Source organism: Pseudoliparis swirei, chromosome 16 (assembly GCF_029220125.1).
Source record: "Pseudoliparis swirei isolate HS2019 ecotype Mariana Trench chromosome 16, NWPU_hadal_v1, whole genome shotgun sequence".
Taxonomy (NCBI): domain Eukaryota; kingdom Metazoa; phylum Chordata; class Actinopteri; order Perciformes; family Liparidae; genus Pseudoliparis; species Pseudoliparis swirei.
The window spans coordinates 7,662,339-7,800,780 of NC_079403.1; the positions used below are offsets into that span (position 1 = coordinate 7,662,339).

General features: G+C 42.8%; 8 protein-coding genes across 19 annotated transcripts; 4 read left to right on the forward strand and 4 right to left on the reverse strand.

Moving 5' to 3' along the window:
* Positions 1-1,809: 1,809 nt before the first annotated feature.
* On the forward strand, positions 1,810-6,679 carry chmp5b (charged multivesicular body protein 5b). Its single transcript, XM_056433952.1, has 8 exons — positions 1,810-1,966; positions 2,575-2,679; positions 4,874-4,920; positions 5,052-5,145; positions 5,248-5,319; positions 5,913-6,021; positions 6,132-6,247; positions 6,339-6,679. The coding sequence occupies exons 1-8, from the start codon at positions 1,898-1,900 to the stop codon at positions 6,387-6,389; spliced, it is 663 nt and encodes a 220-aa protein (XP_056289927.1). The 5' UTR covers positions 1,810-1,897; the 3' UTR covers positions 6,390-6,679.
* A 19-nt stretch (positions 6,680-6,698) lies between these two features.
* fastkd3 (FAST kinase domains 3) lies at positions 6,699-10,074 on the reverse strand. Its single transcript, XM_056433944.1, has 7 exons — positions 9,983-10,074; positions 8,243-9,702; positions 7,974-8,059; positions 7,449-7,623; positions 7,297-7,366; positions 7,079-7,193; positions 6,699-6,967 (listed from the first exon to the last, which is right to left on the reverse strand). The coding sequence occupies exons 2-7, from the start codon at positions 9,684-9,686 to the stop codon at positions 6,869-6,871; spliced, it is 1,989 nt and encodes a 662-aa protein (XP_056289919.1). The 5' UTR covers positions 9,687-9,702; positions 9,983-10,074; the 3' UTR covers positions 6,699-6,868.
* A 1,170-nt stretch (positions 10,075-11,244) lies between these two features.
* Positions 11,245-13,946, reverse strand: myl12.1 (myosin, light chain 12, genome duplicate 1). Its single transcript, XM_056433489.1, has 4 exons — positions 13,841-13,946; positions 12,328-12,530; positions 12,051-12,212; positions 11,245-11,780 (listed from the first exon to the last, which is right to left on the reverse strand). The coding sequence occupies exons 2-4, from the start codon at positions 12,509-12,511 to the stop codon at positions 11,608-11,610; spliced, it is 519 nt and encodes a 172-aa protein (XP_056289464.1). The 5' UTR covers positions 12,512-12,530; positions 13,841-13,946; the 3' UTR covers positions 11,245-11,607.
* Positions 13,947-17,365: 3,419 nt separating this feature from the next.
* myom1b (myomesin 1b) lies at positions 17,366-49,086 on the forward strand. 11 transcript variants are annotated; one of them, XM_056433481.1, is made up of 41 exons: positions 17,366-18,160; positions 20,411-20,545; positions 20,687-20,849; positions 22,149-22,306; positions 22,512-22,604; positions 23,922-24,010; positions 24,353-24,394; positions 25,360-25,380; positions 26,030-26,191; positions 27,540-27,701; positions 29,863-30,004; positions 30,397-30,596; positions 31,074-31,127; positions 31,259-31,383; positions 31,462-31,645; positions 32,169-32,343; positions 32,425-32,546; positions 35,023-35,040; positions 37,132-37,328; positions 37,411-37,537; positions 38,322-38,506; positions 38,930-39,044; positions 39,119-39,275; positions 39,359-39,465; positions 39,571-39,615; positions 39,701-39,837; positions 40,141-40,285; positions 40,981-41,040; positions 41,310-41,377; positions 41,472-41,585; positions 42,394-42,481; positions 42,564-42,602; positions 42,695-42,800; positions 43,341-43,504; positions 43,649-43,685; positions 43,846-43,868; positions 44,147-44,202; positions 44,687-44,902; positions 47,290-47,431; positions 47,513-47,714; positions 48,889-49,086. In XM_056433481.1, exons 1-40 carry the CDS (start codon positions 18,006-18,008, stop codon positions 47,674-47,676), a joined length of 4,692 nt encoding a protein of 1,563 aa, XP_056289456.1. In that variant the 5' UTR covers positions 17,366-18,005; the 3' UTR covers positions 47,677-47,714; positions 48,889-49,086. The 11 variants fall into 11 exon arrangements, with proteins under 11 accessions (XP_056289456.1, XP_056289457.1, XP_056289458.1 ...); XM_056433482.1 differs by having other exon boundaries at positions 47,513-47,704; XM_056433483.1 differs by having other exon boundaries at positions 47,513-47,697.
* Positions 49,087-49,785: 699 nt separating this feature from the next.
* LOC130206182 (phosphatidate phosphatase LPIN2-like) lies at positions 49,786-62,902 on the forward strand. 2 transcript variants are annotated; one of them, XM_056434018.1, is made up of 20 exons: positions 49,786-49,893; positions 53,669-53,865; positions 54,756-54,851; positions 54,943-55,223; positions 55,310-55,426; positions 55,574-55,700; positions 56,026-56,437; positions 57,304-57,409; positions 57,614-57,801; positions 58,207-58,300; positions 58,377-58,446; positions 58,523-58,606; positions 58,886-58,944; positions 59,407-59,581; positions 60,057-60,205; positions 60,373-60,459; positions 61,021-61,173; positions 61,374-61,488; positions 61,579-61,682; positions 61,765-62,902. In XM_056434018.1, exons 2-20 carry the CDS (start codon positions 53,674-53,676, stop codon positions 61,907-61,909), a joined length of 2,754 nt encoding a protein of 917 aa, XP_056289993.1. In that variant the 5' UTR covers positions 49,786-49,893; positions 53,669-53,673; the 3' UTR covers positions 61,910-62,902. The 2 variants fall into 2 exon arrangements, with proteins under 2 accessions (XP_056289993.1, XP_056289994.1); XM_056434019.1 differs by having other exon boundaries at positions 55,577-55,700.
* Positions 62,903-63,003: 101 nt separating this feature from the next.
* On the reverse strand, positions 63,004-72,553 carry emilin2b (elastin microfibril interfacer 2b). The gene is given in 10 exon segments (XM_056434016.1): positions 63,004-63,614; positions 64,193-64,309; positions 64,394-64,435; positions 64,519-64,572; positions 64,682-64,891; positions 69,094-69,143; positions 69,145-70,717; positions 70,837-71,012; positions 72,070-72,195; positions 72,314-72,553. Coding segments are annotated over 10 exon segments (2,778 nt in total). The 5' UTR covers positions 72,433-72,553; the 3' UTR covers positions 63,004-63,303.
* A 309-nt stretch (positions 72,554-72,862) lies between these two features.
* On the reverse strand, positions 72,863-99,844 carry smchd1 (structural maintenance of chromosomes flexible hinge domain containing 1). Its single transcript, XM_056433830.1, has 47 exons — positions 99,602-99,844; positions 98,308-98,383; positions 97,706-97,864; positions 97,524-97,606; positions 97,278-97,411; positions 97,024-97,138; positions 96,010-96,129; positions 94,898-95,061; positions 94,697-94,790; positions 94,388-94,601; positions 94,162-94,279; positions 93,269-93,449; positions 92,323-92,520; positions 92,118-92,231; positions 91,679-91,785; positions 91,257-91,339; positions 91,035-91,148; positions 89,107-89,184; positions 86,865-86,984; positions 85,078-85,222; positions 84,708-84,810; positions 84,343-84,415; positions 83,381-83,520; positions 83,099-83,227; positions 82,783-83,001; positions 82,428-82,573; positions 82,006-82,091; positions 81,806-81,924; positions 79,781-79,942; positions 79,530-79,658; positions 79,337-79,416; positions 79,009-79,166; positions 78,768-78,883; positions 78,625-78,686; positions 78,114-78,201; positions 77,849-77,980; positions 77,585-77,740; positions 77,380-77,506; positions 76,927-77,046; positions 76,537-76,622; positions 76,335-76,457; positions 75,582-75,763; positions 74,231-74,340; positions 73,720-73,790; positions 73,466-73,634; positions 73,221-73,379; positions 72,863-73,134 (listed from the first exon to the last, which is right to left on the reverse strand). Exons 1-47 carry the CDS (start codon positions 99,731-99,733, stop codon positions 73,052-73,054), a joined length of 5,877 nt encoding a protein of 1,958 aa, XP_056289805.1. The 5' UTR covers positions 99,734-99,844; the 3' UTR covers positions 72,863-73,051.
* Positions 99,845-100,004: 160 nt separating this feature from the next.
* Positions 100,005-108,420, forward strand: mettl4 (methyltransferase 4, N6-adenosine). The gene is made up of 8 exons (XM_056433831.1): positions 100,005-100,419; positions 100,792-100,857; positions 101,531-101,891; positions 102,133-102,202; positions 102,586-102,760; positions 102,853-102,959; positions 103,563-103,654; positions 107,745-108,420. Exons 1-8 carry the CDS (start codon positions 100,186-100,188, stop codon positions 107,963-107,965), a joined length of 1,326 nt encoding a protein of 441 aa, XP_056289806.1. The 5' UTR covers positions 100,005-100,185; the 3' UTR covers positions 107,966-108,420.
* Positions 108,421-138,442: the final 30,022 nt, after the last annotated feature.

The following is a 138,442-nucleotide window of genomic DNA, read 5'->3' on the forward strand; positions in this document are numbered from 1 at the left end:
TCTATCGCCAAACGTGCCTTTACCAGTCCAGGATGACGGATGCTTGTAGCAGCGGGAAATGGTTTGAGTTCCGACGAGTGCGTGGGGTCGAACGGGTTTTGTTCCTTTTGATATTGATGTTAGTGGTATGGCTGCATGAGCCACTGACATCACATATTTTAATATTTTTCATTTCTGTTTGAAGGTGAGCGTCTAAATTGTGCTGATTGACTACAGTGAGAGAGAACTGACTCATGGTCGACTTTGAAGTCCCTGGGAGGTAAACAACAACAAATAAAACTCAATCGCTGCATCAAAGCTGAAAGTGTATCGATGCTAAAAGTTTTTTTAAATCCTGGACTTGAATGTGCTTTTAAAATACGACAGAGGGCTCTCGAACAGCTTTGACTCTGGAGTTGTGTCCAGACGGATAAGTTGTTCAATTTATGGGATATAAATCAATCACATGTGCTTTGTGTGGCTTTTTACTACCATATACAGTACATCGTTATATTGAAACACTCTGTTATTGTAGGGAAATGTTCTCATCAGTGCAATCTGAAAACACGAATAGCTGTTTAAACAAATGGGTTGAATACCGTTTCTTCAACTGTACAATATGATAGTATGTAAGTTATTTTGTATAGATAACGAAAAAAAACGTTGCATCATTGAAATACACTGTATTAGTAGCTTGTCTATGATCATTGCTCTGGCAGTTTAAAGCAACATCGGCAACCAGTGCTTGATGGGCTGTGCTGTTATTTTGAATGTACTGCAAATAGACTGAATTTCACAAATAGATGATCACTCATGGTATAGGAACATATATCACATTAAAGGTCAGCGTTGGAATTCAGAAATAAAATCCATTTTCAGAGACATTCTGTTTCTCTCTCATGTCCCTAAACCGGAGCTTTGTGGGTTTCGGGAAACTTGTTTTTTTTATTGTTAACAAATCTCTATAAACTGACATACAAATAGATAAATGTGCAGAAGTTCTGTTACTTGACAGCAAAATAAGAGACAATATTCGATGAACCTTCACTGTGACAGACATCGTTGTTTTGTTTTTCTGTGCTTAAAGCTGCTGCTGCTGCTGTATATTGGCTGTGCTGTCAACTGAACTGACGTGTTCCTCAAAATATACGCTGTGCTTGAAGCGATAAATATTAAAGCAAGTTTAACAAACAATTATTATATTCTCTTGCAATGACAACTCATCTTGTTGTCAGTTTTGATTTGTAAATTATCTGTAATATTTGACTGTGATGTCTTGCTATGTTTGCACTGCGTCATTACTTTGAATATTTTGTTTTAAAATAAAACGCTGATAGATGAGGAACAGTTTTAGTTCTTACAGATGAGCGTTAGGGAGGTCGGGAGTCTTCTACAGGTGAAGATGTTTTACTCACAGATTGTTACTGTGGGCCAGCAGCTCCCTCCAGAGGACAGCACATGTAATTACACATGAATATGAATCGAACATATGAATTGATTTAGGGCAAATAATACGGACATTGAACTCCCACTGTTGTTAATGTGATACTGAATCAAGTAAAACAATGTCGAATGCTTAGATGTGTTTAAATGTTATGTGGGCTCTAGATATCATGTGTTGTCTCTTACTGTTTTCCAGAAAAAAATATCAATCACAATAAACCAATATGTTGATTATTTTTATTCAAATATAAAATGGTAATAGATATTCACGAATACCAACACAACGAATACACAAAGGAAATGAACACGAGCAGAGCTGTTTGGAGGGCGCGGCCGAGTGACCAATTATCACGTGACTCCTCTGACGTCACGCCGCGGCCTCTTCCGGGTGTTTTTGCTTCAGCTGGTCGGTGGAGACGGTGTCAGTGAGCGTAGCTTCCTTTAAGAGTAAAACAGACGAAATCTTTCAGCCGAAATGAACAGATTATTTGGCCGAGGAGGTCCCAAGGCTCCCCCGCCGAACCTCACAGACTGCATAGGAAAAGTAAGTCCAATCCCGTTTTAACTTTTTGGACGCCGTCTCGAACAAAGTAAACAAAGATGGATCCCTTCTCGGCTCGTTTAGCTAGCTCACTTTTGTTGAACAGGAACGAATATTAAGTTGCTATGCCGTCATATTCAACCAGCCTAATACTTATTAGCTACTGCATTATTGATGCCAGACAGGGTTGTCACATCGGGCGTGTTTACCTGTAATAGCTAATGCTTTGATAGCATCGACAAACAAAGGTATTCCAACAACACAATGTGTTTACCTGCCCACGCTATGAATCAGCATTATTTAACGTTCGATGTGAGCAGGTGTTTGAGTCTTTCCACTGGTATCCAACAGGAACCGTATCGCTCTCTCGGTGAAATGGCTGACAGCGACCAGTTATACAGGTTATTTGTCAGGGAACAGCTATAATTAGACTCACTGGGGTGGAGGAAGAACCGGATGATGTGTTCATGTTCCTCGTTAGGCCTAAATCTGTGTGGATGCCTTTCCATGCAATCCTTTTTTAGAATTGGCTTTATTTGATCTGAAGAGTCCTTTTTAAGAGGAATCTACTGATAGTGATCAAAAGCATTTTGTCTGTGTTTTACTTGAAGGTTGATTCCCGCACGGAGTCCGTCGACAAGAAGGTTGCCAGACTCGATGTTGAACTTGTGAAATATAAAGACCAGATGAAGAAGATGAGAGATGGGCCCTCAAAGGTGAGATGTCCAAGAAAGTAAAGAACCCAAAAACCACACTTGAGTAAAAGTAAAGATTCCTGACTGGACTATGACTCCGGTAGAAGTCGCCTATGAGAATACTACTGGAGTAAAAGTCTTAAAGTATCAAATAATTACTGTACTTAAGTATCACAAGTAATTTTCCGATATTAAATGTACTTAAGTCTTGAAAGTAAAAGTAAATGCTGTTAATAAAAAAAGCAAAGAGTCAGAATTTTGAGTGATAAAGTTTATTCGTTTAAGTGCTGTGGCCATCCATCCAGGAGCAACAAGGTTCAACATAACATATTGTACATCAGTATACTTTTGCATCTACTATGGACTTATCATCATACTTCTCAGAAAAACAATATAATATGAAGGAGTTGTAACAGTGCGTTTATAACTATGCTCATTCTGACTAGAGGATGTAGAGGAAAAATGAATAATATCGTGTTCAACAAAAAATATCAACTTGATGCATCAGGTTCGTGTCTTGGGAAAGGACACCTGCATGGTAAACTCCTCTGGGCCTGATTTGAACACTAGACACAGGTTTTGCTCAAGCTGAATCTGCAATTGGTCGACTGCTGCCGTCATTACTCGATCTGATCATCCACAAAATAACTAAAGTATCAAAACATGATCAATACTCCAGCAGCGCCGAAAGTAACAACCCAGTCATCACTTGACACTGTTCATCTTCACAAGATGTTGGTTTTCAAAATTGCAAGAATTCAGTCTATTCCAACACTGACATAATAAGGACATCTTATTGATACAATTCAACTTATTAATATATATATTAGGGCTGGGCAACGATTAAATTTTTTCATCGCGATTAATCGCATGATTTCCCTGATTAATCACAATTAATCGCATTTGTATACGCAAAATCCAATAATTAATTCAAAAGTAGTGTATAGCGCACTTCTATTTTAAATGTTCTGCCATGAACTAAAGTGCCATCAAATCTGTCAGGACATTGGCCAACGCAATGCAATTAAACATCTCTCTTGTTCTGCCTGTTTTGTGATATGCATGCCTAAAAGGTGCCTAATATTTCTAGACTGAAATAATATCGGCATTATAATTATTATAACTGAGGATTTTTTAGTTGCCTATTTTGTGGAGCCCCCTCAGGACTTGGTGCCCTACGCACGCGTAGCAGAGTGCGCTATGGCGGGCGGCGTGGCTGGTAGGCAAAACAGCAAAACACACATGACGGCGAGGGAGGCGTGTTTGCTGTTGCCAGGTGGTTGAGTTGGAGATAAAGGCAAAGGCAAAATGTATTTGGAGAGGATTTATATTGTGTATCTGGCAACCCCTGAATGATCGATAATGACTGTTCTCTATTCTGTCAGCTCCTCACAGAAAGGAAGGTGGGGAGGAGATACCATTTTCCACAACTTGTAATGGTAAATACTAGTTTAGAAAAAAACCCAAACACAAATATCCGGCAAAAGAAAATCCCGGACTTTTTTTTTCTCAAAGCAAAGCAGGACGGGAAAACCAACCCCGGGTCACCCGATCCCGAGTCCTGAGAGCAATAGACACACAAGGGTGCGTCGCTTTGCAGTCCTCTCCTTTTCATACAACTGGTGTATTCTCCGTGTGATGTGTGTCTTGAGGGCGTCTCATACCTGCCGTCATTTGTTGAGATTCTCCATGTTTGTTAAACCGCGAATGACTTTATTTTCCGGTTCCGCAGCAAGCAGTCGCAGACTTTTACAAAATAAAAGCCTGTGAGCAACACACTTTTACAATAATAAAATAAATAATAAAACCTGCGTTAACGCGCGATAAAATAATTGTCGGCGTTAATTAATTGATGCGTTAGCGCAAGATTAACGCGTTAACGTGCACAGCCCTAATATATATATAAAAGAGAAAAAACGTAAGAAACAAATGAATGAGTTCTCTTCCTATACTTCTTTGATGTAAACTACTGTAGTGTTGCACAAGATCACTGAATGCAGACCATCATAATATAGGACACCTTCGATGTCTTGAGATGTTACACTGTTTCCAATACATTACTGCATAACTTTGCCTCAACAAAATAATTTAGAAACTATCCGGTCAAATATTAATAAGTACGTATCTACTTTAGTCCCATTCATGTCTCATGTTGATCATCAGTTAGTATCATTTGTTAAATATTCTTTTCCTAATTATTGTTTTCCTCCACCAGAACATGGTCAAGCAGAAAGCTATGAGAGTCCTGAAGCAGAAGCGAATGTAAGTACTCTTATTTATCAAAGTCAGTGTTTATAATATTAAACATAAAATATAAGCGTTGAATGTTTATTTATTCGACTTCAGTTATTACACATGTCGGTCTCACTTCATGTCATCATGTTATCTTCCAGGTATGAGAGCCAGAGAGATAACCTCATGCAGCAGTCGTTCAACATGGAGCAAACCAACTACACCATCCAGAGCCTGAAAGACACTAAAACCACAGTAAGACTGCACACCATCCACCGGATGACATCATCTCCCAGCTGGAAAGATAATAACTTCAGAAAATGAGTCTTACTGCTCACATTTGCTTTTTCCTTTTAGGTTGATGCCATGAAAATCGGCGCCAAAGAGATGAAGAAAGCGTACAAGCATGTGAAAATTGATCAGATTGAGGTATTTGTTTTGTGAATATAGATTTACCAACCGGGGAAATCGATCCCAGACGAGAGGGTGTCGCAAAATAAATAATTGTGTGTATATTCAGAGAGGACACGCCCCTATTCCCCTCCTGATGAGGCATTTACACTTTAAATATATTCCAGTGGACTAGAAGTAAAGAGTAGCACACATCATTCACAGCTCACAACCAGAACGTTAAAGTTTCTGTCGTCGATGTTATCTTGGGGCATTAGAGGAACCGTTTGGATGTGTTGAAGTGGGGTGCTATGAAGTATCCTCCACAGTGAATCACGACGAACAGGAGAGGGAAGTCCAACTGTGGACGGGGCTACATCTTATCTGTTTACGTGTACGCTACATTTAAAACTGGATATATTTTGTATCCACCAGACTCCAGATAAAGTAATATTATTTAGACTTTGCATAACTCTACGATACATTTTACTGCCCCGTCCACTGGTGCTTCACACGGGCCGAATAAAGGCCGTTAACCCCGCGTGGGGCATTCGGCCCAGTAGAAGTCTTTGTTACAGAGCCGGCGGATTAAGTGCAAACTCTGAACTGGTTTCCTTTCTTTTGACATTCAGGATCTTCAAGATGAGCTCGGGGACATGATGGAGGACGCCAACGACATCCAGGAGGCGCTGGGCAGAAGCTATGGCACACCTGAACTTGATGACGACGACTTGGAGGCCGGTCAGTAAAATACTTTACGGATGGGAATTTTACCGTGACCGGTTATTGCGACTTAACTTTGTGTCGTCATCGAGACCCTCGTTTCACCTTAACGGTTTCTGCGTCCACAGAGCTGGATGCTCTGGGCGACGAGCTCCTCATGGATGACGACAGCTCCTACCTGGACGATGCTGCAACGGCTCCTTCCATCCCAGAGGGCATCCCCGGCGACAAGTCGGTCAACAGGGTACCGAACCGTTCTAAGATTTTCACAAGCGTTCTTGCTGGATTACACTTTTTTTTTTCATGGTGGATCATTCTTGTTTTTTGTGTTTCAGGATGGTGTCCTGGTGGACGAGTTTGGCCTTCCTCAAATTCCTGCTACATAAGTACAATCAAAACAATGCTAGTTTTACATGTATCATAGGCTTTTTGTATTTATCCAACTGACACTCCCAGCCTTCGAGTGCAGCGTTAAAAACCAAAGCATCTTCTATCCAAGGAATGATGAACTGCATCTTAATCAGCTATCTTTAATTAAAAGTTGATTTCTACTCTTATTAGTGAGCTCATATCTTATGCATGTGGTGATCGTCTGAATTGGGATTCTCTTAACTTTGTACAGTTTCTGCGGCATTTCTTTGCCAAGAACAAAATAAATTATATTTTTCAAACAATACATTGAAGTCATGTAAAAGTAATTTTTGCAAAATTTACTTTATTGCCAAAATAAATAGGAATGCCTAATAAATCACTTTAAAATGCATCATTTATTATTTACATTTCCGTGAAGAAAAAAAAAAATACAAATTTCTTGAAGCAAGTCGGAGCTCAGCGAAAGTCATTCCCAGCGTTGTCCTTTGCGTCGTCACCAGCTCAGCCTGTACGTGTGAGGGAAGATTCTTTGGTGCAGATATTCCACCACTTTGGTCTTGCTTTTCAGGTTTTCAAATTCATGGTACGGAATCTAGAAAAAAATAACATACTTTTTCAGTAATTTTATTAAAAGTTAAGAACTAAATGGGTAAAACAGACGATGGCAGATGGAAATGCACAAAGGTGAAGATGAGGGTCTAACCTGAATAACTTCATATCCCAGAAGCCTCAGGTGTCGCTGCTTGATGGCCTCTTTTCCAAGTAGCTGCCTCGTGCTGGTAGTGAACCTCTTCTGTCCGTCAATACAAAGCGCGATCCTGCAGCACACGAACCCCCCGGAGCAATGTGGTCAACCCGCTTTTTAACATCACTCCAGCTTCGACAGAAGAACTTCAGAAGAGTTTTTACAAAAAACTTTACCTTTTGTATACGTCATCGATTTGACTGGCAGGCAGCACATATCCTTCTTCATCAAGTTTTATCTCCACGTCTACAGGAACAAAATTGTTGACGTTAAACCCCTTTGGGTCGAATACAGGAAACATTTAGGAGATAAACAGCCGTCGCGTTACCGAGTGTGTAGCAGTACGGCGTCAGAACTTTGGATCCAAAGTATGAACGGGCCCCGAGCAAATCCACCAGTCCATTTTTAACAGAGTTGTACAGATGTGCGTCTATGGGCGTCTCGAGAGAGCGTCCAGACATGAGGAAGGACTTGACGCGGTACTTGGGAAGGAGCCTGGAACCCTGAGGAGACGACGGAAGATGTGAAGGAACACGAATACGTTCACACTGTTGCTCAAATTAATTTTTTTTTAAAAACTTAAAAACACACCGTATGTCACTTTTTGTTTCAAGTAACATGTTCTGATTTCTCTCGATCAACTAAAACACATTTCCTTGAAAGCTGCAGTGATCGGTTTTAGTTTCGGCCTTCAGAATAAAAGCACACGGGCATCCACACCAAACACGCTTCAACTGTTCAGGTTTCATCACATCAACTGGAAATGCACTGAACCTCACAATGATGTAAGAGGATGTGTATTCAGGTTTGAGGCTCTAACATATTCAACTGTTGACAGTTTTACATATTTTACCTCATAAAAAGGACACTCCAACTTCAAAGTCATGTAGAGCTGGGTCAGCTGCGCCAGGATGAGCCGGTCCATTCCGGTGCCCTCCTCTGGAAGACAGGAAACATTAGTCTACAGTATCTTTATAGCCTAATATCACAAATGCGCCTCGAGAGGAAATAACTCCCGCCATGCAATAGACGCGCGTGTATATTATAAACCAACAAATTCAAATTCCAGTCTAAACAATCCGGATGACCAGCACAGTGCAGGTGTCTGACGGGAAGTCTCACCTTCCAGTTGCTGTAAGAAGTACCGGCTGAACACTCTGGAGACAAAGTTAACGGGGAACCGCTCCACCAGGGTGCAGGAGTGCAGGAGGTTGAGCAGCGTCCGGGGCTGGAAGTGGGAGAAGCGAGCGCGCAGGACGGTTTCCACTTTCCCGAACATCTCGGCGGCGTTGGGAGGGAGGTAGCCGAGCTTTCCGAAAGCCGCCACCTGCCTGGCCACCTGGCCGGTGCTGTAGTCGTCTGCTCGGTACACAAAGCTCTCGGCGACGGCGTCGAACACGGGCGGGGACAGGATGCTCCTCCGGCCGAAGAACTGAATCACCGTGGTCACCGTCTCCGGGTGGGCGGTGAAGGTCATCGTGGGCACGTGCCTCTCCATGGCCTCCACAAAGTACTGGTCGCTGTGACCGAAGTGCATCAAGGCCCCGAGCACGACGTTGAGCTCCTCGTCCGTGAAGCGAGGCACGTGCCGCACGGCCCGCTTACACAGACTGATCACGAGAGGCATGGCCTGCACCTGGTTCAGGGCCACGAGGGCGCCGAGCAGCCCGCTGACCGCGGGGGGGTCCAGGCGGGAGGCCACCGTCACGGCGTGGGAGTGCATGGCGTTCAGCAGGTCCCGGTGTTTTCCGTCCCGACCCGCGGCACCTTGCAGAAACCGATAGGCGGCAGTGAGATCCTCGAGGCTCCACCGGGCCGGCTCCTGCGTCTTGATTTGCGCCATCGCCTGCTCCAGCATCACGCAGTCGGGCCCGCCCACAGCCAGCATCGCCCGGCCCAGAGTGCAGAGCTGGCCGACACTCATCTGCCCTCTGTCCAGCCTCTCCTGGCTCTCGGACACCAGGCGCACCATCAGCGTGCTCCAGGGGTCCAAGAGGAGGCGGGTGCACGCCAGGAGAGCCGATACCAATCCGGCATCCGTCAGCCGCGCCGAGTCCCGCTCCAGCTGGAAGCACAGAGCTCTGACGGCGTCGTCCTCCAGCACCGCGGGGTCCTTCAGGGAGCCGCCCTCGTGCTCCAGGTCGGCGACGCGGTGGAGTGCCGCTGCAGCCATGGTGTCGGGCAAGGTCTCCAGCGTGTGCAGCAGCGCGAAGACCCGCCTGGACGAGGAGCAGCCCTCCAGACGCTGCCGGAAAGCCTGCTCCTCTGCGGCGGTGGGCGGGTGCAGCTGGGTCAGACGGAACCGAGGTCCTGAATACCTGTGGAGTCCAACAGAGCTGCTCGCGACAAAAGAGGGCTCCTGGACAAGGGTGGTCAGAGTTCTCCTCCCGCAGTCCAAGTGGAGCTTCTTGCAGCAGCGACTCGGGATGCATCCGCCAGCTGAGGTGGACAGGCAGCCCCCGCTGGCCCGCAGGAGCCTGGCGGCGCGGACGGGTCCGCCAGGAGGGAAGCGCTGGACCCCACACTGCCGGAACAGCTGACATCTCTGGATCAGATTCAGAGCCATGCCTCTTCAGACCCAGCTGGAATAATGAAAAACACATACTTTAAAACCAAGAACACCGCACGTGTGTCCACAATGCTAACGGACTAAATGTGAGATCATTATCAGCGTTACAAGCAATGAGAGGAACTCCCTCGTGACTCTACAGTTAACTCTCCAACCTTGAGACTGCTGCGAGCTAACGAGAGCTACCCAGCCTCGAGCTTCCTGGCTCAGATTAGCGTGTTTAAAGGCTGACAGCTGGAACCGGAATAACGAATAAACAACAATAGACGAGAAGAAAGCGGTAAAATGCACACCTTGACATTGTCGACGGCAGCACGGAGACACAAGAACCGGGGATAGCGAAGACCTTTCCCCTCATGCGGTTCCGTAAGGATTCTGAGGCGTTCAGGGCGCCTCGTTATGCTGTGTTTCGGAAGTACGTCATTGGATTATAAATATTAGTATTTCATAACTTTTAGTCTATAAACTTGACTATAACATAATATAAAGATAAATGACAACTTTCAGAAGACTTGTGTGGGAGATTCTTGATTCTTAATAACTTTTAATGTAAAATACATCCCATTGTTTTAGCCCGATTCAAAACTTTACCGACAGCATTAGAAGGCAGCACCATTCAGCGTGAGTGACAATATACTTTTATGATATACTCTACTCTACACAATAGTTATAGAATATTGTACAATTCATTTTTACACTATACTATGATTTCTAAGAAATGTTAACTCACTAAAGTTGTACTTTTATATAATTATTTAATTTTGAATTGCACTGTATTACTAATTTTGTATTTGTTTAACACATTTTACGACGGCTTCTTTAAGTATTTTATTTTCCAAAATCTAGTTTGAAATAATGATAGTAAGTCAAAAAGGTGACATGAAATTAGTTAGACATATGCTTTATTTTTTTATGTCGCAAAAAGTCTGGGTAAAATATCACTGTATCGTTGGTTAAAAAAAGAATATTTGATCCAGAGCCGAACCTCCCAAAACAAAGTTGTATTGTGTAAATTCTCTACTCGGCTACGGTGTCAAACGGCGGCTTTTTTAAAAATCAGTAATCGAATTGGAAAGATAGAAACTGAAATCAAAATGTATCACAGCATTAGTCTTTGAGTTTAAGTTGGCATGTGCGGGGGACAATTCATCAGTTCAATGATGAAGTGAGATGGAAAGATTCTTAGTTTTAAGTGTGCGGCCCTCGATCATATGCCTGCTCACTAAAATAGAAATCAGAACTTTAGATATCCCTGGCCGAGTGGATTTCTTTACATTTTTATCTGGAGATTTAATGAGAGAAACACTCACAATTATATGCAGGTGTTCATGTTATTTGACCAATGTTTCTTGGGCCACAAAAATGCATCACAAGTCTGTAAGCTTGTGTTTTTGCCCCCACAGAAAGAGTTCAGCCAGCGCTAGTCGGCACACGTTGAATCTATTCCGCAAGGGAGGGTCGACTGATCCAAGTCTCAACAAGCACCGGAGGGAGGAAACATGTGCAGAAGCACCTTCTTTACAACAGGAACAATAAAGACAGAATGATGCACCACTTATTTCAGTTTTCATTTATGGAAGAGATAAAGTCAGCAAAATACAACTTGATAGATGGCTTTATTTAAAAAGTTTAGATTATAAAATGTAGAAATTCTGCTAAACCTGATCACATGAACTGCAAAGCCTTATTTATCCCTTAGAGCTTCCAAGCTGCTGCCACTTCACATGACAGGAAAAACATTTTTAATCTTTTTGTGTTCCTCTCATTAGAGATGCGTGTACTTTTGGCAATACTGGAAGTTCACAGCACACAAGAGTGGATATTTAGAGTGGGTAGTTATTGCTTTGGTTGTTTAAAATGGGGTGCGTATTGGAACGCACGAGGAGTAGAGTAGAAAGAATGATGCTGGTGTGGCTCTTTAATCGTCCTTATCCTTGGCACCGTGCTTCAGGATGCGTGTGAACTCCACGTAGTTGAAGTTGCTTTTCTTGTCGATGGGGGCCTCCCTGAAGAGCTCGTCCACCTCCTCATCTGTAAACCGGTCACCCATTGTCGTGAGCAGCTCTCTGAGATATTCCTCCGGGATAGAACCTGAGTGGAACAAACATCAAATCAGATAAGACACACTGAAAATCAAACATAATCAGAAGCATCTCAAATAATTTGCGTTTCATTTCTCCAAAGTTATATTGTTTGAGGCAAGGAAACTTCATTTGTAAAGGAAAAGAGAAAAAAAAAAATCTTAATTGATGGATTTTGTTCTCCTTAAAATCGATGTTATGAAAATTGCCAGGCATTTCACTCTGGCAAAGTAGGATTTTTTTGGACAAAGGAAAAGACAGTACAACCGTCTGAACTTACCTGCTCCCTCCTCATCGAAGCAAGCAAATGCATTTCTGATGACATCCTCGGGGTCTGTGCCATTGAGCTTCTCCCCAAACATGGTGAGGAACATGGTGAAGTTAATGGGTCCAGGAGCTTCCATCATCATAGCCTCCAGGTAGTCTTCAGTTGGATTTTTCCCTATGAAAAAAAACGTTTGCTCGTATAACTAGATTTAAAACAGCGTAGGTGCACACCCGCATGTTGGTTGAGCTAACCCTGAAGTAAAAACTGACTCGGAGGCTCTCCTACTCACCAAGTGAGGCCAGCATGTCGTGAAGGTCCTCTTTGTCCACGAACCCATCGCGGTTCTGGTCAATCATGTTGAAGGCCTCCTTGAACTCCTGAATCTGAGACTGGTCAAACATGGCGAAGACATTGGAAGTTGCGCGCTGAGGGCGCTTCTTCGTGGTCTTTCCCTTTGTTCTTTTGCTGGACATTTTGACCCGTTTGTTTTACCTGCGGAAATAAATATATGCGTCAGTATACATGTTAGATTAGAACATCCAGGTGCTTCCTCCTTAAGGACTACAGTCATCAAATAACAAAAGGGAGAGACAAAAGACAATACTACCACTAAGAAAGCAAAAGGATGACACGCAGGGAGACAATCTCATCAGAAGGTTATGTGGATCATGTCGTTGCTTGAAATAAGATCTCATCATTCATGCCCACAACTCGGTGGAAGGGTATGTTAATTCTCTGGCGTGGTGTCCGTCACTGAACTATAAATGGAAATGTTCCCTGGCATTCTAGGTTGATCAGCTCGCTGGCTCCACTGACGGCTGGAGAATTAGCAATGTGAGGACAGATGCCCTTAACAGGCTCCCCTAGCCTCTCATTTTCTATGACAGATGCAAATATTGTTGCCACTGGATGATGGAAAACAGTCTCAGCCACCTTGGAGAGCAAGTCCTGTGTAGCTTTGTATTCAGATACCCCTAATATGGTGGTGGCATTGCCAGATAGCATCTATGAGATGAACGTTTTATTGTTCAGAGTTAGGGCTGGACTTAATCTTCCAGTGTATGAACTGCCATATGTTCCCAATGAGTCACTCAAATAGCTTCCTTGGGGGTTAAAAAAAAACTATGCTGTTTATCAGGAAATTTTAAAAAAATAAAAAAATCGGAGAAGCAAACTACAGCAAATAATTGTACTTATTGCAATACTGTAATTTTAGTTATGTCTTTACAATTACAAAGCACTCATTATAAAAGTGTAAAACTCCCGTCAAAACATTCACGGAAATATAAAAAGTGACTTATACCAGGGTGACTTTTACGTTGTTAGTAATGCGCACTTTCCAAAAGGTATAATGCAAACTAATAGTTCAAACAAAACACAAACTTATCCTCGTTATTTTGCTTTATGAACGGATATACAGCGATGACAACTCACAGCTATTTCTCAAGTATCGTACGCAGACAGCTGCGGCCTAGCTTGAGCCATGATCACTGATGTGAACGATAGCTCACTACAAACACCACGTTCACGAGGAGAGGCTTCATTGTATTATTATAATATAATTTACAAGTCCCGACTTGTTTTATTAGCAACTGATTTGTTGTTTTTGCCATCGAGAAACAAGTTGCGAAGCTAAAGAGCTAGTCGGGTTTTCACTGCATTCAATCGTCTCAAAACCAAATCCAGATGTACGTCAATATTTTAAAATTACCACAGACTTGTTGATATACTGAAAGAAAAAATATGCATAGTGTAGCTAAGGTTAGTATGTAGAGAAATAAAGTCAAAACAGACAGTCTTACCTGACAAATACAAAACACAGTTAGCCCGAAGCTGCTCTTTTCTCAACCACCGCCCTTCACTTCCTGATAAACATGTTGGGTTCCGTACGGGACATTCAGAACAAACCAACTGAGGAAAATGGGGGAGACCATTAAGCGCAAACATATTATTACTTTCTTGAAACCCAACTAATACGTTCTTTTGATCTGTATACTACAATTACAAATATATGTTTACTGGAATTGATTCTAAAACATATTTAAATACTTCATTATTAAGGATATTACAAAATCCTATGCACTTTCGCACCCCCAAGGGAGTAAGTGTAACTTCCACAAATACTGCCTGGCCTGCGTTGGACATTCCTGCATATGCCCTTTTAAGGGAAGAAAGTCACATCGTCTTTTGTGCAATTAAGGCAAGGGAAAACTAAAATGATCCCCGTGGGAAAAAATGGGCGTTACTATACATAAGGGAAACCTATTCTTTATGTTATGTTATTTGGTCATTCGTGCCAGCCAAATACAAAAAGTAGTTTTATATGTTGCCCATTGAGTTGATTCCATTAATCGGATTCTAATTATATCATAATTATATGTATCTGTAATTATTATGGTATTTTGTATCATGTGGCAGTTGTCAGTTTGTTTATTTTGTTTGCATTATATTTACTATATAATTATATATATATGTTTCTATTATATTATATTTACATTATATTTACACTATGTTTACAATATATTTAGTATATTTTATTATATTTATTAAAGTATGTTATATTCAGGATATTATATATATATATATATATATATATATATATCTTTTTATATTTATGTACAAATATGTATATGCTGCTTTCTCGGACAGGTTTCTCATGATCATTTAATTTTGATGGGACCTAATCTGATTGAGTTAAATTAAAGAAAAGAAAATCAAAAGGAAATCCCCACACTTAAACCCATAATGCGGGAAACAATGTTCAAAGAATGGATAATAATAGATACTGACAGCCCAAACAACAGTTGGTCATTTGTGTAAAGGGAGGCTTAGTGCTGCAGAGCTTCAAAAGCAATATATTAAACTGTTGAGTGACAGTTTAAAACTAGCCACTGTCTTTTTGGTCCAGTTGTCACATCACTTCAAAGTTGATAACAAAATAACTAGTCACGACTCGAGTCACTCATATTTATGCTATATGTGAAAACCCAACATGTCTCCAGTCTAGAGCTACTGCTATGTAGTCCTAAACTAGATTAAACTAAAACTAGTGTTAATGATGCTTAGAAGGGGAGTTAAATGATTTAAAAAGAAAAGTAATGCTATTTTAAATGATCAGGCACAAACAAGCAGAGTTTATTATTATGTTGTTTCCTATTACAGGACAAATGCAGATGTTGACTTAGATAGTGCCCCAGACAGCTAAGTAAAAAGACAATTTTATAACTGCGATTTTAGTGGAGTGAACAGCTTGCATATATCTAGACATTAAACATTGAAACTTTCAAGGGGAGCCAAACACATGTTTTATCTGCTAATCTAAACGTTTCCAGTTGATCTCTTTGTATTTGTGAATGGTGGGGCCCACCGAGGCAAATTTATATTAAATAACTAAATTGTAATATGTAGTGTTGCCTTAGACCACTGGAGTGTGCTAGTCCCAAATAAAAGCTGACCCTTTCTCAGTGATAGTATACAGTTTCTTGAGGCAGTTGAAAGTTTGTCTCAGCATGTTACCCAATCCTGGGTGAGAGCTCAATTCATTTGTTCATGTCTAGAACTGTTATCATTAAGCAGAGCATAAAAATACACCAAACAGATCCCGAGAGACATCCATAGAGTTAGAATTTCCTGGACAGCTGAACCCAATGACGGGGTGCTAACATGAACGTGATTAATTAAAACCGTATTCACGTGAACAATCACACAAGTGAAACTGGATAGTGGACATTTCTATAGGAGCTGTGAGTTACAGTTGTGTGGTATTTGAGGTTTATAGTCAGATTAGAGTTAAGCCCAGGAATTTGTGATCAAATCTACACGGAGAGAGGCTATTTTTTAACATTCAGTCATGTTCACTAATCCTGGAGGTTACTGTACCTTTAAGGATATGACAAGGTACTAATACACAGACTTTATGATATAAATATATTTGATTAATTGTCATGGGGATATTATTGTTACACACTGTCACCCTTGGGTATGGTTACACAGGCTAACTTCTCAGGAACATAAACACGAATAAATGTATAACATGTATTTACAGTAATGTATGCATTTTAATAATGAATTATGCAAAAAGTATTTCATCTTAGTTAATCAGAGTGGTTCAAAGCAGTCATGTTGGCTGATGATTTAGTGGCTTGTGACATATTTTGGTACACGTGTAGAATATATCCCATATTCACGAGAAAGCATTTAGTCGTATAACCCTGCTTAAAGCATTGTATTGTTCTCCTTAATGTTGATCTCTCATAATGTGTTTACGCTTCAGATAGCTGCCATAACATTTTAACATGTTGTAAATTGCTGTGTCATGTGGAAGAGTCGCGTGTGAGGGGCATAAAGGACGAGAGTTCAACACAAAGACCTCAGAGGGGATCACTGGCATATGTTTGCCAGGTGTTTATGTTGCAGTCAGTCAGCCCCAAAACATGTCCAAATATTCGTGGCAGCCAAATAAAATCTGCCTGCCAAATGGCCTCTCACACACTTGATTTGATAACATTTGTACGTTCACGTTTATGAGTCTCACTGGCACCAGGAGCCTCTGAGTCTTTGATTTACTTCACCTTTTTCCTTTAGTAGCTGCAGAGCTGAGGAGACATTTGCGTACTTCCACAAATAGGGGTGAGGCGAAAAGCGAGAGTAACAAAGATACAGTAACTGTCATTTCTTACATGTGAGAAAAGTAACAATTGATTAGTTAAAGTTAGCACTCACAGCTGAAAGTGCTTCGGTAAATATTCCAGACAAAAGCCGCTGGAAGGATTAACCAACGCTGACTTACTTTAGGCTAAAAGCCAGCAACGTTGTCATGTTTGTGTTATGGAAGAGACATTCAATTGAAAATACAAGCCACTTGGACATCTGGGGATCATTGAGAAGAAAATGTTGGATTCTGAGATGCATCTGACATTTATTTGATGAGTATAATCATGATTGATAACTCGTTCACTCTTTGATTTATTAATCCCTTAAAATGACAAACAAACTAAGAGAAGAAAAGTTCTAAACCGAAAGACATACATTTACATTCACTCATTAATACAGTGCATCCAAGTTTATATTATTACATTTAATGGATTTTATGTATAAATTGGATAAAGGACACAGACATTTATAAAAAAGAAATGAAAGAATATGGACAACAACTACAAAAGTAGCCTTTCTGTATTCGGCTGTCATTTGCAGAAACCTGCACCCTTGAGTGTGTTGCCCTACGGGAGTCGACTTGCCCCCCCCACATTCTGCTCTTAGCTATATTTATCCCCACCGTCACCATAAAAGGCTGCGACTGCTGCCTGGACACTCTGGCAAGGGCCGACATTATTTTGGTTGTGTGGAAAACGCAGCCCTGTACGCACCTCTACCGAAGGCCTGCTGGGATATTGACTTTTAAGTGTGGAATTGGGCCATCTTTCATTGAAAGCTTGGAGTTTGAGGCTTTTTGTCGAGGGTAAGTAGCAACAGTTGTGCAGGGATGTGATACGCAGGCGGTCGTTGTTGCACTATGTCTGTCTGAGCATGAGGAGAAAGTGCCTGAGTCTTATAGGCTACCACGTCTTGCTAGTGGATTTTGCAAGTTTGAATCTGCAATTTGTATTATGGTAAAAAGTATTTACCTTGTTCTTCTCTTTGCTTGATCAGGTTTCTTTCAGATTTTGATTAAAATATTAAAATATACTTATATCGGCATAATGGGGATTCCCTAACTTCTCCATAAAATGATTCAGTTTTAGTAAAGTTGATTTTTTTTCTTCCCATCTTGAGAGCTAGATTAACCATGATCGACTACAAACACCATGTTGAAATAAATCAAAGCACAGCCAGCTTGTGAAGCCATCCACTGAGTGATATACGATAACGGTCGACCTGCTCTTGAACACTAACCAGTCACGCGGACAACAGACAGGCAGCAAGAAAAGCGGACCACTCAGGGCTCGTACAGCAGCAGCGGCCTGCAACATGGCGGGATCTATACCGTTCTATCAGAAGAACCATCGCCACTATGACCGCAGCTACCGTAGCAAGGAGACGGAGTCTAAACTGAGCCGGTACCAGACCAGCAGCAGACACACTGCTGGCAGCCACACCTCCAGCACCACCAGCAGGAGCGGGGGGTAAGGAGGAGCAAGAGTATCATACCTTCAACACTCTTTGTCACCAGGAAGCTCCCCTTAACACCACCACCCAACCCGACCAAGTTCACCCCCAACAACCTCGTTGCATCACTTCTTCATTGGGATCATCTTTCCTGCGTCGCTGCCATATTGACACCAACGTAACCATCCTTCGTCCTCTCCTTCTCTTTGATCAACCCTCACACACACACTCTCTCTTGAGGATCTTTGCTCGTTTTACACAGCTTTAAATCCTGCATGAAGCTCTTTGCACGTAGAATGAGATGCCATGTTTGCTTTTCTGCATGCTGACAAACCCTTTCCTGTAACACAGGTTCCTAGATATCTAAAATAGCTTTTTGAAATAGGTTATTTTTGTCTAGTTTTAAACCCTTTGTTCTATCAGCTGTGAGGAAATGCATTGTTATGTAATGGCTGAGTTATGGTATATATGGCGTAGACTGAAATAGACTCGTGACCTGTGCATTCCATGTTGGAGGGAAAGTAACAAGTCACAGTGTGTCAATCTTTTAAACCCGGTCGCATTTACATGTATTAATACGTTTTGGAAACGTCTTTGCTTCCCTCTAGTTCCAAGAGGAGAGTTGTTCGTAAGTCGTCATTTTAGTTGCCAGGATTTGTGCGTCCCCGGTTGAATGCGTTGGTCAGCTGTCCTGTGTTTTAAATACAGGGGTCGAAGGAGGTTTTTGTTGGTGTATGTGACCAAGTGTCAAAGTTGGAAAATAAACAGCAGTGTCAAGTAGTTTGGATTCATAGCTGTGATGATGGGGCTTCTTTGCCACTGCTTTTCTTTCTTATCTTAAGAATAAAAAATAACCCCGTTTATGGAGCTCATATACACTACCGTTCAAAAGTTTGGGGTCACTTAGAAATGTCTTTATTTTTCAAAGAAAAGCACTGTTTTTTCAATAAAGATAACATTAATCAAAAATACACACTATACATTGTTAATGTGGTAAATGACTATTCTAGGTGGAAACGTCTGGTTTCTAATGAAATATCTCCATAGGTGTATAGAGGCCCATTTCCATCAACTATCACTCCAGTGTTCTGATGGTACATTGTGTTTGCTAATCGCCTTAGAAGACTAATGTCTGATTAGAAAACCCTTGTGCAATTATGTTAGCACAGCTGAAAACAGTTATGCTGGTGATATAAGCTATACAACTGGCCTTCCTTTGAGCTTGAAGTTTGAAGAACAAAATTAATACTTCAAATATTAATCATTATTTCTAACCTTGTCAATGTCTTGACTATATTTTCTATTCAATTTTCAATTCATTTGATAAATAAAAGTGAGTTTTCATGGAAGACACAAAATTGTCTGGATGACTTTTGAACGGTAGTGTATATTACAGAGCCCGGCAGGTCTTTAAATACAGCAGCCTGGTGAGTGTGAACAGGTCAGAGCGATTAGCTTTTTCTAACACTATGTAATCTTTGCCTTTACACTCTTGTGGCTGGGCCGCCCACCAGTCACCAAATCTGTGCTGAGGAGAGGAGGAAGATGATGTGATGAGGATTTAACTGTCAGTGTGGTTGCAATAATGTTGTTTTGGCTAAGATACGCATTTAGATAGACATACACAAGGGATTTGTTAGAATAAATAACTGTTCTTGGATTTCAGTAATGAAACTGAAGCTCTTGTTTATGGTTTGTTTGAATCCAGCTCTGTTGATCCTGGAAAGTCAAGAGAGTGTGAGTGGTCAGCTGACGGCACAGTGAGACAGATAGGTGCAGTTGCCCTGTCACCCTTCCTGCCCCCGCCACCTTATCGGGTTCTTGTTATCATACCATGAGCGACGCCCCCCTAACTATGTGATGCAGATTAGGGCTGCCACAGACACAGTGTGGCATCTGACCTAACATCGAAAATATTTTCTCTATTATTATTTCAATTGTCATCCCTCTCTCTCAATGTATCGCAATGAAGCACATAGAGCGATATGATTGATAATAACCTTGGGTCTGTTAATAACTTAACTATTGTATATGTGGTGCTCAGATGGCCTCTGGTATCAGATACCCTCCGATTGTGAAAATGTAAACACTTGTGGAGGTGTTAAATAATCAAAACTAAACCACCTCCACTACTCCACTACCCACTGAACCCTCATCTTCAACACACCTACCCCGATCTTGGCTGTGTCCCCCACATGTTGATGTTATGTTTTTGGTTGCTACGCCTGGCTGGGTGCCAGGCTGATGGTATTCTATATGTGTCCCAGACTTAAAGTGACTTCATATTCTGAGCTGGAAGCGAGCCGACTAAGCCCCGTTCCCAAGAGAGTCAAGCCAACTTACTTGGCTGTGGATAAAGAGAACCAAATCATCGGCTATGTAGTGCCTATCTTCAGGGGCAGGTAATGAACTCTTCCCACCGGATAAAAATGTAAAAAAAGAAGAAGAAAAAAATGTTGTGCAACATTCTAAAGTTATTTCAGCTTTAACGGTATGCCTTACTCCCCACATCTTATCCCCGACTCTGCTCTACAAACTCCTAGTCAAGACTTTTCGGACACAGGGGAAACGAGGGTGAGGGACACTGCTGCATACATGGCCCGCAGGGATATGTTCACCAGTGGCATGGAGATGGAGAGGTCAGAGCAGACCTCCAGGAGGGAGGCCATGCGCGACTCGGCTGAACGCATCTCTCTGAATAAAAGGGTCAGTGGAGGAATTCTACATGCAACTCTGTAGGGGTCATAAAGGAAGCCACCGACCTACAACATGTTTTACTAACTGATTATTATAGAGCATCAGTGACATGACTGTCACAGGTTTTTTGTTCAGATGTGTATTCACAAACCCTTCTCCTTCCCTGATTGGCTTTTCATACCAATGCCATCGTTATAGATCATTTTAAATCAACATGTCATTTTTTAGTTGTGACATCACAGCAGAGAAACTCAGTCATGGCTTCTCTCTCTTTTGACATCTCTGCAGAGCATTCTCTTTCAGATAGTTACTCGCGTCCTCGCAGTAGACAAGTGTGTTTCAAGGCATTTATGAAAATATTGTCTTACTTGGCACATCACTGAATGTAGAATGTCTTGTGTTACATCACAGGAGCTTTTTATTTCATAGCTTTAGTTTCTTGTGAGATCACAGTTCTCTTCACACCAGAGTAGACCATTTTAGTTGTTGAATCACAGATTATCTTTTATTATCCAGCAGACCATCCTCTTTCATAAGATCGCAAATTACCTTTCGTTATCACTGTGGGAAACAATAATTTAAATGTAATATTGGGCTACATCGCACAATCATTGTATCTGCATAGTCACACCAAGTCCCTGTGGTTTAGCAGTTGTTACTACTACTCCTTAAACAAGGTATTATCTTTTATTATCCAGTAGACCATCCTCTTTCATAACATCGCAAATTACCTTTTGTTATCACATTGGGAAACAATAATTTAAATGTAATATTGGGCTACATCGCACAATCATTGTATCTGCATAGTCACACCAAGTGCCTGTGGTTTAGTAGTTATACTACTATTCCTTACACAAGGTATTAATGTCCCTGGGTAATTATGTGGAATAGCACCCGGCCATTCATTGAGCATCATAAAAGCCACAGTGACCCCTCACTGCATTTATCTGTCTCCACTCACTGGGTGACACATTCCTCAGGAGATCCTGTTTCTTGAGACCCAGAGAAGCTGCGTCCTAAAGACATTGTCATACTATGTGTTGAGTGACTGGATGCACAACTGGGCCTCAACACCCAACAATGCTCTCGGACATAATGAACAACACACAATCACACTAATAACACATGTCGCGTTTAAATGAGCAAACGTCCTGCATGTTTAAAACGAATAAAGATACGCTCGATTGTTGCTCAATGGTGTTGCTTTGTTTTTGCTTCAACCATGCATTTTGAATTCCTGGTAAAAGATGGTAAAAGTACAATTGCCCTGAGTGTTTTAAGGCTCAGGTAACGTTCTGTTTTTTTTAGATCTATGAACACGGGGAACACTTCAAGCATATGAACGAAGACAGCCTGATGCACGCCCCGGAGTTTGTGATCAAACCGCGCTCCCACACCGTGTGGGAGAAGCAGTGTGTGCGGCTGCATTGCACTCTCAGCGGCTGGCCTGACCCCCGGGTCGTCTGGTAGGTCACAGATATACAGTGCATCACCGATAATATCTCCTCAAATCTGTCCTTTCTGTCCCCTCAATATTCTGCTTCTTCTTTGGAGCTCCTTCTGGTTTTCATGGCGTTGCTATTTCCCCTCTTGATTCAGTTTCGTCGTTTACAAGTTCTTTCTGTTTCCTCTGGTCTGTTTTCTGTCATGTTGTCTGCCTCCCGCCAAAAGGTACAAAAACAATGTGCCAATTGATTCTCTTTCCAATGCTGGCAAGTATAAACTTGAGAGCAGATACAGCGTGCACTCACTGGAGATTAACAGGTAGGTGAAGCTCCTCCTTTCCACAGTCCTCAGTACAAAGAGTTCTCAAAATGAAGCATCTTGTGCTTTAGTTTAATATCCATGGCATCTTAACACCATTTTTCTAAATCCAGAAACATTGTCCTGGAATCAGCTTATGTACATTGGTTTTTCTTACGTTAGCTTCACTTGCTATCAGCTAGCTATTAGCTCTTCTCTTCTGTCTTATCTTCAGGCTAAAATGCAGAACATTTGCATTTCTCAGGCCCTTTCTCTTGCCAGCCAGTAAGGTTATTTACCTTAATACCTGACCATCGACTGGGATGGAAGTAGTGCCTACCAATATGTTTCAGGAGCAAAAATGTAAAGTTTAAATTTGGGTTTACGGCTCTCTGCAATCTTTAAACAAATATCGTAATGTTTTCGTTAGCTTAGATTGAGCCGTTTATATCTACATGCAGAGCGAGTCCTCTTCACGGAGCCGGTCACAATGACTCTACAGGAGCCCAAAACGGACAAACAAAGCACATGTTCACGTTTATGCCTGGGCCGCCACAATTCGACTACACACTACACAAGTTTCAGTTGGTTTCCATCGCAAGGTGCCGCCATGTCCAACACACTGCACCTGTTCAGGAAAAGATATTCGATTTTTCGATGAAAATACCCCAAAAAATGGAATTTTCACTTTCAGTTGAGATGAATGAGTAATTAATTCAAGGACAGAGAATTTGAAGACATTTATTGTTAATTGCATTGCGTCTTCAATTGAACAATTCTCCAAAACACAAAAACACACGTTAAAAGTGAATTGAGTCATTAATCCGAACTGTTTCAATACAAACAGTCAAATATGTTCTTACCTTCACATTCTCCATCTTAAATTTGCTTATTAGCCTCTTCTGCCAGTCATGATTGTAACCACCGGAAAGAACCAAAGCGTCTGTCTTCACGGTGAAGTGACGCGGTGGACTGTGAGCCGGAGAAGAGCCACACTATTTCCCAGGCTGCCACAGATAGTAAAGAGCATGTCTAAACATAGCGAAGACCGAAGAACATATGAGATTACCTTAATAACATTTTAGTGGAATAGGTTGTTCTGGAGATACTTTCATGTACAGAGACCCACACCACTTGGTACATATGACATCATCAATGGTGTCTATTTACCACCCGAGTATTCCTGGCCAGGAGCTATGGAACGGTTTACAGTCTGGGGCCTGCGTACGTGGTGTTATTTGCATGGTTAAGACGGTTGAGGTGGGGGAAGGGCACCGTACTTTCAGAGAGAGAATGTGCTGTAATGGACATTGATCAGCTGATGCTCTCCTCTTTCAGATGTGATTTTGATGACACGGCGCAGTATCGTGTCTCCGCCATGAACTCCAAGGGAGAGCTGTCTGCATTTGCCTCCGTCATTGTCAAGAGTACGTTTCACCGAGTCTTTCACCAAACCATCACCTTTTGTCTTGATCACAACATTAATTAAAATCGCAAAAAAGCAGTAATTATGGCTCATCATAGATTAATACTATCAGTTTGTAAAGTTTCCAAATTTGCTCAAACCTTTTCATTAAGTGTAAGAGGTCTCAAATTAAGAACCAAATGACTTACAAGTGTCAATAATTAGAGCTCCTCTATGTGAAACGTGGCACACGTCATGTCATTTGTATATGAATTCTGATATGATTTCTACATCTTGTCAGTGTGACTCTTCACACCTAATGTGTGCTGCATGTATAGATCGTAACTGCTGCTATCCTCCACAGGGTTCAAAGGTGAAATGGATGAGTCCTTGCCATCACCCAGACGTAAGTGTGAATTTACCTTGTATTTATATTAGTTTTCATCTTGTGTTGTCTGCTGTATTGCAGAATTAAAGCAGCGTTAATTCATGTACGGTCACCAGGTATACGGTACACAGCCTTGACATATTTAAGTTTTGACTCACTTCCTCATCAAGCTGCAAGATATTTGATTCTCATCACCAGCTAGTGGCTGACTTTGCCTGTCTGCTGTTTGATGCTGTGCATGTAGCAGCTGCTTGGAGCCTTATTTAACAGACATTCGTTAATTCGTAACATGACGCCCAACCTCCAACCAGTGCATTAGGTAGTGGTGATAATAGTGTGTTAAAAGTAAGTGTCTGTCAGGTTCTTGTGACGGGGTGAGGCTCAAGCTAAGAGAGACAGGCTGGACGCAATATGAATAACAAAAAAGCACTCTTTAATGAGGCAAAACAGTTTACAAAAAAACAAGGTCCAAACAGGGCAGGCAGAGAATCCAGGTTCGGGGCAGGCAGGGTCAACAGGACGACGGGAAAATGACACGGAACTAGAGACGACAATCCAACACCAGACAAGGGAAAGACTGACACAATATATAGGGGGGGAAACACAGGTGTACGACATCAGACACTAACGAGACAAGAGTGGCTGAGGGCAGGTGCAGGGAATTAAACAATCAAGACAGAGGAGACACAGAGGAGACACGGAACACAGGAGAAACAGAACAGGGTGTTACAGTGTCTGCATGAAGAAACAATAGCAATCGAATATTAATAAGGATCATTTGTTGTTTTCTTTCTGCATTTCTTGTTCATTCAAAATAACCTATATGAACATTGTTCACGACGGGTTTCACTGCTCGTACTCGACTGGCCTGTAGTGATGAGTGGGTTGTGGTGGTGTGGTGTGTGTGGGGGGGCTGTGAAGACAGATGGGTGCTTCTGCACTAACAACTTTTCTGTTTCCTTGATGCATTTGGCTCCATGCAGGTGCCAGTAGGCCTACTGAAGGTAACGGGTCGCTGGAATCTGGTTTGAGAACGTTTTGGTGACCTTGATGTTTCCACCGCGTGTCCGTGCATGGCCACTCCCCTCTCTGTGTTGATATTTAGAGTTCACAGTATTCTCCTTCGGGGGGTCGTATGGAAAAATCGACAGATCTTTTTTGCATTTTTCGGGGTTGAAAACTATTTGTCAAGTATGCAACCTTGTTACGTGTGTTCTCATAAGGTATAAGGAACGTGTTGCACATTTTGAGAGTCTGAAATGACTAAATATTTAAGGGTTTTCTTTTCATTTCAAATAGGATTTTCCCATGTCTGTTGTGCTTCACTTTTGAATGCATGATACACTATTTTTCAGCACTTTCAAAGTCACTTTTTTGGTATGTTTTGTTGATGTCCTCTATTCCTACACACATGTTTTCTTCTCCACCTTCTTCTGTCTTGCTAAAACAGTTTTGATGCAGGTCATCTGTGTTTCTGTGGATATGAGTAGTGATCTGCTGTGTCTCTGATGTTCTGTGTCCTTCCCACTGCAATGTTTTGTTCCTCCACTTGATCTGAACTCGGTCTTTCCACCCATCATGCATTGTCAATGTGTTAGTGCACAATAATGCCAGTCCAAGCTCTGACTCCGCCCTCTCATGCTCTGTCTGTAGATGGCCCAGTATCCGAATATGGCATCAACTTCCAGACTCACATTGTTGATAAGTTTGGTGTGTCGTTTGGAAGAGAGGGTGAGACCATGAGTCTGGGATGCACGGTCATCATTTACCCAACCCTGCACCGCTACCAGCCCGAGATCCAGTGGTACAGAGATGGTAAGAAGACATATTATTGTGGATTATTGTGGATTAAGCCACTCCAAACCTGACGCCTGCATTGAATATTACTGGGTGAGATTTGAACAGTGGAAGAAATGTTTAGATCTTTATACCATAGTGTAAATATTCCACCGTCATTTACGGATTTACTTAACCCTTGTGTTGCCTTCGGGTCATTTTGACCCGATTCAATATTTAACCCTCCTGTCGCCTTCGGGTCAATTTGACCCGATTCAATGTTTAATATGTGGTTCTCTTTCGTCAACAAACAAACATAAAATAACTCACACTTAAACTTGGAAAAAAAATAATAATAATAATTTTTTTTTTTTTAATAGCTGGGGTCATATTGACCTCAAAGGGTAAAAAATATGTATAAAAATAAAGGTAACAGGAGGGTTAAGATTGAATCATTTCGAATTTCGACGACTGAAAGAGGAAATGAAGAATCGAAAATTGATTGACCCGAAGGCAACACAAGGGTTAAAGTGGGGCTGAGTGATATGTAGAAAATCAAATGTCACAATATCTTTGACCAAATACCTTAATATGAAGATTATGACGATATTGCATGAATTGCTATTGGTGCTTACAAAACAAAATATTTACACAATGATATTTTTGAGAAATATTCATTAGTAATGTGGAAATAATAAAAAAGTTATAGAACAGATAACAGTAAGCAATATTATGACATTACGATATCCCAAATCTAGAAGATATCTCGTCTCATATCATCTATCTATTACTCAGACTCGACTTAAAGTCCTCAAATTGAAAGTGCTAGTCATGCACAATGGCCCATTTCAGAATAATATACATTATGTTCTTAGATTAATTTATAATCATTGATGCAATAATGTGAATATCAAATTCATGGTGCAGCTGGTAAAAGTGGGGCTAATTGTAACTAATATACTGCAGGATAGCATTTTAATTCCCCCTGTGGATCAATAAAGTTGGATCTTTCTCCATAACAATCAATAATAATGTATTTGTTTATTATATTTTGTATTATTAATTGGAACCTGCAAAGAAACACAATATATCAAATGGTTGTAGGGCAATATAAATTAAAAGTAGAGTAGAAGTAAGTACAAAAAATGTAAATACCCATGTTATGTGTCTTAAAAATAGTACTTAAGTAAATGTACTGAGTTACTTTCTACGACTAGATTCTAAATGAATTATGATAATATATATTCCCAATACATCACATGCATTCTTTTTGGTCGGGAAAACTGCACATTTAAAAAAGTGTCAAATGATTTTCTATCCAAATCTGCGCCTATTGCTTGAAGAAGGATTATATTTGTGTTGCATGTTACTCATCTGTTTCTCCCAGATGTTCTGCTGTCTGCCTCTAAATGGAACCACATGAGCTGGAGTGGAGACCGAGCCACGCTGACCTTCACACACCTCAACAAGGAGGACGAGGGGCTCTACACCCTGCGTGTCATCACCAAGTCCGGATATGAAAACTACTCAGCCTACGTCTTTGTCAGAGGTGGGAACACCTTCCCTCACTTGCCATTCAAATGTTAGATGACTCTCACTAGATGATGGATCACAATCTAACTGAGTTTAATTTGGTGCTTTACATATTAGTGAATTATTACTAAATAACACATCGAGATCCTCCAAGCCTGAGACTCCCTCAGAGGACTCAACGCTCTGACTCTGAGGTCATTCGTGGTCATACTGACAAACATAAAGTCTGTTCTAAAACCTCACTTAAAGCACATTTAGAGAAGCTCCTAAAGCCTTTAATTCTATCAAATGTTACCTGGCTATCTTAGATGTCTCCACACATACATGCACCTTGCCATCCTTGACAATGCAAGCTGATGACAGCATCTGATGACAACACCACAGCTAATGGCCAAAGTGTTTGAATGCGAGTGACTGGTTTTAAATAGGAATGACTCCCTGGCATCTGAATACAGTGGAACAAAGTGATCAGTGAAGCTTATCTTTGCAGCCTCCAGAGACACTCTGACCTTTAAAGGGCCAGCTTCCAGAAAATGGACCCTGTTGTTGACTTTGATTACAGCTCAGGGTCGCCCTGCAGTACAATACATTTTATTACACTATTTATTCAGCTGGTAGGTTTATTCAAAGAAGCTAATTCGAATGCTACATTTAGAGATAATAAGAGATGGAAATAGAGTTGTTTTTTAGTCTTTTTCAGTCAGTGAGGAAAGAGGTCCACTGAAGAGGAGGCCAGTCTCCAAAACAAAACACCGTGTGAGGTTGGCTGCGGTCGGGCTATTCTCAGAGAGATCAGCTGTGGAATGAGTCTCGCAGTCAGCGCTGATAGATACTGTACATATCTGCTTCAAGGAGAAACAATAGGCTGCCCAGTTTGCTTTCAGCTCCTTGTGGTTATGTCTCCTCTTGTTGTATCACTTCTTTACATATCTCTTATGACTGGTCACAGGTCACTTTTTAGATTTTGAGCAATTTTGCATCCCGAACGTGCCTTCTTTCAAACTAGCGGAAAGAAAGCATCCACAGATACACATTTAGGTGTTCATTTTACTACTTTGTCTTTTTGCATCTGTAGTTTTCCGCATAATTCTCCAAAATGTAGCATTAGACAATGCCTCATTTGCATATTCAAAACATAAAATGTAATAACACTATACAAATAATTGTCTGAATGAAAGTAATTAAACTGGAGAAGTTTCATGCTGATATCCTTTAGTTAGACATATTCAGCCTATTCACCTGTTGTGTCTTCAAAACATGTTGAATTTCACAAGACGTGTTTAAAGTCCATTTTCTCCAAATGAGCTTTTGCGAGAAATTTTACATAAAAAACAACCGTTTCAATTTCATACCTACCAAATATCATTCATAGCCTGTTTTATATCACATTTCGTTCCTCAAAACATGCCGAGAAGCGTATTTAATGGCAGTTGAAAGTACTTTCTGATTCATGGAGTGATACCTCCCATTTATAAAGTATCATTCTGTTGATGGTTTTGGTTTATAATGCTCTTGATTAATGATGCGCCTCCGATGCGGCCTGGCTTTCCCCCTTATGTTTCTTTAAGAGTCACCTCTCTTATCGCCTTTCACTCCGGGGAGGGCTGCAGCTAATTCGGTCCTCCTGCTGCCGATTGCTCTCAGCTTGTGTTTGACTGGAGGACCAGAAACATTCCTGGCATCAATCCCTGCAGCCGCATAGTTCAGCACAAGACACAGCTCACCTTTAAACCAGCTAGAGCAGAACCATTTCACGAGAGACGAGCTGTGTGTGTCTCTCCACTGCCCTAATGTTTGGTAGAATGAAAACAAAGAGAGGAACAACTTGTATTCAAACTGAAGCAGCTGGTGATCATGGACTAGTGAGGAGACAGCAGTCAATGAGGATATAAAAGAGTCAATTAAATACGTTATACTTTCAAAAATCGTGAATCACCACGTCCATGAGAGGTCCTTGAACATACCAACTATATTAGACTGATTCTAGTAGTATTGGAGATTGTTTGTGTGAGTGAGAGACACACACTCACTCACGCACACGCACACATACACACATGACCATGAACACATATCTATATGTCTATATATGAATCTCCTGGTGCAGATAGAAACAACAAGAGTGCGTAACACAGACAGAACGGTTGCTCCCCTTGTGACACTGTCGCTGTGTTTGTTAGATGCTGAAGCTGAGGTTGAGAGCGCTCCGGGGGCCCCTCTGGACGTGCGCTGCCTGGATGCCAACAAGGATTACATCATCGTCACCTGGAAGCAGCCGGCGGTCGATGGTGGCGACTCCATCTTGGGCTACTTTGTGGACAGGTCAGTGAATACACAGCAGCGGAGAGAGTAATACACTTTCAGAGCAATACACTTTTCTTTTTTTTTTGCTTTCCGTGACTCTTGACTCTTGAGTCGATATTACTTTCTATAAAGAAATCCCCCAGCACACATAAAGCCGCTGTATTGTTTCCTTTAAAAACTAGAAAACAAATTGGATGGATACCAGAAAAAACAGGAACAAATATAAAGAAAAAAGATATATTGCTCGAATGCTCTTTAAAAAAGTGAAAATAACAGAGATTAATGAACAAAGATTTTCCCGAAAATAAAAAAATAAAGCAAAATGTCACAGACCCTAAATGTTTTGCACATATTCATGATTGAAACATTTGAATGAAACCCTAATAACATATATTGAAATATGTGTGCAGATGTGAGGTCGGAACCACCCACTGGTTCCAGTGCAATGAGACTCCAGTTAAATTTGCCCGTTTCCCCGTCACCGGCCTGGTGGAGGGCCGCTCCTATATGTTTCGCGTGCGTGCCGTCAACCAGAGCGGCATGAGCCGCCCGTCCCGAGTCTCTGAGCCGGTGGCTGCCATGGACCCGGCTGACCGCGGCCGCATGAGAGGTACCGCAGCCTTGACTGAGCGTCTGCTCAGACACTGTCTCCTCTTTTTGAAATACTATTTTTGCATTGTTTATTCAGAATACTTGTTTTTGATCCTTTGTCTCTCGTGTGCTTGTTGCCTGTTGCTGCGGAAATCCTGCACATTTCTTCACTGCGGGACTAATAAAGGGTTATTTTAGCTTAAGAGCTGTATTTACTCACTACAATTAACAAAGCACAATATCAGGGCCAACATATTTGTTGACAGATACATTGATACCTGCTGAAACAGGGATTTATATATTTATATATATTTATTTTATTTGACTTTTTCCTTCTTAATTAATAATTATGTTGGATCATTTACATTTTGGGGGGAAAACACAGTATTTGAAATTGACAAAATAAAAAATAGTGAACTTTGGAGCAAAATAGAGAAATGTTAAACCATCACATTCATAGATTCATAACTTTTCATAATCATCTGCTGGCTGTTAGGTACCTCTGCTCCGTGGACCGGCCAAATCTTTGTCACAGAGGAGGAGCCTGCAGGTACTGAATCACATTTTTGGATACCATCATTTAGACCAGTTACGCCTACGACACCTGGTGACACGAAGGTCATTTCCCTGCTGCCCGGGTGATGTGTTCAGGGACCTAATTCGTTATCCCTTGATCACCAGAGGGCATTGTTCCTGGCCGGCCTCTTGAGCTGCAGGTGACAGAAGCGACCAAGAACTATGTGGTGCTGAGCTGGAATCCACCCGGAGAGAAAGGCCTTGAGGGAGTCATGTACTATGTGGAGAAGGTACATCGTTGAACAGCAGCTTCCTCTCGCGTGTCAAAGGAATAATGGGCGCTCACAGCTTGTCTCCTTGTTCGTCAGTGTGTCTCGGGCACAGACAGCTGGCAGAGGGTGAACACAGAGATCCCCGTCAAGTCTCCTCGCTTTGCGCTGTTTGACCTCGCCGAGGGGAAATCCTACAGCTTCCGCGTCCGCTGCTGCAACTCTGCCGGCGTGGGCGAGCCCTCCGACCCGACCGAGGCCACCACTGTTGACGACAAGCTCGGTCAGAAAGCAACGCTTACGTATGGGGGGGTCGGATCAGCCTCAATAATGGCAAATTTATTTATTTATTTAGAGAATAAGGGACAGTGCATATTGATAGACAGTACAATGTACATGTAAATATGCCAGATTATAGCCGGGAGGCTAGTTTCCATCTGTAGTCCCTTGGCAGGTTGATGTAGTTTAAGAATACAAGCAGAGTGAAATAGAAAGCACACATCACTTCACACGTAATGACAGTACAGCAATACAAAAGAAGAAAAGAAGATTAATAAAAAGGTGCATTTAGGACATTTGGATACCGTGCGGATTAACTCTAATGGTCACAGGGCTGATTAAGTCTGAGCCATGCCTTCAGGTGGCCTTTGAAGGTGACCAGGCTGCACATAGAGAGATCCCCAAATATATTCGATTTTGCAAATGCACATTTGTGATTATTGAGGCTGATCTGACCCCATACATACGTGCATCATGGCAGCGGAGCGTCACATGACCCGAAGCATGTCAAACGTTCTGGTCCACAGACATCCCGTCCGCCCCGAGTAAAGTGGTGCCCACCAGAAACACGGACACGTCGGTCGTCGTGTCTTGGGAAGCGTCCAAGGAGGCCAAGGAGTTGGTGGGATACTACATCGAGGGGAGCGTTGTGGATAGCAACGTGTGGGAGCCGTGCAACAACAAACCAGTCAACGTCACCAGGTAACGACTCCTCTTGCTCTCTGGACTAGCTTTATGTATAGGCCTTTTGTTCTAAACGTAGTGCCGTTATCGCATTTGCAGGTTCATCTGCCACGGTCTGACGACGGGAGAGAAATACATATTCAGGGTGAGGGCAGTGAACGCAGCAGGGCTCAGCCAGTTCTCCCCAGAGTCTGAGCCTGTGGAGGTGAAGGCTGCTATTGGTGAGTACAAGTGATGGATCACATCTCAGTACAAGCAGCTCATGCAGGAGTCAGAGCGTACAGAGAGTTACAGAGCACCCTGGTGTTAGGATATTCAGATGAGGGCTTAGAGGGCGAAACCCACCGCAGAATAAACCCCTTTAATACTGTTTTAAAATACACTGTTGGTGCTGTAGCTCGTATTTCTGAATTTATTTTGCTGTTAGTTAGACTACATTTTCTAACATCTATATATATATCCTTTCATTATATATCCTAAAATAATTATCTGTGTTAATATAATATATATATATATATCTATAATATATATTATATAATTAATAATATAAAATAATATATATTATATATATATTATATAATATAATATATATATTATATATATATATATATATATATATATATATATTATTTATATATATATATATATATTAACACAGATAATTATATATATATATATATATTAACACAGATAATTATTTTAGGACATATTATGAAAGGAAATGTATTTGAAATTCTATTTATATTTTATCTTAGTTCACACTATCTGTGCAAAAGGGAAAAATCTCAAAAACATGAAGTAATATCATTTTAACACAATGTCGTCCTTTGAGACATGTCTTAGGTTTTTTTTACACCATCAGCATCTACACCCTCACACTTTTTCCACCTTGGTTCCACCCTGTGTCACCCTGTCACATTATTTTTTCACCGTGATGTGCCCCACATACACACCACCCTGTCCAGCCACATCCACCCTCCCTCCCTTCACCTCCTCCTCCTCCTCCTCCCTGCACAGCCTGAGGTGGGGTCAGGTCATATTTGGGTCAGTGCGATCCAAACCAGCCCATTATTGTCACACACCACCACCACCACCACCACTCCCCCCATTTCACCTTTCCTGGGCAAAATCTGTGTCGTCTTCCCCTCTCGGTGCTAAAGGTAGCGACACACGCCTCCCCCCCCCCCCCCCCCCACTGGTGCCCTCCAGCTGCACTGAGTTTCTCTGTCTTCACGTCTCCCCGAGCAGCTGAATTGATCTGTTCCATAGTTGCCTGAATTGTAATGAGTAGACTCTAAATTATTGAGGCGATCTGAGACAATTTCCACTTGTGATCTGAGTTATCTGGTTTCAGTTGGACCTGGTGATACTTTACACACACTGGGGCTGAAATCACTCAGTATTATTACAATATTGATTCTTATTATCACATTGTGGCAAAATTGGTTAACTTTCTTCACATTTTCATAAGGATTGAACCCTTCACACATTTAAAACATCATCTCTTGAAGACAAATTCTCGATCTCAAGATCAGAGGAACATTCATTTAAACAATATAATTGGGTAAAGTAATAACGCAGTATCTCCACATCATTGAGATACAATTAAAACATAAAAATATTAGAATATGTGTGCAAAACAGACCAATCCTGCTCTTTCTGATACGCGTTCCCTAAAGTCTCTCCGTATAATAACCAGCGTAACCTTCAGCCTTTGAATGTCACTCACTCATTTACCAGCTTTGTTCTGCACTTTGTTTTCCCTCTCTCTCTCTCTCTCTCTCTCTCACTCACTCACTCAGTACACAACTAGTAACAATGCAAACGTATTACTCCGTACTGGTAATGTTTTCAGGAAACAAAATCATTTTTATTTGACAAAAATTAAATTGGCCGTTAAACTTAATTTACAGTATATTTCAAACAAGAAAAGTTGCAGCTCAAATTCCTTCATGTGGGAACGAGAACAGCTAAAAAGAACAACTTCACATGAATCAGATAATTCAATCACAACCAGTGTTGGGCAAGTTACTGAAAATTAGTAATTAGTTACAGTTACTAGTTACTTCTTTTAAAGGTAATTTAATTACTTTACCAGTTACTGTATATCAAAAGTAATTAGTTACAAGGGAAAGTAACTTTTAAGTAACTTTTATGTCTGCTTTTTTAATGTAATGAACAGTACTGAACAGTCAAACACAATAAACATATTTTTTAGACCTATTTATTGCAATCAACAGGGCAACAGGCCTTCAAATCAAGCAGTAGTACAAAAGTAGCTTTTAATACTTAACTTAATACAAAATAACTGTCTCAGTCATTTAACAGTGTTTTTTTTACCACATTAGGCCCAATGAAATAAAAGTGATTGGCCTACAGTATTCAACACACCAATTATTGTATCTTTTGAGAGGAACTCCATTTGCATTGTTACTAAAGTACTTTCATTGCCAGTTCTACACGCCTGCATGCTCTCATCTCTCAAATGAAACCTCCTCACCTCCTCTCACGGATGTTGGTCATCTTGTCTTCATTTTTCATTCCCTGTCAGATGAAGACATGTTTTACCGTATTTGATAGACTGATGTCATGTTTCTGCTCGTCTTCTCTTTGAATGTTTGCCGTCTGGATATTTTGCCTTGTTTAAATGGTTTTTTTTTTAAAGCCTCTTTTGCTTTTCTCTGATAACTCCTGTAGGGGGCGGCATCCCTCATGGTGTGTTACCGGAGATGGGGCCGAGGGGTAACGCGGGCCAACTAACCGAGCACAGGCCACGCTGGACGGGCACGCATGAAACTGTCCAGTCCCCCCCCGACACTATGCAAAAGCGCAATAAAGCTCAGGCTGACACTGAAGCCAGTCAGGGGGCCGGAGCAGCTCGCTCGGCCCTCGCGCAGCCCGAACGCAAGGGGGCCAAGAGAGGCAGTGTGTCCTGGGCCCCTGACCTGGCAAGAGACCTGGTCTCAGAGTCTGTGTCGGGCTCAGTCTCTGACTCACTAACTGACATAGCCACGGCTGCACACTTAGACCCGACCGTACCGACCGGCCGTGAGCCTGAAGCCCAACGGGCACGTAAGTTCTCTGTAGACGCTCCTGCTGATGGGGACACAGCGAGGCCCAGGAAAGGGTCGACAGGTGAGGCCCGGTCACAGACGGAAATCTTGTACCATCAACAAACACGCACACTTCCATCCATGCAGAGTACATTTTCTTCTCTTTTAAATTTTTTTTATTTTTTACTGGGTTTATTTAATATTTTTTTTTTACAGTGGCGTTTACGTTTAATAAGGGACAGTGCACATTGATAAAAACATTTCAGTAAATATGCCAGTTAGCCAAGAGGCTATTTTTCATCTTTCTCAGATCAAAATATCCCTTTTATATCAGTTTGATAGTTCAGATCCAGCCGGGTGGAGCGCTGGTTATCCTGCATCTAAAACAAACATTCAAATGTTCCACCCTGAACGCTCAAAAATAAAGATTTCTGCAAGGTTCCACTTCTACATTCAGAATGCTTTTGACTTATACTGATCAATACGCAGTTGGTGAAGTTCTGGCATTCTTCTCTTCCAGGTAAGTCAATGTAGAACACCACCGAACTTTAACTCCACACGCTTGTCGATAGTTTCCCTGGCCACCAATCCCCCACCTCTCCCCTCCCCTCCCCCCCCCCCTCCACTGGGGGGGCTCACCAGTCACCACAGCACCTCAGGACCTGCCATCACATTCAGTACCCGGAGCCCTTTAACACTCACACACAACTATGTCACGGCAGGAGCTAATCACACCCTGTTCTTCAAAAGTGGGTCGTCCAACAAACACAAGAGCAGGACACTTGTGCCCTGAGACCTTTTTGGGGTCCCCCGTCACATGTCCTCCTCTCGGACACCTTAACCAACTTCTCGCCCCTAAAAAGGGGAGAGGGTCAAGTTCACGTGACTATTTGTGTCCGACCGGACAATTTATGATCACAATGTTACACGATCCTGCTTTTGGAGAGACCTTTTGCTCACGGTTTGCTCCTTTCGACCAAATCCTAGAAATCACATTGTCCTTTGTTGTGTCATTTCTTAGCACACATTTGATGTAATATATAACTACTATATTAAGTTTTTTTTTTTGAAAGAAGTAAAATAATGCTTATTCGCTTTCTTGCAGAGAGTTGGATGAGAAGATTGATATCACGCGCAATCACACACTTTGCCTGTGAAATATGAAGCGAAGCAAGATAAGCCTAGCTTAGCATAAATATTCACAACAGGAGGAAACGGTGAGGAAAAGTAACAAAAAAAGCTGAGCGCATAGACACGGCAGTGGTATCCATCTTTTCAACTGATTCTAAGGGAGCGTATTTCCCCAAATCCCAAACTGTTCCCTGAAGAAAATCATAAAACAAAAGCCTGATATAAAAAGTGAAAGGTGCTTTTGTGTTGCCGGTTTGACGGTGTTCTGTTACAGCAGATATTTGCTCACTATTGTCTTTCATCTTTACACAGTCAACACACACAGTGGTGACTTCTGTGCTGTTTTGGCTTTGGTCGAGAGCAACTAGAAATGCAGCCAATATCTGTTGAAATCGGACATGTTGTTTTTGTAATGGGACCCTGAAGCTTGACAGCAGTAACTAAAATACAGTCAGAAAATACATTTCTACAAGAATTTAAAAGATCAAGGATTCTAAATAGATATGAAACAATATGGTTGGTATATAAAAGTGTCACCTTATTTTAGTGCTTCAGTTTCCCATGACATCCCCCTGCTCCCCTCATGAGGCATTATGTTAATATGTGTCTTCCGTCATCTCAGCCGCCCCTGCTCCACCCTTTGGCATCACCGTCCTGGAGTGTGTGTGCGACTCCATGGTGCTGGCCTGGAAACAGCCGAGCTTCATCGGCGGCGCCGACATCACCGGCTACTTCGTGGACTATCGGGAGGTCGTCGGCGGCGTGGCGGGGAAGTGGCACGAGGCCAACATCAGGGCCATCAGCGACAGGGCGTACAGGGTGAGTTGTGAAGGTCAACCACCCGAATACAGGGTTCAGCTCCCACAAATAAGGGTTTATCTTCACGTCCCTTTGTCTCCAGGTGTGCGACCTGAAGGAGAACAAGAAGTACCAGTTCCAGGTGCGGGCGGCCAACATGGCAGGTGTCGGCATCCCCTCGCTGGCCAGTGACACTTTCCTGTGCGAGGAGTGGACCATCGCCGTGCCCGGTCAGTTATTCAACCTCTTTTTAGAACATCAACAGGACAAAGAAGGCTCACACACACTGATTCTTTTGTTAGAGAAATCTGATCAACTCATCGGATGTTTTTGTCCGAGTCGACCAAGATTTCTTTCTTCAATTTGTCATTTTTGTCATGCTTTTTTCATGAGTGACTTTTTTTCCAAAGAACCTATGAGCATATCTCTGGTAAACACAATTTTTAAAGTGGTGCTTTTGATGTACTGTTGTGGAGAAACGTAGCTTTATAGATCTACTGATTACATCAACTAATCTACGACTCTAATAGCCCTAATAGCTATTATACTATTGCACTTCATATACATTGTATTTCATGTTAAATTTATGGTTTCACGAAGAGGTTTTGCTAATATAATGTCATTTATGTATTTGTTACCTTTGCATTGAAAATGCGGAAGGTTATGTTTTGATCGCTGTGTATTTATTTATTTATTTATTTGTATGCGTGTTCCTCGCATAACTAAAAAAGTATTAAACCAAATCGCATGAAATTTGGTGGGATGATTGGTTATTATCCGGGGACCATTTACTTAGATTTTGGGATCGATCGGGTCAAAGGTCAAGGTCATGAAAAGGTAAAAATCTTCTTTTTACCATAGCGCGGTCAATTTTTATCCAATTGGCATGCAACTGATGCCAACATGTTCATAATGCAATACCCAATCTTGTGATATGCGAAGGTATGCGCTCTACCGAGTGCCCATTCTAGTTTTTGACTGCGTGTGTTTCTTATTTAATTCTTTTCACCACAGGACCTCCTCACGACCTGCAGATAAGAGAGGTGCGCAGTGGCTCTCTGGTGTTGCTATGGAAACCACCTGTGTACCAGGGCCGCGATCCGGTCAACGGTTTCTACGTCGACATCAAGGAAGCGGACGCCCCGGAGGAGGCGTGGAGAGGAATCAACAACAAGGCCACGGGGAAGACCTTCATCAAGGTCGTTCATCGTCCGGCTGAGCACTTGTTGTTGTTGTTGTTGTTGTTCTTCTTCTTCTTCTTCTTCTTGGTCTTGTTCTTCTTGGTGTTCTTTTTCTTGTTGTTCTTGTTGGTCTTGGTCTTGTTCTTGTTCTTCTTTTTCTTCTTGGTGTTCTTGTTCTTGTTCTTCTTGTTCTTGTTCTTCTTGGTGTTCTTGTTCTTCTTGGTGTTCTTGTTCTTGTTTTTCTTCTTGTTCTTGTTCTTCTTATTCTTGTACTTGTTCTTCTTATTCTTGTACTTGTTGTTCTTCTTGTTGTTCTTGTTCTTGTTCTTCTTATTCTTGCACTTGTTGTTCTTCTTGTTGTTCTTGTTGTTCTTGTTCTTCGGGTGCATGTGTGGCAGCGAGCCGGCGTGGGACGATCGTGATGTCTTTTGTTTTTCTCAGATCGAGAAGCTGACTGAAGGAGAGACGTTTGTGTTCCGCGTGCGCGCTCAGAACCAAGCCGGCGTTGGACAAACCTCCGCCGTGACGGAGCCGGTCGTCGCGCTCACCAAAGCAGGTAGGACCGCCGTTTGCTCCGCGCCGCGCCGCTGCCGAGGAGCTCGCCGTCACCGTGCCGACCCTCGCTTTCAGGCACCAAGGACATCGTCGTGGACGTCGACGACGACGGCGTCATCTCCATGAACTTTGAGTGCTGTGACGTGACGCCCGACTCCAAGTTTGTGTGGTCCAAGAATTACGAGGACATCGCAGACCCATCCCGCCTGACACTGGAGACCAAGGGGAACAAGTGAGAGGACTTGAGAGGAAGTTTCAACTCTTTGACCGATGCACTCGGCAGTCTCACTGAGTCCTCCTTTCTTTCCCCTTCAGATCCAAAGCCGTTTTCAACACTCCCGAGGAGGAAGACGTTGGTATTTACTCATGTCTCGTCACCCACACCGATGGTGCTTCATCCAGCTACAGTCTCTCAGAAGAAGGTGCGTTACAGAAACACACCTTTCAAGAAGCAAATGAAATCAAATGACTTCAGTCATCCGCTTTTTTTATCTTGTATTTATGAATAATCTCCTCGTCTTTGTCAGAGTTGAAGAGGCTGCTGGAGGTCAGCCATGACCACAAATTCCCCAGTGAGTGCATCAGCATGTCATAACCGCTGCTTTTGAAGTATGTAACTGGATAGTAAGTCACCAGCTTCTCTTTCTTTCTCACTAGTTATTCCCCTGAAGTCAGAGTTGGCGGTGGAGCTACTGGAGAAGGGCAAAGTTCGCTTCTGGCTGCAGGCGGACAAGATGACGGCTAACGGCAAAGTCGACTACATCTTCAATGACAACGCTCTCTCTCCCGGGGATGTGAGGAAACAATTTGAATTCATGATGGAGATAGATAGATAGATAGATATATACTTTATTAATCCCCAAGGGGAAATTTGTGACAGTATAGCACCACCAAAGCAAAAAGATAAAAAAATACAAAAATATTAATATATAGAGTGCAAAAAAAAAAGTGTGTGTATGTGCAGTGCAAATGAGTGTGTGTGTGTGTGTGTGTGTGTGCAAACAAATGAAATGAGTGCAGAATGTATCTAGGAATCATGTGTTTTGAGGTATATATCTTTAGAAATGTTTAAACGGTGGCTGTCTTTGTTTTTGTAGAAATACAAGATGAACTTTGACAAGAACACCGGCGTGATTGAGCTGATCATGGACTCTCTGACTCCGGCAGATGAGGGCACCTTCACCTTCCAGCTGCAGGATGGGAAAGCGACCAACCAGTCCAGCTTGGTGCTGATAGGAGACGGTATGCTCAGAGCAGCAGTCATCCCAACCACATATTCTATTAAGACGGCTTCAGTGAGCTTAGATACCATTCTAGATGCTTACAACTATTGGGAATCATTGGATACTTACTCCATGGCATAGAGTTACAGAGTGTTATGTGTTACGGTGTGGTGAAGAGGACCATGATTGAGTTTAGGAGGCTCAGCTCGTCGGCTCACTGGTGACCGATCAAACTCAAGGTCATTCCAGTTTATTACAACTAAGTCGATTATTTCCAATATTTATTGTGTGATTGCTGTGATAAAGACATCTGTAACAGTTTCTGTTCACATTAACACTTAATTTAACATTATATATCATACATTTTTCATTATTAAAACCGTTTTTTTAAAGTTTACCTTAATATACCGATACAACAGAGGCTATGACTCGATAGGACAGAATATGTTTATTCTTGCTTGTGTACATATGTATTATATAGGAATAAATATACTAGATAAATAAACAATCTTAAAAATTGCGCTATTTTAATGACGATTGAGCCAGTTCTCGGCTCTGATTGAGCAACCTTTTGCTAATCTAATCCGTCAACACTGCAAACTACATTCATGTTGTCACAATAACCAACAAGTATCACATGGTTAGATATCACGGTGACGTGAGTGATGTTTAGAGCCAGAAAATGTTCACTTAATAAACTCTTTTTATTTACAGTGTTCAAGGAGCTGCAGAAGGAATCAGAGTTCCAGATGAAAGAATGGGTCAGAAAGCAAGGTACGGTGATTAATAATCAATCTGCCTGTTATTGATCAAACAATCAGTTGTGTTGATTACAGCGTAAATAAATCCCATGACAGTATCCTTTATAAAGGTATAAAGAGATAAGCAGAGACATATGGTACATGTTTGGTATTTAGTTTATTTATCCTGTTGATACTTTTATTTACACAATTGCCCAAACATTTTAGCTATACAGTAATTTATCTTGTTCTACTTTTGCATTACACAATATAATTTCCATATTTTATAACTGTTTGCTGCAGGTCCTCACTTTATCGAGTATTTGGGTTACGAGGTGACTCAAGAGTGCTGCGTGATACTGAAGTGCAAGGTGAGGCAGAACGTTGAAGGGTTTTGCTGCTGCACTCTTTCACAGACATACGGGAGTCGATCTGATCACGTCCATCGGTTGTGATGCATTTCAGGTCGGAAACATGAAGAAGGAAACCTCGGCGCTGTGGTACAAAGACGGACACCAGATCAAAGCAGACGAGAGCCTCGGCTTCACCGAGGGAGTCCTGAAACTGGAAATTGCTCAGGTAAGAATATGAGAATAGGGAGTGAAATTATATGTATATATATACAGGACTGTCTCAGAAAATTAGAATATTGTGATAAAGTTCTTTATTTTCTGTAATGCAATTAAAAAAACAAAAATGTCATGCATTCTGGATTCATTACAAATCAACTGAAATATTGCAAGCCTTTTATTCTTTTAATATTTAATAATTTTTTAATTGCATTACAGAAAATAAAGAACTTTATCACAATATTCTAATTTTCTGAGACAGTCCTGTATATATACAAATATTTGTATGGAAAATTAATATATGTATATATACATGTATATTTATGTGCCTAAATTAATTTGCATATATGAATGTTTGCTCCAAAAACACATGGATCTTTCATATTTTGGACACTTTCACTTTTTTTTATTTTACTAATTACCACTAAAAAATGTTGTAATAAATAAACAGCATAACTTGTCTATGAAATACAATTCACGGATCATCTTTTAATTCCAGATTTACATTAAAATCTTTCAAAAAAATGTGTTTTAAACATTAAGACGCTGTTATCACTATATTCTTCTTCTTCTTCTTCTTCTTCTTCTTCTTCTTCTTAATTTCTCTCAAATTCCATTTGACCCTCATGTCCATTCAGTGACATGACACCCTACAGGTGGTCGGTCACATGAACACATGAACGTGACGTCACATGGTTCCCATTTCAGCGCGCCTCCCTTCCAGACTACGGCGCCGATCTAATCTGGAGACAACTAAAAGTTGGGAACAGTTATATGTTCATATATGTGTTTTCTGAATTTGACTTTCTCTTTTCCAGATTTCCAAGAAGGACTCCGGTGTGTATGAGGTCGTCCTGAAGGACGACAGAGGGAAGGACACTTCCACGTTAAATCTGACAGATCAAGGTAAGCTTTCACAGTCCCACACTGAGATAACCAATCATGAGCCAATAGATCACCGAGGATGATCACATCTGTCCCCTTCAAGGTTTCAAGGACTTGATGAATGAAGTTTTCAGCTTTATCGGTAAGAAGATGAACATTTAGTCCACGCATTAAACATGTTGCTGCCAGATTACTTTTATATTCCGATTCCAAAAAATAACATTTGATTTGCAGCCAATTCCTCCACTCCGCTGAAGATCACGAGCACAGATGAGGGCGTCCGACTCTACACCTTCGTCAACTACTACAACGATTTGCTCCAAGTGACGTGGCACTATAAGTACGTTCTGTGTCTGCATTGATCATTTGTGCACGCATGTGCATATTTGTTATTAAAATCAGGCACTGATGCAAAGATCTGTGGATTTTTTTATTATTACCTTCGCATTGAAAATGCGGAAGTTTATGTTTTGATCGCCGTGTATTTATTTATTTATTTATTTGTATGCATGTTATTCGCAAAACTCAAAAAGCATTGAACCGAATCGCATGAAATTTGGTGGGATGATTGTTTATTATCCGGGGACCAGTTGATTAGATTTTGGGATCGATCGGGTCAAAGGTCAAGGTCATGGAAAGGTCAACATCTTTACATTTTTGTCCAATTGGCATGCAACTAATGCCAAAATGTTCATAATCCAATGCCCAATCTTGTGATATGCGAAGGTATGCGCTCTACCGAGTGCCCATTCTAGTTACACATGTTTCTAGTATTTTTTACAGTTTTCTGCCCTTTTTACAACAGCAAGATATGTCATCTGCCGCTAGTCTTCCTCATGTTTTCCTCTCTCCACGTCTTCATCGTCTCTCTGACTGACAGGGATTCGGCCGTCTCCTTCTCCGACCGCATAAAGAGCGGCGTGGTGGGCGAGCAGCTGTGGCTGCAGATCACGGAGCCCACAGAGAAAGACACGGGCAAATACGCCATCGAGTTCAACGACGGAAAGGGCGGCCTGAGGAGGACTGTGGAGCTGTCTGGTCAAGGTGAGACCAGCGGACCACCAGCATGGGTCAAACATCGCTCTGAGCCACGAGGACTGCGGAGCACTCAATGTTGCTTGTTTCCGAGCGCAATGTTTACCCTGCACATTCACATTCAAATGAAACCGTTGTTGTTTGTTTCTGCAGCATTCGACGATGCTTTTGCAGAGTTCAAGAGACTGCAGTAAGTTACTTATTCCTCGATAACTATCATATTACTGTAGCTTCATCCACAAGGATTTGAGGAGCTAAAGGGAGAAGTATGCATGAAGATCCCTTCTGATTCTCAGCACCGTTCATCTAATGTGTTGTTCCCTCTTTCTTTCTTTTCTTTACCTCATCAGAGCTGCTGCTATTTCCGAGAGAGGTGAGTTTAGTTGTTTCGTCATTCTTAAGGTCTGGATGTGTGAGCTGTTTTTGTTTAGAATGATCCATAATGAGTGTTATGAGAGTCATAAGAGTTTCAAATGCTGCAACTTGGATTTTAATATGTTTTAGATTCTACTGAACTATCCAGACTATATATATAATAAGTATATTCCTTTATACTGAATGACTTAATGTCCAACCTGGTTGTTTATTTTAATTTACGATCAAAATATACATATTTATTGTAATTATTGAAGTTACCTTGTTTCCTTTCAGGCCGTGCTCGAGTAGCAGGAGGCCTGCCTGATGTGGTCACCATACAGGAGGGCAAGGTAAACTGCTCAGCTGATGTGGCCGGGGCCTTAGAGAGACTGACTTTAATATTCAGTTAGATTCTGTATATTTTATATAGCCCGATATCACAAATTACGAATATGCCTCAGAGGGCTTTACAATCTGTACACATACGACATCCCTGACCTTTGACCTCACATTGGATCAGGAAAACCTCCAAAGAAATAGAAAAAAACCCTTTCATGGGGAAAAAAGGGAGGAAACCTTCAGGAGAGCAACAGAGGAGGATCCCTCTCCAGGATGGACAGGTGCAATAGATGTCATTTGACCATTACAGAGTTATAACACATTACATGAGTATGACAGAGTGTATAAATAGTTTGATCCAGACCTCCACAATCCATGAGACAGATGGAGGTCGAGAGGAGGGGTGGGTATAATAAAGTTGTTATTACTAATGACATTGTTATTACTGTGTAATTTAATGTGTGTGTTTGTGTGTGTGTGTTATCCTCTCACCAGGCTCTCAATCTCACCTGCAACATCTCGGGCGACCCTTTGCCAGAGGTCACCTGGCTGAAGAACGACAGGGAGATCACGTCCGACGACCACTGCATCCTGAAGTTCGCCTCAGGCAAGTTCGCCAGCTTCACCATCACCGCCGTGAACTCGTCGGACTCCGGCAAGTACAGCATCCTGGTGAAGAACAAGTACGGCACAGAGAGCGGGGACTTCACTGTAAGTGCCTTCGTCGGCGAAGATGCGGGCGGCAAGAAAAAATAAAAGCGGTCCAAATCTTGTCGTAAATATGTATAAATGGAGAAAAAAAACAGAGAAACGGTTAAAGAAAAGGAACAGGTTGGAGGATGTGTTGCTTTGTGTAGAATATGAAATTATCTCTAGAGATGCTGAATCTGAATTAAAATGTCAAAAACAATTCAGAGAGAAATGCAGAGTGTGGTGAAGAGTTGTGACTTAAAACGATTATAAGCATTTGGTCCAATAAGAACCAATCTAACGTCATGTTCACTCAAAACTGCTGCTCGTGCAATTTTAGATTGTGTTTGTGTAAAGTTGTGGCATGCAGAGAGGCACAGAAGAAATATGAAATATTACTTGACAAAAGATAAAGTTTAATATGTGTTGGGGTGGGATGATAGGAATGCTAAATCATGGAGAAAAATAATCATGAAGTTAGTGTGTTTATTAAAAAGACAGGCGGTGTTACATGTTTTATCCCATTTGCAGCAAATCCTGCATACTTTCATTTTTTTTGGACCCCAACCCCCGGAAATGTATCGTCACTCACAATCACCTGAAAGTGGTGATCATGACATCACTTCCTGTCTGGCTTTCCTGTCGTACACACTGTATGTTCGCCCGCGGTCACTGTTGTTGTTCTGTGTTTCACCGTTGATGTGAGACCCCCGCCACAGCCCATCATTAACGATGATAACAATGCCTCCTTTATTGTGACGATAACGACGCCACTGTAGTGAAGACTGTGGTTGTTGCATCACTTCCTGTTCCCTTGGTTCTTGATGAGACTAATAAAAACAAGCATGTACTTCCACACTTCCTCCTCCTCCTCTTTGAGTCGTCTCACTTTGGTCTGAACCCTTCACTGTTTCACTTTCTCCTTCCGGTCGACTCGTTCCATTTTCACTCCCAGTCACCTTTCCCGTAGACTTGGACCGCCCACGAAGATCGACCACCAGCATGGAGACGACCCCTCCCCCTCTCCTGTAACCTCCGCCTACTTGATTGATGATGCTCCGGAAATAAAACACACACTTTTAGATGAGCACAAACAGAGCCGACCAATCCAGATCACCTGAATGTAATTCAGAGAAGACTAACCCGTCTGCCCGTGTCGTCTGGTCACCAATATTCAGTAGAACATATCCAAGACTATACGGTGAGGGAAATAAGTCAGTTTTAAGGGGACAGTTCAGCCCAGATTGCTCTACATTGTTTTGGTGTGAGTTGTTTGGAGATATTAGCTGTAGAAATAAAACTGGAAACAGTTAAAGAACAGAAGCAGGCTTGAGGATGTGTTGTTTTGTGTTGTTCGGAGATATCAGCTCTAGACGTGCGGTTTTGTTTTTTAAGGTGCCAAAAAAAAAAATTTGAATGACCCGGTTGCTCAATATAATATACACCTTGTTATGAGCAGTTTCATGTTGGGAAATATATCTCAAAAACTCACACCAAAACAATCTAGATGGATGAAAAGCACTTCAGGAAAGAGTATTTTGGGGTGAAATGTCCCTTTATCATGAGCACTACTGCTGGAGGTCAGCGTGCAAAGACAAGAAATAGTCCAGCAGATAACCCTCAAGTAAAACTAAGCTTTAGTACGGGTTAACGGACTAGATATAACGAGTTAGTCAGTGAGCTCTGGGAGGATCAGGCTACCTGTTTGTTGACAGTCCCAGGTGAGCTGCACGTCTCCTCATCGACAAGAGAGGGGCGTCGATCTTTTTCTATTCTATAAATGTCAAACTATTACTTCAACAGACCAGGACGACTGTACGTCGGACAAGTGCCAAGGGCTGTCTACTATGGAGGACTTAAAATGACTTAAGTATAAATAAATGCATGAATAAATCCAAGAATAAATAAATAAATGCTTAAGTATTTATTTATTTATACATTTATTTAAGCATTTATTTATTTATTCCTATATTTATTCATGCATTTATTTATTTATACTTAAGTCATTTTGAGTCCCATAGTCTACGGCTTCGTTGGACATCAATTTAAACAGAATAAAAATCACGCTTGAAAAAAAAAAAAATAATGCATAATTTTATGCATTTGTTTGGATGTCCTGGTTTTAAAGTGGTTGAAGAATCGGATAAAAATAAGACAATAATACTTAATATAACACAATATCCGTCCTTGTGTTTACGAGTCATTTAAGAAATATTGGATTTGATTCTCTAAAAATGAAATGGGTAATAAAACATTAATATTAGGTGCGTACAGATGTGGATAGATTATGAAGGTGTGTCGTGTGTCTGGATTTCTTTCAGTCTGGGTGAGTAGAGAACTTCATGGATGGTTCTTTCTGGTTCTCGTGAGGCTTCTCATGCAGGGGGGGGGGCTCTTTCTCCTCTCAGCTGGAGATTATAGACGAGACGCCTGACTTGGGGGTGACGTCATACTCGACTGATGCAGACGGAAATGTGGTGTTTGGACCCAACACCCCAAAAGAAAAGAGGAAAACCACAGTCACTGGAACGACAACGCGGAAGGGGAAGGGTGAGAGGGCTGAGACGTGGCAACATGGCATCTCACTCTGTCATCAATGAGATGAAACATTTACCAGTTGTTCTCTTGCAGAAGCTGCAACTGAGACTCTTCTGGTGGAAAAGGTTGAAGACAAAGATCGGGAGAAGGTGGCAGTTGAACCCGAAGCTTCAGATCCAGAGCAAACAAAAGATGGAGAAGAAGAAACTGCTGACCAATCAGAAGCGTCCGAGCAGCAGAGCAGCCTGGACCAGTAGCTGGAACACGGCCAGAAACAAGTGAATGGTGGACTAAAGTATTGATTATACTCACATACACACACATATGCTACACGTTTGATGTGCGCTTTTCAACCTAATATGATTGATGTGTTCCCAGTTCTTCTAGACTTTGCATTTCCGCTTATCAAATAATAAATATAACAATATTCCACATTTGTGTATTACAAGTGTCATAAAAACAATTTAAAGACCACTGTTTTTAAAGTTTCCTTGAATTCGACTTAGATATTTTTATTTGTCATCACATTTGTATTGAATAAAGAACCAGCTGCAGCTTATATCTTTTAAACACGTTGGAGCTCATAATGCCAAAAGACTTTTGGATGTGTAGAGGCTGACAGAGGTGAGGACCTCGCTAGTTGGAGGGAAGAACAACGCAAACAAGAGACATTCTTGGGGTGAAACAGAGCAGAACTAGAATGGGCACTCGGTAGAGCGCATACCTTCGCATATCACAAGATTGTGCATTGTGTTATGAGCATTTTGGCATTAGTTGCATGCCAATTGGATAAAAATTGACCGTGCTATGGTAAAAAGAAGATTTTGACCTATCCATGACCTTGACCTTTGACCCGATTGATCCCAAAATCGAATCAAATGGTCCCCAGATAATAACCAATCATCCCACCAAATTTCATGCGATTCAAGAAGATGTTGACCTTTTCATGACCTTGACCTTGACCCGATCGATCCCAAAATCGAATCAAATGGTCCCCGGATAATAACCAATCATCCCACCAAATTTCATGAGATTCGGTTTAAAACTTTTTTTGTTATGCGAATAACACGCATACAAATAAATAAATAAATAAATACATGGCGATCAAAACATAACCTTCCGCATTTTCAATGCGAAGGTAATTAATTAAAATCAACAAGTGTACAAGTTGTAGAGGTCCAGGAGGCCAGAGCTCAGACACATTGCAGGGACATAGCAAGCAACACAAACAATTAAAAAGACCTAAGGTCACACACGCTTCAGCTAAATCTCATGTTTGTGCGCCATGGTTTTAAATCTTTTGAAATTCAGGCAGATAGTTTTAACTTGACAAGGTCCCCAATCGAGGAAATCCCTGTGTAAACATCCACAGTCCGACTCAGCGGGTGTTTCTGGGGAACTGAAACTCTGTACTTCCCTGCAGAGCGAGTGAATGCTCCGCTTTGTTTGTTCCTCCTTGTATTCGTCAGACAGCTGTTGGCACACTGGCTCTTCTCCGGCTGAGGATTCAGATTTAACTGCCTCACTGAACTGGTCGGGAGCAAATCCCTGAACATCTCAGAGCCCCTTCAGGACTGCTGCTCTGAAGCCGATTGAGACCTCTGACCTCCGAATGAAGAGCGTGGATAATGTATTTCTTCCTGTGATCATAAAATGATATCACATTATTTGGCTGCAATTCATTGAAGTACATTTGGTAAAATCATATCACTGAAAACAGGTTATTTAAATATGAATGTGCAGTCTGCAATGACAATCCCACATAGGGTCCTGCCAACAATGCACATTATTCTAAAAAAGAAACACACATAAAATGAATACATAAGATATATTAGTGCAGAAATTAACATATACAGATATAATATAACATAAGCCATATTTGTGGTAGCCATATTTGCAAAATCCATAAACTGCAATGTAAACAGGTTTGTGAGAAATAATAGATATATTCTCATCATAATAAAATAAAATGTTTTTTATTATCCGGTGAACCAAATCCATTGATTCGTGATGTGCATGAAGAAAATGTACAGTTTGATATAAATGCACACGCTGCACAGCGAAACACACTTCCAATAAAGGTTGAAGAACAGACGTTTTCCTTTGAGGTTTTTTACTGGACATAATTGAGAAACTTTGAAGAAAAAAAAGACACTAATTTCACGGAAGTCCACTTTATGTAAATGATTTACTTAATTGCATGATTTTACAAAAGTAACACTTGCTAGATAATTATTTAATGACATATTAGTATTATTTCGTTTATTTCTTGGGGGAATACACTTAAACATCACGACATTCCTCACAATGCATCTCTAATATGAATCTTTAAAAAAAACCTCGTGCGTAGAAGCACGTGCGCGCTGAACGCTGCCGGGTCACGTGCTTCGTTGCAGCAGCATCGAGACTCAGACCAGTGGAGGAACCGACGGAAGGTGCGACAGCAGCCTGCGGGCGAGCCTCTTCTCCGGCAGGTAGGAGGCTCTACTCATCCTTTCTCCTCCTATAACGCTCCGAGAGAAACACAACAACCCATAAAGTGTATTAACGCGAGTTCATGTCGCGTGGAACCGTCTTTAGGAGACTTTGACCGGCGCGTGCGAGATACTTGAGGTACCGCGTTTGAAGTGTTAATGGCTATTAACCGCGGACAAGCTGCGCGCGACCTGCGCGCGACACCTGGCTGCTGTTCACACTATTATAGTCTTTCTCATAAGTGTCTTGTTTGTCAGATTGTCCCTAAACGCCCCACAGCTGTTACTTCGTTATACATGAATAATTAAAATGCACAGGTGCTTTTAGACAGATTGGACTACATTTTGTGTCACTATCGGGACTATTATATATATATATATATATATATATATATAATATAAATATATTTATTATGAGTTATGTAACGTTAGATTCTTCTTTAAATGATGTAGTCCTCACTCTGGCTGAGAGTGTGCATGTGTAATCATTTGATTGTGTTAAACAGCTGACTCTCAAATGGAGATAAGGAGTGTTTCTCAATTGTGACAGGAGAGTTAGTGTTTACTGAGAGTAAAGCTGTTAGAACTGTGTGGAAGTATCACAATAATGGAGGGAAAACATGCATTTGTACTGAAATGATCACATGAATGACAGATAAATAAGTGAAAATAACTGTAAGATGCAGCCATATATTCCTTCTCTGCATTCAGTTAAAAACACGGTGATGTTTGGTTATAGATGTCACTGCAGTGACATAATCACGTTGTGCTCCTGGAAGTATCAGGACCAACGTGCCGAGCCAGGGCCATATAGACTTGTCCTAATCTTGGAGACAGGATTAACACCTCTTCAGGCTCACTCGGAGTGTCGTGGGGGAGATCTGCTCGTGTTGGATTTGCGTCATCACGTACGGGGCATTTTGTAATGTGGCACCAACAACAAAGCTCCTGGAGTTTGGTCTATTTGTACTTACCCGTGAAGGCTGTGTTATTGGCTTAATGCAGCTTTAAACTATTACGTCATTGCAATGCACTTCCTGTGAATGCACAGCCACACAAAACAACGTCAACACCACCCTCTGATTCTAAACGTTTCTTTCTTTGTGTTTTGACCTTGAAAACTCAACGGTCCATTTTTTTTCTTTGTAAATTTATAGTGAATCGTGCTTTCATTTGTATTTTTCATCAACTAATCCAAAAGATAATCGTGCGGTTTACCGATCATTAAAATCTGTTTTTGTTGCTGCCCAACTTTGGAACGAGATGTTTGACGTTTCCAGCGTTCTCAGCATCTTCAGGACAATTCATCCAGGCTGGCTTAAATTAATCTCACACTTCCTCTGATGACGAAGAAACGTGTCATATGGTCAAAAACTTTACGTGGACTTTAATTTGAGTTTTTTCATCCAAACAAACCTTAATGTGAACACTATTAATGATCGGATAGCACATTCTGATTGGATTTAACTCAAATTTCCTCACATTTTAAAACATTGGCTCAGGCCTGTCGGGCTGCAGCAGAGGGGCCCGCAGGAGGAGCCTCACCAACTGTGGTGTGTTGTCGTGTCGATCACGCACAGTGTGCAGCCAGCTCAGCAGAGAGCTCAGGCTGTGATGCTCTTCCACTGCAACGTGCTGCGGTTCACCGAGGGGAAGAGCACAGAGGACAGTGTCACACTGACATCAACCGGTGGCTTCCTGCTCAGTGATATCAGTTGTCTATCACAGCTGTGACTAACATCCAATGTTCGTCTACTTTTATGGTCCAGACTGAATCGACTTTTGAGAGTGTTTCATTTATGTTCAGGCATTTAAAGTCTTCAGAGGATGAACCCTAATGACGATGTTGACCCCGTGACCTTTCCTCTTTCCAGCCAGATGGTTTTGTGTGAAATGTCTTGGCAACTATTGGATGGATTCCCTCTGGTTATGGTCCACACATATAATATCGGGTTGGGGCCACAAGCTCAGCTCTAGACTCTGTTTCATCCGGACTGCTTTGGTGACTTTTCTCTTTTCACTTAGTTCAGTCCATGACCTTTAAAACAGCTCACTGCATTCCTGTTGACTGAGATTAATGCTTATTTAAAAAATGCATTTAAAAAAAAGACTTTATATATATACATATATATATATATACTAGGGCTTGATATATATACGCAATTAATATATTTGTTATACTTGTGCGTTGGAGTTGTTGCATACCTCTGAGTGTCAAGCGGCGGCAGTCCGCCTCCTTCCTCCGTCTGCTCCTCGATATTCACAGAGAAGCAGAGGCGACGTGTCGTATATGTCAAGGTGCAGGTGACTTTTTTTTCTCCGCCCGATGCGCGCATACATCGGCATGGAGCTCTGCTATACGAGACAGAGCCGAGAAGAGATAACGACACGACGAGACAGAATGACATGCTGCTGTAGAGACGACCAACAACAGACGTTTAGTTTAATAAAAGAACAAAGACGTCTTGAAGGAAAGAACCGTACATTACTTCTGCTGTTATCTGGCGCGATAGAGAAAATTACAGGGGCGGCCTCACCCTGATAGAATGGTGGAAACACTGGGGTGTGTCATATGCAAAAGACTTTAAAAGGTGAATTTACATTTTTTTGTAAAATCGAGAAAATGCCCCCAGCCTCCGGAGGGTTAACATGACATATTTGAATGTCAGTCAGTTACCAAGGCCACTGGTTCTGCTGTTCAATGTTAAAGATGACAGGACCAATGGGGTCTCTAATACACCTTTTCTTACTCATCTGGATGTTTCACTGAAGAAACCATTTATCATCCACGATATTAAATACCTCACTGGCACTTTATAGGTAGGAGCCTCTTTGAAAACACAGCTCTGTGTGAAGTGTTGTCTTTAAAAAAGAATACAATTAAACAAATGTCTAAAATACACGCTGTCTGAAGGGATTACTCGTTCATTTAGAAGATTTAGTCTTTAGAAGAAAAACATATTTAATATGATTAATGAATTTCAAACATATGCTATACATTAGTTCATTTTTACATACATATTATACATAATATATACATACATATGTATAATATATATATGTATATATATGTCATAAATATACACATACATACATATATACATATATATATATATACATACATACATATATATACATACATATATATATACATACACATATATACATATATATATACATACATATATATATACATATACATACATACATACATATTTATACATATACATACATATATACATACATACATATTTATACATACATACATATTTATACATATACATACATACATATTTATACATACATACATACATTATAGCTGTTTCATTTCAGTTCCTCTCAGCAGATGGTTTTTGCATGTATATTTCCATCTCCCGTGACGTGTTGGTTTCTCCGGTGCAGCGGCTCCCGTCTGAGAGACTGAATGGATTCAAAGTCCATCCAGCTGGAATGCAGCTCTAATTTCGTCCATTGTCCTAAATACTGAGACACACCGCTGCAGTCTAGTCGTTGAGCACACACACACAGACACAAACCCAAAGTCCGTGTCCAGATAATCTCCAAGCTGTGAACGTGCGTCCATAAAGGGTGTTATGTCCTCGACAGTAATTACAGGTGCTGAGCCGAGGTCCCAGCACACAATGCAGTCACGTGACCGGCGTTGACCTACGGGGGTGCTGATGGAAATGTCACTCTTGCCTGTCTTCAAAACTTGAGAGCCCTGGTAATACATGCAGAGTGATGAGTCATCAATGAAAGATCTTTTCACTGACAGGCACCATGAACTACGTGGGGCAGCTGGCGGGCCAGGTGCTGGTGACTGTGAAGGAGCTGTACAAGGGGCTCAACCAGGCCACGCTGTCGGGCTGCATCGACGTGATCGTGGTCCAGCATCCCGACGGGACCTTCCAGTGCTCCCCGTTCCACGTCCGCTTTGGGAAGCTGGGAGTGCTGCGCTCCAGGGAGAAAGTCGTGAGTGCCCAGACGTCGATGTCTGTGAATGCGTGCTTTCGTTTCTGTACAAATGCGTCAGTCGGTTTAAGGAAGATTAACTGGTGGGAAAGAATAATCAGTGGAGGAATGTAACTAAGTAATTTTTCTGAGTGCAATATTGAAGATTTGAATGAAATGCTTCTTAATACGTCTACTAGATATGGTACTTTTTTTAAACTTCATTATGTTTCTCTGCCTACGAGTTGTTTTTGATACTTTTTTAATGTTCAGATTAGTAAATACAAAACACAAACTAATAATATATATTACATTTTGATGTTTTATAATGAATAAACTGAACTCCACCTTTATCTGCTGCAGCATCGTGACGCTTCCATTAACGCATCAATAATAATTCTTTAATCATATATATATAATTTGACATGTGCCATTCTGTACGCCTTTTGGTACTTTAAGTATATTTTCATGCTGACACTTATGTAAAAGTACTGCATTTATAAATGCAGTATTTTTACTTGTAACAGAGAGTATTTCAAGATGGTCTCAACACTTAAAAACATGCCGTCAAATATGGGGGAAGGTGCACAACACATCGCCTCATGTTCTCGAGGCCTCCTGCTCCTCGGGTCTGTTTAATATATGCACAGAAACTTGAGGCATTTACTGTAAGTAGAACGCCATCGTACGAGCTGTTCCCTGATTAGTCTTTCCTCAGGCTCAACTCAAATTCTTCAGGTCATTCTGTGGCACTGTTTTTTAAATTTGTATCCGTAAGCTGCGTTGTGCATGCATACGATGCTTTTTCTGTCGTGAACCAGCTTCATTGAGGTCTGCTGATGTCACCTGAGGCGAATTACACAACAACGTTCAGAGTATTCCTCACAGAATGTCACTGTGTGTCTCTTCAGATTGACATCGAGATCAACGGGGAACCCGTCGAGCTGCACATGAAGCTCGGCGACAACGGAGAGGCCTTTTTCGTCCAGGAGACCGAGCAGCGCGACGTGAGTGTTGAGTAGTTTATCCGCCGTGCGGCGGCGGGGGTGTCGACTCGCAGTCCTGTTTATCGGTTGTTGTTTTATTTCCTCGACGCAGGAGATTGTTCCAGCCCACCTGATGACTTCCCCCATCCCCACAGAGAAGGCTCTGTTCAGGAGCCGAGAGCCCGGATGCGGCGGCTCTGCGTCGGAGAACGGTCAGCCTCTGAGTCCGGAAGACCTCCAGCCCTGCTCCCACGCGGCCGGCAAGAGGAGGAGGAGACGCCGAAAAAAGCACAAAGCCGAGCCACGCGAGGAGGAGCAGACCACGCCTGTGGCCGGGGAGCCGGAGCTGTGCGAGCTCAGTTCAGATGAGGAGCGCGATGGCCACAACGGACGGTAAATTGACAGTTTGAAAGCTGGATTTTTTTTTTTAATTAGTCGCCACAAATGCATTTGTTCATTTCACTGCTTGCTGTCGTCAGGGCATCCGCACTCCCGATGATGAAGGACAGTCATGTCCACAGGCAACATTCCCCCCTGACGGCCCTGGAATGGGACAGCTACCCGTTCTCTGATGGAGACTGGGCCCCTTGCACAAGGTACGCAAACCCCCCGCTCTGTGTATTTACTCTGTTCATACAAGCATAGAGAAACAATGAGACAATCTATTTGATCAAAACAAGAAAACAAATCACTCCCGCAAGGTCGTAACGGCCGACTCGGTGTAAATGTGGCGTTTGCTACAGCAGGGAGATGTCGGAGTCCATGTCGCCCAAGAGTGACTCGGAGCTGATGGTGAAGCCGGCAGAGAGGATGCTCCGGGCCGAGTCCCACATGCAGTGGACCTGGGGGGAGTTCCCAGAGTCCACCAGGGTAAGATGCAGATCTAGACTTTTTTACATTACATTACATGTCATTTAGCAGACGCTTTTATCCAAAGCGACTTACAATAAGTGCATTTCAACCTAGAGTACAAACCAAGAACAACAAGAACACAGGAAGCAACACTTCCTCAACTCAGTCAAACCACAAAAGCACCACAATAAGTGCCATCCCAGTGCCACTGAAATGAGACTTGTCGGATCTGAACTTAGAGACGAGCGAGATTCGTTCATAACGTCATTTCTACATATTTAGAGACCGAGTGAGGATTAGTTTATTTTCGCATGTGTGCTGAATCTTTCTTTCTTGCATCCAGGTCAACAAAAAGGATCAATCGGAGCCAACGATGGTGACCATCACTCCCTCTGAGGACACACATTTCAGGGTGATCTTGAGCACAGCAGCCATGGAGGAGAGGGAAGGAGAGAGAAGCACAGATGTCATGTGCAGTATTATAAAGCCAGAGCCGCGGATCCTTAGCGACCAGTGCGCCTGCAACCCGCAGCCCCCCCAAGCTCCGTCGACCAATACCGACATCGCCCCGCACGAGCGCGACCTTTCAGATGTAAGGTCCGTCGATTTGACCTCCGAGCCATGTCCCACTAACGCTGACCTCAGCACAAAGAGCCCACACGCGACCAGGTGGAAGTCTCCGCCCCCCAGCAGGAGGCACAGCGGAGACTCGGCCGCCTCCTCCAAACCCAGAGACTCCCCCGTCAAGAACAGAGGTAACACAACGTCCTGACAGCTACACACACACACAACGATCTCTCCCTTTGCAGTTTGGATGTGTGACTGAAAGAGACGTGTCATCATCACATTAAGATTGACTGAAGGCGAGGAAGCTTCCCTGCATCTTCTGATGTTTATACATCAGTTGATTCTTAAATAATGTACATTATTAGAGATAGAGAGGAGGGATGAATTTTTTATTTGATTCAAAAGCAAAAACAATGGGACAAAAAAAGAATGCAGCTCGTCCCACTTTAGTTCAGAACAATAAACTGTTTCTACATTTACTGAATTAGCACAATTCATTTTACAAGGGAATACTTTAATGATGCTGATGCCGACTCAATTAGCTGGATCTGATATCTGAGATATGCCAATCTGGTATCACAGTGTGTTATCAAAGGATGAGCTCACTCTCTTCAATGCAGTGAGGTGTGCAGCTAAATAAATAAACACTGGTATCGGATCGGTGGCCTAAACCCAAAACCCAGGTATCGGCGTGGAGACGCAAAAAGTCAGATCGGTGCATCCCGAGAATTAGAAAAGTCAAAACAACAAACAAAAACATTTACACCCACCTCTCTTCAACTAACAAATAACGCTAGATAACCCTCTTCTGCTTATGTCTCGTGAATGTTTCTCATAATCAGTTATTTGCTCGTTCCTAAACGTGGAGAAGTCTGGAGGGAAACTGCACACAGTTCAGATGTAAGTGACCGTTAACAGGAAGGATGTGGTTTCCATTTGGGCCCCGGGTTTATAATCTGCAGCTGCTCTGCATTCACATGCGAGAAAAGGAAGTGACAAGAAACAGAAAAAAATGAAGTGATTTCTGAAAAGTCGTCTCCTGTCTTGCTCTCAGGGAAAGGCGTGAGGAAGAGGAGCCAACACCAGGGGCCCGAAGATATTTACCTGGATGACCTGAATGCACTCGAACCCGATGTCGTTGCCCGGTACTTCCCAAAAAGGTACGAACCTGGGAAACCCTTGGAGAGAGAAGTCCTATGACCTCTTTCTGGAGTGTCTGGGTTCATGTCCAGTCGGTGACGCGACGTTTGATACTCAGTACGAGTACTTCTGCTTCGCAGCCACAATAGTGAATCAAAAATAACCAAAGAAGTAGTGAAAACACTGAACATGGTAACCAATGGTGTGTGTGTGTGTGTTTTCAGTGAGTCGGACCAGGTTCCTAAACACTGGGTGGAGGTGGGGGGGGGCTCTGGATCCCAGTCCCCCCCGTCTGTCGGCAGCGCAGCAGCAGACAGCGGCACCGAGTGTCTGTCGGACTCGGCCGGCGACCTCCCCGACGTCACGCTGTCGCTGTGTGGAGGCGTCGGGGAGAACTCGGAGATCCCTAAAGGTACCCCGGTGATCTTTTATCAGCAGCAACTCTTTATTGCATCCACGCTAATAAAACACACTTTCTCTTAAAGATGTCCGAACACGGCAGTCGGCACTGTAGTTTTGAGTTAACCTAAAAACAGAAGGATGGAAAGAGGCAGCAGCTGATGGTACTGAACCTGCAGAGACATATTTACATCTTGAATTTATCTTTTTTTATTGAATTTTTCTCAACCTTATTTGTAAGTCCTTCAGCACCAACCTGCATTTCTCTCATCACATGACTTTGAATCCTTCTTAATCTTTGACGGATTCCATTAATATTATTCATGACACACCTTTACTGTCCTGCATCTTCACTCCGGAGTCATAAATATTATGGGCATCATGTTTGAATCGGGCTTTTACGTTCCGTTTATTTCAGAGAAATTCATGGAGCACATCATCACCTACAATGAATTTGCAGAGAATCCAGCAATAATCGACAATCCCAATTTGGTGGTTAAAATTGCAAACAGGTGCGTTCTCCTGCTAAACCCTACTCGCAGTCTGACAGGTGATCAGGAATGAATTAAATATTTTCTTCCCCCACAGATATTACAACTGGACTCTGGCGGCGCCGTTGATACTTAGCATGCAGGCGTTCCAGAAGAACCTGCCAAAGGTATCCTCTCGGTCCGACGTGTTCATAGTGGACTCATTTCATCTTCTGACACGTGCTCCGTGTATCTGAATGTCAGGCTACAGAGGAGTCCTGGGTGAAGGAGAAAATGCCCAAAAGGTCTGGGTGCTGGTGGTTCTGGAGAAGGAGCAGCGTGAAGCAGGTACTGCATGTGTGACGGAGCCGAAAGTCTTGAGGGGGAAAGTCTCCGGTTCTGAAACGTTGAGCCGACGTTGAAGTGCCTTAAACTTGAAATCTCTCTCAATAATTCTGATTGTGTCGAAGTCTGTGAGAAAATGAGCCGACTCCTCACTTGATTTAGTACCTCAGTAAACACTGTAAACACAAGTTTATGGTCTAAATCGCCCACATGTGTCACCATAACAACTCCGCTGGCATTACCATGTAACGAATGAATCATAATGCCTCTGTCTCCCTTCAGTTATCGTCAGAGACCAAGCTGGAGACGCCGGAGTCTCTGCCTCGCCACCCGGACACACGGTGAGTCAGCGGCTCACGCCACAGACACACACCGACACCGCGAGTGTTGCGTAAACAAGCCCCACTGAGGCCGAATTAGCAGCGTGGCCATTTTGTGGACAATAAACTCATTAAGAACTCAGGAGAAATACTTTGAATATCGTTTGAAGCCGCCAGCTGGGAGATTGTAGTTTGTGTGAGAGATTGTTCAGGATGCGTCTCGTTCGTGGAAAACAAGAAGTCAACAGGAACGTTGTTGATATTTAGAGATACAGGCAGAGGAGGGGGTCTGCTGCCCTCTAGTGACTCCAATGCGGCAGCAGGGCTTTCTTGTTGATCCTGAATCACACACACACACACACACACACACACATCGATAAATATATGTCCTTATAGTGAGAGCATTGTTGTGTTATTGTGCTTATTTTGAAGTGTGTGTGCCTGAAACTAACCGCGGCATCACTTCTGTTGTCTGTCCTGCAGGCAGAAAGCAGCAGAGTGGTCCAGCGACGATGAGACTAAAGAGCTGAGCTCTGTGGCACCTGCTCCGACACCTACTGAGCATGTGCAGCAGCCGGAAGGCCCGGCACCGGCACCGGCACCGGCACCGGCCCTTCACTCCTACAAGAAGTCCCTCCGTCTGTCTTCTGACCAGATAGTAAGTCGAGTGAACACTGATACTCATAGTGTGGCTAAAATTAACGCAGAAAGCGTGTCATCAGTCTGCTGCTTCTCTGATCGAGTCTACCTCGGTCTCCCCTCCTCTTCTCAGCTCTTTATTTTTCCATCCCACTGTCCATCTTTTTAATCTTTTTACTTTTTTTTACTATACTACCTATTTTGAACTATACTATACTATTATATTCACTTTTGCACACTGTAATATCTGTATAATATCTGTACACCCTACTCCCCTGTTTATGTTCTCCCTATGTGTGTTTTCTGTGATTCTACTGTGATTTGTGTATGTGTGTGTTTGTGAGTTAATTAAGTATATAAGCTGGGATGACCTCAATTTCCTCCCTCATAATAAAGTCTTGATCGTGTATACAGATTTTTTTTTAAAGATATCTATTTGAATTTGACATAATTATCGAATAAACATCGCTGGTTAAGAGGTCCGTCTCTTGCAGGCCAGCCTGAAGCTGAGAGAGGGGCCGAATGACGTCACCTTCAGCACCACCACGCAGTACCAGGGGACGTGCCGCTGCCAGGGCACCATCTACCTGTGGAGCTGGGACGACAAGGTCGTCGTCTCCGACATCGACGGCACCATCACCAAGTACGAGAGTCTGGATGTTCATCCTCAGGCAGCCGTGACATCGCACCGCCCCGCCCTCTCAGGCTGCTCCCCGACACTTTCAATCCTCCAGCACCTTCACAACTTGTGTCGTTTTTACTTTTCATCATATTCGGCATGCGCTCCCCTGAATCGTTCTCTCCACACAGATCAGACGTGTTCGGTCAGATTCTCCCTCAGCTCGGGAAAGACTGGACTCATCAAGGCATCGCCAAGCTTTACCACTCCGTGCACGAGTAAGATTCAGAATGAGTAACACATGTAATACAACATGTCAGGTATTTTTAACAGATTTAGCAATTACCAGCTGAGTTGTCCATGTCATACACTTTCCTGCATGTTGTAATAAATGTACATAATGCAGTGGTTACTTCAAAAGGCAAATTTTTTACCATTAAAATATAAAACATGCAATAAAAATGAATGTCTTCATTCATAAAAGTCATTATAACAATATAACGTTTATTTGATGCATTAAGGCATGGATCCTCCTGACTATGAATATATTTTAAAAGATCAGTAGATTTAACTGATTATCTTTAATCGACCAAAACTGCATCAAGATGAAGACATCCGTTTTGTTTTGTTATTACATAATGCATGTGTTATAACATTTTGATGAAACAATTTGAACTTCCTCCATTGCCGTAATCCTTTATTTAAAAAAGCGGGAATATTTATTAAATATTGCACTCAAGATGTGTATTACGAAATGCGGTCGTTATAACATACATAGAAGACGTCAAAGTTGCTCCGGTTAAGTAACAGATTGAGTCAATAACAATCAATCAATACAGGAACGGCTACAAGTTCCTGTACTGCTCGGCCCGAGCGATCGGCATGGCGGACATGACCCGCGAGTATCTGCACTGGGTGAACGACAGAGGGACCCTGCTGCCCCGAGGACCCCTCCTGCTCTCTCCCAGCAGCCTCTTCTCCGCCTTCCACAGGTAGCAGCCTGCAGACCTCCTCGCATTTATCCTGAGGTTCAGCTGCAGCTTCATTTTGATAAGACGCGTGTGATTGGTCGCCTTACTAACCGGTTTTAGCTGATTGTTGGATACTCAAAAGTTATTTTAAAGTATGCAGCTCCTGCGGCAGGTCAACAGGTTAAAAGTCTTTAATCCTTTCTTGGTCTTTCTCTTGTTAGAGAGGTCATAGAGAAGAAGCCGGAGAAGTTCAAGATCCAATGCCTCACGGACATCAAGAACCTGTTCCTCCCCGACACGCACCCCTTCTACGCCGCCTTCGGGAACAGAGAGAGCGTCCGTGGAGCTCCTTCCTCTTCATCGAAACATCCGTGAGAAGCAATTACTCTGACAATGATTCTTATTACCCCCCCATCTGTGTTTAAGGACGTGTTCGCCTACAAGCAAGTGGGCGTGCCCGTGTGCCGGGTATTCACGGTGAACCCCCGAGGGGAGTTGATCCCGGAGCAGGCCAAAGGCAACAAGACATCGTGAGTGTTGACGCGGCGCCGGACTCGTGGCCTCGTGCCGGCCGGCCGCCGCTTGAGCCCCGCGCTGCTCCTGCCCCCACAGGTACGGCCGCCTGAGCGCGCTGGTGGAGCACGTCTTCCCTCTGCGGGGCTCGCAGCACGGCGCCACCTTCAGCTGCCCGGAGTTCAGCTCCTTCTGCCACTGGAGGCAGCCGGTCGGCGAGGTGCGTCTGGAGGAGCCGCTCTAACTCAGACGCCTGCTGATGGAGTTAGTGGAGCTCAGAGCAGGACTGACTGACTGACTGACTGACTGACTGAATGTTCGGGCGTATAATGTCAATACAGGTTTTGTAAATGTCAATTCTGTATGCGACTGGAATAGTTTGATATTTTCTTGGAAACATTCCACTTCGGAGAGAAGGTTTGGGATATGAATGTATTCCATATCGGTTACGTGATCTTTTCATCCTGGGACGACTCCCGTCATGCATTCGTATTGTGTGTGCATGAGGTGTATTTGAAGGCTTTTGGCTCAAATGAAAGCCAGAGGATGAGGTATGAAGTATGAGGTGTTACACGTGGCTCAGTATGAATACAAAAATACTGACTAAAACTATAATAAGCGGTCATAAAAAAGTACAACGTAATATGTATGGCAGCAATGTTTTCATCCATTTAAGGCCTTACTCTCTTTTTAATAGTCTTATTCGATGTATTACATTTATGTTTCAAAGCTTATGTTGCACTATTATACTATAAAGAAAAACATGTGTAATGATTCGGCTCATAGATAATAATTGCAATACTGCAGTTTAAAGAAAAATGCACTTTGTGTACTATAAATACTGCTGCTACGAGAAGTCAGGATTTAGGTAGACCGACGGTAAAAAAATGTTGTATTAATTCATCTTTGCTGATGTTTGTGCACAACTTGTTTTAATGTTGCCATTGTGACAACTACAGTAAATTATTGTTATACTGTACGTCTTTTTATCCTTTTCACGCTCAATATCAGCTGTAAGTCAAATGTAAATCCTTCTTTCTATGAAAGTGATGAACCGAGGAGAACAAAGTATTTCCATGCTCTCCATTTGTTAGACATTGAGAGCTGAGCTCAGGAAACTTGAATTATTAAAAGTCATTTCGACGTGAAAGTATGAACTCTGTACACATCAAATTTACTGTATGTATTCTGTTAATAAACTGTTTGATGATGCTTTAATAAAAGATCACAAGCTGTATTTGAAAGGACATTTGAAGAGTGTTTTGCACGTCGACTTTAAGCTCCAATAAGATATCTGCACTCGCAGCGTGACTGATGTCATAAGACTCGTCAACATCAGGCATTACCAGGGGGTGTTTTTAATTATTGGAGGAAGAAACTGACGACAGCGGACGACAATTAATGTACAAGCAAGTATGCATTTGTAAAAATCTAGGTCACAAACAAAAATATACATAAAATAATTGCAATGTAAGCACACTATATATATTAGTACTAATGATAGAAATAATCTAATTTATAATTTGGAGACCGTTGTCTTTCCCTCCCGATGATGAGATGTCGCCATGCGTCCCCGGTAACGCGCCGCGTACGCCACTCGAGGGGCTCTTTCAAAAGTGCGTCGCTACCGGCTACCGGCTACCGATTGGACGGGCTGGCGTACAGAAGCACGGCGCTGAAAGACGACCGGATCTCAGAGGAGGCCGAGGCGGCCAGCTTCCCGCCGGTCATCACCAGTCCCGCCCGCTCTCCTCTCCTCAGAGGCAGGACCAGGCTCAGGGAGGCCGAGCTGCTGCAGTTGCACCGGTCATGTGACAGGAAGCCCCTGGACTCCAGCCTCTGGATGCTGCGGTTGGACACCGACAGGACCGCCTCCACCCTCTCGCCGCGCTGGGCCGCCAGCACGGCGGTCACCAGGTAGCGGCCGTCCGTCGGGGCCGTGAAGATACCTGAGGAACGCCACAGACGATGGATTGTAAATAAAACAACAAAAAACATCTTCACAACCGTTTAATTTATAGATCCTCATGAAATGTAATCCTACTGATCATTTTCCTGCTTCACGTCGTCACTCTCCCGAGTATTTTATGGATTGGTGTAAATATATTGACGCATTCACGTCCTCAAGATCATAGTGCAATAACTACACACATTTCATTTACACTACACACACACACTTTGCTTTTTGCACACTGTCTATATTTAATATTTTTATATTTAATTTAATTTGTCATTAGTACTGTGTATTGTGTATGCATATATGTTATACATATACATACATATTTTATTTTATATTTTACTTTGTATACTCCTATATCTTTCATCCTTGTTTTTTATATTTTATTTTTTATTCTTGTGTGTTTAGTTTATTGGTGCTGCTACTGAGACGACAAATTTCCCCTTGGGGATTAATAAAGTATATATCTATCTATCTATCTATCTATGCACGTCTGAAATATACATTTCCTTGAGCGTGAAGAGTAAAGAAGTCTAAACCCAGTGACGCTCACGTCTCCCTTGAGGTCACCTGTGTGGGCGTCGTAGTGTCCTCCGTCGTTGACCAACATCTTGTCGAACCGAATGACGCCCACCTCTCCGTGGAGCGGCGGCAGAGTCAGGCCGGCCGAGAACGACACCCCCTCCCCTGGACACGGGGAACATGAGCTGGAGCTGGTCAACGCTGTCGTACGAGTGGAGGCGGGAACCCGCGTGGCGGTTGAATTCTCACCTGACGCCGCCGGTGACGATCGTCTGAGGGGCGTGTCCGCACCTGCTGACCCACAGGAAACACATGGTCATCCGCTGTGGAGCGGCTCAGGTGTGACGCAGCACAAAAGTTAAAGGAGCATTTACCTGAGGTGACCGGCGTGTCGGGTTTCAGGGAATCTGAGGATTTGACTGCGGAGGCTATGAAATGAAAAACGATACACACGTGAAATCACCCGTCATAACCGGGAGAGGAGAGTGCAGCGCGTGGGCGTGGCCGTGGGGCGTGGCCGTGGGCGTGGTCTCTCACCTGGAGCGCCAGCAAAACCCTGATCGGGCATCGTGCTGCCGTCTGTGCCTTTGGGCGGCTTGGACGTGGTCATCTTACCGGGGGGTCCCGCCTCTCCGGTCTCCATCACGGGTGGCCGTGGGAGGGGGACCTCCGGGGGAGCGGCCGGCCCCGAGAGGCTCTTACTTGAACCCTGCAGGAGTCCCGCGTCGTCCACGGCAACCTGAACACCTGAAAAAGACGGACATGGGGCGAGTGATGGCGGCTGCAGGTCAGAGAGAGACAGATGTAGGGCCAGATGTCTGGAGCGCATACATCAAGTCATTATGAGCGGGAGACAAATGGCCTTCATTTTCATTATAATAGTTGACCTTTGGGCCAATTACAGTTATCGTACAAGAATATCTACTAAAATTATATATTTGTTCCCCGTAATAAATCTTGTCCATGTCGTTGATGTTATGACACGTGTGCTTCTCAATATGACAAGTTAAAGCTCTTCTACTGAGGATGATGTCCACCTGAGAAAATATATATATATATTTATTATTAATATATACACACATATATATTTATATATATACACACACACATAAATATATATGTATGTATATATATATATAAATAATAACAATAAATAAAAAATGAAAATTTCTTTCCCAGGTGGACATCATCATTAAGGAACAATTATATAAAAGCCCTATTTTTAATTTTGGAGCAGGTAATCTTGTAATATGAAGTTTCACATTCATTTGTGCTCTTCTCATTGCATGACGGAAAAGGTTTGAACTAATGTCCCGATTAACTGTGTTTTAGTCTCTTGACACATTGTGACCAGAACTCACAATAAAACTCTTGTTTTCCCACTTTTCATTGTGCTGTTGTTCGTGGCTGAGCAGCGATTACCCGAGCCCGTTTTTTATGGACATAAACAGGGAAAATGACAGACCACTCCCACTTCTCCCACCACACGGCGACCAGCTCTCGACTCCACGCACCGCTGCATTCCTGAGAAGCGCAGCTGAGACGGACCCTGGCTTTCATCGACAGGACGGCCCTCCTGGCTAGGGGGGGGGGGGTCACCAGGGGACAGCGGGCCCAGAGGGCTCCAGACGGTAGAAGGCAGCACATAAAAGGCAAACCAGCAGCATACCGAGACACGGCCACATGTTCAATCCCCCTCGAGGAGGAGGATCAATTCTTAAGGAAGCCTGTTAAACACAACATGTGGGAAAAAAGGAGGCCGGTGGGCAACCATAAAACCTCCCGTGGGGCACGCTGCACACATACGCGCTGCTCGTAAAAGGGAGCGGGTCTCCACTTACCGGAGATAAAAGAGAGGAACACAGGATGTGTGTGTGTGTGTGTGTGTGTGTGTGTGTGTGTCCGTGAAGGCACCGTGGGAAACAGCCGGGTCGGCTGTCAACTCCAGATTTGCATCCTTCCAGCAAAGCATCATGGGAAACCCTCGGTTGGTAGACTGGACCCCAACAGCCCCGTGGGCCACTTTCTACATGTCAGACCACATGGTGGTGACTGCACATTCATTTGGTTCGGCTCTACGTCTCACCGCTCTTAATATGTTGGATTTCAGACTCATTAATCCAGCCTCAGGAGATTAAAGTGCGGTTGCTACCTTTGTTCTCCCGTCAGGATAACGGCTGTAAAAGGATCCGCCAGCAGACACTGGAGGCGTTGCTGTTCCTGAGGGAATCCCGTCAGGCCTCGTCTTGTTTGTGGTTCACGGGGTTATCAAGTGGGACTGCTGACCAGCGTGAGTCACCGTATCTCCGTGAGGTCATTGACCTCAACGATCTCAGTCACTGAGCATCGTCAGAAGCAGTGAAGCGCGCCCTCTTATCTCAGAGCCGCCTCGTAACGGAGCGCCGGGACGCTTTGAGGCCGCCGCGTCAAACACAACGAGACGCTTTAAGGCCACAGAGATAAAGGATGAGAAGACAACGACAACACGAGGAAGTGCACTTTGTTTAGCTCCGAACACACGGGTCCTACCCTGAGATCAACCACTCATACAATACATGGTAAGAACAATAGGGACACATAAGAGGAGTTTGTAACGTTATCATGGATTTAAAATAAATAAATTGCGGGGAAAAAATATTCTAAAAATAAATAAATACACAAATATATTAATAAATAATGTTTAGTGTTTATCGTCCTTTAGGAGTTTTAAAAAATTATTACTGTTCAGTTCAGGTCGACTCTAATGGACCGTCTACCTGCAGAATATATGGACCAAAATATATTTATTAACACAAGTTATTATCTATAACTCATGATTTGATCTCAAAACCTGGCAAACGTTGCTCTTGTTGTTGGACTATTGCAGATTTATCGATTCAGCATCATTAAACGGTTGATCGATCATTATTGATAACTAACTTTTCAACCTTTTATAAACAGTTCCCGCTTAGAAAATGGTCTCACGAATTGACTTTTCATGCAGATTCTTCAAATGAATAACCAAGAGTTCAGTTGTTCTCAACCTAAGCAGGAATGGGGCAAAACCACATGGCTTGTCTATTTCTGTCATGTAGTGTCAACAAGCCAACAAAATCATTTCAAGAAAGGCATGTGGCCATCAGCCTCCCCCCTTTACTGACCCTCTCATTTAAAAAAAAAGGTCAATCATGACATCATGGTGAACATATTGACAAACGGCCCACGGGACCCTGGTGCAGCTTTTAAGACTTCACACTGTTTATTTCCACAGAATGGACTGGAGGAGTCGGGAGTGATATAAAGCCGTGAAGAAGAGTCCTGAATGTCGGTCCCGTCGCATCTCATCCAAACACCCCGACGCTCTGGGCTCTGATAGGAAGACGGCTCTGAGTGCTTCCTGTGATAAGCTGTGTGGAGGTCTCTCTGTAATGGACTCGTCCAAGCAGTATTTTCCACTCTCCTCAGATATACATGTGTGTGTGGGGGGGGGGGGGGGGGGCTGCCAGGGCGAGGACGAACAAGGAGCCAGAGCCTCAACATCTAAAAGGCTCCCGGTAACATCACCGAGTGGAAATCCTGAATAGCTGTGCAACACTTTCCGATGACATAATGATGAATTAAATGTCGTATTATGACAGCGACCACGGGGTGGGTCACCTTAAAAAAGAGAGAATTGGCCGAGCCGAGAAGATGAATCAGACGCAACGTCGACTTGGACCGGAACCAGAACAAGAACCAGGACCTCCCATGAGATTCGGCCACATAAAGCAGCCACCGAAGACCAGCTGGAGGCTCGTAAACATCGAGGGCGAGCTTCGAGTGCTCATTCACAAATGCGAGAGCGAGGGACGTCCAGCTCCGTCTCGTGGGCCCCATAAATAAGCCGACCCATCCGAAAAATATGCAACATATGCGGCGGTATGAAAATCGTTTTTTCTCAAATATGCTGACCCCAGCGAGTCTTATAATAAAATCCAGCATTCATGATAAACAAACAGCTCAACATTATATTAAATGCAGAGGACAAGATCACACCCAAAACAGCTGGACACACAGGGACACAATTTATGGACACATACATGCACAAAAGAATGTCAAGCAAGAATTATTCCTTAACGCCAAAAGGCATTTCTCAACACAAGGGGGGATTATTAGAGAAGGCATGTGTCTTCAATCAAGCCGGCATGTAACCGAGAACATGGTTATCGCTATTAGTTTAATCAAGCTTTTACTATTTAATCACATATGGATAATAGATTTGATATAGCAACATCAGCGATATAAACTTGGAGAATGTTTTTTAAAGCGAGATTATGTAAATACTGCCGAATGTCACATGTGACATCTACTGGATCATGAATAATACAGGAGCCCGTCAGCTGAGCAACGTGGGCGTCGTCAGGACGCTGTGAAGCTCAAAGTGGGCGGCGGCTCCAGCAGACGCCATCTTGGCACTGATGACAGAGCCGATCTCTGAAACTTGGCAAAAGAGGTGGATTGTTGGTGGAGCTGAGGTGGAGCCGGGTGGAGAGAGCTAGCAGCTAGCGACCCGAGACCCATTTAAACATGGAGGTTTCTTCCCTTTTTCCCCCGTGAAAGGTTTTTTTTCTTCTTTTTCTTCCTGATCCGATGTGAGGTCAAAGGTCAGTGATGTCGTATGTGTACAGATTGTAAAGCCCTCTGAGGCAAATTTGTAATTTGTGCGAATGGGTTATACAAAATACACTGAATTGAATTGAAAGGCCATGGGGCTCGAGTCGGCCTCTAGTGGCCATTTAAGGAACTGCAGTTTGGGGCGTTTCTGCATTTAGCTTCATTTCTCAGCGCCGCAGTTTCCTGAACCCACGAGTGAACCGACTAGAAGAAGAAACTACTCCTGTCAAATATAAGCGTCGCTTTAACGTCACTATAATATGACACAATCATTCACACCTCGAGGCGATCAAACGGGTCAGTTTAGTGCAGCTTACCGGTCTTCTGAAGGTCTCTCGCTACATTAGAGATGTGGTTCTGGAGGTTCACAAGTTCCCTTCAGTCCTCCAATATCACGGGCGTGAGCTCCAACCGTCGCGTTCAGCCGGTTGACACAAGTCCACAACCCAGTGACGTGTGTCTTCAGACCCTCTCTGATCCTCTGGAGGCTTCCAGAGATCGGGTCCAGCCGGCCGCATAAAATCTCCACAGTAACAACGCGGCGGTCCATGTGCGCTAGCCCCCTTCCGACATCTTCAGTTTGCTCCCTGCAGTGGTCGGCCGTGGCTTTCACCTCCCTGTCCAGCTCGTCCAGCCGGTTTCTCAGCTCCTGTTGCCGAGTCCTGTGGAGCTCCGGAAGGCCCTTGTCCTCACGCTCGGCCCCCGTTTTAACTTGACCCCGTGTGGAGTTGAGAATCAGAGACACCCGAGACTGCTGGTGGACGACATCCGATAGAGAGTCCTCCAACTTGCCCGCACGGCCTTTCAAGCGGCTCAACTCCCCATGTAGGTTCTCAATGCTGGAGCTGAAGTTGAGGTGTTGCCTCTCCATAGTTCCAAGGCCATTTATCTGGGCTTTCAGACGAGTCTCCATGGCGTCGATCGCGGTTCTGCAGCTCTGGAAGTCTTGTTGGCTGATGTTTTCCACAGCAGTCAGAAGACCACCCGGTGGGGAGTTGGTGCTTGTCTCTACCAACTGGGTGGCGAGTCTGTCTTCCATGGAGGCCAGCTGGTCCTCCAGAGTCTCTCTCAGGCCTCGGATGGCCTCTTCCTGTTCTCTCTTCAGCTTCTCCTCGACGGAGAGACACTGGGCCGCTGCAGTCTTCTCAGATGCGTTCAGACGGGTCTCAAGGTTCTTCACGAGACGGGCGTCTTGCTTTCCTGGACCAACCAGCATGGTCTTAAGGTCCTGGATCTCGTCGCGTAGGTCGGATTCTTTGGAGTCCATGAGCTCGGCCAGACTGAGGTAGTTGGTTTCTTGTCCCTCACACTGATCCTGAACCGACATGATTTTATATTCGCACGAGTTCTTCATGTCTGCCAGTTTGATGTCCATGCCCTCCATTAACTCCTCTCTCAGGGCGCCAATCTTCTCGTCCAGGTAGGCGCGCAGGTCTGCGCCACTGGGCGGGGGAGCGGGACTGGGAGCGGGCCGCTGTTTGTGGACAGCTTCCATTAACAGATGAATTTGTCCGTCTTGGCGGTCGACGCGACCCTTCAGGTCATCCAGGATACGGCCCTTGGACTCCAGCTCGTCTGCGACCTGGCTGACCTTGTTCCTGACCTCGTCCATCTGTGCGGACTCGCTCCCCAAAGACAAGTCCTGCACCGTAACGGTGTGCGTCTCCGCGCTTCTCGCGCTGGCAGGCGGCTTGTAGTTATTCATCAGCGTGATCAGCATTTTACTGGCATCCTCTTGGAAATCCAGTCTCAGGTTGGAGGACATGTCCGTCATTCTCGCCTGCATGTCCAGGACCATCTGGGAAAGCTGCTGCACCTCCAGGTGTTGGGCACTTTGAGATCCTCCATGACCCCACGCTGGATTGTGACCCCTCTGACCTCCAAACTGCCCTTCCCCTCCCCATGGATGCATCCTCTGGGTCGCTCTGCGCTGATCTGCAGCTGAAGTGAGAAATAACAGAAAGCGAGACATGAATTATTACTATTGGTCCAGCAGTTACGTCATTTAGTTTGACTCCATTTCTATGCAAGTTTTCCTTAGTTATAATCATGTCGTTCACCTTGTGGGACTGGAACATGCCCAAAGGGAGCGTGAGGCAAGCGCTCCACCTGGAGCAGTTTCATGTCTTTCACCTCCCAGCAGTCGTAGCCCTGGTACCCCGGGCAGCACCTCCACTGCAGCTCCGTCACGGTCTTGTACGCAATCTTATACGTGGGTCGAAAGTGAGTCCGATATCTGGAAGCAATTAACACACAAAGTCGTGAATACATTCAATGTAAGACTTTGTGCAATCAGCTGATTGACTACCAAGACAAGACACACACACACCGGGGTCATTTGCATTTTATTAATCAGCAAAGCCTTGGCAGGAAGCAGCAGAGGCTCCTCGGCACTTCCATGAGGACACTGCTGGCCCACTTGGTCCTGCTACTCCATGAACATATCACAAGTAGGTTCGTTGCACAATGTTTTCCTACGTTTTCTACTCATGAAGATTTAACACAGCTGGCTGAATATTCTTTTTTCGTTCCAAGTCGAGTTTTTAAGATTCTTCTAAGAATTAATCTCTTCCTGTGAGAGAAATACCAAAAGCAAAGAAGTATTTACTCAAGTACTGTGAACCATACGGAGGTACTTGTACTCTTCGTGATTCCAATTAATGCTACATTATATTTCTACTCCAGTACATTTTGGGGGTAAATACAAGGCTCACTCCATAACATTGTTCTGACAGCTTCAGTTACTTTGCAAGTTCAGATCATTAAATTAAAAAGGACATTTTAAATGAAGCTACCAGAAGTATAGCAGATGAAAATACCGCCATCTTCACCAAATGCAACGTGAGTAATAGTAGCCTATCCATTATTAAAATCCAGTAGTTCGTTTTGTATAATGAAAACTCAAACTGTTGGTATTTTAAGTATATTCTGCTGCTAATAATGTTGTACTTTTCCATAAAGGCACCTTATTTTTTTAAACAAAGTATTTTTACACTTTAGTATTACTACATTCACTTACTACACACAATATTTGAATACTTCTTCCACCACTGCTGTAATTATGAAATAATGACAAAATAGTGCGTTTGAAGTTTTTATTCCTAAACACTTTGGTCCTTAAATAAGATAAATAATCTAAAATACAGGAGTGTGTTGGAGGAGCCGCTCCGTCCTCCACATGTAGAGACCGAGAGCTGCTTTTTAACATCACGGTCTACTCTTTTAGAAGCCTCATATTTTTAAAAAGGAGAACAAAACAAAATACCCGAGTCCCCGGACTTCTGGGAACTTACATCACTTGCTGCGCGCAGTTTGGCATCTCCGGTGGACACGGCGCCACGTCCGGGTGCACGAAGCTCTCCAAGCCTCCCGCGACCACACAGCTCACGTTCTTGTGCACCACGTACGCGCACCAGTTCCTGCAGAGCAGTCACACCGGAGAGAAGATGACGTTTCCTCAGGTGACCCAACAGAGGAGGATAAACGAGGCGCGTAATGACGGAGTCGGCCACTCGCAATCACACACTCATTACTCACTTGTTTCTCTGGCGCGGTTCGGCGCCGGGATAAGAGTTTCCCTGAAACGCACCGTGGTGCAGAGGTGTTCCGCTGATGAGAGGAAGCGCTAATAAAACGCGAATAAGTCCGCACTTCATGGTGAAGTTATCCTATGTAACCCCCCGGTATGCTGTCGGCGTGGAGAGCAGGTCTGAGCTGTGCGCTGTTCCCGCTCCGTGGGGCGCAGACCGGCAGCAGGCGGCTCCCACGGTCTTTGGATGTGACGTTTTGGGACCCCCTCCAACACTGACAGACACATGCCTTTATTTCTGTTTCTTAGATCACACAAACACGCACGCGCGTGCGCACACACACACAACTCTCTTTCGGTATCCAAGAACACAATGTCATAGGATTACATGACTTCCGGAGGCCTAAACTTGGGTAATAATCGTCTTGGGTTCGGAGAGGCAGCGTCATCTCCCGGTGCGCGTAATGCGCGCGCCTGCCAACGACTCCCTGCCCAGATGCCTCTAACTAAGATATAAGAGCGATACAGAAATAGAAATAATGACACAGGCAAAATAATACCGTAGAAAATATATATATTTTTTGGTATAGAAAGAAATGACTTAATAATTGCATGTACATCACTTTGTCAGAAGTTCTGATTAATAGAACGCATTAAAACATATACAAATACAAATAAAAAACTCTATTACAACAACTCCAATGGCTCAAAGATGACATCGGGTCGGTCCACCTCTCTGCTGACCTCTACTTTGCTCTCTTTTGATTGATGCTGGATGGCTCACCAGCAGCCTCAAGACCTCGTTTCACTGGTCTTACTGGGGTTGACACTGGAAGTATAAATGCAGAGCAGTTTGAAACAACAAGACTAACGCAATAAAAATAAAATAACTTTCAACCAGGTCAACAAACCTACCAAGTTGTCTCTGAATCTCCTCCAGCTGTTTCTGCCTCTCCTCCATTTCTTGTTGCCTTTTCAGGTTTTCAGGAGACTTTATTTCCCTTAAGTGCTCCTCACGATCTTTCGCTGCCTCGTCCCTCGACGCCAGAGCGGACCGGTATTGGGTGAGCAGGTCTGTCCGATGAAATAAGGGGAAATTGAAATCCCAATCTGACTGAACAGCACTACAAAACCCAACTTAGAAATGTGAGTGGCGTCACCTATTTGTTGCTTTAAAGTGTAGTATAGTTGTGGGATGGGGGCGCCGAACGTGTGCAGCGTGTTGATGGGCGGGGCTTTGTTCTGGGCGCCTCCGAACTTTCCCTTGGCACTGACCCGGTCGCCCTGCCTGGTCAGGATGGTGGGACACTGCATCTTATTCTGCACCACCTTTAGGACACGGCACATTAAGGGGGAATGATTACCACGGGCCGGTGGATTTACGGCACGCCTCCGACCGGCGAGCGCCACTCACCGCCTTCCTGTAGTGGTTTGCAGAGTCCAGGTCGTCGATCAGAATGGTGTCGCCGAGGATGTTTTTAAAAGCTGCAAAGAAAACAGGAAACAGTCAGAGCCACTTGGACACATGGAAACATTCATAAAATGATTTCCCCCACTGATGCTACTGAGGAATCTTCACGAAGAGGAGACCGAGGAGCTGATACATGTCGACTGCAGCTTAAGTTATAACCCAAACATGACAGAAAATCCCTGAATCTAAAGACATTTTAATGTGGAGGAAGAGACTCAATTTCTGCTGCAGTGCCGACGCCCACGATGGGAAAAAAATCCTCCACCCCTGTGAGGTTGGGTCCCAGATGGAACCATTTAGCCAGGACTCAACAGGAGTCGACGGGGCATGTAGGAAATACCACATCAGCACACACAGAGACCTGGGAACCCTCGACAGGCCCCCCCCCAGGTCCTCTGGACTGTGGTCATGGCGTTGGAAGAACAACATGTTGCTCTGATGTGTGGGAGCTCACCGATGGTACAGCTCTCTGGGTTGTGAGGGTACTGCAGGAGGTCCCTGGCGCGGACTGGGTTTCCAGGGGGATCAAAGAGCAGGCGGTCATTTCTTACGTGCGGCATCGATCTGGAAGAAATTAAGATGCAGAGTTGATCTGGAAATTGTTTGAAGTTAAAATGACTCAAAACATGGCGAACAGCATCCGGGAGCCGACGGTCAACTCTTCAAAAGGTCTCGTTTTATCCGACCGAGAGACTTAAACTCAAAGACGTTACAATATAAAACAAACAAAAAGCAGAAGATCCTCACGTTGGAGGAGCTGGAACGAGCAGGTTAAAAAAATAAAATAAAAATGACTCAAACAATTGTTCCATTCTTCGAATAGATGCCAATTGATGAGGTAATAATTTCCGCTTCCATGTTACACAATTGGTACATCTTCATTTAGAGCTGACACAATGACGATAACCAACCCTTTACATAATTTTCCCTTTTTCTTTTAATCCAGCTTCTCATTACTGAGGTTTTGCTAAATTTGTTCTCTCACATGCGAACAGTGAATCATTTTGGGGTTTAGGGCTCGGGGTGGAGTGAAGCAAGACACACGGAGAGGCCACCTGGAGCTCTCGGAAATTGTTACTCAAACATTTAATATGCCAAACTACATGGAATAATAAAAAAACATCAATAAATAACAGAAAAAAGAGCATTCGTTTCAGCCCAAATAGTAATGTGATGCAGACTTAAACACAACACTTTTGTACGACCAGAAAAAAAATCGTTGTTAAATCTAAAACTGCGCAGTATGGGCTGCTAAATGTGTAGCATGTCGTTGGTCACAACATGCGTTATGTACCCGTCATCAAGAGGAAGTTACTCTCTATATAGTAATAATGTTAGTCACCATTATCAGTGCTTAACAAATAAACGACTCTGAAGTCTTGTATCATAAATTCATTGTCGTCCACATTTCAAAGCACGCGTTCATTTGCATGATCACTTCCTTTGAATTTAAATTGATCGGATGGATGAAAACGGGACTTCTCTTCACGCATCTTTACAATCAAATATTTCATTTCACTTCTTTCTATTCTGTGTACACGACATCCGTTGTGCGTCTGCCAGAGGACGGCTCTCTCCGCCGTCGATCGCCCTCCGGATTCTCTCTAAACCATCTGCTCGGCGAGGAGGTGCCACGAGATCTTTAAATTACTATTGTTGGAAGGCATTTGCCTCAGAATGAAAAACTATAATCAAGACCGCACAGGAATCTCAGCAGGAAAGCCACTCAGGCGGCACCAATACCAATAGTGTGTGTGTGTGTGTGAACAGAAATACGCTTCTATAAAAGAGATCAGAAGCATTACCTGTTGCCCGGATGCACAAACACGCTGTCGAGGGCCATGACCTGCTGGCTGCCTTGGCTGTAGTGGTAGATCCGCTTCGCTGCTGTGGTGGTTCTGGTGATGACGCAGTCCATGTCGCCCCTGATGTGCCAGGAGATGACCCACGCGGCGTCGTCGGCCTCAACAGACGCCAGGTGGCCAACCTGGATCAGGACGGTGAAGGGGGGGGGGGGGGCAAATGAGGCAGAGGTTCTCCCAAACTCACACGATGATTGGACACATCTGGATGGGAGCTCCTGAAATGACTTTTGGTTTGTGGAGGCCGACAGGAGACTGTCGGAGCCTAAATGTAGTTTTTATGCTCTCTTATATCTTCGAGGGAAACACCGGGTGAACTGGGACATGCACTTCCTACATTTGAACACAGGGTGGCCCAGTGCCATTTAAGGGCATATCGGTGGGTGCCTGCTAATGAGAACAGGTGGGTGGATGGGAAGCAAATACTTTTTGAAGCTGGTCTGTCAAGGTGTTAATGTCCAGGTGAGCCTCTGTAACACAATGTAGTGAAATTGTATCGGACGTTGATAAATGTTATGTTAGGATGTCACGCAGCCGGGATTATAAGGATTATAAGGCACAGAAGTAGACAGCGCATTGGACGATGAAATAGTTTGTGGCAGAAACACCCGTTCGAACATGTTCGCCCCCGAGTGGCTTTATTCTGAGAGTGGAACAATGTCCGGGCCTCTATGACTGCTTCTGTTCTGATATTACCATTCCTAAAACATCCTGCGGCCCGATGTAGGGATCTTTGATGGAGAAAACCCTTCTGGGTGTTTTCAGGATCCCGTCGGCTTCAGCTTCCTTTTGTTTGAGGAATCCGTCAACATCTGGGATCTGCAAAGGAATACATATGTATAGATATATAGATTTCTACATACACAGAGGTTAAGTGTGACTCGATTTAGCGTCTTACACTCTCAGTTTGGGGAATGTTCACGTTCCTGTTGATCAGACCATTTCGAAGGGCAACCACTTTTTCACTTGCGACCAGGTGCTGATCTGTGATGGAGGAAGTACTCGCCATTAGAAACCATTTCAAACATATCTTCAGAGACAAAAATCATCCGCAGACACGAGTTATGTAAATACTTTCTTGGTAGCAGTTGAAATGCATCGACAACTAGTTTCAAATGTCTGGTCTGAGACACGGTTTTTACGATCAGAAAGTTCAAACACATTTAAAATTAAAATAAATCAAACATTTTTAGTTGTAAATGAAAAAATATGCGGTGAAACAAGATTTAAGAACATTGGTTTTGTTTGCAAAAACGAATAACAATTTAAAAAGGAGATACAATCTTACTGGTCAGCATGTTTAGGAGTTCACGAAATGCAGTAAAGATGTGTTTGTATCCAGCAATAGAAGTAGAGAGCTCATTTTCCTTCCTGGACAGCTCAGTAATTTTTCGTTGGTTCTCAGCATCTAAAAATCAGAAAAAACAGACAAACTTTACTTGCAAAATTGTATTTGAGTTGAAAGTATTTTCTGATTTAAAAAAAACAATTCACTTTTCAAAATCATTTGTCAACACAAATCCTCAAAGGATTAACATTTTAGATGATTTGGAACACAAAACGTATGAACTCATGTAATTACATCAACTGGTGACGCCACATGGTAATATCCATTAGTTTACATTTTTAAGAGATATATCTGAAAACCTGAGCAAATAAAACCGACATCGACAATCGCATCACAAGTGAAATATGAAACAGTTTTCCAATCACACACAGATTAAGTGTTTTCATGTCATACCGTTGGAAAAATGGAAGGGGAGCTCAAAAGAAGCGAGTGGCGTGGGAACCGCCAACACTTCGGGTTTGAAGAGGAGGATGTATGTACTTCCATTGTCGCCGGGGCTGTCCTCCATCATCACGAGCCTCTGTGCAGAAGAAAATAAACAATTATCATACGTGCTTCGCGGCGCCGTTCCAAAATAAAAGCGTTGTCGGCTACCCACAGTGATGCGGGCCGCTCCTTTGACCAATCTTATCGTCAGGCTGCTGGTTCGGCCTTCGAACAGAGGGAGGCTCGCGTTGCCGTCGCCACCGGAACTCTTAATAGAAACGACCACCTTCCCGTCCAGGTCCTGCCCCGCTGCGTTGCCGTAGCAATCCTGCAAGCAGCTCTGTTAATCAGCTGATTAACGACACATTTAAAAAAGCATTCGTCTCACCGGACAGCCGGTTCTGCTCTTCGGCCGTGCGTAAACGTTTCGGCTCACCGTGATCATCAGGGTCATATTCTCCACCAGCGTGCGGTTGGCCACGACGTTGCTGTTGGAAACCACCGGGGTCGGGAGCTGTGAGTTGGGTCCCAGTTTGACGGGTTGATTGGCCACCACATTTATGGGAATCTAGGAGGCACGAAACAGTGCTGAGGTTACGACCTTTCCTCAACTCTCCTTCTCATCTCAATATGTTTTGTATTGCAAGCGTTGGATGTGTGGAAAGAACTTATTAGAGGTGATGTTTCCAGATTCAACCCACCTGATCACTAAACAGGAGATGTCCGTTGCCCATTTGGAGAGAAAACTGGATGGCGTACTTTCCAACGTGTTCTGGGATCTCTTTATCTCTGCAGCCAAAGAAAACAAAAACGATAATTACATTTCTTAAGAAGGAATAGTTACCGCTTCAACAAAAGGCAAACGGTTTCCCCTGAAGCATCTAGTTTCTATTTCATATTTATAATAATAATATTATAATAGTATTTACTGTGCTGACATCAGAATGGTATCAATCCTATCATTCAACTAAACTGTTTTCTAATTAAAAATTAATTAAATCACAACGGGGATGAGTATTTTTTGCTGTTAAATTGTTATTCGTCATCTCTCAATTCCAACTCCACTCTCGTGTTTCTACAGTTGCGACAGCGCTGCCCTGGAGGACTGACCCTCAGCCCTCAGAGGCCAAAGTGTTCTCAGTCAGCGGCTTCGGATAGCGTGTGTTTTAAACGTCCTGCAACAACTCAGGCCGAACAGAACCAGACATTTACCTGAAGTGAAAACGGTCATTATTTTCTTTCCTCATCGGTTTACTACACTTCAGCTCAGTGACCTAGACGAGAGAAGTAGACGTTTAAAAGAAACGCAAAATAAAATAAATGAATCAGGGATCGACAGAGTGCAAGTCGCTCACCGCATGTGGAGGCGCGTTTCCCGTCGGCTCTCCCTTCCACAGCCACATGGAGGCGGCGGCGGGGTTAAAGGTCGTCATGCGGCTTCCTTCATCCGACACCACGGTCACAGAGAAGACTGAACAGACACACGTAGACGCCGTCAGTTTGCTAAAAAGACGCTAAACCGGTCGCATATAGTGAAATAAGAGCTCCACAAAATACGGGGGAAAGAAACACAGGAGATTTGATTAAGATGTCAACCTGGGAAATATTCTCCAGCAGGGAACACGGCACTGGTGCTGTACTCCACCAGCAGGCTGACAGGTTTGTTGGGATCAGGTATGACAGTCAGATTCACTTTGGGACCAGGGATGGGTTTCTGGTTGAAGGAACCCATAAACTCAAGCCGATAGTGCCCCCTAGTGGAAGAACAGAGTAACAACACCCCCCATTAGTGACCGGTGGGACATCAGCTGTGTCCTCATTCAGGATATGTATACAGTATGAGAAATGTGACTTGATTTGAGACACTAGCACTGTTGCATTATGATGATAAAACTGCTATAAATATATATAATGTGACACCTACTTTGGTCCGCTCACACGCCCAACGGTGAAGGAGGCTTTCCCTTCGGCGTTCACGGGTTGTGAAGTGACATTTGGCGTCACCTACAACAACAAGAGGACCTCTTCACATTTCTCCCACTTAGATAATGCCTTCACAACTCAGAAAGTTCCTTAAAGTAGAATAAAGTACGTGTCGCATTGCTCGTGGCGCTCACCTTCAGTGTCGAGGATGAAGAGTTCAGTATAACCACGACCCTCCGGTCTGTGGTTGGGTTTCCCCACGCATCAAACAGTTGGACGAGGAACGGCGTGGCGATGCCGTGGTCATTCAGCACCTGCAAAGGCTTGTGGGAAGAACAAAACGATATGCTTTGACGGTTAACAGTTTAACCGGCTGAATGATACAAATACAACATAATTGTGAAGAAAAGATCAAAAAAGTCCCAACCAGGGTGAGCCGTCTTACCTTCTCTGGCCCACTGATGAGTTTTAGCTGTGCGGGGGCTCCAGCCGTCACTTTAACGGTGACGCGCTTCACAAAGCTCCGGTAGGTGAAGCACAGCTCTCTGGGCCCCAGAGGCCCGGACTGGAACTGCACCCCGGTGACCAGAACAGAGCGTCTGCTCTCCTGGTTTCAACAGATATATCAGATGTCATTATTTGCAGGACATCTACAGGAGTTTTGGAAGAAGTAATCAGATCCTTTACTTAAGTAAAAGGTATTTGAAACACAATTTAAAGAATATTTTGTCACGTGTAAAGTGATGCATTCAACATGTTACTAGTAAAAAGACGGTAAATAAGTACGTATCACTCTGCAGAATAACCCTAGTCACTATTATATGAGTAAAACACATTATTTATTGATTAAATTCTTTTGAACCAATCAATCGAAATAAACTTCGTCAGCTATTGTAATAATCGTTTAAATTATTTTTCAAGCAAAAATGACAAAACATGTTACGGTTCTATTTAATAATGTGAGAATAATTGTATAATAATACTTCATATCATTGCAGTTTTTCCACTATAATTTAAAAATAAATGAAGGGGAATATAAAGTTAAATATTAATACTCGTACAAAATTGAAGAACCCGAAATTGATCTGAAAACTATACACATTTAAGTTCACCACACAGAGAAGAAATGTTGCGTCTCAGTTACAGCTGCTTGACCATAAAATAAAATGAGCCACACAATCATATTTAGTGCTATATACATTACAATTTATCCAAAGTAATTTACAATCATGTTACTTTTAACACACGGTAGACACAGGGAGCAATTCAGGGTTAAATGTCTTGCTCAAGGACACATCGACTAGGGCGGGGACTGAAAGACCTGCTAACCACTGACCCACAGTCTCCGCTGGAGGAAGTGCCTGTGTGTAATATATGACACACTGTGCTTGACATATTTATAGTGTATGGTCAGAGAAGAGGAGTTAGAGTGACCTTTTCCCCTGGGGGGGGGGGGGGGGGGGTCATAAATATGGTCACGGGCACCAATGATGACAGACATGTCCTGGTGTTATATCACTGGACACGCACGAGTCAAACGTGATCGATTACGGACACTTAGGGAAGTAGAGCGAGAACAATTTTCGTCTTTACATCCCTCTCAGCTCCAGTCGACTGAACGCAGATTTTCTTCTACTTCCGTGAAGCGAAGATGTCCAAGAACTGACCGGTTTAGCCGGACGGCAGCAGAAACTCCTGCGAGAGAGTCGCCCTTCTGTTCCATTCGTCACTATTTGTTTTGATGACTTGTAAACTCGTTAGAATCTTCCTATACATCTTATCCTGTAATAAAGTGTTCTAAGACAACCGTGCTCAAAGCACTTTTCTAAGTACATTTCTCACTAGGTAACGGAACATTTCTCTCCCCCACAAGGATGACCTCATGAAGAGAAAGCGGACACAGATTGAAGATGGCATGATTTTAATTGTGTCGTCGTATCTTCTCGTCCACCGGAGGTGGTTTGAAGAAATTGATGATGAAAAAAATGTTCTCGAGTGACGACAGCACTTAACAAGAATATTTGTTTTATTCTTAACAAATACAGGTCAGGAACAAACGCCTGCAGGACGTTTGGAGTACTTAATACATTTTACCGTATGTTTTATACAAAACAAAATAGGAGGAGTTTATTATTCCCGGCCTTCGTGGACCAATCACATGCAGGCATAATTACCTAATTCTGGGACTGATCTACCAGGTTGAACCCAGACACGTGGAACCCCTGGTCCAAAACTGAACGAGGCCTTGTGACTCAATTAAAGACGACACGATATGTTCTAGAAATTATCTACGAGCCCTCCCTGCGCCCAGGTTCTACCTGCTCACAGTGGCGTGATCTTCCACGTCGTATAGATTCTTAAACCTTAAGCTCTGACTTTGCATGTTTTGGATAAACTGATATTATAGAGTAGATAAAATTATACGACAGTGTGCTAAACAATTCTTTTGTTTGCGCGTCTCTCGTCTCACCTGCCAACCGAAGGCGATGGCCGACTTGTCCAGACCCGGAGCGTCCACGATCACGTCGTCCTTACAGCTGGAAGTCAGCGCCGTGGTTACATTATCATACTGGTCCACAAGCTCCAAGTCTGCAGAGGGAAGGAGATGCGTGTTACCCAGTGTGCAGCCGTATGCGCAGCAATAACATTTTGGGGCGTTTAGGTACTGACTGATGTTTCCAGGAAGGATTTCCCCCAGTTTCACTGAGTTTTGGTGGAGCGTTGCTTTGAGTCGCTGTGGTTCATCCGGACGAGGCCTACACACAAAACAAGAGAGCGTGAAGACTCTGGAAGATACAAGTGGAGATAGATCGACTTTTCTTTCAAAGAGTTAGGTCATAACATCAACACCACTCTAAATATGAAGCTAAAGCCTGGAGAGGCGTCGCTTTAACTTAATGACCTAAAACATAGCACAGAGAAGTTCACACAATACACAGAAGGAGAGAGACGTCATCCTCTGGCGAGGACGCCATTCCTCTGATCTATCGTCATGGTAGTTTGCAGCGATATTATTGCTCCGAGTTTCAAATAAAACACCTTTTAGCTTGCAAACACTGAATGCCAGCTTCGAGTCGGGTAATGCGTCTTACATTATGTAGAAGGAGACGGACAGGTTCTGGTCTTGGTAGGACACCTGGAAGAAGAGCGCTGGCTGCTGCACCTGCGTGGGCACCTGTATGGCGGGCAGCTTCCCCATGGCCAGATCCTCTAGATTCACATCTTCCATCCAGTGAACCTGAAACAAAGTCACAGTGAACAATGCAAGTCGGCATTAAGATGGGAAGAGTTCAAACACAATGACCCGACTCGTTAGAGAAACATTACGTTTGATTTATTTATTTTTTAACTTATTGCCACACCTTTTACAGAACTGACATCTACAGGATAGGATAGTAAGAACCACAGGCAGACGATGCATCATATCTATATATTTATATAGCACACCTTGATCATGGAGGCGATTTCCGCGGTGGGAGGGACCTCTCGGCCAGCCTCGTCATACAGCTTATAGCACAGGTTATCCAGCGAGCCTCCAGCCAGCCAATCTATCTTTTCGTGGTTTGTCAGCACCAAATTGTCGTTGCTGCAGAGCTCCATGCGGGAGACCCTCGTGCTGGGCATCACCTTCAGCTGCCTCACGGCCAACGGGATGTTCTTTTGACTCTTGAGGGAAAAACGAAAAAACCCGGGGCAGACGTCACAATCATTTCAATCGGGGGCTGTTCAACGAAACAGAAAGCGCAGCTCGACTTTAGCTTACAGGAATCTCAAATGTAACATGGAGGGTCTGTGGCTCTCCGTTGGTTATTTTCAGGTTTACTAGCTTCGTCACAAGCTGTCCGGCTCCTGTGGTGCTGCAGTCGGTCGCCTCTCGGGGAAACCCCTCAACCTGAATTGCAAATAAAAAGGATGAGGAGTCAACCAACACCATTTTTTACATTTAGATCATTTAATTTATGAGAAAAGGAAAGAGGGCGCTCATAGAGCAGGCTCAGATAGACGAGAACACTACCGTGTAGTTCACGACACACGCAGACAGTACCTGGCAGCAAACGACCTGTTTGGGACCAGCTGTGATGTTTCCAGCCTCGTCGTGAATTTCAATATTAAACGTGACGGAGTTTCCATTTTCCACCGTGATTGGGTCGTCTTCTGGCGTCACGTGGAGGGAATGTGGATTACCTGAAAAACACCGTCATGCAGCTGAGAAACTATGGAGTGTTTAAGCAACCGGCAACTGGAGGAATGTCTAGAAAGAAATGTTCTTTATCTTAACCCGCCTGATGCCATCGGGTCAATTTGACCCGATTCAATGTTTAATGTCGGTGTTCTTTCGGTAGTCAACAAACAAACATAAAGTACCACACACTTAAACTTGGAAAACAATATTAATTCTAATAATTTTCTGGAGGTTTTAATTGCTGGGGTCAAATTGACCCCAAGGGTAAAATATGTCAGTAAATATAAAGGTAACAGGAGGGTTAAACATTGAATGGGGTCAAATTGACCCGAAGGCATCAGGAGGGTTAATGTCTGTAGACAACACATCAACACTTCAACCACAGATGGATGACATTGGATATCTTAACCACGCAGCAGTCAGTGGGGAATAACCTTTTTGTTTAAACTACAACGACACCAACAATCAAAAAACAACAGCAGATTTTCGATAAAAAGAGCATAACAACCGTTTTGATTTTTTTCTACTCTAGATGCTGGAAAATAGAGAAAATGATTATGATAACTTCCTAGAGCCCAAAGTGTCAATTAAAAATGTTTGTTTTGTCCAAATCTCAAATATATTTTTTATGTCATGTTCTAAAACAGTGAGAGACAGGAAATCCTATATTTGAGAACCTAAAATGTTTGGCAGTTAATTAAAATAATAATTCTTAAAATCGATTAATTTGAACAGAAACATAAAAACAACACTGCTTGTTTATGAATCATCATCATTTCAAGGTTGATTATCGTTCTAAAATGAGTAAATAATTGCAGTCCTACCAGGAAGAACACAGATCTTGATCGTCTGTGTGTCGGACTTCAGGCCAGGCAGGGTCACGTTCAGGTCAAACGTCTGCAAAATAAGGAGAAGCAGTTGTTGTTATTCTCTTGGGGATCAAGCAATATATGTTTGAGTCCAATATTGTACTCTCGTCTACAAGGAACTTTTATTTAAATTTATTTTTTATAAGTTGCAGTCCCTTACTGCTTTATGATTTCATGGCATAAGTGACATTTTAGGTAATTGTGCAAAAATATCATTAGTGTATCATTTTATTTATTACAAATGTATTCCCTTTGCATGAATCTTTCTAGTAAATAGGCAAACTAATGCCTTATAATAAGAGGTGTATTGTTTTTCTAACCTTTGATTGTTGGTAATTTAGGACTTTTCCTCTTGCTTTGACCCTTTTGATGATGAACGTGGTCCAACGGTTGTCCACCGTCTCGTAGCTCACATTCAGGCCCCTAATTAAACAAAAAAGATCATATTAATAGTTCCAGAGCTAACTCCCACATCCGTCAGATCAAAGACATGCTAGGAAAATGGTAAATGTATACTTAGGCTTTCAAATCAGTTATATAAAACCACTGTTGGATAAAACCACATCAAAACAAAATTCCAAGCCATAAGAACAGAAGGGTCCTCTTGGCAAGCTGCCCACTGTAAACCAAGGACACGCAACACAACGGGGGTTCAACCTATTCAAACGGCAGTAGACGCACGTTACCCACCTGCACTTAAGGACCGGCTTGAGATCAGGAGGCGGCGGCACCGGGTGGCCATAACCATCCGTTATCAGGAGAGGAATGTCGAATGGCACTCCTACATAAAGCGTGGCGCTCACGTCACCAACACCAAAGGTCTCCGCGGAACCCGCTGACAAGGAGAAACACAGTGGACGTGAGAGATTAGGGCAGGGGTGTCAAACTCAAATACACAGTGGGCCGAAATAAAGAAATTGAGTCACGTCAAGGGCCAGATGGGTTCAACGTTTATTGAAAACGTATTGAAAGAACCTTAGTGCACATATTGAACCTGGAACTAACAAGGCCTAGAGAGTATTGCCTATAAAACAACATTAATTATGAAATAAATGACATAAAAATGATGAATTATACATAAATATATATATATATTTTTAATTGCTTATGACTTTCTGCAGTTTTCCCAGAGTAATTGCAAGCGAAAACATTTTCTTACAGGCAAAGAGCCAAAAATAATTTACTTCAAAGAAAAATCAAATGTCCTGTAGTAGCAAGAGAAAGAAAATGCAAAAATGAAACTTAAAAACTGAAAATGCGTCAAAGCACCGTTTGCTGCTCTGTGATGCTCCCTGGTCTGAGCCAGACACTTGTGTCTCATCTTGGATACAAGTTCATCATGTCTGGGGTCAGGCTCTGAGCCGAGTGAAGGTGCTCATCAGTCAGACGAGTCCTGTGTGAAATGCTGTTGATGGTCATCAAAGTGAACGGTTGTTCACACTCACACAGGTAGAGAGGTGTGAGCAGCCTGGGAGGCAGCTGGGGCGTCGTGTCGGGGATAAACGTGGAAACTGCAGCCCACAGACTCATATGTTGGCTTCAGCGTGTCACTGGCCGTGTTTACATGCATTCGAATATCTGGCTTAGTCGGACTGAAATCGAATGATCCGTTTCATGTAAACACCTTTGTTCGACTATGTGCGGTCCGTCAACGATCCGATTAACACCCCTGGATAACTCGATCCGATCCGGTTGATAATTCGACTATCGCGGCATGTAGCGGTGAATTGGATTAGGAACTGGACTTTGCGCATGCTTGAGATCCCGCCACCCCCCTCCCTCCCATGTCGTGACCCGGAAGTCGAAAGAGACGATAAGTTGTCACTGCCGGGAGCCTGGCCGGCAAAAAACAAACAAACAACGCCAATAGCGCCATTTGCATTCGCTGTACTCCTATTAACATCATGCAAGAACAGTAGAGGGATGTAGCTTCGCCTTGCTCTCTGTTCGCCATCTTTCTCGAAATGTTGATGTTGTTGTTGTTGGTTGTTGTTGGTGGTGGTGAAGAGGTCAAGCGGAAATGGCTGTATCACCACGAGTTGTAATGAAAACAGTGCCGCCTATCGTATCGGATATGACATGCTTTCAGCCAATGATTCGAATTACTCACTGCCATGTATATTGGGATAACGGCAGATCCCCCAAAAGATAGCAGAGTCCGACTAAAGCAAGATTCGAATTATACCATCATGTAAACGCACCTGTTTTCCCGACGAGACGCTCATATTAGCGTTAATTAATTACGAAGAGTTTTATCATTCTAAATCGAAACACGACTCCAACGAGCTGTTTTGCCAAGGAGGTTTTGGAGCGGTTGCGTATTCAAAAGTGTCGTCCGGTGTGATCGCGCCCTTATGTTGTGTTCTTTCTCCGCACAGAAGACACACAGCTTTGACATTTACATCCACGTACATACGCTGTGGATTAGGGTATTGGGAAATGATAATAAATATGACAGATTAAGAGGTTTTACTTACCGTTGATGGTGAAATTGAGTGTGTAGCTCGGGAGCTCTCTGCCTCCAAAGACGGGCGAGTTAGTTTCGTGCATCTTCGTGTTCAGGGACAGCGTGTACTTCCCCCGTTGGCTCAGACTTTCTGCAAAAGATGAGATATTTGCAGAATTGATAAATAATCCTTGAGCAGAGATAAATTCGGGGATCCAAAAGTGAACCAATGTGGTAGGAAAATAAATTAAGAAATGGGGTAAATCATTAGATTATATGAATCCTTATTTATTTGTACAACCAAGCAGATAAATAAATCCACCAAAAGCTGTGAGGATAATTACATATGGATGTACTTTGTGGTGGTGTACATGTATTGAATATAACTTTATGTATTCATCATACTATTCTGATGTATGCCCTCGGTGTTATCCAATGTATATGTAATTACCTTCGCATTGAAAATGCCGGAAGGTTATGTTTTGATCGCCGTGTATTTATTTATTTATTTATTTATATGCGTGTTATTCGCAAATCTCAAAAAGTATTGAACCGAATCGCATGAAATTTGGTGGGATGATTGTTTATTATCCGGGGACCAGTTGATTAGATTTTGGGATCGATCGGGTCAAAGGTCATGAACAGGTCAAAATCTTTCGCAGAACTCAAAAAGTATTGAACCGAATCGCATGAAATTTGGTGGGATGATTGTTTATTATCCGGCGCTGAAGTTGATTAGATTTTGGGATCGATCGGGTCAAAGGTCATGAACAGGTCAAAATCTTTCGCAGAACTCAAAAGTATTGAACCGAATCGCATGAAATTTGGTGGGATGATTGTTTATTATCCGGGGACCAGTTGACTAGATTTTGGGATCGATCGGGTCAAAGGTCATGAACAGGTCAAAATGTTCTTGAATCGCATGAAATTTGGTGGGATGATTGGTTATTATCCGGGGACCATTTGATTAGATTTTGGGATCAATCGGGTCAAAGGTCAAGGTCATGGAAAGGTCAAACTCTTTTTTTACCATAGCACGATACATTTTTGTCCAATTGGCATGCAACTAATGCCAAAATGTTCATAATTCAATGCCCAATCTTGTGATATGCGAAGGTATGCGCTCTACCGAGTGCCCATTCTAGTTTACTATGTATATGCTTGTGATTCACTGCATTTGAAAAAAAATCACTGGTGAAGAGAAGTTCCCTCTTCTTAGAGACAACAGCTTGATTGAGTGCACAGAGACAGGATGCCAGGCCACGGGATAATCAAGGGGGGGTCTGGACCTCAAAAACATAGATAACCAGGTCGTAAAACGGTAGGATACATTGAGCTGTCGTGCCTAATTCATGAGCCTAGAGGCATAAACCCCGGGGAGCACTAGGTCACAGAGACCGGCCAGAGCAAGAGTGATGACATGATGTGTAGCTCTATTCTGAAGTTGATCATAGGACAACAAAGCTGGTCTTTGCGGAATGCAAATAAAGCTATAAATAAGAGGGGGGGGGGGGGGGGGCTGAGACTCATGAGAGAAGGGGTGAGGAGATGGAGTTCTTGGGATTATTCTCCTCCTAAACAGTCTAGCGCCGATCCGAGGCCAGGATGACGTGATGCGAACCGGTGACAAAATAAATCGGTCAATATAAAGGCCGAACTTTGCTTGGGAGGATGAGTTCTTCTCCTGCCAACCCGTGTGTTGGCAGAGGGACTCCCTGTGATTGCAATGGCAGCGAGCGCTTGTACTTTGCGTGTGATGTGAGAATAAATCTCTTTCCCTCCCCGCTGACATCAGGAAGTCTCGACATCTTCCCCTGGAAACTAAAAACACATGTTTTCTGACTATATCTATACCTTTTCTGACTATATTGTTGTAGTTTGGCATTCTTTGGCGCCAGCTAAATGATATGTAATGCAATTTATCTTTCCGACTTGTTGAACTTTTGAAAATTCAGATTTACAAGCTTAATGGAATGCAGCATTATAGCCACGGCCCAGACATAAAGGTACAAGAAAGAATGCATTTCTCGCGTTAGTTATTCTCGAGAAAACTAATATGTAGATGCAAATAAACCAACGTGGAGTAAAGACTATTCAATCTCGCTTGTGAGTCCTTGTTACTCGGCTTCGTTCTCGTGAACCAGTGGTGCCTCAGATCGCAACAGAGATCAATTTAATGGAAAGATATTAATTGTGGGAAGAGCCATGAACTAAAGAAAAAAAGTTAGCACAATTTAACCACGACAATAGGGACAAAAGATAAAGAAACTTACCAATTCTTTTAAACCAGAAACCCGATTTCCCTGAATGTTGGGCGACATGACAGAGAATCTCTTGATCTTCTTTAGGACCTAAACGAGCAAGACAAACATTCACAGGAAGAAAAAAACACCGTTGCAAACCAAGAAGCTGAACAACAAAGAATCCAAAAAATGTTTGAGAAAAATGAAGCTTTAACTCTTGTTCCTTTTTATAAATTGTGAGGATTTGCCACCATTATATTGTCTATAACACAAAACTGAACATTTGAAAGTTTTGTTGAAGAAACAAAACAAGCAATTTGACCACGTCAACTTGAGCTCTTGAAATCATTCGGGCTGCAAGATTGTTTTCGTTATCAATTAATATGTCAATTTTCTAGATTAAATCATTTATTATGTTGCCTATAGCATTTTAGAAAATAATGGGGGGGGAAAAACCTTGCAGTTTCTCAAAGTCAACATCTTCTATTGTCAAATTTTCAGTTAAATACAATATAAAAAAGAGAAAATAAGTGCATCTTTGTATTTGATATATATTCATCCAGGGATCCATTCTCATCCGCTTAATCCGGGGTCGGGTCGCGGTGGCAGCCGACCACGCAGGCTGTTGCAACGAGTCTGGCACCCCATAGTCCTGCAGCGCCCCCCCCACAAAAACCAGAGGGACCCGGTCGAAAGCCTTCTCCAAGTCCACCAAGCACATGCAGACTGGTTAGGCAAACTCCCAGGACACCTCCAGTAGTCTTGCGAGGGTTAACCCTTGTGTTGCCTTCGGGTCATTTTGACCCGATTCAATATTTAACCCTCCTGTCGCCTTCGGGTCAATTTGACCCGATTCAATGTTTAATGTCGGTGTTCTTTCGGGAGTCAACAAACAAACATAAAGTACCTCACACTTAAACTTGGAAAACAATATTAATTCTCATAATTTTCTGGAGATTTTAATAGCTGGGGTCAAATTGAACCCAAAGGGTAAAATATGTTAGTAAATATAAAGGTAACAGGAGGGTTAAACATTGAATCGGGTCATATTGACCCGAAGGCGACAGGAGGGTGAAACATTGAATCGGGTCAAATTGACCCGAAGGCAACACAAGGGTTAAGAGCTGGTCCCCAGTTCCACGACCACACTGCTCGTTTTGAATCTGAGGTTTGACCAAACGTCGGCGCCTCCTTTCCAGCACCCTGGCGTAAGCTTCCCCGAGGAGGCCGAGTAGGGTGATACCACGAGAGTACGAGCCGTCTCCGGTCCCCCTTTTTGAAAAAGGGAACCACCACCCCGCTCTGCCAGTCCACGGGCACCGTTCCCGACCCCCATGCGACATTGAAGAGGCCTGTCAGCCAAGAGAACCCAACAACGTCCAGCACCTTCAGCATCTCATCCACCCCCCGGCGCCTTGCCACCAAGGAACTTTGACGACGTTAGCGGCCTCTGCCTCTGGATGTGTGAAAAGTTCATCCGGAGGTGGGAATTGAAGACCTCCCGGACAGGGTCCTCCACCAGACGTTCCTCGTTCACCGCCACTACACTATAATGCGTCCAATATATGTTGTGGAAGGAAATTGTTTCATATTTAAAAAGGATTTATATCAAATCCTTAAGTAAGAAATGTTGTATATCTAAAATATTTTATATCATATGCTTTAATGAAAACTATGAGGTCACATACAGCCCCATAACACACAGGATCTGCCAGAGAAGAAGAGTCTAATGGAGGGGTTTCACCAGCTAGACTGATACAGGAGGCAAATAGAGGCACAGTGACCTGGCGCTGGTCCAGAGCTGACCAGTAGAGAGCTGTAGAGGCTAGGGGTCGTAGATCGAGACACAGGGCTAGGAATCTGTGTGAACCGATTCAACCTCTTGTGTATCGTGGGCGTTTTGTCGACTGTCGTCCAGTGAATGAGCGCCTCACCAACAGTCAGTTGGGATTTCTTACCGTGCTGGAGGACTTTGAGCTCAACAATCAGTTTTTTCCCTGTTCCCTGGCTCCCGAAGGGCATCATGGATAACGACTCTCCCTTCTTGTTTAGAACTTCCACTTTGATTGGCCCTGAAATGATGTGGGAGGAGTGACGGGACAGTTTGAAAACATTACCCTGTTGTGATTATCAGCAATGACCAGGATGTGAACTGGTGTGAAGACGATGCTGCAGCTTACCAAACGGAGTCCCGGCTGGACGAGCAGCATTCTGTGGCCAGGGATTCCTTCCTGGCCAGTCCACAGTGAGAAGCTCTGGAAGCCTGGAACAAAACACATCATTAGTTAGAATTAAATAACTGTTGTAGTCTCATTGGACTTTTACAAGTCAGGACAAGGAGATTCAGGTGGAACAACAAATACATTACACACATCTAAAAATGGGATATAGAGTGCTGCAGGAAACACGTATATTTGTTAACTTCCACAACAAGCCAATGAGATTTCTCCATTCATTCCGCATGCAGAAAATAAGCTCTAATTCTAATTATTCTTATGGAAACAAACGTTTACGATACCTAAACATTTAGTATCAGCATGATAATCACCTTGACATGTTGGTAAAAATACATTGCATTCCCCCCCCCCCCTAAACTGCTTACTTAGCGGCATCATTGTCAATGTAGGTCTTGATGGCTTCATCGGTGGCGATCTTGTCAATCTTGGAAATGGGTATGGTCTTTATCTTGTTGTGAAATGCTTCGGGTTCCTGGAAACATATTTCATTATCAATATCAGGCTCCATAAAAGTAAACAACAACAAAAAAGTATCGATTTAGAGGAGAAAAGACTCGACATTGAGTTTCCTGTCACTTAAAATCTTGCACAAGGAGATTTCTCCGCTAAGTGCGACCTCGTTGGTTCTTTGTAGCGAGGAGCTTCCCGATGCCGTGATTTCCATGCGTTAGTTTTGTTCCTTTCTTGCACAAAAAATGGGTTCCACTATGAAAACAGCACGACAAAGAGTGGCAAGAACTGACATACAATACAAACGCGTATTCAAGTCAAATATTTATAACAACTCCATAATTCCCTCCTTACCAGAACCACTTCAACCTCTCCTCCTGTGGCAAAGACACTGCCGTCATATTTTCCATGCAGCAAAAAGCGAACCACACGACCATACAGGATGGGCACCGTTTTCATAGACTTCACCTGCATGAAGAAGGTTGTCGGCATCAATGTAGAACACAGAACAATCACAATATACACACGGGGGAGTAAAAAAACTACAAAAGATGCTCACCAATTGGTCTTTCTGGTATGTTTTGCGGTCCCATTCGATGGAAGAGAACGTCCCCCAGGGATGCTGCATTTTCTTCGTGAGGACATCTGTTCGTGTTATGGTATTCATGAAGCCCATAAACTTCACTTGCTTGTCCCACTTCTCATGGCAGTTTTTCAGCCACTGGGTGAATTCCTTCTGAATGTTTCCTCTTTGATTCTGTGGACGTACAAATTATTAATTTAGTGGTTCTTTTAGCTTTTTAATTAATTAACGGAATAAAGCTACATTACAATTTAGACGTCTGACCACTAGGAAACAGAAAGACAGACGTTCTACTGCTGGTCTATCAAATGTGCCTCGTTACCTTTCGATCAGACAGAACCTTTAGTCTCAACACGTTTGAGCACTGTGATTGAGGAGGACGTATAGCATCAGCCTGTTCTCTGTCACTGATCTCTCCTCCCTGTTCTCTGTCACTGATCTCTCGTCACTGATCTCTCCTCCCTGTTCTTGCTCACTCTGGGAATACATCGGGGTGGAGCAAAAAAAAAAAGTCACCTGCACTGACCTTCTCTGATTCTGCCACACTAAAAAATGTTTTAACGAATCGATACGTAAGCAAGTGTGTGCTTACTTCGCGGAAACGGAAACTGGTTGAGACTAGTTTAGATACGTTCTCGCCCCACATTGTCTTCTTAGGAATTTGTGTTGCGTTTCTTCATCAAGGGGTGTAACTTTCAAGTGTGAATAAATGATCATGAGGCCTCTTCAAATGTTATATCTTATCCCACAGATTGCCCTGAGTAGCTGTGACATAATGATCCAGAGACTTCCTTCCTCCTTTCCCGATTGGTAGAAAATCTTCCATCACACTCGTTACGCTCCAAGCAAACTTACAAATAATGATTCAGGTGCTACACAAAGGAAACGTCTTGTTAAACAATATGCATTCGTATATGATCACCTGTGAATTAACGGTGCGTGTGAAGAAGGTGTCCTTCTTCTTCAGTTTGTTCTCCAGGTGCATGAAGGTGAGCTTGTTTATGCTGACCTCGAAGACATCGTCACTGAAAAGCACTCCTGAAATTCGACTGTAACACTCTGCAAGCTCCTTTGCTCCTTTATTCGAAGAACACCAGTCAAACCTGCCACAAATGAACAGAAAAAAACACAGTCTGTGGTTATTCTTTAATAAATGATGTTAAAGTTGCTTTCATTAAACACAGCACCTGGAATGATGTCATTAGTTAAGCGTAGACGTCATGATGAAAAGTTAAGGGATTACCGAAGTTAAATAAAAAAAATGTTCACTCTGGGAAACGAGGCGGTCTGTACTTAATGTCATTGCAATCTCTCCAAGATATCTCACTCAAAACCATAAATGTGAACCTCATGGTGACGTTAGAGGGAAAGCTAGCCCATGTTGATGTGCCCTTGGGCAAGATACTTGACCCCAAATTGCTCCCATAACTGTGCCTATGGTGTATGAATGTTAGTTAATCCTGATGAGCAGGCTGAACCCAAAAAACAGAAAAGCACTTTACAAGTATTGGAACTCCGCCTTCTCTCAACCAGGGACTTCACAATGTCTTTACAGGTTGCGCCACAGTGATTATTCGCGGATCATTCCACCTGCCTTTGTGCTAAGCTCAGCCTCTGCTGGCTCGAGCTCAAATTTAGTGTTGTGACACGAGAGTCTGATCAATGTTCTCCTCTGACTCTGGAAGTCATATATAAGGGATAATTGAGAGCCGTTCCTCTCACTTATATAACTCTGACACAAAGAGTAGTCAAACTGTATAAACCTTGTCCTATTCTTTTTCACTTAAATTGGAAAGAATGGAAAGAGGCGTTTACTCTGGCACTTTGGTGTAAGGGATAAGCCGTCCATTCCAGAAACAGTCAAATATCAGCCCCTTCTTTCTCGCCTGGTGCGAGGCTCCAGACTCATTATCGGAATCATCATCATCATCATCTGACAAACAAAAAAAGACCAAAATTAGATATACAGTAAAAAAAAAAAAAAAGAAGGAAAAAAGGTCATATTTCAGAACGAACATTAAATATTTCTGGGTTATCGTACCGAGCAGAGTATCGGGGTCTTTTGGGTACGTCTCTTTGTCGTAGAGGAAGGGGTGATACCGAATGACTCCCTCCACGGTGCCTCCGTCACTGGGCGAGGCCTTGAAGTCAAACGTGTCGACAGCAGCGTTTATGTACAGAGTCTGCATGTCGTTGTCAACTTCCCTCATATTTATCGCACAGGGCAACTGTGGGGGCTTCTCGCACAAAGTGACCTGTTTTAAAAGAGTCAGGCGATGACATTAAAGCGGGAGCAGAAAAAGAGAATTAGAAGTCACTCTTGACACCTTTTTAAGAACAGCAGCCTCACCTGAATGTCAATTTTATTGAGATGATCAGAGTTCGTAGAGCAGCTTCTCGTGTCTTTTCCATCGACTCCATGAATGTAATAGTGATAAATGTTACTGAAATATGGACAGAACAGAACTTGAAAAACAAATCCAAGTGGACCATTTGGTGTCAGTTCAGACTTTGAAAGTGAATTTCGGACGGCGGGAGTGAATGAACTCACGCTAGCTGCCTGATCCACACATTGCGATCTTTTTTCAAAAAGGCGATATGCTCAGGCAAGACCCCCGTGATGACCACGGCTGTGAAGCTCTCCTTCCCAGATTCCTCAGCGATAAGGGAACGGAGGTAGCGCTCGTCTTTTTTCAGATGTGAAGAGTCCCCGGGCTGCAGGACGTCACACAGTGGACGAATAACAGAGAATGAAAGAGCAGGTCGCGCCTGTCAGACTATTGCACATATGGATTATTTTATATTGAAATACTGTGATGTTATTCTGGTAATGGTAAGACTTTTTTTTTTTTTAACTCACTAACATCTCAGAGAACACACTGTGGTGGAATTTCAAGTAACTCCTATTCAGAAGCTTCGGATGAGAGGTTTAAAATAATGAGTAATCCAACAATCAACCTTTCAGATTCTGAGTATTTATTCCTGCGCAGAAAGGAACGGGTCTGCAGGACGATGAACGTTCAGCGGAGAAGCACACAGACACGTTGGTAAAGGGCTCAGTCATACACTGTTCCAACCAATGGGTAAGGTAGCACACACACATGCACAGTTAGTGAGTGTGTAAAGGCGGAGGGAGAGGTGGCTTCATTGTATTATGACAATCAGGGAGATAGAGTGCCGTCTTAGTGAGGGGAGGAAGGTACGGATCTTGGAAGGCTGATTCATGAGTTCAAGGTCATAGCAGTTAGATAAGAAAGAAGTGTATCTTCTGGGGGGGGGGGGGGGGGGGTTAGAACAAGAATGTGTTAAAGTGGGAGTCTTCCCATAACTCATGCCATTTCCTCAGGAAGTTAAATGAGTGTGCTTAGGAGAATAGGGGCCCCAAAAGGTTCTTGCCAGCCCAAATGTAACATGATTATATTGAATATAGTATGATGTGATATTTAAACCTGCAACAATTCTAAGTGCAGTATTTTTTCCCCCATTACAACATGTACATGGGTTATGTTTTGACCGAGCAGATCGTTTCCAATGAGCGGAAACATACATCACGTATTAAAGTTGGTGCATTCAAATTCAGCAGAATGTAGGACATTAAGTGGTAAACGGTGTGTTGAAAAGAAGCCCACACCTGTGTAACAGACAGCTTAAAATCACACGTACCTTCCTGTTTTTAATAACACTGCTGTAAATATCTTCTTTGTCCCTCTCTTTTCTCTCAAACTCCTCTTGTGACAGAATCAGCTCGTGAACATCTGGGGAGCCAACCGATTTAGTGATCATCTAAAGAAAACAAAGTTAAAGCAATAGATGGTTAGTTTTTGCTCACTCATTCAAATGAGGTCAGACTGGGGTCAACTCAAAGGGATCTGGCTAAAAAAAATTAAAAAAACTCAGGGACATCCGGCAAAAAAAGTAAAACCCCAACTTTTGCTGCACCACAATAGATAGAGATAGATAGATAGATAGATATATACTTTATTAATCCCCAAGGGGAAATTTGTCGTCACAGTAGCAGCACCAATAAACTAAACACACAAGAATAAAAAATAAAAAACAGGGATGAAAGATATAGAAGTATACAAAGTAAAATATAAAATAAAATATATATGTATATATATATAACATATATGCATACACAATACAAATGACAAATTAAATATAAAAATATTAAATATAGACAGTGTGCAAAATGCAAAGTGTGTGTATGTGTGTAGTGTAAATGAAATGTGTGTGTATGTGTGTAGTGTAAATAAATGAAATGTGTGAAGTGCAGATCAACATAGTGTATATGGAGTTATTATTGTAGTTATTGCACTATGATCTGGCAAGAGGTGATCTGTTATAGAGCCTCATAGCCACCGGCAGGAATGTTCTCCTGTATCTAATATGACATCATCTGACAAAGTGGTGTGTGGGCCAATCAAATACATGGAAGAGCACGTCCCCTGGAGATGAATTTGTAATGGGAAATGCCAACTTGCTACCGTTAACCTCCGGATTGTCACAACGAAAGATCAACAAAATGTCTCCTTTGATAACTTTCCTTCGTTAAAACTTTTAGATACCAAAACATAAAGATAAAAGAAGAATCCATGGACATGTATTTCTCTTTATGGCAGTCTTTGTTACCGTTTGTGGTAATGTCTAAATTACGTTCAGAGAAGGCATACATACCCTGGTCGAGTTTCCGAGGTAGAACACAGCTTGTTTTCCTCCAACTCCAAAGTAGGATATGTCACTGTTGAGACTACGACGGACCGGCTCAGGCCGAACATAACTCTCTACTTTACTGTCGTGAAGAAAAAGAAAAAACAGATGTACAATAAAATAGTAGGCATTTAAAATGAAAAGATATCACTTTAGAAGGAAACGTTGGACAATCATGGTTGAAGTGACGCTAGAAAGTGAAGAAGGTGAAGCAAACCAACCCTCCAACTGTGACTTTTTCCCTGGAAAATTTAGAAAGTCTGTACACTGCCCAGTTTTTTAGTTGTTTCGAGGTCATCCCGCTCCCGTTATCCAAGATAATGATGGTAGGTTTCGTAAGAGTTTCATTGAACACCTGGACAGAGAAGAGAGAAGAAGGTCAGTCAACATGACAGATTGAGAGAAACCGAAAGCGCAGACTTTCTAAGGCAAATGATTATAAAATCACATGCAAATGCATAACCCACCATCCGTATCTCTATTGTCCTCATTCCCTTGTTTTTAGCTGTGGCCGAAAGAGAATTGTCAATCAGCTCAGCAAGCGCGTATGCTGGAAAAAAAACATTTTATAAAAGGAGATCATTATGAGTGATGTAATGCAGCTAAATGTGCATTTCAAGGGTACTACTTGCATTATACGAGGACTTACGCAATGGTTGCTGGCCCTCACTGGTGTAGTACCCATACAGGCCCCCCTTGATCACCGTGTCATAATGAGGCACAAACATGATGGGCTCCTCCGTTGCCGTTGCCAGCGCTTGGTCCTCCCGTTGCAACAAGTGGAGGGTGCTGCCATCCTGAAGCGCTTCTGCAATGAAAACGTGAGCAATTTCATCTGTCTTGTGTAAACTGGTATGAAAACCAACTTTGTTAAAGAACTACCATAATATCATTTAAAATAGACACATACGCAACAGACTGATGATGACATGTACAGGTCATAAGTCATACAATGGCATGTTGCTGCAACTTTCTGGCCTCTTTTGGACTAGGAATGGGTACCAAACCAGATATTAAACAGGCACTGTTGCTAAATTATAAAATTAAAGTATTGATGAGCTCTAATGCAAGCAACTTTACTGGTACTATTTAAGATTTGGGCATTATTTATTTTTTCCGCTGCAGCACCTCCTCTGCTTTCTGTGTCACGGCCGGGAAAAGAAGTTGAACATGTTTTTGTTTCCTTTTCACAGCTATAATTTATAGCATTGTATTGTTTACTTTTCCCCCAACAAGGACTGATTTACTCACCAAATTTGTCAAAATCCAGGACAATTCGGTCCGTTGTTGCAAGCACAAATGTTTCAAGTGGACGGATTGAGAATTTCTGTAATAAAATGTCAAGTGTCAGTTCTTTATTACAGCTCAAACAATCAAAGAAATAGACAATTTAGAGGCAACTATTGTGTTGATCCATTCATCGTTTCAGTCATTTGTCAAACAAGTGTCAACTTTTCTCAGAATCTCCATTGTCAGAATGTGTTGCTATTTATTATTCTAAACCATAATTGTATCATATTATTGATTTTAGGAAATCACCTTGAACGACGGCAAGACAATACTTTTTTTCAGTCAGTGGCAACTATCCCAAACAGCAGCAATTGTTGTGCCAAGGATGTAGCAACTACCACAAACAGCTATACGTTAATGGCAACTATCCCAAACAGCAACTATTGTGCAAAGTCTGTGACAACTTCCACACACACACACCTATAAAAAGGTACGTTCACACCAAAACGCGGGAGTTTACTCGCTCGACCATTTGAAGCGATCACGCCATCAGCGTTGCGAGGGGCGGGGCTTATCTCCGTGGCTTAATTGCCTCCGTAAAAACCTTCATCATCCTTCATCCACCACGAAATAACTAACCACTAGTTCTGCTTTATACTTGTTGAGGGAATCCCACACACGTCTGAATATCTAACGCCCGCGTGTTTGGGTTCATAACATCACCCCTAGGCTCACACTGCTCGGTCACTTCCGCTGTAAATCCACATTGCGTCACCCGAAACGCCCCAAACGCGCCGTTGACTTTTCATTGACTTTTCATGGGATTCGGTAGCGCGAAAAAATTGCGTCGCTTTTGGTGTGAACGTATAATTTACTCAGTGACAACTCTCCCAAACAGCGGCAACTTCCGTTGCAGATTAGTGGCAACTCTCCCAAACAGCAACTGTTGTGCCAACTACCACAAACAGGTATAAGTCAATGGCAACTCTCCCAAACAGCGGCAACTACAGTCACTGTTTGAAGCACATGGTCGTTGAGTCTACCATCAAATACCGTTAAAATAGCAGACAGACAGGAAGGAAGATGCACTCCAGTGCAGAAGTTATTTAACTTAGTTATTTATCTTTGACAAGCAAACAAATTAAAATATTCAGAGTTGAAAGTAAGACCATATATTCCAAGTCTCGTGTAAATATTAGTAAACGTTCAGATAGGCTCAAACGTTCTGACCGCCTTCCGAACACAACTCAGTTATCTCACACTTAGCGTACTTATTTAAGTAAAGCAAAGTTAGCTGGTCAGGTTATAACATTACCTGCTGCAGAAGTATAAGAAAGCCATTGTAGTCCAAACCCCTTGTTTCCAGCTTCTTCCTCGTATTTGGCTCTTGGTTTTCGGAACGGCAGTCGTAAATACTGATCCTCTTGCGGACTCGTCTTTCCTCCATGGAGACTGTTGATATAATGTTCAACTTCAGAGCATAGTTAATCGAGGTTTACCAGCTTTTTCTGAGCTCTAATAAAGTGTGTTTGCTCACACTACATTGCACATATGCCGACTTTGGTTACGCTGATGTTGTAACTAGATGCCAACCGCCCCAGTCGGATTTACTACGAACCCAAACTACGGACTGTATAATAAAATAGAGACTTGCCCTTTAACTGCTGGGTTCAGACGCTTTCGTTTCTACGGTAGCTCGCCATGGACACACCCCGTCGATTTCCGTGAAAACGAAACAGCAACAACGCGCTTAAACGTTTGGCATCATTTACTGGCAAGACTGGTTCGAGCACGTTTTTTTACGTGGGGTGCGGTCACGGCTACTGAATCAAAACGAGAACGAGCTAAATTAAACATGCAGTCGCCTAAACGCCAGCTAGTTTGAAGCTAGTTTGAACAATGTCGGCGGTGGTTCGGAACACGGGGGGCTGGGTTTTGGATGCACGCGCACTCATTGATCAGGGGTATTCGCGCTGCATCCGGCTGGGAGACGATAATCAAAAGTCACACTTGAAGTGTCGTTTCAAAAGGCAATGCTTTCAGATGTTACACGGCCACTGCAGTGCGAGTGCCAGTGATACTGTGGATGAAGGAAACACGGATACGTTGCATAAAACAGACAAACCATCGAAGGTAAAGGGTTCATACACATTCACTAATTCATACACTTTATGACATGAGAAGTAACACTTATGTAATGCCACATACATTATGTTTAGATTCGCTGAGTAAAACTAGTCCTGATACTTGAAGATATTATTTGTTGACTACAATTTTTTCCACAACAAAAACGTTCTTTATTGTTTTTTTATTTTGTAATTCTATTTTTTTAGAAATATTCTGCTAGCTGCTTAACAAAAATAGAGGAATCAGAGACACCTTTTGTACAATACAAAAGATAATTCATTGAGCAAAAAGTGTATACGGAAATACAAATGTATGACTGAACATATACTACCTGTGAAACAAAAATGAGTAATTATTTCATATCAATTTGACTTCCAGAAGAGGAAACGAAGACCCAGTGAACTCAACCAGGGGGAAATTGATTCACAGGCCTTCCATGAGAAGGTAGGTTTTAATCTCGTTCTCTTCTAGCTGCATGTCATCTTTGGAAAGAGTTAGAAATATAAAGTTTGTAGCAAAGTAAGTATCTCAAAACTCTGCTTTAAGAGATAATAGTAAGTAAGTAAATGCACTGCATTTCTTTCCACCACTGATGATCCAGTCACATTTTATTTCTTGTATTGTGGAAGGAAAATGTATACAACAATATGTATCCACAATATATATTCGTTTGCGGGTTAAATCTTTTGTAAGAAGTTTTATATCTCACCTACCCATAACTTTGACTATTTTGTCCAAAAGCAAACCGAGGCCTATACGAGGCGAATGTGTCCCACAGCTGACCCCTGAAGGACAATAAAAACTTAATTTAAGAGACCCATGTTTCTTCCCATCCCTTAGATGAGGCATACGTTTTGATGAGACTGGAGCCAGGGAGGTAGACACAGAGGTCTCTGGGGACGGAGGGGGAGGAATGTTAATTCTTCAAATAGCTGGCATCAGCTGCTGCTTACAGACCTCCTCGGGTTGCTTGCCATCTATGTTTTAAACCTATACACGTGAAGTGAAGTTGCAACTCTCCCAAGCAGCAGCAACGACCAATGCAAGTTATGTGTTTCGGTCCATCATTGAATCTGCCCCAACAGTATGCATAACAACGTGATATGTGCCGATGCAGATCAGGTCTGTTGTCCTGGAGGGAACCGAGTCCCTGGTGGATTCTGCCCGGTCTCTCGGATATCTCACCGGGGGGACGGACACAGTGGACGAGCCTCTTCCCTCTCAGGAGTGCAGCCTCGCGGCTCTTTGTGAAATGGCTAAAGGGCTTCCTCTAGTGGCCGACGAGGAGCAGGAGGCGTGCGTGCAGCTCCTCGTTGCCGAAGACGGCCGTACGTCACACGTCGACTTGTTCTCTCGGGTCACAGAGAGTCGGGCGGACTGGGCTACCGTGGTCCCGCTGATGGGAGAGGAGTATGTCATACCACCACACACGGCCTTCCTGCTGTCCGATGTCACCAGAATACAACCGCTGGTCCACTGTGAGTGTACATGAGGTGCAGGCCATCTGGAGCAGAGTGGACTGAATGTCTTGCAGTTGTTGTGGTGACTATGAGGATTTAAAACAAATTAAACTCATAAAATGGCCATTGTGGCATAAATATACCCCCCCCCCCACACACACACACTTACTGGATTTAAATAATTCGAGCATGATTCAGTGTGTACACATTTTTCCTCAGTCTGACATTGTTTGACCAAAGCTGCTTATTTCTCACACAGATGGAAGAAGATTTGACTTAATAGTTATGGATCCACCGTGGGAAAACAAATCTGTGAAAAGGAGTCGCAGGTAACTTGGGGTTTGTGTGTGTGTTTGTGTGTGTGTGCGTGATAAAAAGATTCAACAAGTAGTCTACACAGCCATGGTAATAAACAGTCAAAAGACAAGTTTTAAACATGGCTATAAATGTGAGAAAATGTAATTCGAATAATAACATTTGTTAATTTAATTTACTTTATTATCTCTTCAATCACCAGGTGATCCCTCAGATTTATCACGAGAAACATTTAGGGGGCCCAGGCCCCCAGGTTGGGAGCCACTGCCTAACATAGTATAGCTTTAATTGTTCAACAACGCATGAATCAGTACTTTTATTTGGGTTTTCAGGATCAGAGAGAAGGATATCGTCGTTGAACAACTCATAACCTTTTAAATGTATTTCCTCAATGAAGGTACAGCTCTTTGCCCTCGTCTCAGCTGAAACGGCTCCCGATTCCAACACTGGCGTCCCCGAACTGTCTCGTGGTCACCTGGGTCACCAACCGGCCCAGCCACCTGCGCTTTGTGCGAGATGAGCTGTATCCACACTGGGGGGTAGACGTGGTGGCCGAATGGTTCTGGGTCAAGGTACACACACCTTAAACACATACAGCAATCATGAAGACTTCCTGCTGTGATTCCAGATGTTTGACTCTCCTCTGCCCCCACCCCCCACTCAGGTGACCACATCTGGACAGTTTGTGTTTCCACTCGACTCCCATCATAAGAAGCCGTACGAGGTGCTGGTGCTGGGCCGGTACCGTTCCACTGCAGACAACCCCACAAGGTGCAACACGTTTGACCTCTCTGTCCCTCTTCATACTGTTTAAGCTACAACTATTGAATGGAATATACACTACGGTTCAAAAGTTTGGGGTCACCCAGACAATTTCGTGTCTTCCATGAAAACTCACACTTTTATTAATCAAATGAATTGAAAATTGAATAGAAAATATAGTCAAGACAATGACAAGGTTAGAAATAATGATTAATATTTGAAGTATTAATTTTGTTCTACAAACTTCAAGCTCAAAGGAAGGCCAGTTGTATCGCTTATATCACCAGCATAACTGTTTTCAGCTGTGCTAGCATAATTGCACAAGGGTTTTCTAATCAGATATTAGTCTTCTAAGGCGATTAGCAAACACAATGTACCATTAGAACACTGGAGTGATAGTTGATGGAAATGGGCCTCTATACACCTCTGGAGATATTTCATTAGAAACCAGACACTTCCACCTTGAATATTAATTTACCACATTAACAATGTATAGTGTGTATTTTTGATTAATGTTATCTTTATTGAAAAAACAGTGCTTTTCTTTGAAAAATAAAGTCATTTCTAAGTGACCCCAAACTTTTGAACGGTCGTGTATTTGTTTACTTTCAGCTCTTCAGGGACATCCGAGGTTCCCGTGGAGGACCAGCGTTTGATTGTCAGCGTCCCATCAGCGCTCCACTCCCAGAAGCCCTCACTCTCGGGTAAATCGAAGAACACGAGTTAACAGTCCTTCTGTATTCTTCCATACCACTAGAGGGCAATGCTGCAACATCATGGACTGTTATCTTGCTTTGCAGCCTCCGTGATCAGTCTTACTACATGTACCCTGATGTTTAAAATGCATCATTTAGGTCAGAGGACAACATCAGTTACGACACGCACGATTGTGACTGCAGTGTGTTTCTAATGAGAAATAGACACGTTAATGTGATAAATGCTGGATAAAAATTTAAAAAAATGCTATGCAAGTAGAAATATCACACTTTTTTAAATGTTCAACTCAAGGAGAAAAAACTTCTCAAACACAACGTCCTGCATGACAACAGGAGGAACCGAATCCTCAACCCATGACAGGTTTGATTTGTCCGAGTGGGGACTTCTGCTGCTCCGATTTAATCAAATGTGTCCCATCTGCACTGATTGTGGTGCTGCGAGACTTGACTTTCAACATGGCCTCCGCTCCTTAGAATCGATATAAAACCTTCGACAATGAATATGCAGGCACGATGAACGAGAGAGGCTTGACGTCATGCCCCATGCCTCTCAGGGGAACGCCCTTTATTGTGCAGTACGGAGAGCAAAACACAGCCAGTTGTTTGAGAAGCCTCCGCCTCAGGCGGCCGGACATTAGAACAAAACACTGACCTCAACCCTAATGACGGCGTGGTGGAGCTGTGAGACCAGACATATGATGTAGATTAGGGTACGGATTGTGTTCACGGCCACGCCTCTTTTCAGATTTGAATCAGAACTGGTTTGTTTATTCTGGCTGTTTGTGGAGGTATTTTCACGTCACGAAATACAGACACATATCACGACTGCAGGGTCGGGATGAGCAGCATCCGTAACTGCTGTGCCTCAGTTGCATCAGTGTTGACTCCAGTTAGAGGTGAGAGACAGAGGGCGTGGCTCAGATGTGTGAGTGTAATAATTGTCGCGCGATATCAGAAGGGCTTGACCCAACTGTTGCGCGGAGCAGTTTTATTTATTCAAGTATTTGACGAGATAATTCGACCGCCTCGGAGAACAAAAGGTGGATTTCTCCGTTCCTTATTTGTTCTCTCCTGCAATAGATTCGGGAACCGCTAGAAATGCCAAACGTCTGCAGACATTTGGCAATAATGAACCTGGAGCTTTCTCACGTCCATCTCGAGCGATCGTCGCCGTAACGCCGCCGCACTTCGTCGAGCACGTCAGATCCGCGAGAGCCGCCGGCGTGAAGCGACGACCCTCAAGTCGGCCGCGTTGAGAAGCCCTGACCCACTTCTCCTCCCCTCTCAGACGGGCGGGGGGGGGGGGGGGGGGGTTCCTATCACTGACACTTTTTGGTTGCCATGGAGAGATATGGGCCGCCGTTACACGACAACACATTCTCGCCAGATGGTCAAGCTGCAGGAAGAGGAAGTGTTGGCACGAGACAAAGGCGCGTGTTTTTTATTAATTAGGGCTCCCTTTGACTTTAGACATGGTGAAAAAGGAGGTCCCCTCTCAACTTAATATTATAAGCAGGTGTTAAATATCTGTTCCTAATAATCCTCATTCAATTCAATTCAGTTTATTTTATACAGCCCAATATCACAAATTACAAATTACCCTCAGAGGGCTTAACAGTCTGTACACATACGATGTCCCTGACCTTTGACCTCACATCGGATCAGGAAAAACTCTCAAGAAATAGAAAAAAGGGAAGAAACCTTCAGGAGAGCTGTAGCTCAGTGGGGTAAGAGGGCCGTCCTGCAACCGCAGTGCAAAAGTGAAGTGTCCTGAGCAGGGCACCCCCCCCCAGTTGCTTCCAGCATCACTGCAGCCACTGCTCATAATAAAATAACTAAGGATGGGTTAAATGAAGAGAACTAATTTCCCCTTGGGGATTAATAAAAGTGTATATTTATTTTTTGTATATTTTAGATGAGGATCCCTCTCCAGGATGGACAGAACAATAGATGTCATGTGTCCAGAAGTAATCATGAAACGTCCAATGAATATGACAGTGTACGAGTAGTTCGTAGTAGGCATGGACCACAATCCAGAAAGGATGGGGGGGGGGGGCATCAGCAGGGCCAAGACAGGAGGCCGGCTAACCAGGCAGGAGGCATCAGATGCAGTCAGGTTGTGAAAACAGTCTATTTAAAGACAGTAAAAGCAAAACGCTGACTGTACTGACTGTCGTATTTCAGATGGGTGAAATCACTTTGGCTGTGAGGAGCAGCGTCATCTGCTTTCAGAGCGTTTGAATCCTCAATACTCACCTGGATTTGTTTTTGAATGTCCGTGGAAGATGTAACTGGTCCAGTCGACTGCGTTCCATAAAATTGCCCCGTAAAACCTTTTTAAATTATGCTATAATTGCTATCGAGTATGCTTGTACTTTAATTATTTGGCCAACTGGGGGCAACAAGCTGTAAACAGAACGTTGACTTATTCGTTATTTTAAAATAAGAGGCTGTTGATTTGGTGGTAGTGGCATCCAGATTCCGATGCACACAGCGAGACCCACATATGCTGAAGTCATCGAATATATTGATTAAAAAAAAACTATTCAAAAAGGGGAGAAGACTGAGATTTTACCAACTACGAGCCGGTAGGGCAAAATATCTAAGAATGAATATGTTACTTGTCTTTCTTTGCTTCCGGCCTCTCTCCGCTAAATTTTCATACATTGTCCCATTTCAGAGTTAAGTTGATAATTGGACCTTTTATTCTCAGTTAAATTTTGAGAGCTGAGTCACCGGTTGAGGTTGAATTAGTCTGAGAGCTGCATGTTTGGCCTTTTCTCTCCGTGACTCGGTGTCTCTCTCTAACGTGCAAAGGAAGAGTGTCCACACTGTGCAGGTGGGATCGGCTCGGGCGTCGGGCTTTTGGGCTCATTAACTCCCCGAGAGTTGGCTGAGGCCGGTGTCAGGGCCGTGTGAGCCTGCACAAGAGCAGACAGAGTCGCGCCGGGGAAGTGAAACCGTGTCTGTCAAGGTGCGCTGCTCCTGGAATACCACCTCGACTTCTCGACTCAAGGTCGCTGCCACGTCGAAGAAGGTGTTGGGCCAAGCAGCTGGCTCGAGTAACGAGCAAAGGGCCACCGGAAGAAGCGGAAGCAGTTCGGTAATCTGACGACCTGGATGTTTGTCTTTCATTGCAACGGCACCTGGAAGCCCGGAGAAAAAAAAATCCGCGGCCCTGTCAACTGCTTGTCGATTTCATTTGAAGCAATTAAATACATCGATGGCGTCAAATTGAGGAATCATTGAGCCCCGTTTACCTTTTAAATCCTCCAGATACGCAGATGCTTGTTTGTGTGTGTGTATATATATATTGTAACGGATCACCGTATATCAATCGGCGTGAGACTTTACTGCTGGTGAACTTCTTTATTTCCTTTCTTCCGTTGTATAATCATTAACCAAAACTCTTGAATTAAAACCTCCTTGTCACCACCGTAAGAGCGTTAGCCTCATACGGGTCCATTAAAACTATCAAACTTTAAATAAAATGCGCATCCGTCCGTCACATTTAGCCGTACCGTCAAGTTTGTATATTAACACAAAATAAAGGTGCGCTTCCTTCTAATATTTCAAAATAAAAGTCACATTTAGCTCAAAGCGGAAGTAGATTAAAACATATACAAAATCATTAAAACAATACAATATAAAAAGGCATACATCAAAACCACTAAAGCAGATACAAAATAAGGCAATCAACACAAAACAATAAACCTTTTAAGGGGTTATTTACATGTATACATCTATGTTTAATTTTATTTTATATACATATATACTTCATTTTGTATTTTATATTTTACTTGAATACATCTTTCATCCCTGTTTTTTTTATATTTTATTCTTGTGTGTTTAGTTTACTGGTGCTTACTGTGACGACTAATTTCCCCTTGGGGATTAATAAAGTATCTATTATTATTATACCAGGTACGCAGTTCGGGGGAGGGGGGGCACCCGATTCATAAGCTATTTTTAAGAACAGCATTAATTAAGAAGGCTTTAACCAGAGAGGTTAGTAACAGCGTTTTAGAGTTGAGCCGGTGCCAATGATTCCTCTTGCCCTGCTTCGGTCTCTCTGTAGAGGTGCTGAAGCCCCACGTCGCAGCTGGAGCCGAGTGCTTGGAGCTGTTTGCCCGAAGTCTTCAACCCGGATGGACCAGCTGGGGCAACGAAGTGCTCAAGTTTCAGCACGTGAGCTATTTCACTTTGACGCCGGCGGCCGACCCCGACGACGAGCCCGCGGTCACACCGGGGTCAACCAGCTCACCTGGAGAGTCCTCTCCTCCCACCGCGGTGGACTAATGGCCGACCGTCAAAACACCTGTCATGAGAAGTTCAGTGTGTTTTCAATTAAGATTCAACGCCAGAATACTTCTAGAGCAGTTCCTTTTGATCTGACTCCTCGTGCATGTGGGACCTTTGATTAGTTTTAGGGAGGGGGTACATTTTAACGGTAGCGAATCACAGGGTCGATGATGCATTTGGGGGAGATGAAAGTGCATTTCTGTGCAGCTATGTTTTTAACTTCCCACACTGAGTTCAGATAAACAACTCTGGGTTTATTTCTTTGAGTAAATCTTTGGCGCAATGTGTGTCTGAAGGATGATCAAAGTATTTCTATTTTTACTCGTTCCATGCTCTTTTGAACCGAATCCTCAAAATGTTTCCCGTTCCTAATGAAAGAGACTGGTATTGAATGCATCGCTGTCCTTCCACACAACTTTTGTATTAAAGTGTTTGCTGCTGCGCCGCGTTAATGGCGTCCCGTTACATAATGTGTCCGTGCGTTCTCCCGGTTTCCACTGAAAGACGCACTGTCCCCCCCCCACCCGTGTCACACATGTTGCCGTCAGCGGGGCCATTAACCTGCCTCTTCCTCTCGGGCGGGGCCTCTAATGAGTCTGAGGCCTCCGGAGAGAGGAGAGGTGGCTGTCTTGAAAGCAGATGGGAATGAGTTACGACCACAGCGGCACAGTACACATCACAGCTAATGAAGCCAGCAGGGTCGTTTACACATTAGCGTGTCAGGATCTCAGTCTCCTAACACACGCAACGATACATCTATTTCTCCTTATCAAAGTTCTTCACAGATTTCCTTTAATTAAACTCAAAACAACAAGTTTCCAAAGCTTTATCATCCATAATAATAATGACCATAATTTACTAAATGAACATCAAGCTGTATAAGACGTAACACTAGAGATTGAGACACTAAACTCATATTTACAATGTTGACTGATGTAATTAATCAAATAAAAAGTAGGGTCATTTTCTCTTAGGCTTCCAGAGGAGTCGCCCCCTGCTGGCTAGTCGAGATAATGCAAGTTGAAGGAACGTGGAGGTTAACTTGGCCTCAGCCTATAACTTACTCTTTGCTGTGTCGTACTGTATTAAAGGTTCACCTTTAAGTTTCTATTGTAGTTCAATAAGTTCATTATCAACACCTCGAATTTATCACAAAGTCCACTTTCTTGGTTTTCCCAAAGCTCTGTCACGTGCACGATGGTTTTGATAAGCTAAGTAAATTCAGTTTTCATGAAGAAGAAAGTTAACTTTAACCCGGGTCTGTGCGATAAAACGACAACAGAGAGAAACAGACAAATACACATTTTGTTTTTCGATGCAGAAATCTCACCTCAACCTGAAGGCTTCAAAATGTGTTTAAAGATCATTTACGTAAAAAACTATACTGACGTAAATATGAACCATGTTATCATCTCAACCAATGTGCTGGCGTATAATGCAACGAAGGACATATCACTCTTTCAGCCCGAGTGCTCAATGTACGTATACGTATGTCTTAAAGATTACTAAAAATTAAGACAGAACTTTACCGTTGGTAGTTAAGTCATAATGAAACGTCGTTGGCGAGGTGGAGACGTACTCAACAGTGTCAATCAGATCGCCAAGGATGTCTCGTTATTGTCTGTTTCCACCGGCAAATTAAGGAAATTCATTACTCATCCTTGAATATTTCTCAGAATCAGTCTCTTTATGAAACATGCCATCAGCAACGCATACAGAACTGCCTTTGTGTCCAATGGCTTCATCAATGACTTCCCTCCCACTGCTCTTTCTGTCACGACGCTATTAGAGTGGACCCAAAAGCACGACTCAGACAGGAGTAACAAAGATGACTGTCTGGTTGGAAACAGGCTGGGTCAAAACCGGGAGATCAGTCGAAGAAGCAAACAAGTCCAAAAAGGGGCGGGGCAGAGAATCAGAGGTCAGGGCGGGCAGGCAGGCAGGGTCAGAACAGGCAGGTCAGGAATAAACTCTAATAACACTGGAGAACTTGGCACGAAAACACAAGACAATCTGGCAGAGGACAAGTGGAAGTGAGGGAGCTAAATAGTGAGGGACTAATGAGGGGATGGGCTGCAGGTGAGAAGGGCGTGAGGACCAGGTGAAGGTAATGAGGGACTAACGAGGTGATCAGAGGCAGGTGAGGGGAGTTGGACTGACGAGATGGTGTGACAGGATGAAAACAACTATTACAAAAAGGAAGGCGTGGAGCTAAACTGTTACACTTTCAACCCTTGTTTATCGCTCACAAGCGTCACAAGAGTTGCCACGAAGACGTCCGTGTGGCTGCTTCCAGTCATTGAGATAAAGTAGAAACAGATGCAATGCAATATAGTATCTTTCCACCTTGCACTCCTCTCCCAAATATCTGACGCCGTTATCTCCCTTCTCGCTCGCTTGTTTTCATCTCTGATGACGCAATCACGCTCTAAAAGCCTGCAACACCCTGCAGAGTGATGTCACCGGGGGTCATCGTCTCTCTCCTCGAGGCGCCAGTGGATGGAGGGCGTCCTGTCGACATTTTAAGACGAAGCACCACAGTGCAGACCCGGTCGTCCCTTCTTCCTCCAGCCCCGCCTCCTCTCCCCAGCGACATCAGGACAGCAGAAAGTCTCTACATCTTCCCCCGGAAACTAAAAACACATCTTTTCCGACTATATCTGGATTAAAACACAGTTTAGCACTTCAGTGGCACTTAAATAGCTCTTATTATGGTACTTTTGTAGTTCGACTATGTTGAGGAAATGTTACTTTCTGTATTCTTGTTGTTCTTAGTTTGTACTCTAGGTTGAATGCACTTATTGTAAGTCGCTTTGGATAAAAGCGTCTGCTAAATGACATGTAATGTAATGTAATGTGTGAGTTTTGCTTTAAATCACAGCTGTCCTGTTTGACTTCGCTGTCAACCAGCAGCCAGGGCTTCCCCTCAGATGGTCAATTAGCTGAGCTACACTTGCTGTTGGCTTTGTGGTGAGGAGATGGAGGACTAAGAGCTAAAAAATAAATAAAAAAAGACACAGTTCCACCTAATGTGCTGTAAGATTTCTCTTCACCTCAAATGGAAACACAAAAACAAATCATTGGACCCGGTGTGAAGGCTGATGGCCTGTAATCGACATGGACAATTACAGCAATCTCTATGAATAGTTGATGAATCCGAGGGTTTGTGAGATTGATTATTATTGATGTAGGAAAGAAGAAAATACTGAGCCTACTTATATTTGTATTCAATTGTTGGACTTTTTGCTTCTTTGCTTCTTCATCTTAATCTTTAAAAAAATAACTTTAATGTCAAATCCAAGTAGTGCAGTGCAATATTTCCTTCTGAAATGTTGCAGAATATTATTTCAAAGTAGCATAGCATAACTGCTATACTTCATCAAGTAGTAATTGACTCCGACATGTCAAATTGGTGGAAAGAGCCTTTGAATGTTATGACTTTCTCTCATTTTAGGTTTGAGTCGTGAATAAAAAGACGTGAGTCGGCGTTTGAGGACGACTGAGAGGCGGGCCGTGTCCTCTCTCCTTGCTCTGATCACATCCGGCGCTCTGCTCGCCGTACGGAAGCGGCTGTCTTTGTGCCTCGTGGTTTCGTCGCTCGGCTCCATCGGAGAGAACGTGACATCTTAAGTTGAGCGCGCAGACGTAGAAACAAATCCCAAAGAATGCATTTAATACGACCGACTGGTTTGTCGTAACGTTTCTAATGAAGAGGTTCGTGGTAACAAGAAAAGTTCTGATTTCTTTAAACTTTCTTCTTGCTCAACCCAATGCCACACACGCTTCTTGCTCCCTAACTCGGACTTGGTTATTCATCAGCAGATATCCTAATAATATTTAATAATAATAGTGATTGTATTTCCTCACAGAGGCAGCCTGAGCTTTGATTTCCTCCCTGCTACACATTCAACTGATAAATGTCTTCTCCTCAAAGGATTCATTTACCTCCACATGTGAGATGAGAGGAATGAAAGCAAATGCTTTGCAGAATATCTTCAATGTATTCATGAGGATGTAGACTCTGGTATCATAATCTGATTCAACACGGTGCCATGTCCTTTATGAATTCTTGAAGTCACCCCAAGGGACAAGATATATCTGGCTGTCATTAAATATACATATGAAGCGAGGAGAAGGAGAGATGAGCATGTTTCAGCGCTAAATCGAGAGCTCATCATTTCACCCACTGATCTCACACTTTTAACTTGAATCAGTGCTGAAAAGCCACATGAGATGGACTCATGTGGCAAGCAATGGGTACATCATCAACGTGTGTTATTACCAGTTATAGCATCAAACTCAAGAGGGAAAGTGTTTGCCATGATAAATATAAGGGCTCGCTTTGGCCACCTTTGAGATGATTTAAATATGTGATGCCTCTAACATGTCTCTAAAGTAAGTATAACATATATTGATCTGGCATAATGGCGACTGCTCGTGATTGGTTGCTGGGAAACATTTCATGGACCAACAAACTGAATTTAGTCATTTAATTCGGAGGCAATGTTGTAATTTGGATGTTTTTTTAACGACCCTCTGTTTTGGTTCGATGTCAAAGCTTTACTTCTCTGTCAGTTAGCGGCTGTGGCTGCAAGCTCACTGAACTCAAGCGCACACATTATGTCAGATGGAACCGTAAAGACACACACACACACATACACACAAAATACACATCTTGTTGTTTTCCGTCATTTTGTTCCACTGAATAACTGCTGCTGCGTTGTTCTGTTTTATTTACATATTGCGGCCTCAGTTGTAATTTGATCTGCTTTAATTAGTCCTTCCTGTCACTTTGTGCCCCCCCCTCCACTCATCCAGAGACGTGCACGTCAGGTGGATGGAGCCTCCTAATTGCAAACTGGTTGGAATGTGAGCGAAGTAATTTGTCTTTTAACCGTGAACCTGCTGTCCAGGGTATTTGCCTGCCCCTCTGCCCCAGTGCATGCTGGGAGAGGTGTCCGCTCCAGAGACATATATAAACTAGAATGGGCACTAGGTAGAGCGCATACCTTTGCATATCACGAGATTGGGCATTAAATTATGAACATTTTGGCATTAGTTGCATGCCAATTGGACAAAAATGTATCGTGCTATGGTAAAAAAAATGATTTTGACCTTTCCATGACCTTGACCTTGACCTTTGACCCGATTGATCCCAAAATATAATCAAATGGTCCCCGGATAATAACCAATCATCCCACCAAATTTCATGCGATTCGGTTCAATACTTTTTGAGTTCTGCGAATAACACGCATACAAATAAATAAATAAATACACGGCGATCAAAACATTACCTTCCCCGTTTTCAATGCGAAGGTAATGACCACATCCCTCGCAACCAAACCTCTTTCTCTTCATCCGTTCTTTTTGACAGTCACAGCTTGACGGGAAGCTTGGGGATTAATAAAGTATATATCTATCTATCTATCTATCTATTTCTTAAATGTCCGACGTCCCTTCGCTGGCTTTGCGAGGAATATCAATGCGTCTTAAACGAGTCTTCGACTGCTTTCCCCCCCGAGCTTTACGAAGAATATCCGAGACTCGTTCACATCGAGCTCATTTCCCACATTATTTGCAGCCTTCTCGCTGTCGGCATTCGGAGTGAGCGAGGCCTCGTGGCAGATGGACAGATGGACGGCTCCATCCACATTCATTCACAGGCTCCTTCATGCCTCTCATGTAGAGATCTGTCCGTCAGCAAGCAATGTGTGTCAGTGAGTCAATGAAAAGGTGTCAAGGAGAAAGAAAAAGGACTGTTTGAACATCCAAACGTGAGCAGCCAGTCCAGAGAAGTCACCGGAGGAGATCACTGAAGGGATGTTAGTAGCTTAGGTGTTAAAATGGCTGACAGGTGGATGGCAGCGGGGAGGAAATCTCTCTGCGCTAGATTCACAAACGGTCTGGCTTTGTTAAACAGGTCGATTTGTGACAGCTCTCTTTCCCTGTCACTCGGCCTGCTGCTTTTGTTGTTGTTGTTTTACATTGAGAGACATACCAGGAGTAGTAAATACCTCTCTTTGCTCGCTTTGCATGAGTGACGCCTCGTTTTATTCTGCTCGGCAAGCTTTCGTGAAACATTATTTCTGTGTCAGCGACGGGTCGTGTTGCATCACGACGGATGTGCGGCCGCCGGGAGGAGTAGACCAAAAGAAGACGTGTTTTAATTCTGCCGGAGGAAAATTAATCAATGCAAATGAATAAAAATGCCCAGAGGCTGCTTCTTAATATAAACTGCGGGACCGTCGCATTGGGCTGTGCGAAGTGTGTGACATCACAGGTCCTTGAACCCCCCCGCCCCTCTGGGATGGCGCTGCTGCAGCCAAGAGTCCCTTTGTGAAATGGCAATTGAACAATTAAAACTTCAGGATGAGATTGTATTCATGAGCGAAGTTGAAATTGTTCTAATGATGTTGTTAAACAATGAAGACGTTCCTTAAAAAAGGAGGTTTTTAGTCTCATTCACAAATGACAAGAGGATTATGTACACTCAAAGAAATGACTCATTGGATGAACTCAATTAAATTTTTGGCAGGTTTTCCATCCAATAATTATATGCAACTCCAACTCAAATTTAGCACATCAGTACAATAAAATGTAATTAAGTTAGTCCAACTCATTTGTATCAAATACATCTAAAATAAAATAACGATATTCATTCAATTAAATAAATTTGTGTTTGTCCAACTCAAAATATAAACTAACTAACTAACAAAATATGCAAACTCCACACAGAAGGAACGCCCTGACTGGGAATTGAACCCACGGCCCTCTGGCTTTGAGGCGACAGTGCTAGCCACTACACCACCGTACAGCCCTGAAAGTGTCTTCACCTCATGTAAACAACTGATTTTCAGCTGGCGCATGCGCAAAGGGTAGTCCCCAATGAAACACATTTATTTTAAGTTGATATGCACACCATCTAACCTAAATAAATCTAATAAATGAAAGTATTCATACATTTTGTGTTACACCCATTAAATATAAATATCTATTTTTGTAATTGATTTATTTAAATGTATCAAACAATATTTAAATGTGTCACCTCGAAGAAGGGCTTGAATCGTTTTTGTGAGTGTAACCTAAATAAATCTAATAAATGAAAATAAATCTAATAAATGAAAGTATTCATACATTTTGTGTTACACCCATTCAATATAAATATCTTCGTTTTGTAATTGATTTATTTAAATGTATCAAACAATATTTAAATGTGTCACCTCCAAGAAGGGCTTGAATCGTTTTTTTGAGTGTAGCCAGAGACGGCAGTTGAAGCCAAATCTGGATTATTTCAAGTGGAAGTAGAGAAAAATGTGTCATGAAGTGGTTTTTGAGTCTTTAACGACGTACACAAGTTACTTGGTGAATACATTATTTATTTATTCGCACAATAAAAGAAAATCAGTACAAATGTAACATTATTAAAAGACACAGAAATGAGTGCAGGTGAGAAAGGAAATCCAAAGGGCGTATACATGGTTCTCATCTAAAGTAATAAATAAAGTTAAACGGAGTAAATCATACACAAGACACGGTCAACAAGCACCTTTACCTCTGGTCCAATAAATCAACCGCGACTTCTCGTTTCACAGCGGCCTCCGGGCTGAAAGATTCATGTCTGTTGGCTCCGCCTCTATCCCGGCCCACCCTGTGTTTTTTATGCCTTCTCATTAATAATTACTTCTTTATCACACTAAATCACTTTGTGAGATACTGACAAATTACGGCTCATTATTTTTTCTTGGCATAGCGGCGAGCTGCAGTACTACCAGGACGTGAGAGCGATGTCTGTCCCTGTAGCCCCGGGAGGAAAGAGGGCGGATGTGTGAGTGTAGGATGTGGGTTTGTGTTGATGAGGTTGCAGCTCTGGCAGATTGCTGCCGGTAAGAGCCAGCTACCCAGTTGAGGGGTTCCCATCAATCACAGTCCCAGCGGTGTGCGTCTACGCCTGCCTCCCACCTCCCCAGTACGGCAACAACAACCTCTATTTTTTTCTTACCTTGACCTCGAAGAAGTATAAACACTGAGGGACGCAGAGGTGAGATAAATGACACATAAGCTTTACGTTGGTGTGTAATTTGTGATCGAAATGGGAAATATTATTGTCACAAATGCTGAAAATATAAAAATGTAACGCGACCTCCTCACACACTGTCGGCCTTTGTCAAAAAAACACGGAGGAATACTTGTTAGAGTTATAAAGATTGCTTGAATTCGATAAATCCTGTGTAAAGAGCCAGCAGTAGGGTGACTGCTTAAACAGGCAGCTCATATACGGCCGTATGGATCGCTGCTTTACGGGAAAGAGGCCGATGGATAACCTTTGTTGAGTATCGACTCGGACTCTCTGGGTTAGTATTCTGACATTGAGTTCACTGCAGAAAAGTGGAAGTAATGTAAAGCTCTTTGAATGTTAGTGGTTCAAAAGGCTCTTTTAAAGCAGATTGTACATCAATATATTGTATTCACAATAAACAAACCCTTGAGGGCTTTTCAGAAAGTCCTTTTCTGTTATTAAGTATTGTACTAGTGTGATTTTCAGCTTAATTTTCAATATGTTAAGGTATTAGCAAACCTTCAGCTTAGAGTTGAATCATCAATGCTTGCAGGACTTCTTTATTTACTTTACTTACTTTTGAAAATCAATCAGGGGACATTTTATTATTAATATATTTAACACAGCTTCAAGTGATATTTCACAAGTCAGGAACTTGAAAACCAATTCACACTGGGATGTGAATTTGTTTTGAGAATAGCCTGAGGTCACTCTGCTCTCATCATCTGATTTCCATTTTCTATTGCCAAGAAATGATAATCTTCCACATTGAATTTAGTGAGATTAAGTTAGCAAGCAACACAGTCCATGCCCTCTTATACATATTGTGTAAGTTTCAGGATTGCAAACGGATAAAGAAGCTGACTTCTAGAGCTTTAACACTATAACTATTCATCTAAATGATCCAGGCCCTTCAAAAGCATCTCCAAAACAGAATAAAACAGCGAAAAAATGTAAGGAATGGACATGTGTTTATCTCCTCTGACGCAAGAGGCCATCTTTAGAGTGCTCGTCTAACTAGCTTACAGAACACAGAGCGTTACATCCACGGCTTAAAGGGAAACGTTGACGTGGATGTCCAGTCGGCGTCGATGCTAAACGTAGTCGGCTCCGATGAACTCCTTCATGCGTGTTACATTAAAAGCTCGAATTGCAGCTGCACAATTTGTCGTTCTTCCCGCATCCAGTGACTTCCTTTAGTCTCCGGGTCCATCAGTCCTGCCCAAGACCTTGTCTCCAACAAGGAAGGTTCTCACTAAAGAGTAATGAGTTTCACCTTCAAGGCGGAGTGGTGGAGATGGAAACTGAAGTCAAATAAAGGTTGCCCGCGGTGGCAGACTGAGGGGTTCAGACACACATCTTTTTTAAATGTTAATTCGTTCCAGAGGTTTAATTGATCACGACAAGTCAAACTCTCACCGATCCTGTTCTGCTGTTGCATGTTCAGCAATTTAAATCCCTTCATTACGTGATAGTGATGACAGTCATGATGAGTTCACTGTTTAAAAGGCACTTTACACCAGCAGATCTTAAAGTTGAGCTGTAATCATGAAGGACTCAATTCCACTTTTCCATTCTTTTCAGGCCCTGCGGCTCTAGGGAATAATATCCCTCTTCGTTTTGAAAATTTGAATCACTATATATCAGCGACAACGAAATACAGTCACCCACATCCTCACTTTGGGCTTTTATTAACCCGCAAATTGCAATTTTAAATCTTCCGCTCAGTATTGGGGAGCGGGGACCCCGCGGCAGCTGTCACGCCACATAAAGCTTCTCTCGTCAGTTTAAGTTACATTTCCAAGTCCGAACTACATCACTTCCCATTGCCTCCTGAGTACGTTTCCTCCTCCACCTCCTCCTACTCCTCCTCCTCAAATGACATAACATAGTGTGCTCGGCAGTTTAGGGACATCCATTTCTCGGACGTTTGTAATTACTCCACCCTCAGGGCTCGAGGGAAGACTGTGGCTGTGAACCAAATGAAGCCGCAGTAGGAATCACTCCGGCCTGCAGTGAGACGGCGTCCTCTGGTTTTGCTCTTGCTCTGATTTCTGTTCATGCCGAAGTTCAAAAGGTTTGCGTTGCAGTGCGGCGCGACACGACGAGAGAGGCACGTATTTTAGAGGCGCTTCCTCTTGTGAAAATTTGAACTGGTGTAACAGAAAGCCAGAGCGGTGAGACATCGTGCCGCCGACTGGCCCAGCAAAAGAGAGAGAGAGAGAGAGAGAGAGAGAGAGAGAGAGAGAGAGAGAGAGAGAGAGAGAGAGAGAGAGAGAGAGAGAGAGAGAGAGAGAGAGAGAGAGAGAGAGAGAGAGAGAGAGAGAGAGAGAGAGAGAGAGAGAGAGAGAGAGAGAGAGAGAGAGAGAGAGAGAGAGAGAGAGAGAGAGAGAGAGAGAGAGAGAGAGAGAGACCGGCTTGGTTTCAGAGAACTGGAAGAATCTTCTCAACTGAATCTTTCTCACAAAGCCCACCTTGTTGCACCATATGTCCGATCATGCCACAACCTGAGGGACAGTGAGTGGCCTATACACACACACACACACACACACACACACACACACACACACACACTACAACTGTACTTTCTTTCAATGTAGTTATTTCTGTCATATTATTATTATCCATATGAATTGTATATTTTGTTGTGTTGCTGTGTCTTGGTGCTTTGGCAATATTGTTGTTGCAACATCCATGCCAATATTGAGAGAGTTTGCTTATCGCCCAACAGATCCAGGATGGATGATGCTGTCTCCCAGGTACTGCACACCACACTCTCATCTGGACAGCCAGGGGGGCTATGACATCTGCTGTGATTTGATTTCAGCTTTCAGCTGATTGTGGACTTTAGGAGGGTACAACAACAGAGGGGCGTACACACACTGGGATTAAACGGACTGTGGAGGAGAGGGTGGCGGGTATAAATGGGAGTCCACACCACCGAGGACATGGACATGTCACATGAACACAGACACTCCTGGTGAGAAAGGCAGCCAAGGCCCCACCTCAGGCAGCTGAGGAAATTAAAGTTTCAGGATCCTTCCCAGTCCTTCAGTCTAGCTGTAGAGTAGAGAGGCTGACAGGGCAGGACTTGTACACCAGGAGTGCAGAACCAGAGCCGCAGGATCATGAAGGATCCTCCACACCAACAACAGACTGTTTCAGCGCTGCGGTGCGGTCAGGCGCAGGCGCCCGCACGCTCAGAACAGAGAGAGAAGAGAGAGTTCTTTCTCATGAACTCCGACCTCCCAGGACCCCCCCATAGACCCACACAATTGCCCCTCTTAGGCACACACACACACACTTACTGTAAATATTGTGTTTTTTTTTTGTTTTAATAGTGTACTTGCTGCTTGCTGCTCCCACTGCTGCATTGCCACTTTCTTTCACCACACCCCTGTGTGTATGTGATGACAAAAACATCGAGAGAGAGAGATAGAGTGAGAGTGAGAGTGAGAGAGAGAGAGCAACAGACGTTATTGGACCGGCTTGGTTTCAGAGAACTGGAAGAATCTTCTCAACTGAATCTTTCTCACAAAGCCCACCTTGTTGCACCATATGTCCGATCATGCCACAACCTGAGGGACAGTGAGTGGCCTATACACGCACACACACACACACACACACACACACACACACACACACACACACACACACACACTACACAACTGTACTTTCTTTCAATGTAGTTATTTCTGTCATATTATTATTATCCATATGAATTGTATATTTGTTTGTGTTGCTGTGTCTTGGTGCTTTGGCAATATTGTTGTTGCAACATCCATGCCAATATTGAGAGAGAGAGAGAGAGAGAGAGAGAGAGAGAGAGAGAGAGAGAGAGAGAGAGAGAGGTGACAGGCCGGGGCCCACAGGCCTCAGTGAGTCACTGCTATGGGACAGTGATGACATGCCGTCACTTCAGCATCCGCTCTCCAGGGCTCAGGAGCGCTATTTCAGAGAGCAAGGCGGAGTGAGAGAGAGGGCAAAAGGATGTAGAACAATACCAGCCCCCCTTCTTTCTTCCTCAACCCTGTTATGTTGAGCATTTTCGATGACGTCGAGTGAAATCGACGTAGTTGCAATTGCGTCACCACGGCCAATCAGAAACACCAAAGAAGACTCCGCCCCCTCCGAAAAAAATTGGACTCAAAAATGTCCCATGTGTACGGGGAAATGTGAAGCCCTCCAAGCGGGCGTAGTAATTACAGTTGTCCCCAGCTGGGACGTGAGGTTGTGACGCAGCCACAAAGTCCACGAGGAAAGCGGTCGGGGTCAAAACATCAGACTCGTACACGGGAGGCCGCTGTTCATGTCCCCGAGCCGTGAGCCACGAGCAGTTCAGTCACCAGGGGAAACGGTTGGTGTTTCAGCAAACCCAAGATTCATCTAACATCGACGTTTCTCTTTCTTTCTCGGGTGTGGAGAAAGTGACGTAGTACAAAGAGTGGTGTGCAGAGCAGGAGGCGTGATGTGCTGCGTGGCGGTTATTCAACGGCACGTGGTTCAATATGGAGTTTAACAAGCGAGCGATTATTTATTTACACTTATGTTGTTACGGTTTTAAATGATTATTTTAACACAAACCATGATTATTTTTCTGACCTTAACCTAAAGTAATGTTGTTCTCCAACCCTAAATGATTTACAACGTTAACCAGATGTTGGGTTTTTAAGGTTATGAGATGTTCAGTGTGTATAATTGTAACAGTTTAGCTCCACATCTTCCTTTTTGTATTAGTTGTTTTCATCCTGTCTCACTAACTATCATGTCATTCCAGATCTTGCTTCCCATCTCATCAATCCAACTCCCCTCACCTGCCTCTGATCACCTCGTTAGTCCCTCATTCCCTTCACCTGGTCCTCACGCCCTTCTCACCTGCAGCCCATCCCCTCATTAGTCCCTCACTATTTAGCTCCCTCACTTCCACTTGTCCTCTGCTGGATTATCTTGTGTTTCTGAGACAAAGCCCTTGAGCGGTCCACTGTGTGTTTGTTTATTCTGTCTGTTCCGTTCCTGACAATACTTTCAGGAAAGGATCTTTATCAGCGTGATATGTCTCGTGAGTCGTGCATTTGGGTCCACCCTAATCCCGTCGTGACAATAGTTCAGAAATGTCAACATTCTAAGTATCCCAAATCAGGATTTTCCCTCACGATAACCAAATAATTGTTGGGCTTGTAGATCTAGCCAGTTCATTTGTTGTTGTTGTGTATTTTATTCAGTCAATCATTGCAATACAATACAATATTATTCTATATAATATACTATACAGAGAAAAGGTATAGGTAGAAGCAAAAATGTTTATATATTCCTATCCTAAATTATTATTATCAAATTAATCAGATAATTAATATCAAATAATTAAAAAAAGAATAAATAAAGTAAAAAATAAACCTATAAACCTAGTGTTGTCAAATCAAAGCACCGACCAACTGTGTTGTTCAATTCAGTTTATTTGTATAGCCCAATTTCACAAATTACAAATTTGTCTCGGAGTGCTTTACAATCTGTACACATAGACATCCCTGCCCCAAAACCTCACATCGGACCAGGAAAAACTCCCAAATAACCCTTCAGGGGGAAAAAAAGGGAAGAAACCTGGAGGAGAGCAACAGAGGAGGATCCCTCTCCAGGATGGACAGATGCAATAGATGTAATGTGTACAGAAGGACAGATTTAGAGTTAAAATACATTCAATGAATATGACAGAGTATGAATAGTTCATAGTAGGCATATTCCACGATGGAGACCTCCACGATCCATCAGGCAGATGGCGGTGGGGAGGAGGAGTGGGCGGAGTCTCAACAGTAGGCGGAGTCTCAACAGGACAGTGGCGTAGTCAGGAGCAGGAATTCCACGACCCAGACCTCAATGATCCATCAGGCAGATAGGATCTATGTCGTCTCATAGGGTCCGATGACCCCATGAGACGTGACGTCAAAAGGACTCCGGGGAGAAAGCAGAGTTAGTAACGTGTGATTGAGAGATGAAAATTCATCCTTAAGGAGAGAGAAAAGAGGAGATAGGTACTCAGTGCATCCTAAACGTCCCCGGCAGCTATAAGCCTATAGCAGCATATCAAGGGGCTGGACCAGGGCAAACCTGATTCAGCCCTAACTATAAGCTCTGTCAAAGAGGAAGGTCTTAAGTCTACTCTTAAACGAGGTGACTGTGTCTGCCTCCCGGACTGAAATTGGAAGCTGGTTCCAATTTAGAGGAGCTTGATAACTAAAGGCTCTGGCTCCCATTCTACTTTTTAAGACTCTAGGAACAACAAGTAGTCCCGCATTTAGTGAGCGTAGCTCTAGTGGGGCAATATGGTACTACAAGCTCCTTAAGATATGATGGAGCATCACCAATCAAGGCTTTGTAGGTTAAGAGAAGAATTTTAAAAGTGATTCTTGATTTTACTGGGAGCCAGTGCAGAGCAGCTAGTGCAGGAGTGATGTGATCTCTTTTCTTAGTTTTAGTGAGAACACGAGCTGCAGCATTCTGGATCAACTGGAGGGACCTAAGAGACTTATTAGAGCAGCCTGATAATAAGGAGTTGCAGTAATCCAGTCTCAAGTAACGAACGTGAACCAATTTTTCTGCATCTTTTTGAGACAAGATGTGCCTGATTTTTGAAATATTACGAAGATGAAAGAATGCAGTCCTTGAGATTTGCTTTACGTGGGAGTTAAAGGACAAGTCCCGATCAAAGATAACGCCAAGATTCTTTACAGTGGTGTTGGATGCCAGGGCAATGCCGTCTACAGAATCCACATCACCAGATAATTGATCTCTGAGGTGCTCAGGGCCGATTAAAATTACTTCGGTTTTGTCTGAGTTTAACATCAAGAAGTTGCAGGTCATCCATGTTTTTATGTCTTTAAGACATGCTTGAATTTTACCGAGTTGGTTGCTCTCCTCTGGTTTTATCGATAAATATAGTTGAGTATCATCTGCATAACAATGAAAGTTTATGGAGTGTTTCCTGATAATATTGCCCAAAGGAAGCATGTATAAGGTAAATAAAATTGGTCCAAGCACAGAACCTTGTGGAACTCCGTGATTAACGTTAGTGGTTATCGAGGCGTCATCGTTTACAAATACAAACTGAGATCGATCTGATAAATAGGATTTAAACCAAATTAGTGCCGTGCCTGAAATGCCAATCGACTGCTCCAGTCTCTGTAACAGGATGTCATGGTCAATGGTGTCGAATGCAGCACTAAGGTCTAACAAGACCAGGACAGAGAGGAGTCCTTTATCTGCTGCCATTAAGAGGTCATTTGTAATTTTCACCAGTGCTGTTGATCCTGGAATCCAATCAGAACTTGTTTAACATATAGTTCTGGAGGGATGAATATCAATCTTGCATTGATATCAAGAATATGCACCACAAGTTATAAACCCCATTTATATCTGTTTTGGGATTCTTATTTGAAAAATTATATGAAAAAAATACTCTGTCTGACTTGTGGCAAAGATGACTTGAATTATATAAAAACAAAATGACATGTCGTATTGCAGAAGCAGCCACCTGAACTGCCCTGTGTTTATTGGTTTATACATTGCCAGAACTAATTAATACTGGAAAGATAATGGCATTAAACCAAATGGTTACAGACAGCTGCTGTTACTTTAATAACATCATAACTCATTTACATAAGACAATCAGGAGTTCTCTGTCAAAGCCGGCGGCGATCGTTTTAATGAAGGACTTGGTTTGTGCTAATTAGTTGACAGAAATAATCAGATGAGTCAGAGAGGAGTTGGCTCGGAGCAAAGCTCGAGTGAATAAACAGGAACTACATTTGCTCAGTGGCTGAACTCCTCCTTACATGTTTAATAACACAGAATCAATTTTAATTTTATAAAGCTTAACAAAATATGTCCGTGGAAACAAGCTTGGTTAGAACTCCCAGTAAAATATCAGGCAGTTGATGGACAGTTAAATATATACTGATCTTTCATACACAATATGAACATTAGTAAGAGTTATCGTGGAGTTTATCATAATTCATCACATCGCCAGGAGTAACTCTAAAAGGTGCGAGAACCTTTCAGATGGGAAAATGTGAGGATTTTATTCGTATATGTCTAAATCTAAAGCTAAACACTTACAATCAGACACCCTGGAACCATTGAGTGGATAAAATATTAACTGTAACGCAAGAAAGGACTTCACGTTTTTAACATAATAAATGCACATTTTCTCTTTCGAGCAAAACAATATCCTGAATCAAATAAGCAGGTACAATTGTAGGCGGGAACCATTTTTTCTTGTCTTCAATAATCTATTGAGGGAGCTGAAGAGTCAATAAAAGATGGATTCATGAGAATGGACTCATCAGCACATGCATGCTAATGAGAAGCACATTCACGTTTCCATAGAGACGGACCTGTGGGAGATATGTCTGACAATTGTCAGTAAAAGTAAAAAAGGAGCTTCAGGTGGAGACGTTGCACTACTCCATGGGAATTCTCACAAAATATTGTCAGTTTCTACTCTGGCCTGTGAGCCCATTTCGATGTTCAGTTTGATAGTTGATCGATATTTTTTGGGAAGAGAGTGACGAGTGTGGCCTCAAACGCAGAGCCCTTGATAGCCCGGACACTTCCGACAGCTCGTTGGAAAAGTTGGGAGCTGGAGGCCGGCTCGGCCTGAAACTTCTGGTATTCCGCTCACACGCCGGAGCCTCCGGGTCCTCGGCCAAACTCAGTCAATACGTGATTGATGCTCACGCAAACATAGAGGACTTCCTCAAGGACTCATCCATAACATTTGGTTAATGATTACAGGCCCGCTCCCTCGCCACGGAGGAGAGGAAGGGAAAGGTAAAGATATAATTGTCTGACCACTGAGCTCTCCTCACAGCCAGGAAACGGCTTAATTAGGCACCTTTTGGGCCACTTTGGCATTTACTCTCACCTTAAATAAAGTCTCGTCCAGCAGGAACAACTGCCCCTCCACACACACACACACACGTCTCACAAGTCCAAACTTTCCTGACTCGAGAATCTGGTCGTTGTTTCCTCACATTAATCCTAAACTACTTCCTCCATCAGCCACTTTATACATAATTATATATAGAGATAATTATATTGAGCATCTGAGTATTTTTTTCATCTCTGGTAGCGGGGTCAAGATATAATTAGATATGTGGAGTAAATGCACTGAACTGTGTACTACAGAAGTTATTTGCATTAATGGGAAAATAATAAAACTTATTCTCTGTTTCTTTCTCCGGGGTCATTTTAATCAACTCATTATATTGAGTTAAACGAGAGGCTGAATATTCATTTTGAATAACGCCCTTTTTTTAAAACAAAATGAACGGAGCTCACTTGAGTGTTTGCTACGAGCGTAGATAATATAAACATTTTAAAGACTCAAATGACATATTACACATGGATCATACAGGAGTTTACGCAGCATTACTGTGTATACTTTAGTGCTTAAAAAATAAATCAAATTACAGTGTTTAATTTCGAAAGATGTCGAAACAAGACAAGAGCTTCCTGCATCAGATGATGAGACAAAACACCACAGCGTTACGTGGGATTTCATAATAAGTTTAATTATCGTGAATCCAAAAAAAAGTCAATAAGTAAACATGCCAAGAAGGAGCCGGCAGTTTGGTTAAAAAACACATTTGCAGACGCTAAAAGATATGAGACTCTTCCCAGGTCGACTCGACTCCTCTGACTTTGAAGAAAAGTCGTCAAACAGATGCATTTTGGTAATCTGAGCGAGCCGGGGCTCTCGTGCCCTACTTGACCTGTCGAGGTCAGTCGGAGAACCGCTCAATCAAGTCTCTTTGGCCAAGAAGAGAAGAGGGTGGATGAAACATTGAGGGCATCAAACGGCTTGGGTGTGTTTCTTTTTAATTCAATGTATAAAGTTGCATGAGTTTCGCCAACGTTTCTGGGGGCAGTGGCAGAGACTCAGGAGCAGAGTCGAGGTGAAACAACTCTTTACTAGCAAAAAGTCACATCAAGGACGAGGAACTCAGGCTGGAAGGCGAGGCAACACACGGGAATTACAAAAACATTCTGGCCCAGAACAAGATGTAGACAGACACAGGGGAACGAGACACAGGCGGAAACAATGAGGGCGGGGCTAGCAATCATAGGGGAGGCAGAGGAGTGGCTGAGGGCAGGTGAAGGGAATGAACAATCAGGGACAGGAAGAGCAGGAAAACAGGACCCATGAGGACCCCCACTAACTGACTCGGTGTCTCACATCCCCTGGTTTTCTTGGCTGATCGCCTCTTGAAGAGTGTTTACTCCAAAGCAAATTCTTCTTGAAGTTCATTTTCATGGGCACTCGGTCGAGCGCATACCTTCGCATATCACAAGATTGGGCATTGAATTATGAACATTTTGGCATTAGGTGCATGCCAATTGGATATAAATTGACCGCGCTATGGTAAAAAGAAGTTGTTGACCTTTTCATGACCTTGACCTTTGACCCGATCGATCCCAAAATCGAATCAAATGGTCCCCGGATAATAACCAATCATCACACCAAATTTCATGCGATTCAAGAAGATTTTGACCTTATTCATGACCTTGACCTTTGACCCGATCGATCCCAAAATCTAATCAAATGCTCCCCGGATAATAACCAATCATCCCACCAAATTTCATGCGATTCGGTTTAATACTTTTTTACTTATGCAAATAACACGCATACAAAAAAATAAAAAAATAAATACACGGCGATCAAAACATTACCTTCCGCATTTTCAATGCGAAGGTAATCAACACAGTTTCATGAATTGAAACATATTACATTTACAGTAGAATATAAAATAAAGTGCACAGACAGTGTAATGTTAGTGTACGGTATTAATGTTATTGTTGCTATTAATATTGGTGTTTATTTCCCCCGCTTGGTTTTCATATGTTTTTGGCGCAAAATTCTTAATTTACAGTCGACTAATAAGCGTCTGGAGTTTCCAACCACATCTCAGGGCTTCCTTCGGTGGGTGAACGCCCTGAGATGAAGTTGAAAGCTATGATTTTAAAAAGCTAGTAAGTCCACCTTAAGTAAGGAAATATAAAGTGTGATTTTAACGGCCAGAGGGATCTTTTGACATTTATATTTCCCGGTAATGGATTAATAATGTTTTTTGGGGCATGTTACAGAAAACAATGTAAAACTGCACATTTTGAGGGTGATTAGTCAAAATATTGTTGAAGTTCTGAGCATTGAAAAACAAGACACACCCCTGAGAGGTTCATTGGTCCATATCTCCTTAACACAATGAGATATCAAAAATAATTTAGATGGTTTTAGATGATATAGCTCCAATTATGATCAAGAGAAAGTTTAGTATGAATTGGACCAAGCGTAGAGGACTAGTTTGCAATTATGTGTTTAAAAAAATGTAAAAAACTAAATATTCTTGGTGAGGTGGGCCGCCTGCCGACATTCTAAGGGCTGCTAGAGAGACATTATTGTAAACAAAAATTTGACACAAATGTTTTTGTTTTTTTTACTCTTCAGACAAGAAAACAGTTTGAGTCATTCACCGTTCAAGAAAAAACTCTGAAAGGGGACATCGAGGGCGTAACCCATAGGCGTCACAGTGGGCAGCGACACTTAAATGCCTCAATATCTGGTGGTGTAACCCGACACAGGGCGGGCATCACTCTGTGGGGGGCTCCGGGTGACATTTGAGTCCAGCTCCAGGAGGGCCAGATGTGCTGCTTTGATGGAAAAGAGACGTGTCAGCTCAAAATACCTGCCTGACAGAGATGGCACATACGATGGAAGACCAGTCCCAGTGTTGGGATGCCACTGTCCTTTTCCAAAGACCCAGAGGGGAGTTCTGGTGAGAGCACTTGCTGAAATCTCTGCTGAAGAGCTCGTTCCCTTCGCAATCTGCACTGGAGAATCCTCGACTGTGATGGACAAAATACAAATAAAGGAATAATAAATAAAGCCAGCTTTATTGCTAGCTCGCCGTCAATTAAAGTGAGGTCTTATCAAAGCCCTCCAGCTTTATTAAAATGCAGAGCGCTGACCGGCGTATAACCGATGACAAATTAATTGAATTTTGACAGGCGGGTCGTAGCGAGAAGAGCGCAGTGCAGACGATCCCACATCGATAAGCTCGGCTGCTCGGTGGCAATAAAAAATGCATTATGTGATGTTAATATCCAGCAAGTATGTTTGCTCACATGCTGTGTTCATCGTTAATTCATCCACCACCTGACTTTTATATCTTTAGAAATGTGGTTTTCGAGGTACGATTAGACAAAACTAAGTTTATTATATAATTATTCTTGACAGATTCCTCAAGAGTTATTTGGTTCCCTTAAACTTACGGCACTGGTCTTTTCCTTGTCTTATTCCTTCCATCACAAAATCAAGATGTATCGGTCCTTTTGTCATTAAAAACACCTTCTCCCTTTGTTTTTTGGTACTCCATAGTTACGTTTCCATTTCAGCACCTCTCACCTCGTCGAAGCGGACGTGTTTGTGAAATATTGCCTTTCTACGAGGTTAACTGTGAGACTTTTCAGCCACAGATCAGCAGCCCTGTACACAGTATATTAAACCCTCATTTGGTGTTGGTTCGAAATATTCTTTCCTGAGTTTGGACCAGTACATTCGTATTGCTTTTTCAATAAACTCTATATGCGGGCATTGTTTTTTTTAGCCATGCTTCAACGTATTGTTGGTGTTTATTGCTTATTAGAAAATGTTAGCAGGCTTACAAACTAAACCATAACAGGGAACATGGTTAAAATCTGTGCTTGCATTAGCGTGTTAGTGCTGTCATTGTGAGCATGATGTTAGCATGTAGATCGAAGTCTATAAGTTAAGCCATTATAAAACCACTATACATCCACACTAACAGCAATTTAGATTTGTTTGTTCTCGTCAAATGACCACGGAAAATATTGTTATGACCGTGCTACTCCTATGCAATGTGTATGGGAGACTCTTAAAGTGCTCTTATAAAGCAAACGATTAATTCTGTCATGTCATCTATGTTTTTTTCAAAAACCATTTCCTCTATTTTGGTCTACAAACCACTCCATTCAGCGGTGTGGTGAGATTACAGTGGGTGGAGCAACCTCGTCGTCGACATGCGGTTGAAAACTTTCCGGCTGACTCGCAACTCAAAACCTTTTTCGAGAGATTTCTCTTTTTTTCAGTTTAATTGAATTTTTTTTTCCCGTGCTGAATATAATTTAACACTTAAATCAAAAGGTAGAAAACCTTTGTGGTCAGATAATGTTCTCTGGATCATTGCACTACGGTGTCAGAAGACTCAACTTAGATTTCCTTTGTCGCAAAATGGGGCAAAGGAAGTGAAATACACTTCACTTCAATCACTGAACAATAGGAGCGACATTAAAAAGGTGGATTAGAAACATGAGCATTGATCAGTGCATCAATTGTCCTATCAACTATGAAGACATTTATGATGGAACCAATGGAGGAGAATAGCAAATGATTAGTGTATCAAAGAGAAAGATAGACGCAGTCAGTTGATTTTTAGTTTGCAAAGAGTGGATGTTGAATACCGAGTATGAATGAAGGACTTCATGTGGTTGTTTTGTGTTGATTGGCAAGTTGATCAGTCAAACTTGTGAACAAGTGTACGTTTTAAAATATACAAGAGAATATATATGAGAGAAATACAGAATAAAAGGAAATAGTTGTGTATTAATGCAATTAATTGGGATAAGAATGGATGGATGCATAGATTCAGTATCGCTTCAAGATTATATGGCAAAGACGTCTAAAACACCATAGTTGCCTCATCCAGGTGGAACCTATGTAGACTTTACGTTAGTATGCATTTAAAACACTAGGAATAGCTTTTATTTGTGTTTCATCATGCATACTTTTGTACATACTATGCTTATAAAAGGTTTTGTATGGATCATGTTTACGTTGTGATGATCCAATTTCTCGGCATGCAAAAAGTTTATCTTGTTTATTTTGTAAATTTGCAGTTTGTGAAAAAAGACATATTGCTGCTGTGCAGTTTCTCTTTCTTTCAAACGGTCCCTCCTTGCATTCGCTCCCTCTCTAACATCCTTTATCAACATAACGTGTGCTGAACTCCAGAGGCCACGGAAGGAGCTTCTGCACTGTTGTTGTCGTCGCCTCTCGGCTGCGAGCCAGCGTCCTCCGTGCGAAGGCGTGGATTTGAAACACGCACTGCGAGGGGAGAGCGGAAGTGGGCGGAGTGTCGCTGCAGCCATGTTTGTTTGGGACGGTGCAAATAATCGTGAGTTACCTGCCTCGTGAGCTGTGATGTTACCTGGATTGACCTTTTCCCCGGCAGGTGACAGGATGCGGATCGGCGGGAGAGCGCGGCGGTGGGTCTGTGTGTGTGTGTGTGTGTGTGTGTGTGACAACCAGGAGGGAGGTGGTTGTGAAAATAAATGAATGAATGTGTATGAATTAACCATGTACCTCTCACACTTGCACAAAAAACTAATTTACACCTCATTCACTCTGACCCAGTTGCATAAATAATGAACTTCACACGTAAAGAAAAGCATATAGGGATAGTGAATAGATTTTATTTTAGCAGCACCGTTAATGCTATTTAAAACATCTCTGGAAACTACACAGAACATCTATTAATATTAGAGGTGAGATTCAAGAAGCAGGAGGCTTTTACATGTCACATTAAATATAAAGGAGGAACATTTCTGTTCTTTTACAATGACAAGAATCCTTTTTAAAAACTACACTTTGTACGTGTTTTTTTTGGACAATAAAATATCATTAGAGCAAATTTAGTTTATGTTTCTGGTGGATTGTAGTCACACAATAGCACGCAACATGCTAAAGGAGGTATTCCAGTGAAGGTATTGAAGAATGATTAATAAACTCAACAGTGGTGTCTAAAGACAGGAACCAGGAGTAGCACCTCCTCTATGAAGTGTTGTTAACCCTTGCAGGATTTATTATACTCCACAAACTGAAAGTAAACAGCCTGCTACGTCTTTGTTAAAAGAAACAGGTATGAGATCATAAGCATGCCAAGCGAAGGCTGGCACGATGGTTCCTCTGCACTTCAGCGTGGCACAGAGACAAGCTCGTGGGCCGGAGCACAGAGACAAGCTCGTGGGCCGGAGCACATATGCTAAGTGACTAATTAGGGCAGCAGGGGGCAGGTGTGTGGAAGGTGATGGTGATGGTGACTGGGACACAAGGACCAACTCTGGTCTGGGAGGGGGCGTCTTCATTGACAGGAGGAGGTGACTTCTTCTAAACAAAAGCTCTCAAATGTAAAAGGACATTTTTTACTGCATTTTCTTTTGACATCTTAACATGTATTCCAAAGTGCAAATTAACACTCAAATGTTGCACGAAAAAATTATGGATATACATTTTTTTTTAGATAACTAATATCCTTCAGAAAGTCTTGGTGCCAGGCTGACCTGAGTACATTTTCTTTCTGAATCAATATTTAAATGATAGTTTCTCCTGGGTCCCGTAAAAACGACTCTAATTTTAGTCTGCTCTCAAGGAAATAGCCAGGCTGTTTTCTGGCTATTGTGCATGTGTGGTTTTTTTTTCTTGCATACCACTAAAGACTGCAGAGGGAGAAAAGAATGACAATACAATATTATTGAGTGTATTCAGAAGGCGTATGAAGGGAACACACTTATATTCACACATGCAAATCTTAACATATTGTGTTCTGCAGGCAGAGCGATGGGACTTTTTCATTTTCAGACAGTTTTTTCAGTGTGTGGGTGTGTCCCAGCGTCTTCTGGCCGGCACAGAGTTTGATGCCGGAGTTCATCTGTTACTCTGCAAACGTGAGACGGGCCCTGAAACATCTGGCCCCACTGTGAAGTCATGAACATGTAAGTCTGGCTGGATCGCTGACAACAAGGTGCTTTTTTTTAACAAGCTGAAATAAAATGACTTGATGCTCGAACTCTGAATAAAGAATTCACATTTGTCAGAGCGCCGTGGGCCGGGAGGTGCATGGAGGTGGTGAACGGCGTCATCTGAGAGGGGGAGACGCAAAACACTGGGGGGCTCTTTGTCACAACTCAGTGATTACGGGAAGGAGGATCGTCCAAGCTGCTGTCAGGGAACAACAATGGATTGATTTAATGTAAAAGAGAACAATGACGATGCTTTCAGAGTGCTGATTATAACTACCTCTGAGTCACTGGCTCTGAGGAAGTGGATACAAACTAAATACTATATTTCTGCATCCTTTGCCAGATTGCCCTTTTAATCAAATATGTAAATTAAATATTTCAAGCTGTGCTCTGGCCTGCTTGCATTTGTACCACTGAATGTTTAACAATGAAAAAGTGGATACAATCCAAAATACACAGAGTACTGTTCGTGAGCAGCGGGATATGTAAGTATGAGGTTCTTTCTTTGTAGTTTATTCTGACGGTCAAACTAGATTTAGGTTAGTGACCTCCTTACTTTACAATGGCTAAAGGTTGCAGCACAACATTGGTTTTGCAAATTAAAATATGAACAAAGAATCACAGATGCTGCAGAATATATTATGCTGTGTATTTCTTTGCAGGCTGAATAGAGGGTCAGTTCACCCAAATTCCTATCAGGAATATTTTCTAACCAACCTTCTACCAAGCTCTCCAGGTTTTATTTACCCCTCTTGCTCTAATACTGCTCTAATATAATGGAGGGGACCAAAATGCAAACCTAGCTCTGGTTTTTAAGTTTTTTAATTACATTTTTCTAATGAGGAAAGTCTAAAAAATTCAGTTTGAACTCTTCAACAACAATATATCTTTCCAGAAACAGTATCTCTGCTGTCAATAGTTTTACTACTTATGTATTAGAAAGTAATTATAAGATAAAGCATCATCTTTTAATTGTTTAAACGCCATTAACAACTCATTCACTTTCATTGTAAATGTAAATCTATCTCCATGGGTATATAGAAAGTAAGAAATGACATTGATTTGGGTTGAAGGAACTCTTTAAATGCTTCAGTATAAGGTTGTAAACAACTGAAGCAACAGTCGGTGGGACATGTCAAACCGCTTATCATCATTTGAAGAATACCTCTTGGTCGCTCAGATCACATGCGACCATCTGAGGCCTCGAGTCCTCATGACTTCATGGGTGGGGGGGGGGATGCGGCGAGACGAGGCGGGTGCCCAGACATGCATGCTGCCCGGTGATGTGCAGTGCACCCTCTCCCTGTTCTCATTATCCTCTCTCTGGGTGTTATGGGGGAGTGGAGATGTGATGGGGGCGTGGTGGTGGTGGTGGTGGTGGTGGAGACTGGCTGGCGAACCCAACATCCCCCGTGGACAGGGAACAGATGGGACCTGACTCCCTCTACACAGATTACTGCCAAGGAAGCTTTCGGCCTGCTCCCGTGACCGTTTCAAAATAACAAGCAATGTTTATTCATATAACTAAGAGGAGAGTGCTGGAGGAATGGAGGAAATATTGAGACACTGAAATCCTGTCGTGGAGGAATATGCAAAAAGTTGACATTATGCAAGAATTATTGTTTCAGGTGTTTAAAGTCAAACTGACTTTACCTTATTTTGCGACATATAGGACTAAATTATAGTGATTTTCCTTTTCTTTCTTTTTTATTTATGGGGATAACATTGAAGACATTTGAGCTGTAAGTGGATTTTCCATCAATGTGTTTTTTTAGGAGATTTTCAATTTGACAATGATGAGATTTTGAAAAAGAAAATTCCTGAAATTGATACAGCTTTACCAATAAAAGAAATGCGACAATGTCCAAAAGAAACAGCTTTTGGGAATAAATCACCACTTAATAAACAATGAATATTAATACAAGACTTTTAATCTCCTTTTTCATAAAGCCCACATCGTGTCTGTTAGGCTATGTGTGATTGTGTTATGTTTGTATTCCACTGGAAGCTAGAGGCTAACTAGCTTGCTAATGTTCGGATTGCTATCAACCTTGATTCAAACCTTTAATCCTTTTACAATATTAACCATTTGGGAGGACACCTAATGCTATTTAATTAGAAATGCACATAGAAAGTGGAAATTAGAAAGTTCAGTTAACTAGCTAGCCTTAAACTCCAAATGTGGAAGCTAGTTAGCCTAGCTTGCTCGTGAGACATTTCACAGATTGTCGGCCTATGTTCTCAATTCCATTTCTCGCCTCCTCAAGCATGGACAGGCATTTTGCAGAATGAGACATCCGTGCATCGGAGCCGTCATTTTAAAGCTACGTCAATTAAATATGATGTGTGGCGTCGCTGCATCGTCTCTCCATTGTGTTGTGACAGCCCACCGCTGTATGCTACGTACAGTGTGCATGACAAGTTATATCTTTACTCTGAATTACATTAACAACATGGCATAATGTCGCGAGTGTGTCGCGCCTCTTTTATACGAGATGGGTCACAAAAAGACTTCCGGATCCACCCGTGTTTCGCTAAAATTGCTTCACGGGTCACAGGAAGGAGGAGTGAGGAGAGAGGAGACGAGGAGGCACAACACAGAGAAATTAGAAGAGCCCTGAGAGACAGACAAAACACACTGGAATAGGAAGTCCTGGAAACTCAACACTCGGTATTTGAAATAAATCAAAACATGGAGTAATATGTGGGGTCACGGAGTAACGCAGGTGGTACCAACAGCTCGATGTGAAACAACGAGTCACCCGGTGAACATTAAAGTAGGCGGTCGTTTCACAATCGTGAACAAGTAAAATATTAGCTTTTTGAGGGAGGATCTTGACGGGTAAAAATTATTTTAATTCTACTTTGCAGAAACACTGAAAGTGCACTATTTTAATTCGTGGAAAACACTGGCCCACTCTCTTCCCAATGGAATAACTGAGGAAATGATTAATTAAGATTGTCACTCATCCCAGTGATGGTTCATATCCAGTCCACCCACCCACCTGTTAGAGGCCTGGGGTACCTGGGTAATGTAGTCATCCACTGGGGACATAATTAGAGAGCTGCCACCTGTACTCCCTCTCTTCTCTCCTTCTCCAGACAGGCCTCATTAGAGAGCCCACAGACGGCCTGTGAAAGCAAAAGAAGAGTAAATTAATCTACAGTGGAAATCTGACACTAATTAGTATTTTTGTCCGAAACGCTTTAACGGTCCACCGAGACGGTAGCATTGAATCACTCAATACATTTTAATTGTGCTCTTTCGATGGAGAAAACAAAAACACATCAAAATACAGCAATCAGATTTTAATTGAACATCTATTAACAGGACAAAACTGCCAGAACAGTGAAACAACCCTGGTCTCTTGAGGATTTAGTGGAAGACAAAGAATTGAGTGAAAGTATATCTGCATAGCCATAAATAACACATCAGCAACATGTGTGTTTTTCAGTGTGTGTGTGTGGAGGCTAGAGGAGGATTGCTGTTTACGTCGACATTAAAAGTCCTTTGAGACGTCTGTATTAAAACATGTGCAATTAACTCCTCTTAAATACGGAGACGTAAACACTGTGATGTCACCAATCGGTTTGTGGACTTGAATTCTTCAGTATTTTGATATAAATTATAATAAATATTTAAAAAAACATTTTTAGACAAACAAAGGGTTAAAGTAACTTTCATGAACTGAAAACACACTGTGAAAGGGTTCTAGGTGTAAGTTGAAAACACGGGTAGCTCTGAGACCGGACAACGGCGAGGTAGCAAACTGTCAATCACAAGGTAGCCATGTCGTAAAGAATACCCTACTTTATTGTCTATTTTACTCCAAATTAATAATTAATAATTTGCGAAATGAACATCATGCTGGATTGGTGAGGACTTGAAACTAGGAATGAGACCATAAACTAAAGTATACAATGTTCGCTGATGTAAGAAGTTTTTGCAAGCGGAGGAGTCGCCCCCTGGTGGCCATGAGAAAGATTGCAAGTTTAAGGCATTTAAAGGCTTCCCTTTTCAGAACCGGAGGTTGCCGACACCCCAGGAAGAACTACCGAGGACCGTTATGTGATGCCATGGGACCCCAAAATACATGTTCCAATGGACTTACATTGGGAAAGAGACGTCTGAAAAATGGCGGATCCATTTGGTTTTAGGTAAATTCCTTTCCCAGTTTGAAAACTCCTCTTCTGAATATCAGAAAGGATAAATATCACTGAAAAGCACATGAAGAAAAACTAGATGTGAGGGTCATAAATAAAGGGTAATGAATAATTCCAGCTTCATATAAAAAAACGAGAACTCACTATAAGTGAGAAAGTAAAAAAAAGTTTTTAAAATAATGTTCTGCTACCATATTTTTGAGATTTTTGAGATTCAAAGGATTTTGTCATGTCATACTGTCCAGGAAACATTAGCATAATACTGCATGAACTTTGTCGAGCTCAATATGTTCATACTCTCTGTTTCTTTACGACACTGAGAGCTAACTAATATAATGACAATACATCTCTCAGACTCTGTTTCTTTTCAGTTGACCTAAAAGTTGTGTTGATGTGATGTGCATGTCACTCATTCATAAATCAAATGTCACCTAAACTTCCTTATCCTCGTCCACGTGAGGCATACTGTGCTCCCCCTCAGCGCTCCAGTTGTTGTCCACTTTGCTTCCTCAAAGACTGCTGCCACTTTTATTTTGCCATGACAAATATGAAATGTAAAATTGTACGATATTTTACAGTCTTGAGGCGACGAGTCATGAGTAAGCATCATTTCTGTAGCTCTACTTTTAGCTCCAACAAACCATCTTCTTGTCAGCTCCTTTGAAGAGTGACACGCCCTTCTTCTGAATGCTGTGGTTACGTCACAGTGAACTAAATGCACAGAGGCGTTGGCTGAATGATCCCCCATAACCATTCAGACGGGTAATAACAAGCGCCTCGGGGGTTGCCAGATTTGTCATCGATATTACACAGCCAAGACAAATCTGGTGACTGTTTGTTTATTCATCAACCAATAAACCGGCAGAGATGGAACAGATGCTACTGACATGCACACAGAGCTGGAGACAGGCGTTGCTATCTGTCGGGAGGAGGAGGAGGAGACAAAACACAATTTGGTGCAATCGTAAGAGATGAAATCGAGAACTGTGACAAAGAGTAAACAAAGAGTTTAATAGCATAGATTTGTATCGTAAAGACTTTTTCACATGTAAGAACAGTAGCAGTAAACATGTTCAGTTCTTCCTGGAAAAGCCTGGTCGATTACGTTTTGAGAGAACGCTGCAGACTTTGACGCGTCACGAATGCGTTTAATCGACGTCACGTACAGTTCCGATATTTAAAAGCACGATTGTCTTCCGAGCACGAGAGAGCCGTCGGCGCTGGGCGCCATGAAGAAATTAAACTGCAAGAACAACCACAGCAGCAGTCAGAGCTCGGTTAATTAATGCTCTATATTTAGCTTCAACTCACACAATGCAGACGTCGGCAACATTATGAAAGCTCAAATGATGTGAATGGAACATAAAACCATTGAAACAAAGTGCAGACCGAAAACAAGGTCACTCCCAACAGCACTGCGTTGACGAGTGTCGATGAAAGGCTCATTCTGTTTGTGTTATTTCCTTCTTCACGTGTTCCATCAGCCGGCTCTGTTGGGTTGTGGCATCTTGAGGTTTAGGAAGGGACACGGGGAAAGACAATTCTTGCAGATTAAATATAGTATATGGTTAAGGATAGACATTTAAAACACTTAATACACGATTAATAAGGAATTCTAAAGGTCTGAAGAATGGTTTTGAGAAACTATTTTTAGTGTGAGTAAAAACGCTGGTTTAAGGGTTCAGTTTGCTTCAACCAAAAAGCTTATCATCAAATCAAATCAAACTTTATTTGTATATAAGGTAACACAATGCGCCTCACAGTAGGAAAGAAAGGGGCGGGGGCATCTGTACAAATTTCTCCTTTCATCTTTTCAATGTCAAAACTTTTGCGGCTACGGCGAAAATTTCCTGGAATTGTTCGAAAATGAAAATCCAGCATTCCCGCCATCGATTGGCCAGGAGAACATCGGTGCGAAAGAACACTTGAACTAAATTTCCCTTTTTCTTTCTCAAACTCTCCTTCCTTTACACTTTTTGTCATGATCCGGAGTTTTTGTGTCTGATTTTGAAGTCACTGTCTCTCGTGTCATCTGTTTCCCTGCATTTCCTGTCCCTGTGTTGTCTGCCCTGTTCCTGATTGTTTCCTCCTGTGTGATTGCAGACCCCGCCCTCATTGTTTACACCTCATTGTTACCTTCGCATTGAAAATGCGGAAGGTTATGTTTTGATCGCCGCGTATTTATTTATTTGTATTGTGTCGTGTTCATCAAAAGTAAAAAAAATTAAACGCATGACATTTGACATTTGGGGGGATATTTTATTATTATGGACCATTTAGATTTGATTTTCATCGGTCGGGGTCAGGTCAAGGGTCATGAAAAAGGTCAACATCTTCTTTTACCATATAATTTGTCAATTTTATCAATTAAACATGTTCATAAA

Coding starts and splice junctions, on each gene's coding strand:
- myom1b (XM_056433477.1), top strand. CDS start 18,006: ATGGCGGGATCTATACCGTTCTATCAGAAGAACCATCGCCACTATGAC. Junction 22,605..23,921: donor CACTCACTGGAGATTAACAG/GTAGGTGAAGCT, acceptor CTCCTCTTTCAG/ATGTGATTTTGATGACACGG. Junction 24,011..24,352: donor TGCCTCCGTCATTGTCAAGA/GTACGTTTCACC, acceptor TATCCTCCACAG/GGTTCAAAGGTGAAATGGAT.
- myl12.1 (XM_056433489.1), bottom strand. CDS start 12,511: ATGTCCAGCAAAAGAACAAAGGGAAAGACCACGAAGAAGCGCCCTCAG. Junction 12,213..12,327: donor CGACATGCTGGCCTCACTTG/GTGAGTAGGAGA, acceptor TTTTTTTCATAG/GGAAAAATCCAACTGAAGAC. Junction 11,781..12,050: donor CTTCGATGAGGAGGGAGCAG/GTAAGTTCAGAC, acceptor TGTTCCACTCAG/GTTCTATCCCGGAGGAATAT.
- chmp5b (XM_056433952.1), top strand. CDS start 1,898: ATGAACAGATTATTTGGCCGAGGAGGTCCCAAGGCTCCCCCGCCGAAC. Junction 5,146..5,247: donor TGAAAGACACTAAAACCACA/GTAAGACTGCAC, acceptor TTTTCCTTTTAG/GTTGATGCCATGAAAATCGG. Junction 6,248..6,338: donor GCGACAAGTCGGTCAACAGG/GTACCGAACCGT, acceptor TTTGTGTTTCAG/GATGGTGTCCTGGTGGACGA.
- LOC130206182 (XM_056434018.1), top strand. CDS start 53,674: ATGAACTACGTGGGGCAGCTGGCGGGCCAGGTGCTGGTGACTGTGAAG. Junction 55,224..55,309: donor CGCGATGGCCACAACGGACG/GTAAATTGACAG, acceptor TGCTGTCGTCAG/GGCATCCGCACTCCCGATGA. Junction 61,174..61,373: donor CTCTTCTCCGCCTTCCACAG/GTAGCAGCCTGC, acceptor TTCTCTTGTTAG/AGAGGTCATAGAGAAGAAGC.
- smchd1 (XM_056433830.1), bottom strand. CDS start 99,733: ATGGAGGAAAGACGAGTCCGCAAGAGGATCAGTATTTACGACTGCCGT. Junction 94,602..94,696: donor TCAATAAAATTGACATTCAG/GTGAGGCTGCTG, acceptor CTTTTAAAACAG/GTCACTTTGTGCGAGAAGCC. Junction 85,223..86,864: donor ACTCAATTTCACCATCAACG/GTAAGTAAAACC, acceptor TCTCCTTGTCAG/CGGGTTCCGCGGAGACCTTT.
- mettl4 (XM_056433831.1), top strand. CDS start 100,186: ATGTCGGCGGTGGTTCGGAACACGGGGGGCTGGGTTTTGGATGCACGC. Junction 101,892..102,132: donor AATACAACCGCTGGTCCACT/GTGAGTGTACAT, acceptor TTTCTCACACAG/ATGGAAGAAGATTTGACTTA. Junction 102,960..103,562: donor ACTGCAGACAACCCCACAAG/GTGCAACACGTT, acceptor GTTTACTTTCAG/CTCTTCAGGGACATCCGAGG.
- fastkd3 (XM_056433944.1), bottom strand. CDS start 9,686: ATGGCTCTGAATCTGATCCAGAGATGTCAGCTGTTCCGGCAGTGTGGG. Junction 8,060..8,242: donor CTTCTTACAGCAACTGGAAG/GTGAGACTTCCC, acceptor CCTGTCTTCCAG/AGGAGGGCACCGGAATGGAC. Junction 7,194..7,296: donor ATCGATGACGTATACAAAAG/GTAAAGTTTTTT, acceptor CGTGTGCTGCAG/GATCGCGCTTTGTATTGACG.